This window comes from Manihot esculenta, chromosome 18 (assembly GCF_001659605.2).
Source record: "Manihot esculenta cultivar AM560-2 chromosome 18, M.esculenta_v8, whole genome shotgun sequence".
NCBI classification, from domain to species: Eukaryota; Viridiplantae; Streptophyta; class Magnoliopsida; order Malpighiales; family Euphorbiaceae; genus Manihot; species Manihot esculenta.
Window position 1 is genome coordinate 9767626 of NC_035178.2, and position 111792 is coordinate 9879417.

General features: G+C 33.4%; 7 protein-coding genes, 1 long non-coding RNA gene and 5 other non-coding genes across 15 annotated transcripts in view; 2 read left to right on the forward strand and 11 right to left on the reverse strand.

The window, feature by feature from the left end:
* The window catches only part of LOC110606750 (receptor homology region, transmembrane domain- and RING domain-containing protein 2), an 11594-nt gene extending 5708 nt beyond the window's left edge, over positions 1-5886 (forward strand). Inside the window, exon 4 of the mRNA XM_021745726.2 lies at positions 4828-5886. Within this exon, the coding sequence (XP_021601418.1) occupies positions 4828-5426 (599 nt within the window). The 3' untranslated portion in view covers positions 5427-5886. The remainder of the gene's footprint in view (positions 1-4827) is intronic.
* A 2256-nt stretch (positions 5887-8142) lies between these two features.
* LOC110606749 (tRNA nucleotidyltransferase cca2) lies at positions 8143-16394 on the reverse strand. Of its 2 annotated transcripts, XM_021745725.2 has the most exons (15): positions 16004-16390; positions 15515-15645; positions 14589-14706; positions 13849-13901; positions 13682-13731; positions 13463-13561; positions 12807-12916; positions 12537-12664; positions 12133-12199; positions 11849-11932; positions 10414-10476; positions 10140-10284; positions 9182-9349; positions 8728-8825; positions 8143-8657 (listed from the first exon to the last, which is right to left on the reverse strand). In XM_021745725.2, exons 1-15 carry the CDS (start codon positions 16340-16342, stop codon positions 8553-8555), a joined length of 1758 nt encoding a protein of 585 aa, XP_021601417.1. In that variant the 5' UTR covers positions 16343-16390; the 3' UTR covers positions 8143-8552. The 2 variants fall into 2 exon arrangements, with proteins under 2 accessions (XP_021601417.1, XP_043809354.1); XM_043953419.1 differs by lacking the exon at positions 8143-8657 and having other exon boundaries at positions 8728-8857; positions 9123-9349; positions 16004-16394.
* Positions 16395-18837: 2443 nt separating this feature from the next.
* Positions 18838-20513, reverse strand: LOC110606198. Its single transcript, XM_021744957.1, has 3 exons — positions 20281-20513; positions 19832-19939; positions 18838-18942 (listed from the first exon to the last, which is right to left on the reverse strand). The coding sequence occupies exons 1-3, from the start codon at positions 20419-20421 to the stop codon at positions 18838-18840; spliced, it is 354 nt and encodes a 117-aa protein (XP_021600649.1). The 5' UTR covers positions 20422-20513.
* A 3102-nt stretch (positions 20514-23615) lies between these two features.
* Positions 23616-24891, reverse strand: LOC122722529. The gene is made up of 2 exons (XR_006349475.1): positions 23981-24891; positions 23616-23900 (listed from the first exon to the last, which is right to left on the reverse strand). It is a non-coding gene; the product is annotated as an uncharacterized LOC122722529 (long non-coding RNA).
* A 3020-nt stretch (positions 24892-27911) lies between these two features.
* LOC110606199 (uncharacterized mitochondrial protein AtMg00810-like) lies at positions 27912-28340 on the reverse strand. Its single transcript, XM_021744958.1, has 2 exons — positions 28175-28340; positions 27912-28042 (listed from the first exon to the last, which is right to left on the reverse strand). The coding sequence occupies exons 1-2, from the start codon at positions 28338-28340 to the stop codon at positions 27912-27914; spliced, it is 297 nt and encodes a 98-aa protein (XP_021600650.1).
* A 7565-nt stretch (positions 28341-35905) lies between these two features.
* On the reverse strand, positions 35906-39670 carry LOC122722362 (disease resistance protein RPM1-like). Its single transcript, XM_043952929.1, has one exon. The coding sequence runs from the start codon at positions 39514-39516 to the stop codon at positions 36667-36669; it is 2850 nt and encodes a 949-aa protein (XP_043808864.1). The 5' UTR covers positions 39517-39670; the 3' UTR covers positions 35906-36666.
* Positions 39671-43456: 3786 nt separating this feature from the next.
* On the reverse strand, positions 43457-46690 carry LOC110606200 (disease resistance protein RPM1). Its single transcript, XM_021744959.2, has one exon. The coding sequence runs from the start codon at positions 46536-46538 to the stop codon at positions 43734-43736; it is 2805 nt and encodes a 934-aa protein (XP_021600651.2). The 5' UTR covers positions 46539-46690; the 3' UTR covers positions 43457-43733.
* Positions 46691-54931: 8241 nt separating this feature from the next.
* Positions 54932-55017, reverse strand: LOC122722569. Its single transcript, XR_006349508.1, has one exon. It is a non-coding gene; the product is annotated as a small nucleolar RNA snoR114 (small nucleolar RNA).
* An 8-nt stretch (positions 55018-55025) lies between these two features.
* Positions 55026-55096, reverse strand: TRNAG-GCC. The gene has a single exon. It is a non-coding gene; the product is annotated as a tRNA-Gly (tRNA).
* A 2178-nt stretch (positions 55097-57274) lies between these two features.
* Positions 57275-57360, reverse strand: LOC122722567. The gene has a single exon (XR_006349507.1). It is a non-coding gene; the product is annotated as a small nucleolar RNA snoR114 (small nucleolar RNA).
* Positions 57361-57370: 10 nt separating this feature from the next.
* TRNAG-GCC lies at positions 57371-57441 on the reverse strand. The gene has a single exon. It is a non-coding gene; the product is annotated as a tRNA-Gly (tRNA).
* A 22787-nt stretch (positions 57442-80228) lies between these two features.
* Positions 80229-85608, forward strand: LOC110606566 (probable alkaline/neutral invertase D). 2 transcript variants are annotated; one of them, XM_021745429.2, is made up of 5 exons: positions 80229-80385; positions 81175-81608; positions 81780-82211; positions 83489-84047; positions 85024-85608. In XM_021745429.2, the coding sequence occupies exons 2-5, from the start codon at positions 81222-81224 to the stop codon at positions 85317-85319; spliced, it is 1674 nt and encodes a 557-aa protein (XP_021601121.1). In that variant the 5' UTR covers positions 80229-80385; positions 81175-81221; the 3' UTR covers positions 85320-85608. The 2 variants fall into 2 exon arrangements, with proteins under 2 accessions (XP_021601121.1, XP_021601122.1); XM_021745430.2 differs by having other exon boundaries at positions 80254-80385; positions 81186-81608.
* An 803-nt stretch (positions 85609-86411) lies between these two features.
* Positions 86412-86483, reverse strand: TRNAE-UUC. Its single transcript has one exon. It is a non-coding gene; the product is annotated as a tRNA-Glu (tRNA).
* Between the last annotated feature and the right edge of the window lie 25309 nt (positions 86484-111792).

Here is a 111792-nt window from a genome sequence, read left to right on the forward strand (position 1 = left end):
CGATTCCCTAAATGCCTTTCTGGATATTCCTCAATGTCCCGGCTATTCACGGAAGGTGAGAAGGAGATGAATAATCATCTGCTTTCGGAAGAAATCGAAGAATTTCTTGGGAATCCTACAAGATCCATTCGTTCTTTTTTCTCTGACAGATCGTCAGAACTTCATCTGGGTTCGAATCCTACTGAGAGGTCCACTAGAAATCAGAAATTGTTGAAGAAAGAACAAGATGTTTCTTTTGTCCCTTCCAGGCGATCGGAAAATAAAGAAATAGTTAATATATTCAAGATAATCACGTATTTACAAAATACCGTCTCAATTCATCCTATTTCATCAGATCCGGGATGTGATATGGTTCTGAAGGATGAACTGGATATGGACAGTTCCAATAAGATTTCTTTCTTGAACAAAAATCCATTTTTTGATTTATTTCATCTATTCCATGATCGGAACGGGGGGATACACGTTACACCACGATTTTGAATCAGAAGAGAGATTTCAAGAAATGGCAGATCTATTCACTCTATCAATAACCGAGCCGGATCTGGTGTATCATAAGGGATTTACCTTTTTTATTGATTCCTACGGATTGGATCAAAAACAATTCTTGAATGAGGTATTCAACTCCAGGGATGAATCGAAAAAGAAATCCTATAGAGATAATCACCAACTCCCCCACCTTCTTTTTGAGCAAGGAGACATGAAAAATAGGGTGAATGGAAGATTTCGGGGGTAACTTCAGTTTGTAGGTCACCTTCCCCACTTTAGTTAGGATCTGATAGGACCCATAATATTTAGCACACAACTTAAGAGACTGTCTGAGTGCTAAGGAAGTCTGTCTTTAGGGCTGAAGCTTTAAATAAACCCAATCACCCACAGCAAATTTTCATTCAGTCCTCTAAAAGTCGGCCTGTTGCTTCATTCGGTGTTGAGCTAACTCTAAGTTTTCCTTTAATAACTACCCAAGCTTCTGCCTATCTTGAAGAAATTGATCCACATTGCCAACAACAATATTAATAGGGAAGTCCATAGGAAAACTGGGAGGAGGATAGCCATATAATGCTTGGAAAGGGGACAGTTTGAGAGCACTGTAAGGGTAGAGTTGTACCACCATTCAGCCATAGGAAGCCATTGATTCCAAGCCTACAGCTTCAAATGAACCATACATCGGAGATAAGTTTCAAGGCATTGATTTAACCTTTCAGTTTACCCATCGGATTGAGTATGATTGGCTGAATTAGAGGAGAGTTTAACACCTAAACTCTTGAACAATTCTTGCCAAAACAAATTGGTAAAGATTTTGTCTGGTTCAGAAATAATCAGAAACAATGACTTTGGGAAGACCAAGTAACTTGTAAATATGATCCATGAACAAGTGAGCTACTGTGGTGGTGGCTGAGAAAGGGTGAGTAAGAGACAAGAAATGTCCCAATTTTGTCAATCTGCAAACCACTACTAAGATGGTATCCTTCCCTTTTGACTTAGGAAGGCCCTCATTGAAATCCATGGATCCTTCCCTTTTGAATTAGGAAGGCCCTCAATGAAATTCATGGGTATTTCTTGCCAAACCCGAGTAGGAATTGGCAGAGGCTGCAGCAATCCTGGATAAGCATAGTGTTCATGTTTGCATCTTGCACAAGTATCACACGGGTTAATCCACTCCATAACATCCTTTAACATTCCAGGCCAGTAAAAGTACTGTTTCAGCTTTAAATAAGTGCCTTGCACTCCAGAATGCCCCCCCCCCCCCCCCCATTGCTGAATTGTGATAAGCATCCAGTAATTGCAGACTGAGATTTGTTGTTGTGCCCACATACATTCTGGTTTTATAAAATAGAACTCCATTTTTCACTTGGTAAGGAGTGGTGGTAGGAGAAGCAATTGAGAGTTGTTGAATTAATTCAGTAGCCTGAGAATCTGTTTCATAACTATTCTCCAAATGCTGCATCCAAGAGGGAATGACTATCGACTGCAAGTTGTGTAATTGATGGCTGTCTAAGGAAGAAGATCTCCTCGAAAGTGCATCAGCTACGGTATTTGCTACCCCTTTTTGATATAATATCTTATAATCAAGCCCCAGTAGTTTAGGAATGCCCCTCTGCTGCAGGTTAGTATGCAATCTTTGTTCAAGAAGGTAATTGATGCTTTCATGGTCTGTTTTAATGAAAAACTTTCCTTGCTCTAGATAGTGCCTCCATTTAGTCATTGCAAAAGTAATAGCCAACAACTCCCTTTCATAAACTGATAAGGCCTGATTCCGAGGACCAAAAGCCTTAGATATGTAGGCTATAGGGTGTCCCTGTTGTTGCAAAACAGCTCCCATTCCCCAATTGCTTGCTTCAGTTTCTACAATGAATGGAATAGAAAAATCTGGTAGGGATAATACAGGAGCCTCATTCATTTTCTGCTTGAGCTTCGTCACACCATTTAAAAGCATCTTTTTTCAAAAGGTTGGTTAAGGGTCTATAGATAATTCCATAATTTCTGATAAACACCCGGTAGTACCCTGTGAGTCCCAAGAAGTTTCTGAGGTCTTTAAGAGACTGTGGTGTTGGGCAACGGATCGTTGCTGCAATTTTCACCGGATCTGTACTCACCCCTTGTTCAGAAAAAATACCAACACAAATTTTCGGAGGAAAGGCTTGAATAGATGGTTTGTTAGGGTTTGAAATGTGGCAGGGGCATTAGCCAAAGGGCATAACTTTGAATTCAAAGTGACCATAGCGTGTTTTGAAGGCTGTTTTAGGAATATCTTACTGATTTGATGATATCCACCTTTCAAATTTATTTTAGAAAACACTTAGCTCCCTTTAGTTCATCTAAAAGGTCATCAATAATGAGTATAGGGAATTTACCTTTGATAGTTACCTCACTTAGCTTCCTGTAATCCACATAAAATCTCCAAGTCTCATCCTTTTTCTTTACTAAGAGTATTGGAGAAGCGTAGGGGCTAGTGCTAGGTTGAATTAGTTGGGATTGTAACATATCAGCAACCAGTCTCTCAATTTCATTCTTTTGGCATTGAGGGTATCTGTAGGGCCTCACATTGACTGGTTGAAAGTGGATGACATGATTATAGCTACTAGTTGGTGGTAACCCTTGAGGATCAGCAAATACTGATTGATATTGCTGCAGCAACCCTTTCAAGTCTGCATTGTTATGAGTAATAGCATGCAAGACAGCAATGGAAGGCCCTTGTTGCATCTGTTATTCCTGTGATTGCTCCTCGCATTGCCAAATACAAAAAATGGGGGTTTGTAGGTTCACTCCCTTTCACTGCAACATATCTACAGAATACCATAATCCAGATTGCAAGGCTCCTTCACCAACACCATGCAACAATACAGGTTTTTGTTGCCTAGTAACGGTGATTGCTGAGGCCTCAAAGTCAAACAACACAAGATTGTGACATTTTAACCAATCCATTTCTATTATCATGTCAAATCCCCCTAGTTCCAGTGTCCTCATATCAAACTAAAACTCATACTTTTCCATTTTCCACTTAAACCCAGGACATTTTTTATCACAACATAACTTTCTTCCATCTGCCACAGTAACAGCAGCAGAAGGGGGAAGTTTTACCATGTCCAATTTCAACTCTACTGCCACCCTTGTATTCAGGAAGCTCGTTGTGCTCCCACTGTCTATGAGGATTACTAACTGTCTATCCTTATGACACCTGCCTCTATCTTCAATAGCCTTCATAAAGTGGATCACTAACATTACACTACTCCATTTTTCATGAGTTAACTGTTAAGAGTTACCTCCGAGTCCTGACATGTCATATTGTGGTTAACATTTTCTTTACCAACTTGCTATTGCTGCTAACAACATTTTGATGGTTGGCCAACACTTAATTTCCATCACTCAACTGCTCCACTAAATGAAAGAAGCTTTTTGGAACGAATGGTAAAGCCCTGCTAGATAGACATGTGATGATGATATAAACCTGTGTCGTGTGAGAAACGTTGCATCTTTGAATGTATAACTAATGTTTATGGACTTCACAAAATTCAAGATGTTGACTTGTTCACAAAGCAAAAATTTATCTTCATTATTTCCTGCTTGTCATTGGACTAGATTGCTACTGGCATTTGAATGGAGTACTGGCAGTAATATTCTTGATTACACCCAATTGATGTTCAAATAGAAGTTCAAATATGAATAAAGGATCTTAACAGTTGTTTTAGCTCATGGAGAATAACATCTTTGCAGAAGGAACATGTTTCTAAGAAAATCGCATACTTGCCATTGTTTGTTGGCAGGGCTGAAAAGTGAAGGAAAATAGTTTCTACTGTTTAGATTCTAGTAAGAAGTGTTAATTTCTTTCCATTTATCGAACTATAAAATATGTATACTTTTCTCTTAAAATTATTATATTATTTAATATGAGAAATTTTTATGTAAAAATAGTAAATTTTGGTGGCCACTAACAATCATTGATGATCAGTGGCCAATAAATTAATGATTATATATTTTCATAGTGCATTTGCAAGTGTCTTTGCATTTTTAATAAATTTGCTGAAGTCAGGAAAGTGGCTTATTCCCAAAACGAAAAATTATATAAAAAGATGTTCTCCGAGAGAATTATCCTGATGTTTTGCTTCTGGAACAAGCTTAAAATTGTGATGTGTCATTATAAAATTTGTGCCTGTCTCCTAGCAATTAGCATAGGAAATACCCCATGTGTATTCTTGCTATGATTGTGAGCGAGTATATTGTCATTTATATATAAAATGCATGTAACTTGTTGCATTTGAAGAAAAATGTTTATCTCTTCATGTATATAATGCTTAGTAGCTGAATTATATCTTCTTGAAACCTGTACAGAATTCCATGCTTTTTGTGTCGACTCCTGGCTTACCACATGGAGAACTTTTTGCCCAGTGTGTAAGCGTGATGCAAGAACTAGCAATGGTGAGCTGCCAGCATCAGAATCCACACCATTACTTTCATCAAGCCCAGCATCTTTGGCGTCTTCTTCTGTGCTGTCATCCTTTAGATCTACATCATCATTGGCCATACAAATTGCCCCTACGTTATCACAGTCTCCATCAGTTTCTCATATTCCATCGTCGCGTTCACCTTCAGTTGCTCATGTTCCTCTTTCTGGCACTCCATATGTCCAGCAGTCTCTTAGGTCGTACCACCAATCACCTTCTCTAAGTGTAAGTCGCAGCTCAGCGGATCTAAGGCATGCATCATCACAAAGATCCATTGCTTCTCATTTAATTTCATCTCACTCCTTGGGCTACCCATCAATATCACCTCGTACCTCAAGATACATGTCTCCATATATTCCTAGCCCAAGCAATGCATCGCCTTGTTTTTTAAGTTCTTCAAGTCACCAACAGCGGCCACTGCATTGTAGTGAGTCTGCTGCGAGTTTCTCCCCATTTGCCTCTGCTCATTCACTTCCAGAATGTTAATTTGAGATGCATTTAATGATCGGGAGCTTTTAGTTATGTAACTACCAGCATTTGTTGCATACTTCAATCCTCGAGATGTATCAGGGCATTAGTTCGTGATGGGATTTGTCCAATATGATGGTTGCCTTGCCTCGCTCAATGCTTGGAGCATGTCATGCTGCTGCCTGATTTGTACATTGTATCATACCATTTCTGCCTGATGTATTAATTCCAAAGTGATAACTATAGTTTGAGGTTTCGAAAAATTTTACGCAGTTTTTATGTGTGATGTATCAAGCTGTGGTGAAAAATGTGATGTTTGAATAGTTTGGATTGAACGTGTATAGTTTAACTAACCCGAAAGGCACTAACCATTTAGCTGTGAAGAGTGTGCGGTAGGAGGTGCTGTATGCTTGTTTATGTTGATGAATTGGGTTTTGTTCTTTTGTATTGTTACGTTTGGATTCATTTATGTTTGTCATTCACTCGTCTTCTGCTGGAACTTTTTTCCATCATGTCTCCTTGTGCTACATTTCAAGTATGGACTTTTTTTAGTAACTAGTGAATAAAACGAAAATTATCAAGTGTTTTCATTCAGTTAAACTTGTATGATTTGACATCCACTCGTTATCCAATGGTGTAGCAGTCCATCAAACAGCTGCTCTCATACGGTGTACTCGGTCCTTTTCTTTCCCCACCTAATGTTCAATCTTGTATAAGAATGAATGATCTATTATTATCATAGAGATAGAGAGGTTGATAAATGATAATATTTAAATTTATATAGTCATAACAAATGATATTTTTAAATTTTTCTATTTATATTAAGTTACACATTTAATATTTTATTTTTATTTTTATATTTAATTATAATTTATATTTTAATTTTTTATTATTAATATAACTTTTTAATTTTTTAATTTTTAATATAATATATTAATCATAATAAAATAAAAATTTTAATATATATTTTATTTTTATTTTTAATAATAAATAAACTACTGAAAAATTATAAATCAATATTATTAATTAATTAATTAATACTATATTTTTTCATCTTTTATATGAATAATAATAAATATTTCATATAATAAATACATAAGAGATTACGTATAAATTTATAATTTTTTTATATATTTTTAATTTTATTTTTATATAAAATAATAATTACAATATATATTAAATACAATTTGTTCTTTTTAACATCACATTAATATAAGACTTTTTGATATAATAAATACAATTTATTATATTAATTGTTATTAGCCTTTTGATTTGTTACTCTTTTTTCATATAATATATTATTAATATTGTAATAACAATTGTATTTTATTATTAACAAATTTGTTATATTTTTATTTTAATAATAAATACAACGTTAAAAATATATTTATAAAGATTAATAAATATAAAAAATATTTAAATAATAAAATAAATTGCTGTGAAAAATATATATATATATAAATCCATAACAAAATATTATTAGTTTATTGATTTGATAATTTTTAAAATTATATTTAATATAATCTAATTTGATAATTTTTAAAATTATGTCTAATATAATCTAATTAACAAATGTTATATTTTTTTTCTCTAATTTAAATAATTATATAGAATAAATATATATGAATAATTAAAATTATTATAAAAATATTAATTGTGATAAAATATAAAATAATTAAAGAATTAATAGATTATTGTATAAAATATTATCAAATTAAAATTTTATTCAATTCAAATAATTTATAAAAAAATAAATATAAAAAATTAAAACATAATAAAAAAATAAACAGAAAAATAATATTTCTAATACTCTAAATTAAGTATTATAGATTTTAAATAATCAAGTTCAAACATGTAAACTTACATGTACATTCTATATAAAATTCAATTTTAAATAATTAAATTTAAATTATTATATTAATAATTATGATAATTTTAATCTAAATAATTTATTATATTAATAATTATAATAATTTTAATGCAATTTCTATATAATTTTTCACACAAACTTTATCTCCTTTATTTTTAAATATTTCTGAGTTTTAAAATTTGTATTATTATTTTATATTTTAATATCTCATATTTTAAAATTTTTTTTCTTATTGTTTTATTGTCTAATATGAAATGTATGATTGCACAACAATTGTGAGATATATGATTATACAACTATTGTCAAATAATTCAACCTTTTATTTAAAATTCTCCTTTTCCCTGCTACCACCATTATTCACTATTATTGAAACTTAATAAATTTTATTTTTTTTATACATAATATATAATTTTTTAAATAAAATATTTTATTAAATATTAATAATATATTATAATAAATATTAAAATTTTTAATTTTTTTATACAATTAAATTTATTAATGCATAACTTTATACTTTATTAATATTTAAAATTTTTAAATTTTTTACTCTCAAATTGAAAATTCTTTACCATTGCATCTTTATTTTATAGTAATAAATTATATATTTAATCAATAATTTTTTATATTATTTTGAATCCTAAAAAATTAAATAAAATATTATAATTTATTTTCATCACTTAATAATTTCAAAATTAAAATCTACATATGAAAGAAAAAATAGTAAACAAAATGAATTCAATAAAAATATACATTCTTTTATAAAATAAATTTATTAGAATAATAGTACTATAAACTATTTTAATACTTGAGTGATTAATTGAGAGCTGCTTAGCTCTTGGAAGTTGCTTGAATAAAAGAGTAGAGTAACAACATCAAGAGCTTTTCAAGTTTCGCCGATAAAACACCTTCTGCTACATCAAGTTTAAAATTCCAAACATAAAAACTGAAAAAATAAATATCAATAGAATTCAATTCCTATAAAATTATAGTTTATAAACAGGGCTACAACTGCTTCATAAGATTAGGATTAAAAATGCAACTACAAAGTAATCTCCAAAGATCTAAAACTGTTATTGGAAACGTTGGTCAAATCTCTTCACACTTGGATGAATGCTCCAGCTGCCTATATACGAAGCTCCCGTCGACTGCTACGGTCCAAAGCTACATGTATGTTCATGGGATCAGGCAAGTGCAAAATTCAAAGCAAAAGCAATTGCCAGACAGCCCAGGTGAGATCTTCTTTTTAGATAGTGAGATGTGTTTCAGTAGAATGATTACACCGTTCTCACACGCTTGGCATGTGTTTCCTTCATCCAATCAAGACATTCTTCTGCAGTTCCTGTGGGATGGGCAAGCTGCCATGCCAGCAATTTTTGTTGCTGCAATAAGGGAATAAATTAGAACCCAGAAATTATATCAGTTCCTCATGTACAGTGAAGAATGTCTTACCCACTCCCTAACAAGTGGTCCTCCGGATTTAAGCTGCAAAACACTCATAATCTCTTTCCCTCCAACCAATGGCTTTGCATCCCATATTTTTTCAAGACCTGTATTTTGACAAAAAAAATATATATATATATATTCACTATCAGAAAATGGACATGCAAGAAGAGAAGCTCCTGGCCAATCCTAAGGGTTCATACAAGACAGAACAACACCAATAAGAAGTGAACAAAATAGGAGGGCATGGGCGTTTATAAGCTTGTATTATACTTCATTTCAAATCCACATTCAAATAAGATGCTCTCTATGTTTATAAGCTTAATATATATCCATCGCTCTAATCAATTGAACACAACAATATTTTTATTAAATTCAAATCTCATAATTCAAATTCTCCTATCCAAACACAAGGATAGTTCATAGGAAATATGGAATTTTACAGACAGGAGTAGGTCCTTACCTAATTTAGTGATGGCATCCTCAACTGTCTTAAATAGTTCTATTCTCTTGTCAAGTTGATATTGCTTTTCTAAAAAATCTTTACTAGAGTCAACGTTGATAGGATATATCAATGTAGATATCAACAAAGCAACTCGCCAAAAATCTTTGATGTCTCGTAGTAGAAATCCTGAGAAGGTAAGGTTAGAATCAGCAGTTAGCCAAACCATAGATCATAAATTCATAATAAATAATAGGTTAAGTAAAAGAAGGTTTAAATAAAAAAACAGTATACAGTCTGTTCAGATCAATTCTGAAAATGATCGATTCAAACCATTTCAGTGCCTAAGAACAGCAACAATATTTAACTCCAGTTTCAAAATTTCACATCTAACAGATTTTTCTTTTAAATGTTGATGACTGGAAATTTTAGTGAAGTTATTAAATGGAGAAATAAGAAGCACTGAAATTTGTACTAGGAGAAAAACATAAGCTACTAAAATAACGAATACACATGCTTTGCAGGAAGACAGAATATAAGTAGGTGTGGCAGCTTTAGATGCATGCCCAACAGAGACCCAAAATAAGTCTTTTCTTATGGTATCCAAAGATTAGATTTGATCATCAACTAATAGTTTCTAGATCTACTTTGAGGATTTTGACAAAGCTCCTCTCATTTAATGGCTCTCAAATGACTATCTTCTCGGTGCAGGTTTTGTTTGCTGTCAACTTTACAGCTTCAAAAACACCTTCATCACTCAATTCAGGCAAAGACAACCATTCCAGCTCCTCAAAGTACCATAGTTTTTCTACACAGATTGAAATTACAACTTAACGATTGAGAAAACAGAATGGAGGTTGGCAATTTGTTATCGTTTTATGGTACTGAATTCATTGGGCCTTGCCTAGTGGTATTAGTTGTCAATATATGATAAAACTCAGAATCTAGATTTTCAATATATGCTATAAATAACTCATACCTGCCAATACTCGGAGTTTTGATGAGAAAGGTACATCAATAAGTTCTAGTCCCCAGTCAACTTCAGCTGGCCGGGTGTCCTCATTAGAGGAAAGCAAATCAACTAAGTTTAAGAATTTCTCTAATGACCTGTGTATCTTCATAACCTACACAAGAGAGAAGAAGAAAAAAGAGAGATTGAAGGTGTATTCAATAAGTCCTCGGAATGTTGAAATGATAACACATTATCTTAAAAAGACATGCAAGTTAGAAACTACAGAGACTGTAAAACTGACTGTTTCAGAATCGCTGGACTTTTGCTTGAGAGAATCTTTGAAGATAAAGTTAACAACAGGAATCTGCAATATGAGAACACTGATTTAGCAAAAAGCATAAGATAAACTAGAACTCTTCTAAAGAGACGCACACAAAACAAGTTAAAGGATAAATGCCAAGATCTCAATCAAGAAAATAACACAAGATAATGCCCAAAATAGAATTTAAGGCTCAAGTGAAATTCCTTGTGATCAAATAAATTAAATTGTTTGTCGATATCACCAACTTCAACTTTGTCATTACTATGCCTAGATATAATACAACTATGGAGTGCTTCCCAACCAATTCCATACAAGAGGAAGGAGAGAACCACATTGGGTGAACAACAAAGGCATTATTCGGTAACAACTTTTACAATAGTATTTAGTCAAACAATAGTATTTAGAGGTTCAGGGAGTGGATTGTGAAAAGTTACTTATTTTAACTTTTGGTTAACCACTGGCAGAAAAACTATAAACTACTAAAACAACTATTATTATCAAAACAAGGACCAAATAGTGTAAGAAGGCTAAATGTTTGTGTCACCCAAGATGAAACAAGTAAAAGAAGACAACTTTCTATCAAGCTGCAGTGAAAATTTAAAGTGCGTAGACATGTATGTGTGTTGACTTGATGTTGCTAAAAGAAGTTTTGATGGGTCAACTCTTTGCTCCTTTGGACCCTGGTACTAATGTACTATGATAGTATGAGGTTGGATTTTGTTGTTTGATAGCTTGCATGTGGGCTTGTATTAAGGCCTCAGGCTCTTCATTTCAATGGAATGAAATCCATGTTCAAAATAATTTTGCTAATAGGCTCTGATGGGTGCAGTCTATGATATATAGCAAGTCATCTAGGATAGTCTTATAATGGACTTCAAAATCCTGTAGATAGGTCGGTAAGGGGCATGTTCCAACCAATGTGGCACAATGACATAAATTGAATTGATAAATTTTATCTTTTTGAATGCCTAATGAGGCATAAATGAAAAAAACCACTGTGCATTTATCAACTTTGACCAAACCCTATTGCTTTTTGGCAGTGTCAACAAATTATGAAATAATAATTTTTTACCAAATAGAAAGGGGGAAAGCTAATAGGACATAAAGATTATAGTCCAAAAACACCAACTCTCTTTATAACATGCTAAAAGTATACCCTTCTATTTATTTATTTATTTTCCATCAATCCAAAATTCATCAAATAAATATACTTTGGCAGCACCATGAATTATTGCAATGGTCCACATACAATGAATAAACCATAAATGATATGTCCTGCACTAATAATCATGCGCCCAATTTTCAATGAATCAGGCACAATGCTTGTGTAAGACACAAGAGTCCAAAAGTAAAGAAACAAAAGAATGAAGCAAAGAACAAACACAGAAGATGCAGAAAAGAACAAGATACATACCTTTTTACCCTTCTCATCCTTGTATGTAGTATTTCTGAATGGAAGGAATAAAGCTGCATATAAAGAGAGTCTCCTTTGTTCAACCTAAAGGTCAAATACCAAAGGATCCATAACTCAGTATGTATCATATATGACATTACTAAAAACGAAAAAGAAGAAGAGAAAGAAGAAAAAGAAGAACATGTGTGAAAGAATGAAGTGGAAACTACTATCAGATAATGCCAACATGGGAAGGTAAGAGTTCAAAAAAAGGAAAAGAGAGAGAATTAGTGGCCTTCACTCACAGTGAAGAAAGAATGCCCAATTAATTGAATAAGATTCCATGCAGCATCCAAGTAAGCAATACAGAGCCTATAAAGGGCAAACAGATCCTATGAGTGTGAGAAACACAAACATTCCTATAATATAAGGTTGCTCTATATGCAAGGAAATTCTTCAAACCTAAAAATGCTAAAAAAAACCGCAGAAGTGTGTAAGTTTCATACTAATAAGATATCAAATGAAATTAAAAAATTATAAAAAAGAGGAAAATTATCATGATGATGAATGTACTCATCACAAACTCTAATTTGGATTTTGATACTGCTTTGATTCTCAAACTTCTCTTTTCCAAACTATGCAGCAAATGCATATTCCATAAAAACATAAATATGACTCAATGATCAATGATTTTAAGACTGCATCATACTTGTGGCATCCTTCTGACATTGCTGGCTCAACCTTTGGAGGAAGACCAAAGACAACCCAAAATAATGTCAAATCCGCAATGTATGTAACAGCTTTAACAGGATGTTTGCCAGAGATCATGAGATCAATCTGCACAGAGGAGACCAAGAAGGTAAATACTGAATAATAAACAACTATCCCATGGTGCACATGGACATGGGAAAATCCTTCACAAGCAAGTTAATTGTCTTGGCAGAAATAAAATAAAATTTGATGAACTTTCTTAACATACTTCAGTTCCAATGCGCTCTTTGCTAATTTTTGCTGCAAGGGCACTTTTCACATCATCACAAGCAGCAGCTGCTTTGAGTTCTTCGTCTAGTATGAATTCGAACCTTGCACCTAAATAACCAGAAGAAGAGACTCTTATATGTACAAAATACTGGATGTCAAAGAGAAGCAAAAGAGGAACTATAGCAAAGATGCATAAAATGTTACATTGGCAAAATCACGCCATGGAGCTGCCCATGTATTTCTAAGCCAATTCAGGTGATCAGCATAATATACATGCATTCAATGTTTTCAAGGATTAAGCTATTGCTCAAATGTGTATGGTAATTGCAGAGCAGTGACCAATAAATGTTCCCATGGTTGCTATAACAGAACATGGAATTCAAAAAATGGCACTGGTAATTCTATTCTTAAATCAAAACACTATTTCTTGGAAACCCCATCTCTTTATAAGATACAGAGCATGATATTAAGAATACAAAATAGAAATACATATATACAACGCAATGTGGATATTGTGCTATTTGAAATAATGCAGAGCTAGAAAATAACATGCATTTTCCAAAAGCATGGACATCCAACTTTCACCAAAAGGCAGAAGCAAACCAGTAAAAAAGGTGCTTGGCATAATAAACGAAAATGTAAATTCGTAAGTACCAAACCGAATAGCTCGAAGAACTCGAAGTGGATCATCCAAAAAAGTAGCCTTTGCAGGTAAAGGAGTTACTATTTTTCCAGTTTTCAGATCTTCAATACCTGCAAAAGATAGTAAATAAAAAGAAGGCAATAGAAGTCACAACTGACAATGCAAAGCAAATGACAAATTTTCATGTGTAGCAAAAAAGAAAAAGTACAGCAAATAAAAACAAAACCAACCTCTTCCAGTAAGGTCTTCTACCAAACAGGTGTTAATATTATAGAACAAGCTAACAAAAAAGAGGAAATCATGTTAATAACATAGATTAGTTCAATAAAAGAACATAGTTATCACGAAAAGTATGTGTATAGCTTGAATCAATTTAATTGTTTCCAGTCGAAGATACCTGTTAATAGTTAAATCCCTTCTCAAAGCATCCTCTTTTGCTGTGCCAAATTTCTGCAGTAGAAAAGGAGTTGATCTAGCTATTGATAAACTAAGTAGATTAAATATACATCCTATATAAAATAAACGTTCGATATGTATGCATATATAAACAACATTCCCAAATTTCTTTTGTTCTCTTTACTTTTTCTTTTCACACTAGAGGGACAGTTCAGAAACATTAAAGACCACCATCTGATTTTTAAAAATTGGGGTCAGCTACTTGAGATGTAAAATAAGCTCATAGATTACTCTCTCTGGTGTACACCATGCAGGTTGTTTCAAACGTTTGCCATTACTATTCGGTAGTCATCAGTAAATTTTGAACTAGAGAGGGCTCCACAGCTTCCCAATTGCAGAAGCTATTCTACATCTTACAACTGATGGGGTCTGAATAGGCACACTTTTATAGTTCCAATGTAGTCATTTTCCCAATTTTGTCAGGCATTTTGAAATCTACGTGATCATGCAACTAAAAAATGTTGTACGAGGAATAGATAATAATATAAGCAAAAATGATGAATGATGAAAACTTTCTTCATAATTGGGTCATTCTTATCAGATCCCTCAAACAACCCAAAAAAGAGAAAATGCAACCACTAAGGTATCTATGTTTTTAAGAACTTCATAACAAACATAAAATATTTCAAGGACACAGGATTAACTAACTAATAGACAAGTTCATGCTATTTGATCACATACCATTGTAGGAATGCGACTGCCCTCACTATAGTCTTCACTCCTTAAGTTCACAAAATCAATCCATAAATCAAAAAGGCGCATCCGTGCAGTTTCTAAGTGTTTGGACTGTTCAGGATTCCTGAAAAAATAGAACTATATAAGACAATGGCCATAACACAACACACCTTAAGACAGCTAAAGTTAGACTAAGCACTGATAGTCTCCAAAGAAGTCTAGACACAATCTAATAAAAAGGAAGAAATAGTATGATATACAATTGCTGCAATTAAGAGATCTTCAAAACTCAAGATGATTTATTGCTTTACTGTGAGAAAATGAAGTGCCATGCCATCCATGCTCAGCTGTCAACAAGTAGTATATTTGCCCAAAAGCCAGCACCACTATGCTAGCAAATCATTAACTACAAGTTTACCAGCTCAATAGCCACCATCTCCACTGTCCAGCATGTGCTTAACTAAATATAATTTACTTTAAGAAATTGCCCTACATATGTTGGAGGCAGCTGAGATCATCTCAGACGCCAACAATAGGCTGGTGTATCGACAGGCTTCTACAAATATTGATCAATGTGTGACCTCTTGCAATTTTTGTTTGATATGAATAGGGGTCTGTTAAGGAATTCATCTCATGCAATAAAGTATAACATTCATATCATTATAAATATCCAATTCAGTGTTTTATAATTTCATTGTTACTCATGCCACTCAGTACGCTTCCTACGTATTTCACTCCAAATATAAGCACAAAAACTATGAATATGCTTAGTATAGTTAACCTAATCAACTAATTAGAAAGTGAAAGGCACAAAGTAAGACAAAAAATATACAAATTTTCAGGTAAATAGACCATCAATATCTTCTCAAATTCCCAAATAGAATCGGCTGTCAAATAAAATTAACTCATTATGGAAGAAATGGATTCCATACCGTGGAATAATACCAAGCCCCTGTACCTCTTCCCCAGTAGATAACAAGTATTCCCTGACCTTATCAACAAACTCACTGCCCAACATATTATCAATAGCAATATCAATGTCATAACATTCCTTGCCTAGAAGCTGCAAATGAGAAAACGACAATATTAACAAAAAGAGTATACAGATAAATTATCATATACAACTCCTAGAGAGCTAAAAAAAGGTTTCCGGATTACAATAACAAAAAAATGTCCTTCCAGTATTTAACACCAGAAACTTTTCATCGATTGCCCCAACATGCTTAACTCACATGGCCAGAAGAGCCCAACAAGGCAACATCCTCTCATCCCTTAAATTCTCCCATGTCGTGAATACGGACTTTAATCAAACACATGATGGGGCTCTTCTGCCAAAATTCTAATAAGCAAAAACACCTACTTGAACAGTAGACGGAATTTAAAACCAAACGACGATATTTCTCATATAATTACTGACTGACCTTATCACGAACCCAACCACCTGCAACACGCAGCTCGGTTTGGAGATTGAATTGGCGGAGAGTGTTGAGAAGTCGATCGAATATCTTTTTCTCAATCTCCGTTAATTCAATCTTGTCCCTAACTTGAACACGAACAGCTGCTTCCGGTGACGATGTCCCCATCGCTCTGCAACAACAGCGACGAAGAATAACGTGGCGTGGGGCTCTGGTTTCGGTTGGGAACTGAAAGTTTCGTAACGGGAAGGTTGGACTGCCAGTGCTGCTGCTACTGAGAAAAATTGGAGAAAGAAGAAGACGAAAAGGTTCGAGCTTTATAGCCGCGTTCAAATATGGTCTCATGGTCTTCTAGTCCACATAGGAGAGTTAAGGAAGCTGAATCCTGAACTTATGTTTTAAGCCCGGTTCGGACCGGAGTGAACCGGCTTAACTATGGTCTTCTTTGTACTTGTGTTCCAAGTTAATTTTTGCCTAAGATTGGATTCTATCATAATCGGGATTCTTTAAGAAGCTTCGGTCACCATCAATTAAAATATATTAAAGTGGACCATGATAGAATTTATTTATTTATATTTTAAAAAAAAATTAAATATTATTTAATTTAAATATATTTTTATAAAAAGTTATTAAAAAATAATTTAATTAAATTAAATTAAATATTACTTATCTTTTTCTCTTTTATTATAAAAAAAAATCTTTAACATTTGAAAAATAAAAAATATCAATTAAATAAAAATAAATTTTATATTTTTTAAAATTTTAAAATTTTTATTTGAATTATCCCAACCAAACAATATCTAATACATTAAAATTCCAAATATTTTTCATTGGATGAGAAATTTGTTTAATACATTGAAGAGTTGAATACGTTTAAAGCCCAATTAAATTTGATATGAAATTGTTGGAATTCATTTAAATTTATTATTTTGGAATACATTTAATTTTATAAATTTTAATTAGTAATTTATATTCTAAAATTTTAATAATTCTATGAAATTTAAATTATTTTATATATATTTAGTTAATTATTTATATAAATAAATGTCAGTAACCGATATTCACATAGTGTAATAAAATGTATTTAAAGAGTTAAACCATATAGTTTAATAATTTTTTTTAAATACTTATTAATTTATAGTCTTAAATACCTATTTTGTGTCAATTTTTTAAACAATAAGTCATTTTCCATGTTTTGAAATTTTTATTACGATTTCTATATATAAATTTATTAATAAATTTTATTTTTTAAATTAAAATTAATTCTCGTTATAAAATATATTTTTATATGTATTCAATTTGAACATATCTTAATATAAGTGAATTTTTAGTAATAATATGCAATAAAGTTTTTCGATGAATTCAAATTTACGAAATAATATTTTTATTGAGTTTGAATTTTATATATTTAGAATATGTTTAATTTAGCTAGTAAATGGTTACTCCTAGAGTGGCCAAATAAAACTTAGCAAATCTTATTATTATAAAGTTTTATTAAAAAATATTATTTTATTAAAAAAAATATTGACACAAAATAGTTTTTCGGTAAATAATTTCTCTATAATAGTTTTTCGGTAAATATTTAATATAGTCATAAACACTATTATAGAATATATCATTTACTTGGCCAAATAATTTTCTGTAAATTATTTAAAAAAATAATTTCGGTAAATATTTAGAATATATTTTGATTTTTTTTAACTAAAAAAAGTTTTGTTTAATTTTTTTTTATAAAAAAATTAAGAAATGTGGATATGATAGATCGATTTTGATATTTTAACTTGCTATATCAAATTATACATTTGGTGTTTATAGAAGATGATAAAAAGGGTTAAATTTACTTTTGAATTATACAATATGATTAAAAATATTAAAATTAATTTTTTAATTTAAATTTACACCTAAATTAAATTTATGATAAATAATGGTTTTATTTAGTATTTTAATAATAATTTAAAAATAAATTTAGATTGAAAGATTAAATTTAATATTTTTAATTTTATAGTATAATTCAAAGTAAATTTAATCAATTTAAATCAAAAAATTAAATTTAATTTTTTTAACTCTGTTGTAAAATATCAAAATAAATTTGACTTTTTTTAGATGCTGATATAATGCTAATAGCAACATATTTTAAAATGATAAAAAAAAAATACAAAGGATGGAGAAAATAATAAATGAGTTATTAAATTTGAAATTAAAAAAATTATTATGTGAAAATTTATTAATTAGTATTTTAATTTTAAAAAATATATTAAAATATTTTTGACATTTTAAAAGGTTGATTACATAGTGTCTTTATTAATTTTGCTATTAAATATTTTACTATTTAATTTTTATAATTTAAAAAAATTATTAATTAATTCCTCAAATTTTTCAAAAACTTATTAATTAATTTTTTTATTTTATTATTTAATTTTTATAATTTTAAAAAATTATTAGTTGATTCCTTAATTTTTAAAAAAATTATTAATTAATTTAATATGGACATTTTTAATTTTTTTTAATATTTAATATAAATGATCTAATTAATACACTTTTTAAAATATCAAAAATATTTAATACATTTTTTAAAATTAAAAAACTAATTAATAAATTTTTCATATCATATAAATTAAATAGTAATTTTCTATTTTCATAAAACATAAAACTGAGAAACAACAATATTAACAAACGCAAACGCAACAAATTAATAGTTTCTGTCAACTTTTTCAATCACGCCATAATATTTTTAAATCCAGGACTCGACTAAATTAAATCGAAATACAATTAAAAATTAAAATGCATGAAAACGAACACAATACAGTTTACTTAATATTTTTCTTAATTAGAAACCCTAATTAATTTGGGGAGATCTCCTCATTTTCTTTGTGAAATTTCCATACAGAAGCCATTATTCCAGTGGAACTGGAACCAGAAGATTTACTCTTCCTTGGCTGCTGAACCTGTCATTAAAAAAGTAATAATTCTGTTATCTCCCATCATTATATAATTAACACATTATAAGATCTTAATTTTAATCTTCGATCAATAAAAAAATCTCTAAATATGATAAATTAGTGCGTAATCAAATTTATTAATATTAGAGGTGAGTATTCGGTCGGTTCAATTTAAAATTGAACGAACTGAATAAATTGAAAATTAAAATTTTAATATTTATGAAAATCGAACCGAACTAATTTTAGTTAGAAATCGAATCAAATTGAACCAGTTTGATTTGATTCGATTTAATTTAATTAGTTTCAATTTTTAATAATTTTTTTATTTTTTATACTTTATTTTTAGTATTTTAAAATTTAAGTAAAATATTTTAATTTTAATATAATTTAATTTATCTATATTATTGAAAATAACATATTATTATCACTAATCAGTTCGGTTCGGTTCAGTTTTCTTAATTTTTTCTAATCAACATTAAACTGAACTGAAATAACTGAAAATTTTAAAATTAAAAATTGAATCGAACTGAAATAAATAAAAAACCGAACCGAATTTTCAAATTAATTCGATTCGATTAATTTTTTTCAATTTGAACCGAATACTAGTTGCGTATAATTAATATCAAGTTAAATAATAATTACCCTCTTAAATATATTTTAATATTATTTATTTTTATGGTAAGAAAAATAGAGCTTTAAAATATTTAATTATTATTAAATTTTAAGTTGACCCCAGTCAAAATTTGAGTTGGTTAGACTAACTATATTTCTATTTTTTTCATTAATTTAATTTCAAAATTACCATTTTAAATAACACCAGTAACACTAGCTTTAGTGAATTTTATTTTTTAAAATAATCCCATTAATAGAAAAAAAAAATCCAAAGTTATCTTACCCTTTGCCTTGGCTTGCTCTTTTGCATCTTCACGGTCTTCAACTCCTCAGGTCTGTTTTTCAGGTAATCTCTTAATTGCTCATCATTCATTGCAGCTATCATATCAGTCTATTACAAAAAACAAAATTAAAAAGAAATCATGAAGTAAAAAAAAAAAAAGTAATAATTATCTAGGGATATCGTAAATTCATTTAAAAATAATTTTTCTAACGTAGCCAAGGGCGAGCAGCAAGTCTTGCTTTCTGTAGTATAGTACATGCTGCGTTTGGGAAGGAAGAAGCAATCCAATGAAGGTAATGCCATACCAGAAAAGCAGCTAAGAACGAAGCTCATAACGAAGCTAGCGCAGCTAAAGGTCTAACAATCAGCTAAGGAGGGTTATGTGCAACAAGCAAGCAAGGTGAGCTAATGAAAGCAATCTATCAAGTATTCTCAAAAATAGCTCATACCCATTGTCTGAGTTCTTCTATTTCTTTTTCTAAGACACCTTCTTCCTTATCAGCAAGATCCCTCTTCTCTTGCCAAGAGATAGGTGGTGGAGGCTCTATTATTATCTGCTTTTTCTTCTTTCCTTCTTTGAAACTAGACATATTTGTATACAATAATAACGGAGCAAAGTAGTGAAGTTGATGAAGAAAAATGGGTATGGATTTAAAAGAGAACCAAATGTAACGGTTGCCTAAATTATATCAGCAAACACAATAAACCAATTTTACGTTATGGAAGTAAAGTGGTAATAGAGCCATTTCATTTTGTTATGTATTGAAACTCAATCTATAACATGTGAAAAAAGCAACCATGAATATTTTTTTTCACTTATTTTCAAAGAGATGATCATGCAAACATTATATGGCAAGTTGAAATGAAATATTTTATTGATAAGACTGTGAACGTAGTGTAGAGTGAATAGAGAAGAATAAAAGTAATTAAGTTTATCTGAGTAAATCTGAGAGGTCTCATGTTCTAATCTCCCGATCCCACTAAAAAAAAAAATTTAAACTTGCCATTTTAAGAAATAATTTCTGTCATAAAAAGCTTTAAATCATCTAAACAGGAAATTAAATAAGGGATTTTATCATCTAATAATAATAAAACTCAATCGTTAGAGAAGACATTGTTGATGAGTTCAGTAAAAAATTTTCAATGAATAATTTTTTGTAAATTTTAAAATAAATATAGAGACATATATCCTGTTTAATAAAAAAAAGATTTTATATGAAAGTTAGCTCTGAATACCTTTAACGGTAATATTATATAGTAATATTATATTTGAAAAGAAATTTTGAGAGATAAATTATGATTTTTTTAATAGAAATACAAAGGAATATCTTACTAAAAAAACCTTATATTCGATCATTAGAGAAGATATTATTGAGGAGGGCAGTCAAGAATCCTCAATAGATAATCTTCTAGAAACTCTAAAATAGATAATCTTCTAAGTTCTAAAATAAATATAAGGAGATATCATGTTTAAATTAAAAAAGAAAAATTGAGTACTTTTAATCATAAAATTTTATTTTTAAAAAAAATTTAAAAGATAAAATATGAATTTTCAAAGACTTAAATAAAAAAAATTTAGGTTTAATTCTTAGAGAAGAAATTGTTGGGGAGGGAGTTAAGAATTCTCAAAGAATAATCTTCCGTAAATCTAAAATGAATATGGATAGATATCTTACTTAATAAAAAAAACATAAAGACTATCTCGATAATTTAAAGTTGGCTTACGATATCTTTAACCGTAAATAACGTATAAATTTTTTAAAAAATAAAAATTTTCTGCTGAATAAAAAAAAGCCGTCTTTCTTAACGAATGAAAATTGACTTTAGAATACCTTTAACCATTAACATTATATTTCTAAAGTGAAATGAATTTCAAATAAAACATGAACATTGTTTAGGGTAAGTTTTCTTTCTAAATTGTGGAAAGTAGGTTAGGCTTCAAAATCTATAAAACCTTCCTTTTTTTTTTATTTCATCAAATTAATAAGTTAGAGAAGAAATTTCTTTAACGGTTCAACATTCAATTTAGAAAGAAGGTAAAATATGAATTGCTATGAACTTTGTTTACGATAAATTTTCTTTCTAAATTATGAAAATTAGGTTTTTGGAGCTTTTAAAATCTAGGATAATTTATAATATGGTCCTTAAAATTTAATAAAACTCACAGTTTAGTCCTTACTATTTTAATGTAAAACAATTTAGTCCTTAAGATTTCACTTGATTAATAAAATAATCATTTTGTTAAGATTCATTAATAAACTATAATAATTTAGCCTTTAAATTTCACTTTTTATACCACTTTTATTTTTTAATCTTTTGTATCAATTTAAACCTAATAACTTAATTTCTTTAATTATCAATGGTTATATAGCTTTATTTATATTTAAAAATCTCTAATTTACTTTGTTAATTATATTAATATTCTATTTGAATTTAAATTAGCTAGAAAAATGATTTTAATATTGTATTTCTATATAATTAAATTTTATTACAACGTAAAACAAAACTTTACAAAAAATAATCAACTAAAATTTAAAAATTAATATCTAAAAAATCATAAAAAAATAAAATATTTAGTGACAAATTTAAATTCGTCAATAATAATAAAGTCTATTTATAGTTAAAACATATTAGATTCATTGCTACAACATCTAGCAACAAAAAATCAGTAAAAAAAAATCCCTTGTACGCTTCATCACTAGCTGTTTGTTTACATGCATTAAAGAGAAACTGAAATAACTGAATCTTCATGATTTTTTTATATAATTTATAATTTCATTAGTAAAAAATTGTTTATAATTGTTATTTTTATAATTTTATGAATATTATTAAATTTATAATCATGATTTTACTAAGTTATATTTATTATTTAAAAAAAAAACTGTTTATATATATATATATATATATATATATATATTTCATTTAATTAATACTATAAAAGATAATTTTATTTCATTTCGGTCCGCTATAATCGATAACTCATAACCAGTTGAATTTGGAATTTGGTTAAATTTGATATCCTTTTAATTTCAGTTTGAGCCTGCAACAATCGAATATTTTAAAAATATTTCACCCGCTTATAATTCACTGTCTTTTATATATATTTATTATTAACAGATATTTCAATTTTGTTTATTCTAGATCGAAAAATTATTCATAATAAAAGTTTAATTCATCCACGAGCACTACAAAAAAACAGTGATTTAGCGACCAAAATTTTGGTCGCTAAAAGGCAGAATTTGGTCGCTATTATGAAATAGCGACCATTTAGCGACCAAAATGAAATGGTCGGTGTTTGGCCAGTCGCTAAATTTTTGGCGACAATCTAGAAATTGGTCGCTAAAATAGCGACCAATCAGCGACCATTTTTTGGTCGCTAATATGGTGTCATGGCAAATTAAAAATTAAAAATATTAGTCGCTGGACGGAAGTAAATTGGTCGTTAAATTTTAGTCGCGAAATGGTCGCTAATTTGATTATAAAATCATTCTTATCCCTCTTGGAAATAAATCAATATGCCCCTTTCATATTCCATTTATATATGGTTAATTAACTCAATTCTTTTTTTCAATTATTAAATTAACAAAATTAATTTAAAAAATTTGGAAAGTGGATAAGTTTTAAATAACCCATCTCATCATTTTATTTATTTTTTGTAAAAAAGGGAGATGAGTTTCCCTGTCCATAAGAATTACTTGGATTATCATATTTCCATTAAATAAATAAAAATTCCACAAAGATGTTAGAAGTTCTGCATGAAATTAATATACATATGCATATCAAATGCTGCTGCAGAAAATGATGGATCTTAATCTTATTATATATACAATTTTTTTTTTCTGCAGAAAGCCATTTTCAATGTTCCATCAATAAATCCATGGATGGATGGAGAGACAGAGAAAGAAACAAAATCTAAAACTCAACCAAAATAATTCACAACCATAGACAAAGGAACTAAACAAAGACCCATTTTCTTCAGTTCTGTGATGTCACTTTCGCTCCCAATTAAACCCAAATCCTCTCTTCTCTCTTCTCTTTGCTCTGTGATCGGCTTTCTTCCTTCTTTCTCCTAATTCATAAGTCAATTAATCAACCTCAAAATATGGAAAAAAAAAATTCTTAATCAGTAATTAATTAATCCCTAATTACCTGCAGTGATGGTGATGATGAAATAACACCCATTTTTTCTCTCTGTTTTGTGTTCTTGTTTAACTGGTTCATCATAATCAGATCATAAATCTGTGCATAAACAAAAGGGGTTAACTAAAAAAGAATATATTTTTAACTAAAAGAAAAAACATATAAATAATTTCTAACCTTGGGACTATTGACAGGAGAACTAGCAGTATACTACCCAAACCTGATTAACTCATAAACACAACAGAAACAAAACAGAATTTCACACAAACCTCACATTAGCATTTCAATAAAATTCAGAAACCCATTTTAACTATCTCACAAAAACAACTCTTAAACCATTCACAATAGTCTTTATTTCAACATTTTGTCAATAAATCTCACAAATACAACCTCAGCACATTCAGATAAATCTTAGAATTTCCACAAATTTCAGAAATCTCCCATTAGCAATTCAAACCCATTTCAAAGATCTTACGTAAAACAACTCCCAATCCATTCACAGTAGGCTTCATTTCAAAAAGTTTATAATAAAAAATTAAAATTAATTTAAAGTTAAGTGTAATATATTTTATTTATATAAATTAAAACAATTAAACAACAATTGATTGCTAATTTTGAGAATAAAAATTTTTCAAATTTATATAAATTTATTATTCATCATAATTTCGATACCCATATCTAAATTTAGATCTATATTTCTGTATATCAGAATATGTACCTATTTCTCACACTCATATTCGAGTCCGAATAACCTAGGTTATAGCTGTAGCAAAATCAAGCCAATATGGAAAACTACCTCTGCATGTTCTCACAAATATTGTATAGGCACTAGGTAAATGTTCATTGTTCATAATTGAGATTTAGGAAGCATCTCCAAAAGTTACACAGAGGTGAACATTGACCAAAGTTAAAAGATAATTGCTTATCCATTTCCCGACCTCCCCTCTGTACAATTTGTACAATTTAAAATACAGATGTCAAGAAATAAAGTTCAGCAGAAGGTAAGTGAAAGATTGAAGAGCTCTATAAGTTTATTATCAAAGGAAGTTAATACCTTAACAAATTAAATATTGCAATAATATTAAACAGCATCGGATTACTTCTATTTTTTTTTCCCAAGTTTTACAAGCAGGAAACTCGCTGTGTAGTCAAACAATTTAACTTCAACAAGGAACCCAGCATAATAGAAGAACCCAATCAAATCTTATTTGAGAAATAAGCATCTTTATCAACGCCGTAGTCCTGCTTGAAAATGGGTTATCCATCCAGCAATCTGTCCATTAATGGGATTTCTAATAAATCTCACAAATACAACCCTCAGAACATTTACATAAATCTTCGCATTTCCACAAATTTCAGAAGCCCACATCAATAAATCTCACAAATTTTAGAAAGCACATATCTGAAACCACAATCTCAAAACCCATTCAAACCTGCAGTGACTGAGGACGTAGACGAAAGCGGCAAGGGGCAGCGGCAACGTGACTTAGGATGAGGAACGGCGGCGAGGAGCAGCACCGGACGGCGGAAGGACTAGACCAGCGGACGCAGAAACAAGGACCAGATGAAGCGACAGAGGAGAGCCACGACAGCAACAAGGACCAAGACGCCAGAGGAAGCGGCGGAGGAACGTCGACCGCCTGATAGAGAGAAGAAGGGGCGTAGGGGGGTGGCGGGCGGCTCTGTTGAGAGTTGAGAGAGGAATGTGACTTTAGGATGGGCAACTTAAGGGTTTAGTTTATGTAAGCTTTTTTTTTTTTTTTCTTATAGTTTATATTATTTAAAACATTTTATATTATACATGTATTAATTAATAATAATAAGTTTAAATTTTATCCTTTAAATTATGATTTTAAAAAAATAAATAATATGATTTACGGTATTAAAAATATTCAACACAACATAATTAATAAGAGTATTAATTTAATAGGGTTAGAGTGAAAGAATAATATAAGTAATCTATATATAAATAGTAATAAGGTAGAATTAATAATAATAACTTAATTAGATATACATATACACTGATAAAGATATATAATAATAAAAAAAATAATTTATAACTTAGCTAAAAAATATATTTAAAAAAATTATTAACTTTTTATTTTAGAAATGTATTAGTTTTCAATTAAAAATTAAATAATTTTTTAAGTTATTAATTTTTTAAGTTAATTTTTCAATTAAAAATTAATTACTTAATTTTTTAAGTTAAAATAAATTAATTATTTTTTAAGTTAAAATTAATTAATTAATTTTTTTAGTTAAAATAATTAAAAATTTAGTCGTGTTTTGTTCCTCTTTAATCATAATATTTAGATCTCACAAACCTCAGAAAGCATACATCTGAAATCATAATTTCAAAATATCCATTCAAACCTGCAGTAACATAGGATATACGTAAAATAAATTGTACTAAAAATAAAAATATACGTAAAATTATAAAAAAATATTTTAACAGTATATTTAATCTTAATTTAAAATTTTAAATAAAATAAAATTTAATTTAAAATTAAATTAAAATTTTAAAAATGAAATGGTTGCTGATTAGACGCCGATTGGTCGCTGTTTAGCGACTAAAAAAATTAGTCGCTAAATATGGTCGCAAATTACAACATTATATTCCCGCCTAAAAAGTTGTTGCAATTTCGTCGCAAATATGGTCGCTAATAATTCGCGCCATTAATTTCCGCTAGATTTAGCGACCATTTTATATTTGGTCGCTAAATAGCGACCAATTAACTACAAAAAATTGGTCGCTAAGCTTTTTATTAAATAAAAATATTATTTCATTCATTTAGTAGCAGAATGGTTGCTGATTGGTCGCTATATAGCGACCAAAAAATTTGGTCGCTAATTTTGGTCGCAATTTCACAGTTTTTTTGTAGTGGAGTATTTAACTCTCAATTTCGTTTGAAATAAAAAGACTCGAACTTAAAATAAAAAAGTGTCGAGCATATAACAATTGCGTATTAAAAATTAAGCCTATACTATATGTTAGACATATACTCCCCTATTTTTATTTTGTTGTATTGTTTAAAATCTTTTGCACATAAACGAAGGAGAACAATATATATTTTAAATTTTAATAAAGTTAGAGATAAAAAAAATATAAAGAATTGGTCCCATTTTATAACTGAAAAATGGCGATATTTATTTGTAAAATTTGCCGACCCTAAATTGGAGAAGTTACTACTCCATGAAGCAATTCTGCCTAATTTATCCACGTGTAGCATCTTGAAGAAATTCCACTATTTTTCCCTTGCCAACTCAATATCTTTATGGTTAAGTAATTTTTTTGTGCTAAGCAAATGTTATTTATTGGCTATTAATTTTCTTAGCGTTGAAGTAAAACTCAAAAGATTGTATTTTCAAGAAGTTTGAGGTGGCAAGTTAAAATGGTAACAAGTTTAATTTCTAACATCCTCCCTTAAACTTAGTTTGGCTATTTCCAGCATCTTCTTTAATTTTAGAGATGAATCGGCTTTGAGTGGCTTTGTGAAAATATTTGCAATTTGATCTTCATGTTGACAATACTCAACCATGATCTCTTTGTCTTTTACCAAGTCTCGAATATAATGGTGTTTAATATCTATATGCTTGCTACGACTATGAAAAACATGGTTCTTTGCTAAAGTAATAGTTGACTTGTTATTACAGTAAATAGTTGTTGGACTATCTTGCTTATTTTTCAATTTAGTGAGCATCATTCGCAACCAAACTGCTTGAGTTGCACAACTAGCTGTTGTAATATATTTTGCTTCTGCCATTGAAAGTGTCACCACTTGTTACTTCTTTGAGCACCAAGAAAATGCTCCAAAACCAAGATGAAATACGTAACCAGAAGTGCTTTTTCAGTTCTCAATATCTCCAGCCCAATCATGTATATACTGAGCATCCTTCGCAACCAAACTGCTTGAGTTGCACAACTAGTTGCTACAATATATTATGCTTTTGCCATTGAAAGTGCCACCACTTGTTGCTTGTTTGAGTACCAAGAAAATGCTTCAGAAACAAGATGAAATACGTAATTAGAAGTGCTTTTTTGATTCTTAGTATCTCCAGCCCAATCACTATCTGTATACCCCATAAGCTCTATTTTATCATTATCAGAATAAGATATACCACCATCCAGAGTACCTTTGATGTATCTTAAAATTCTTTTTGCTTCTTACCAATTAGATTGTCATGGTGAATCCATGAATCTACTTGTAATTCCAACTCCATAAACAATGTCAGGTCTAGTTGCTGTTAGGTACCTCAAGCTTCTAACAAGTCTTCTAAAATTTGTCGCATCAACAAAATCACCGCTACCATCTTTAATAAGCTTTAACCTTTCTTTAATTGGTGTCAGCATTGGCTTGCATATTTCCATCTTGAATTTCTTTAAAATATCTCCTACCTATTTCTTTTGTGAGATAAAAGTACCTTTATCGGTTTGCTTCATCTCTATGCCAAGAAAATAAGATATTGGCCCCAAATCTATCATCTCAAATTGAGCAATCATAGTCTCCCTAAATTCTGACAGAAGTTTTAGGTTATTGCCAGTGAAGATCAAATCATCCACGTATAAGCAGACAATGAATCACCATCCTTGTTAACTTTGATGTACAAAGTATGCTCGTATGGACACTTCTGTAATTTATTATTTAGAAAGTAAGAGTGAATACGAGTATACCATGTCCTTGGTGCTTGTTTCAGACCATATAAAGCCTTTTTCAGTCGATAGACTTTATCTTCAACTCCTTGCTTCACATAACTTGGTGGTTGTTCAACATATACCTCTTTTTCAAGTAAGCCATTCAAGAATGCTGACTTGACATCCATTTAATATATTTTTCAGTGACTTTGAGTAGCAATTGAAATAATCATACACACTATATTAAGTCTAGCAACCGGAGCAAATACTTCGAAGTAATCAATACCAGGCTTTTGTTTGTATCCTTTCACCACTAATCTTGCTTTAATGCATTTCACCTCTCCATTGGACTTATACTTCATTTTGCACATCCATTTGACTCTAATTGGTGTCTTTCCTTCTAGTAGAGTAGCTAACTCCATGTATTATTTTTCTCAATAGCATGAATTTCTTCATTCATTGCTTTAACCCAATGATCATCATTAGCTGCTTCTTCAAACATTACTAGATCACAGTCTGCAAAGAAAGCATAATGTGCAACTTCATCATCATCAGAATCTTTATCATCACTAACCTCATAGTCTTGTAAATAGGTATGTGGACGACGATCACGCTGTGAGTGCTTAAGTATTGGAGGAGATGACTCTTCAAGCTTAGGAGAAGGTAGTGCTTGTGAAGCTGAAGGAATTCACCATTCTGATTATTTGTTTCCACTTCATTATTGATAAATACAGGTGTTGGCAATGATCTCTTTTCTTCTTCTAACCAATCCCATATTCCATCTTCGTCAAAAGTAACATCTCGACTGATAATCGTTTTTTGAGTCTTTGGATTGTATAGCTTGTAACCCTTTATCTCTAGATTGTAACCAATGAAGATCACTTATATGTCGTATCATCAAGCTTCTTTCTCAACTCATCAGGTACATGTGAATAGGCAATGCAATTAAATACTCTCAGATGGCTCATATTTGGCTTTCGTCCACTCCATGCTTTTTGTGGTGTTTTATCACGAACACGCACCTATTCAGAATGTAGACAGCACAAGCCATAGCCTCTGCCAAAAAACTTTTAGGTAGTTTTTTGCAATGCAACATGCTTCTTACCATATCCATGATGGTTTTATTTTTCCTTTTTGCTACTCCATTTTATTGAGGAGTATATCTAGCTATCAACTGATGCTTGATTCCATGCTTTCTTAGATAATCATCACATACAATATATTCAGTGCCTCTATCAGTTCTTAAAGTTTTAACAAAATGACCACTTTATTTTTTGACATATGTCACAAAATTCTTTAGTACTTCACATGCTTCAAATATAGTGTAAAAATTCATTCTTGACTTTAATGGCAATCCTCCCTTTCCTTAGAACTATAATTTTGTAGTTATTACGAAGCTTCACTGAATAATGAAACGACTCATCGAGCTTAGAAAAGACTTTCTTATTTCCACTCAAATGATTACTGCAGCCTAAGTCTAGCAACTATTGATTGTCATTACTATTTGAGATTTCATGACTAGCCAATAGCAGAGTTTCTAAATTATCATTCTGAGTAACTCTGGTATGATTCTCTCGATTTTCAACTCTCCTGGCACTACATTCTTTGCTATAGTGCCATATTTTTTGCAGTTGTGACACTGAATATGTGACTTGCATTCACATTGATAGTGACCAGGCTTTTTGCATTTGTGACATTGAATATTATATTTATTTTGAGAAAAATTATTATCTCTTGCTCCTTGTCTGGCAATAGGTATGAAATCTCTGCCTCCCCTGCCTCTAAAATTTTGGCCTCTTTGATTCTACTTTGTTCTTCTTGTGATGGACTCCTCGTTTCTTAAATTTACTTGGACTTTAATGCTTGCTCCAATGTGCTTGGTGACCTTTCGTTCATCCACATTTCTTGGGACTCCAATGAGGCTTGTAAATCATTAAGAGTCAAAACTTCAAGATCTTTGGATTCTTTAATGACTGTAACCATATAATCAAACCAACTTAACAGCGTTCGCATAATTTTCTTCACATCTTTTTCTTCAATTTTGTCTCCATTATTTTTCATCTCATTGACTATTTTCTGCATGCGAGAAAAATAATCACGAATACTTTCATCTTTTTCCTGCTCCATCAGCTCATACTGTCTTTTTAATCCATGTAGCCTCGTTATTTTAACTAGATCTACACCTTCATACGTTTTGAGCAAAATATTCCAAGCCACTTTTGTTGTTTTGGCATGAAATATTTTTTCAAGAACTGGTAGCTCAATGAACTGACAAATTAAAAATAAAGCCTTCTCATTGAGTGAACAATCACGAACTAATTGTTGCATTTCTTTAGCTGTTAGCTTTTCTTTTTTCCTCGAACCCTTTCTCTAAAATTTCTCCAAAGCCATTGCTCTTCGTATATAGCTCCATTAAATGCTTTCACATTGCAAAATTATTTTTTCCATCGAACTTGAAAAATACTCTTTCTCTGAAATTTCTCCAAAGCCATTGCTCTTCATATAAAGCTCTATTAAATGCTTCCACATTGCAAAATTATTTTTTTTCATCGAACTTGAAAATTGTTGATGTACCTGTTGAGTTGGTTGGACTCTAGCGCTTGAATTAGAAGCCATCTTTTAGTAATCGACTCTAATATCAAATATTGGCAATTGAAATTAAAATTGCCAAAAAAATTAAGTAGAATTAATTATCCACATAAACACTCAAATAATTTTATTAAAACAAAAAAACTCTCATAAATATAAAGTATTTTTTTCACACACACTATAACTCATAGGAGCTATTTTTTAACTTTAGCTCGTTAGAACTAAACCTCTCTATTTCTCGCTCACTCTCTTAATATTTTCTCTCTAAAAATTCTGATTGCAAATGTAAAGAATTAGTCCCATTTTAGGGTTGAAAAATGGTGGTACCCATTTGCGAAATTTGCTGACTCCAAATTGGAGAAGTTGCTGCTCCATGAAGCAATTCCATCCTACTTATCCACATGCAGCATTTTGGAGAAACTCAACCATGTGTTGTCCATTTTCCCTTACCAACTCAATATTGTTATGGTTAAGCAATTTTTTTTATGCTAAGCAAATGTTATTTATTAGCTACTAATTTTCTTAGTGTTAAAATAAATCTCAAAAAATGAATGTATTTTCAAGAAGCTTGAGGTGGCAAGTTAAAATGACACCAAGTTTAATTCCTAACGGTCGGCCACAACATGCAGTGGAAAAAAGAAAACCTCAAATACAGTGAATAAAAGTCCTAAGATACCTATTGAAGGACACCATAGGAACCCTATGTAACTCTCAGAAACGAGACTCAAAGAAATGCTTGGAGATCTGGCCACTGGAGTAAGGAGATGTTGAAATCTTCAAGCCAAAATCGATGAAAACGTCCATGCATGCAAAGAAAAAAGACCAACCAGCAACCTAATAAAGCAGATCTACAAAAAAAAAAAAAAAAGCCCTCCAACAAACACATATCTACCACCGAAAACTAGATAACTAAATTCTTATTTATGTACAACCCACCCCGAAGTGGGAAGGATAAACCCATTCTTGGGACAGAAAAGGCAAACCCACTCCGAGTGGGGTAGAGAGAGCCAAGAAAACTGACATTAAAACGGAGAGGAAAGAAAAACGAAGAAAGAAGAGAGAGCTTTCTCTCACTAAAAGGAAGGAAGTTGATCTGTAGTTGAAGTACTGAAAGAGAGAGAGAGTATGAAGGATATGGAACTATTAATATATGTCCTTCCTCTAAATTAAATCTTGAAAGGAATAAATAAGCCATAATTTTGGTAATTGGATTATTGTGCGAAAATTTAAATAATTAATTAAATTGCTAAAACATTGATTTTTGGTTGGAGATATGAGAGTGATAGTAGATACGGCTGTACCGTTCCGGTTCCGATTTTGGACGGTTGCATGTAGAAATCGAAATTGGAACTGAAAATTAATTTTTAAAATTTTTTGAAACCAAAATCAAAATTAAATTTCGATATGGTTTTATATGTTTTAAATTCAGTATAATTTTTTTTATTTTTATAATAAAATTTAAATTTAAACGAAATAATTAAATACTTTTAATATAATATTAATATTATTTATATCAAACTAATAAATTTAATCATTAAATTTTAAAATAATATCAAATATTCACAATATTATATAATATTTACATCTAAAATATATAAAAACACTAAATAACTAAATATAATAAGTTTTTATATTACAATTTTTAAACTTAAAAAAAATAAAAAAAATTTCAGCAAAACTTTCAAAAACTTTGTTGCAATATTTTTACAGAAAATAAATTTTTATCATTCCCATAATATGTACAAATGTATTTAATTTTCTTTAATTTTTTATAATAAAATTACGTAATTTAAAATAAAATTGTAGTATTTAAAATTATATAATTTAACTTAATAGTATTTTTTTAAATAATCACAATTATTTTAATTTAATTTATTTTTAATTTTATTAAATTATATTTTATTATTATATTCTATTAATATAAATTTTATTAATTTGGAGATAATATATAATATATAATCTATTAAAATAGAACAAAATAATTAATAAATTAAATTAGTTGAATTATACTTTTATAAATTTTTAATATTTGATTAATAACTAAAATATATAATAATTATATATGTATTTTTAACCCTTGATTAGTGTCTAAAATATATAATAATTATATATATATACCTATAGTTATTGACAACAATTATAAATATATATACACATATATCAATTTATATATAATTATTTTAATAATTTATATTCTATTTTATAATTCTATTAGTATTGAAATAGTATATATATATAATTTATATAAATTTTAATTAACTCATTAAATTAGTTAAATTATACCACTATAAATATTTAATAATTAATTAATAACTAAAACGTATAATAATTTTATATTATTATTATTATAAATATATATATATATAATTATTTAAATAATTTATATTTTAATACTATAATTTTATTAATATATATTATATAAAAATTAATAACAAAAATAAATAAATACTTTTAATTTTATTACATGCTATATTTTTTTTAATTAAAATTTAATTTTTTAAAATTATTTCAATTCTACCTACATCATTTATATCGCTAAAAATTAATGTAATTACCGAATCATTCGTTATATTAATATGTCACCTCAATAAATTTTAAGGTAAAATTAATAATAATTTAAAATTTTAAGAAAGAATTATAATAAAACTAAAAGTATAGAATTTTTTGATAAATTATTTATTTTATTAATTTTTAAATTCACTTTAAATATTAATATAATTTTTAAAAATAATAAATTAATATTATATTTAAGAGTTAAAAGAATAATTAAATAAATATTTTTAAAAAATATTTTATTATTTTTAATATTTTCAAATTGAATCATTAAACATTATTTTAAATTATTTTTTAATATTTCACAAATAATATATTTAATAAGATTATTTTCTTAATATTTTAAAAATAATAGTAAATAGTAAATATATTAAATAAATTTAAAAAACATCAATTGATAATAATTTTAATTAAAATAAAATTATTATTATTATAAAATTATTGATAAAAATTAAAAAAATTGAATAATAATAACAACAACATTTTTTTTTTAAATAGAACAACAATATTTTTTAAATATATTTAATAATAAAAAAATAATTTTATAAGTCTGAATTTTAAAAATTTGAAGTTTAACTGAGGAAAAATAAAAATAGAAGATGAAATTATAATAAAAATAAAGTATATAATTTTTTTAATAATTAATTTTAAATTTTATTAATGCGGCATGATTATATAGCATTAACATAGCGGGGCGATATAATAATTTTATTAATTATATAATGTTGATATGATACGTAACATGATAATTTCGTTACTTTTTTTAATGATAAGCAACAATAAAATATAATAAAAAATTTTTAAAAGCTTGATAAAAAATAATTACAATAAAATTAACAGTAAAAATTCCATATATAATCTATTTAAATAGAATATATTATAATTAATTAACTAAATTGATTAAATAAAATAATAAAAAATATTTAATAATTAAATAGTATTATAATTATATATATCTAATTTTATTAAAATTATATTATTAAAACTATATATTAAAATTATAAAATCATTATAAATTATTTAAATATATATATAAATCAATTATTTAATACGATTTCAATTTGGTAAGGCCTCCTAAGTTTTGATAAAGTATCAAACTAAATAAATTCGATTAGTTACACTATCACTTCTTTTTCATTGTAATTCAATTGGATACTGTTCTTGGATTGGGTTGGCCACTTGCCATTTCCCAGAAGCAATGGTATGTTCAAGAATCTCAAGCTTTGCTCATCTCTTTCCATTTTAGATCTCACTCTCACCGATCTTCTTGACAGCAAACACAAGGTTAGATACTTCCTCTTTAGCTTGAGTTCTTTGAGATTCACGCAACATCTTCTTCTATCTTTAATCCTCTAACCCTTGCTCATATTCTTTCTCAAAGACTGAAATTGTTGATTTATGAATTTGATATGATCTCCAAGATTCTTGCGCCTTTCAATTTCAGCATTGATTCTTCATTCAACCTAGTTAGGTTTGATGGAGTTTAAAAACAGTATGTAGGATTAACTGTTAAAACAATCCTGTTTGGACCGGTATTATTAGGCTTGATTGCTATAGTGTGTGGGGAGAAAATACAGGAAGTCAGGAGGAAAGTGAGGGTAAGTAAAGGAATAGAAGAAAGGAGAGAAAATAAGGATTCATTAAAGTTTTTGACAATTACTTCTGCAAAGATATCAAATGCAGCTTCAGGAAATACCAAAGTGACTAGCTAAAAGTATAATTGATCAACTAACTAGTAACAGTGCCTAGCTCAGACACATTACTCGCCTGGAGACATGGGTTTGAGTAGCATACCCCAATCCCCTACTTAACAATAAAATAAAAGGAAATAAAAGCTAACTAGTAACAGTTACTTGATTACTGAGTAGTTAATGGGTCCTAGGACATCTATCTTTTAGCCACTTTATTGCTAATTTTGCTTTAACTGCCATTGAGGCTGAGAAAAGAGGAAGAGATAAAGGAACATAGGCATATCCTTTGGAGGATTATGCTGTTCATATGCTCTAAACCCTATAAATTTCTTCTGTCAGGTGGAGAAGACTTAAAAGGTCTAAAGGTTGCATCCTTGCTGGATATATACTGGTCCAACAGCACATGCTTACTAATTGAATATTGCTTATATCACATAAATCTTTTGGTGCCTTTATGTGACATATTTTGGTTTCATGTATCCGAGATCTCCCATATTATGTTATTTTATGAGTTATGCCCTGCCATATATCAAACCTCTCTATAAATATTTACGTTTCATCATTTTAAGAGAAATTTTTTACTGGACATCAACACAACTGTCAAATATTATAACCATTCTCAATAGAATTGACCACTGGTCACAACCTTGCTAACAATTATAATATATTCTTCTTGCCATATATTTATTTTGAAAATCTGCAATGCATTGACACTGAACTATACTTTTTTTTTTGTACATATTAAAAAACAAGACAAACATAGCATAAACTAAGTCTAATAACTTTTCTTTCGATAACTGATAAAATTCCTGATAACAAAATAAAGTAGGTGGAGACTGGAGAGTGTTGCTACTGGCTACAAGGCTATATGCAGACAATAAAGCCTCATTACAAGTACACAGCAGTGAGTCTTATCCTAAACTGCATAGCAAGATGGCGAAATATGAAGCATTGCAAACAATAGATTATAGACATATGTATTTACCTTTTAAGATTACATGAAACTGAAGCTAAGCAATCAAATTCTTTGCTGAAACTACCTTTGACTTTACGGCTGCAACTCTGTAGCTCAGTAGCTGAATTGAATATCCCACAAATTCATGTTTTTCTCGTTCCCTTAAAGTCTTTCCTGCCATATATCTGATACTGATCTGCAGCAATCAAGTTAGCTGTACTTTGAATGATTAGGCGCATTTTCCTTGATGCAATCTGCGATTCCCTTCTTTCCACTATTTCCAACAATTCAGAGGTTCATGGCTGTTTTTGGCGATTTCATGGCTAGAAGAGCTCTCTCCTTCAGAATACATTTGTAAAGGACGGATATCCCAGACCCCTCCACCTCTCCAGTAGGAAGAGTTAACTTGTGGGATGTGTGCAACTCTGCTAAAATCTTCACCTTGTTCATTTGGACTCAATGTCCTAATCAATTCATCAGGCATTTCAAAAAACTCTAGCACTTTTAATTTAGTCAGATGCTCAATTCCTGAGGGAACTTTTCTTAAGGAGTTGCAGCGCTGGATGATGAGTTTTTCAAGGCGAGGCATTGCCCCTTTCTCCACATGTATGCTTTTCAGATCATTGAATTTATCAAGACCTAATATTTTGAGCTTCTGAAACCCTCCAGTAGCAAATGACACAATCTCTCCATCAAAAGCCTGAAGTAATTCAAGATGAATTAGATTCGGCAAATGTTGAAGATCTGTAAATGGATCTTGTTTAAGTCGACTCCCTTTAAGAAACAATTTCACCAGTCTGTTGACCATGGTTATCCATTCTGGTAGCTTTTCTAGACGCCCTGTCAAGTACAATCTCTGAAGATGCTGAGGAGGTGAAAATTGGCATTGAAGGTCAATGATTTCCTCCTCTTTAACTGCAGTTATAGACAGTGCTCGAAGCTTACTTAGCTTTTGAATGGAAGAGCACAGAACCTTCCCATCTTCTCTTCTCAACTTAGTGATGCCTAACCTTCGTAGTTCCTTTAGCTTCCCCAACTCTGTCATTATAATATGGCTTTCTTTATTTGCCTCTATAAAGCAGAGCTTCTGCAGGTTTTTCAACTCTCCTATTTTTGCAGGTGCTTCAAAACCATATTTATAGTTGAAGTGAGCATAAGGTTCGAACTCATACCGATACACCAGGAGATGGTGGAGTTTTTTGAGCTTCAGGATTGTTATAGGCAATTTACTGACATAGGAATGTTTGAGATCCAAAGTTTGTAGGTTTCTAAGCTTTCCAATGGATGGTGGAATTATTCCCACCATGGTATTTTTCAAACTCAAGTACCTTAGGAGGGACAGCTTCACAATTTCAGCTGGAAATATCTCTAAAGGTGCACCTTGCAAATCCAGTACATTAAGCATACCAAAACTTTCAGGGAACGATGTGTGCATGGATGATAGGGAATCTGTCAATCCAAACATGAATAAGGAACGGAGTTGTGAAAATGTCTTGATCTGCTTTATATTCTGCATTGTATTATGTATGGATAGCCTTCGAACTGTTTCAGGCCATACTTCATCTTGTTGTTTCGCTACTGCAGAAAAATTTTGATCTTTTGACTTCAAAATGGAAATCTTATGCAGGATATCATGGACACGACATGTTTTGACCCTTCCATCACTTGTTCTCTTTGCCACCTGGATCAAGTTTCTGTCCAAAAGCATCTTGAGGTATCCCTGAGCAACTTCTTCTGCTGTTCTTTCTTCCATTACTTCTGCAAATCTTTCTGCTACCCACAAGCGAATCAGTCTCATGCACTCTATAGGATGGCCCTCTGGAAAGATGCTAAAGTACAAGAAGCAAGATTTTACAATGTAAGGCAATTTTTCATAACTGAGAAACAAAATTTCTTTCATGAACTCGATTTCATTATTATCTCTCAGTTCTGCACCAAGGCTCCTATCAACCATTTCCCACTCATCTGGTAGGCTTTTGTTCTTAGTAAACAAAAGACCGCTGATTGCAATGATTGCCAGTGGCAGCCCCTCACATTTTTCTAAAATACTTTGGGAAACTTTCTGCAAATAAGGAGGACAGATTTCCTTCTTAAACGTCCTCTTGTTGAACAGTTCTTCAGACTCTTTCGCAGATAGTGGTTTCAACTCAAAGTTGTGGCCATTGAATTCCTTAGAAGAGGTAGAAGATACAGCGGCATCGCGAGTTGTGAGCATCACTCGGCCACCATTTCCTCTAGGCAATACAGATTTGATAGAATTCCATGCTCCTAAACTCCACACATCATCTAGCACAAGTATGTAGGACCCTTGCCGGAGGAAATTTTTTACTACTTCTTTCAGCTTGGTTGACTTCATGGTTTCCACTTCCTGAGGGACTGGCTGCTTGAATTCGGCATAGAGCTGCTGCATCATGTCTTTTAGTAGGTCAGTGATCTTGAATGATTCTGAGACAGTGATCCAAACATGGAAGTGAAAATGTTTCTTCACTCTGGAGTCATCATAAACTTTCTTTGCTAGGGTGGTCTTTCCCAATCCTCCCATTCCACATATTGCAATAATTTTGAGTTTAGAATCACCATCTGCCAGCCAAGTAATCAGCTGCTCTCTGTGATTTTCAATGCCCACTAACTCTTGCTCCTCTAGTAGAAGGGCTTGTTCTCGTTGGTCAATCCATGTTTCAGCTGCAGAAGTAGAGCTTGAACCTTTGCCCTTCTTGCTAATATCATATTTTGGTAGTTGATCAAGAATTGTATCAATTTCCAATTTGATCCTATGTATATTAGCAGCATTTTGGTGGTAAACATTCTGTTTCTTGAAGGAAGTATAAATCTTGAGGAGAAAGCTGTGGAATCCACACCCATTGTTGTTGGCAGCATGAACTGGAAGCTGGTTGAGGACATCCTCAGTGCAGTGAAGAACATCTCTCAATTTCCCAACAAACTTTTGAAGTTCTGGATCCATCCTTTCCCCCGTAGCAGCTGCTCTATGGAATGCCCATATTTCATCTAATTTTCTTCTAATGAACTTAACATCTTCATGAACCCCACTGAAGTGATGCACGCCTACTTGGAATATGGAGTACAACTTGTCCAAAACGAAGGCAAGAGTCGCTCCCTCAGCCATCTTCTCTTTTCTTTTTCAATTGTAGTATTTGTGCTGCAATTTTGTTTGGAAATTTTGTGTTTCACAATTCTGTCTATGATATTATTCTCCTCAATAGTATTTCTGGAGCTCAAAGAATGTATACAAGCTTCAGTTTAGATATATAAATGTACTCTTCTTTTTTTTTTTTTTCACAAAAAGACTTTTGACCTTCATTCTTATGAGCTTTCAATTGAACTTATGGCCAAGTACTGTTTGACATGCTCATAGGGCTGACTTTTCAGTTCTTTGGAGTGCCAAAAAGCTTGTGTGAAGACATAGCTAACATCATCCAAACCAAGTAAACAGTTTGAAATAATTATTCGTCTGTAGTTATTACCTGAATTATAACTCTTCATTCCTGAGAAGGAATATTCCTCTTTATTCTGTCTCAATGTTGCTTCTGTAGCCAAAGGAAATTACTATTTTAGATATGTCTTGCAGGAAACAATGGCTATAGAAAACTAGGAAAATGTTCATCAAATGGCAGTGGATCTCAAGCTGATGTATGCTGGTGATCCATTTAATCTGCACAAGAAAGTCACAAAAACTTACTAACTTTTTTTATTGTTTATTCAAGTTGCTGGCAAAAATAGCTCCCCCAAACAACAGCTATAGAAAACATGGAAAATGCTCAGTCAAATATCAATGAATACTGAAAATGGTTGACTTTTTCAAGCAGAAGCAGGTGATCCATTGAATCTGCACAAGAAATTCAGAAAAACTTCTTAATTTTTTGTATTTTTTTGTTTCAAGTTGCTGCAAAAATGGCTTCCCTATTTCTCTATATAGGAAAAATATTTAAATTCATATTCAAACAAGTGCCTTGCATACATATGTAACAAGGCAGGTCTAGTAGCATTTTCTGTTTCTCTCCAACGATTTGGTCAAATCTTCAGATGCTTTCTTAAGGGAAATAGCCAGTAAATTAGAAACTTACTGGGAAAAATAGTGACAGATTCCGAGTACTGTTGTAGATTCCCTCAATTACTTTTATATTATTTTCTTCTAATTTATTCCAAATTGAGGTTCTATGCAGAGTCAAGGAACATGGTAGGTAAATTAGAACCAATGGTGCAGGCGTGCAGCATGATTTGCTCAATGTGGAGACTCACCAGGAAGGTAATGGTAAACCATCTTAAGTCTTTTTCTATTAACTTGTTTGCTTGCAAGTAAGAACTTGCTATTTTTTTTTTCTATGCAAGTGTTTCAAAAGCTTGAGTTTATAGCAAATGTTTTGATAAATTCTTCATTTGTTACTTTTTCCGGGCAGTGTATACTAATATGAAAAGTTGGTAACGCAGGTAACCAACTAGTATTTTTAACTCCAAAAATACTATTTGTCTGGTTTTCATTGACATGAATAACTATTTCGAGAAACTAAATCCTGCAAGTTTTTCCCCAGAAATTGTGAAACGAGTGCAATTTGTTTGATAGAAGTATTCAAGTGACCAACCTCTAAGATGCTTAAGCCATCTGAAAAGACAAAAGCACCAACCTAGAATATCTTACCAAAGTTGGACTGTTCTGCTTGGGAAAGAAAAGAGCAGTAAGGCCTTGTAACATGGTTTCAAATCGCGGTCGCGGCCACGTTCGCGGTCGTGGGTAATGGAAACAGACCTGTAACGGCCGTAACGTAACGGTAACGGCCTGACGTTACGCAAATTTTTTAAAAAAATTTGCAAAGTTCATAAATAAAATGATATTGATTAGATTTGATTCAGAACAATGTATACAAATGCATAATAAACATAAATATATAAAATATAGATTATTTAACTTATGTTAAACATCATATATAGTTTAAAAAAAGAAAAATCTAACATAATCTTTGTAGATTGAGTAAATTAATAGCTCAAAGTACAATTTTAACTCAAACTAACACTTTAATCCATAAAAACTTATAAAAAAAGGAAAAAAAACAACAATTAAAAACTAAAATAGATAAAATCTAACCAACTTTTTAAAAGAAATAAGCTTGGAAATAGAATAGTTTATAATGGATCTAATTTTATACGAGAAATATGCAGGGAAGATTGAAATTTGAAAGAGAAAGGGAAGAGAAAACTGAAAAAATATAGTCTTTAAAGCTGCTGAAAAGTGTAGAAGAATAGGGAGCAGAAGATAAAGAATATAAAAGAATTTTTAATTATTGGTAACTGCCGTTACCGTTAGTAATTGCCGTTACCATTACATAACGGCTGTTACGCTTGCAACATAATTATTTAAAACCATGCCTTGTAAGGCCTTTAGCAGGAAAATCATACATATACTACAATAGTTAAGTGCAGGTTTTCATTGAGCTTTTTTAGGTGCTTCTCAAACAGGTATTGGTCAGATTCATATGACGGATGCTTAAGACAAATGGAAAAGAAAAAGATTTATGCGACCCATAGCTGTTGCATGCCTTCATAAGAAAAGTTCTCTTACCAATTTGATGTAGCATGCACAAACTAAGATGCTATCTAGTTACCTGTATGACTTAGTAAGCAGAATTGGTCAATACTTGAAATTTCCCAAAAAAAAATTGATAGAAAACACTCAAAATGGCCTTACAATTCAATCTTTCTTATTTATTTCAGGATGATGTTCTAGTTAGCGACTCTATTGTTTGATAAATGGTACCTGTGAGTGAATGACTTGTCCAAATCTGAGAAATTTCAACTTTCTGTGTCATTACCCATTGTATGCCATATAAATTATTGGTTTAAACAACTTGGTGGTTTGTAAGACACGCAAATTCCCAACTTTAATTCTGTAAAATATGTTTTGAAAGCATGATCTACTTTCATTTGATTGGAAGTTGATCCAGTTTTCAGAAAATTTTACAGAATTAAATTTCAACTTGCTGTGTCATTACCCATTGTATACCATATAAATTCTTTGTTTAAACAACTTGTTGGTTTGAAAGACATGCAAATTCCCCTACTTTAATTCTGTAAAATATTTTCTGAAGGCTTGATCTACTTTCATTTGATTGGAAGTTGATCCAGTTTTCAGAAAATTTTACAGAATTAAATTTCAACTTGCTGTGTCATTACCCATTGTATACCATATAAATTCTTTGTTTAAACAACTTGTTGGTTTGAAAGACATGCAAATTCCCCTACTTTAATTCTGTAAAATATTTTCTGAAGGCTTGATCTACTTTCATTTGATTGGATTCCTTGTAGTCATTACTTTTTTTTATGAAATATCTCTACAATGACATAAATAGTTGCGTAATGCACGTTATTAATCAATGTAGATGTATACATACTAATTTATATATGATTTCGTTGACCATTGCATGTGTCTCTGTTCAAAGCATTACAATTTCAACTGCTGCTGCTATTTTTTTCCGATGCTTGAAGCCTTAAATTGTTAATTCCTTTAAGGTTACCTAGAAACTTCTCAAAACTATACTACTTATAAGTTGAACCATGAAACCTAATAATATCTTTAGGAATCTTCAAAAATACTGACATGAAGCTAGAAAATCTTCAGAGTTGGACTGTTATGCTCCAGGTAGTGTAGGTGTAATTGACAAATAGAAATTCTTTTAAAGTTGATCTAATTGTAGTTCATTTGGCTAATAAAATAAAAAATTTCAACAATCTTTTGTTAGTGGGCAAATGTCTGTTTGCACATGTACATGTAATGGAAGATTCTTCTGCACATGTTTCTGACTTCTTCGTTGATTCTCAATTTCAGATATTTGATATATATGAACACTGCTATAGAAAATGCTTAGTGCATTTCCTTCCATAAAAGTCTATTCTTTTATGATTAACAACATCCTATCAAGTTATATTTCAATGCGCCCTTGGTTAGTCCAGTTTGAAACTGCTGAACTGATTAGCTTAACTGCTAGTGTTAGAGCCTTGGAGGTAGCTTAATGGCAAATAAATCCAAGCAGAATTTTATGCAAATAGTTGCACACTTGAGTTGCAGAATTTTATGCGAGATCAGATCATGAAATGAGTTGCACACTCGATACATTAAATGACAAACAGAAAACCATGTAAACCGCAGAAAATGGCAACAAATCTGCCCAAAAAAAAAAAAAAGAAATGAAAGAAAGATCATTCTTCTACCTATAGACAGATCCATAACTTTGCATGTTCTGGTCATTGCTGTATCCTTATTTGTATGCCTTACATTATTTGTTGCTGATATGCACTAAATCTTGTAAAAGATCACAATGGAGAAACTTGGTTTCACTTGCTTGCCGTTTTCTTCGGTACTTTACCTACCGATAAGATACTTCTTTCCCAGTGAGTGTTCTTCCATCTAATAAAATAAACCTGTGGGAAATGAGAAAGATTTGTTCCCTGTTTCTCCAGCATGATCATCTTGTTTAATTCATCAGGCATGTCAAAAAATTTGATTGTTTTGAGGTTTTTGAGGTGTTCGATACAGGATGGTCCTTCCTCCAACAATTGGCAGCGACTAATGGTAAGTTCTCTGAGTAAGGGCATTGCCCCTTCCTCCACATGCAAACATCTAAGTTCTTCCAACTCCTCAAGAAATAATATGTTCAGCCTCTGAAAGCTTCCAGCCTTGAAACTCAATGCTTGTCCATCATATGCTTGACGAAGTTGAAGTTCTACCAGATTTGGCAAATCTCCAAGGGACTCGCACAGGTTGTCCTTCAAGTGGCTGCACCTCAAATACAGCTTGACAAGGCTGTGAAGTGAACTTATCCAATAAGGTAGCTCCTCCAGACGTCCATGCAAGTATAGCCGCTGAAGAAACTTTGGGGTTGAAGACAAATGCTGCATGTCAATGATCTCTTCCTCTTCCAGTGAATGAACATTCAGAGAACGAAGGTTTTTCAGGTTTTCTATGGAAGAACACAATGCTGGTCCATCTTCTTTTCTCAACTTTGTAATGCCTAATCTCTTCAGCTGCTGCAGCCTGGCTAACTCTACCAACATGCCATTGTTTTCATTTGACTCAACAAAACAGAGCTTTTGCAAGGATTGCAACCTTACAATTTCAAGTGGGGCCTTAAATCCATTTAGGTAGTGGTAAGGAATATAAGGCTCTGTTTCATAGCGATAGACGAGTATATGCCGTAGCTTTTGAAGTTTTGAAATCTCAGGAGGCAATTCATCAATACCTGTGCGTTTAAGGTCCAAGGTCTCTAGATTTCGAAGCTTCCCAATAGAGCTTGGAAGATTTTTCACTTTGGTATCTCTTAAGCTCAGATATTTCAGGTGAATCAGTTTGAAAATTCCATCTGGAATCATCTCCAGTGATGTACTCCTCATATCTAACACTGTGAGCAGCCTCATATCACCATCAAACAATAAAGGTATTGATGTTGTTGACAGTGAATCTTCCACTCCAAAAATTAACAAAGAACGAAGTTTTGTGATGTCCCTGCCTTCTTTTACATTTTCCAATGACTTATGGATTGAGAGGCATCGGACTTTTTCAGGCCATATTTCATTTTGTTCACTCGTTACTGTCATGAAGTTTTGATCTCTAGATTTTAAGAGAATAATCTCTCGCACAAGTCCATGGATGCAGCATGAGTAGACCCTTCCATCACTGGTTGTGCCTGCAACTTGGATCAAACTTCTGGTCAAAAGCTCATTCAGGTAGGCTTCTGCTACTTCTTCTTGTGTTTTTCCAGCAACTTCTTTTACATATCCTTCTGCAATCCATAGACGGATTAGTCTCATACACTCTATTGGATGATCCTCTGGAAATATGCTCAGGTACAAGAAACAAGATTTGAGATAGTATGGCAGATCATTGTAACCAAGTAAGAGTATTTTTTCCATGCTTTGCAGTATATCATTGCCTCTAATTTCAGCACCAAGGTTGCGAGCCAACTTCTCCCATTCATCTATTCTGCTCCAGTCCTTCATGGCCAATATTCCACTTATTGCCGAAATTGCAAGAGGCAGTCCTCCACACCTTTGGACAATATGACGAGAAACAGCTTCCAGATGAGGTGGGGAAGAATTCTGCTGGAATGTTTTCCTACAGAACAGGGTCCAAGACTCTTCTGGAGACAAAGGCTTCAGTGAATAGACCTCACCTTTGGCTTCTATGCCAGCTGCATAGGCCACATCACGACTACGTGTTGTGAGCAACACCCGACTGCCTTGATGGTTGTTAGGCAAGGCATGTTTGATAGCATCCCATGCATTTCTGCTCCATACATCATCAAGAACGAATAAATATCTACTTTGCTGGAGAAACTCCTTGATTGTTGTTTTTAGCCGATGGCTATTCATGGTTTCCATTCCTTGAGGAGCTTGTTTGTTAACTCCATCAAAGAGTTGGTAAATCATGTCTTTAAGGAGTTCCTCTATCTTGAATGATTGCGAAACATTGATCCAAGCATGGCTGTCAAAATGTTTCTTCACTTCAGCATCGTCATATACTTTTTTTACAAGGGTTGTTTTCCCCAACCCTCCCATTCCTAACACTGTAACCACTTTGAGCCATTGATCATCATCAACAAGCCAATTTATCAACTGGCTCTTGGGATTATCGATGCCGACAAGCTCATCTTCTTCTAGTAGAAGAGCATCACCTCGACGATCAAAACATGTGTTGTCTGCAGCCATGGAACTTAATCTGCTACCCAGGATATTGGATCTGTCACCATAACTCTGGTAACTCTTGAAAACAATGCTGATTCTGGATTTAATGGCCTTTACTTCCGATGCAAGTTGGTATCGAGCCTTCATGTGTTTAATATAGCAAGTGATCTTATGTAAGGTACTGTAGAATTTGTCCCCATGATCATGTCCTAACCGAAGCATAAACTCATCGAGCGTATCTTCAATTTCATAAACAACATCTCTCAATTGCTTGACCCATTTGTTAACTTCAGGATTGCTAGCTTCAATCGCATCAGCAGTCCTCAGGAAAGATTGCATTTGCTCCAATTCACTTCTGATGTGGTCTAGCTCTCCACGAACGCCTCTCAACACCTCAACCTCTTCATGGAGTAAAGATGCAAGCTTCTCGATCAGAAAAGTAACTGCACTCTCAGCCATTTTCCTTTACCTTACACTGATATCTTTCAGAAATTTTGAAAGAAAAAAGTTGAATTGCAAGTTTTGTGGTGGCTTGTGAAACTTCGAATCCAACTTATATGAGAATGCTTCAGTTGATGATAGATTTCAATTAAAGTCAATCATCTGTAGAGATGACATTAACCAATAAATTATTCTTAGTTGGAGCCTCTATATAATTAATTATTGTTTAACAGTTTGGTGAATTACTCTACCAATTGTAATTGACCAAATTGTTTGCTGACTTGGTCTGAGGTTTGGGAGTCTTTCCTTGTCTCATGTCAACTTTAAGCACATTGATTCACATTATATAATAATCAAAAGAAATCTCATTTTTTACCTCTGTAATTTTGCTTAAAATTAAGTTTTTTTTTTCTAAATTTTCTTTTTTAGCAAATTAGCCAATTTTTGGCTAAAAAAAATTAAAATAATAATTTTTCAGGTTTTTATATTTATAACTTTTGGTATTATAAAAATTATTTAATAATAAATAATAGTTATTTTTTATTGTAAATTTATGTTTACAATAATAAAATAAAAATTAATATTAAAATTTTGAAATTTTTTTATTATATTTATTTATTTACAAATTTACAAAAATGAGCTAATTTGATCCTTAAATCAAAATTTATCAATAGATTAGAATAAAAAAACTTGTGGGAAAAGTTGTACACAAAAAAATAATTTAATTCCTATAGTAATCAACTGCCTCTTATGAATGGCTGGAAATTTTATTTTACTATTTTTTTTTCTAGGCAGAACTGGTTTAAGCTATGATGCATATTTATACAAAGGGAAGAATCAGCGAAAGGACTTCATTCATACAACACATATATTAATTATGCAACTTGAACAGTGACAGCATCTGTTTCAAAGAAAATATGGCCCCACACTATAGTCTATATGCATATATGTACACACATTTAAAAATAGTTCTTGAAGATAATTTAGAGTAAAATTTTATTATGATGAATGAAAATTCTGTAATAATAAAATAAATTAATTATGATAAATTGCTTTTTAGTAGATGTCCCACTAACTTCAAAAATTTCACATGATACACTTGACTAGTTAAAAGTGGAATTAAGTTGATTTTGCAATCCGTATTTCAGTAAGTAGCATGAATATTTTAAAATATTTTTAAATCATTTTAAACTTAAAGAGAATATTCTTTTTTAATGTAAAAATTATAGAACGAGTTTCAATATAATTATTATTACAATTAGATTATTGATTGTTAGAGGTAAAATTACACAATAATTTGAGTGTCGTGTATATATGTTAATTATATTTTTGAATAGTTGAAATGCATTCTAGAATGTTTTCAAAGTTTAAGATGTTAAAATTTCTTTTTTTTAGTAAAATCTAGAGTGCAAATATGTATTTAGCTTATATATAACACATAGTCGATTCTTAAAGTTAGAATGATGGAAAGGAGAGAATAAAATCATATGAGGAGATCTATATGGTTCGGCTACGGGAGTCTATATCTGTACATATAAATATCATATTAAAATTAGACTAATAGAAAAAGAAGGAAAGATTTATGTAGTTTCACTATGAAAATATATCTGTTGATATAAAACCTCAAAGCGGTACATCTATAATAATAATAATAATATATTAAATTTTTATATTTTAAAAATATGAATTCTATAGAATCTCATCAATTCTAACAGACAGCATTCATTACTTATTAATAACTTTAGTTTCAAATGAACTTTCACACCCTCAAATGGAACGGTTTGTTGTTTAGGGTTCAGAAAATTTTGGTAAAATGTTTAATATAGCTAAAATATTTTACATTTAAACTCAATTTAGTTTAATAATCATATTTTTTTCAGACTAAATTTATTGATTTCTTAATTTAGCTTAAAAATTAACAAATTTGATTTCTTTATTTTGGAATGAATTCCTTAATTTCTTGATTTAGCCTAAAAAAGGCTTAATTGAAACGTTTGGATCAATTTACATAAAAAGTTGAAAAAAAATACTAAATTGAATTTCTCTAATAAATTAAAGGTAAATTTAAGTATTATGTTGATAAATTTCAATTAAAATTGAATTAGATTTAACAAAATTCAAGTGAAAATAAAGTTTTTTGGTCATTGGGTGATCACAATTAATGTGGTCAAACTGAATACTAAATTTGGTTTTGATTTGAGGATGTGAAAATTAAATAAAATTGAACTGAACGAAGATTCAATTACCTGTACACTTAAATAATTTAATATTTGCTCTCTTGATAATTTGATATATATTTATGATTTTATTAATTTTTACTTTTGAGATTTATGATTTATTTGAGTATGTTATTCAATTTTGTATTAAAGAAATATTTTGTAATATTATACTGGTAATAAATAATGATAATTTTAAAATTTTATATTAATATAAAATTTATATTATAAAATATTATTTTAACATAAAATTAAATTATATATATTAAAATAAATCTCGTATCACAAAATAAAAATTCGAAAATTCACGTAATACTTTTTTTATTCTTTTCCTAAGCATAAAGTTGTAGATTTATGTCTCCTTCTATGTGCACATGCTATTGCCATGCACGAGGGGTTTGAGCTTGAATCGTTTAAATTTTAATTATACAATTAATTTGTTCAAAAGTTTAAATTAAATTATTTTAGAGTATAAATTATTTAATGTTATTTCAATAATTTAATCCAATTAGTCCATATGTTAATTAGAAGTAATCTAATTGGTCCATTATATCTTTAAAGCACAGAAAGTAAATGAAATAATCTTTTCATTTTTTAGATTAAATTATCAGTTTAGTCCTTCTAATTTAATGAAATATCTATTTTAATTTTTATATGTTTCTAAAATTCTACAATTTAATTCTCAACTATAATTTAGTAATTTAGTCTTTACCGTTAGATTTTTAGTTAATTCAGTTAATTAGTTTATTATAAAGAAAATAACCAAATTACTCTTTAGTATATATTTTTAATCTAAAATAATATAATCTCTTAGATTTAATTAAATTTACACTATAATTTCCTATAATTTTTCAAATCGATACCTATATTTTATAATTATTTAAGGACAAAATATTAAAATTAATCCCTACATATTTAATTATTTATAAATAATCATTATATTTTACGATTGAATCCTATTTGTGAAATAAATTGCTTTAATTTTATAAATTAATCTCTAAACAATTATAATATTTAAAAATAAACTTCAATTGATCATTTAATATTATAGTTATTTATCAAAGGTCTTATATTTTTATATTATAAATATTTACAAATAAATCAAGAATATTGAAAATCAAAATAAATAAAAAAAAAAAAAGTTTAATTAGGAATTGACCGAACTTGGGACAAATCAACATATAAAAGAACTTCAAAATGATGTAGTATTAAATTTTGATTCGATATAATTTTTTTTCGATTTTAACATACACATCAATTATATTGATCGAACTGAATGATTTTTTAATATGATTTTTTTTTATTTTGAATTGAATTAGGAAAATCAAAAAATTGAAAAGAGAATTTTTGAACACCAAAATCAAATTGAAAATAGATGGAATTGAATTATACCGATTATCGGTTCGGTCCATAGGTTCTATCATGCTCTAAATTCCCAAAAACATAGAAACACTATTTCTCATTGTGGAACAAAATGTTCAATATTCCGCAATAGTTCAATTTCATTCATCGTCGAATCCTGTTAATAATCATCCACAACAACAATATTTTTTAAATGAAATTATCTAAATTTACGAAGAACAAAAAAATAAATTAATTCAATGTATAAGAAAATATAAAATTTTCAAGTTTTTCAAAATCAAAATCAAACCATGAAAATTTGCTTGCACATTGTGTCGGAAATCATCCATAACAATAATATTTCTTTAAATGAGATTATCTAAATTTATAAAGGACAGAGAAATAAAGTAAAATAAAATTCAGTGTAGAAGAAAATATAAAATTTTCAAGTCTTCCAAAATTACAATCAAACCACTAAAATTTGTTTGCAAATCTAGAAGCACGAAGAGAAAGAAAAAGAAGAAGCATGAGAGATGCAGATCTAGAAGCACAACAAAAGCGTGTTGTTCTCTTTATTTGCGGGGAGAAGAAGTAGCTTATGATGAGGTATGAGGATTTAGTTTCCTTTCATTTATCGTTCTCTTTGATTGGTTGACACTAGGATCACGTTTAGGGGAAGAAGAAACACGCATTCATCTGAGAGTCTCTTTGCGAGAAGACGCAGCGACGTCGTTCACTAGAGCGTCTATCTTTTAGGGAAAGAAGAAGAAAACATCTTCATCTTCATCTGATGGACGGTGAGAGTGAGCGTCTATCGTTCATAAGAGAGAGGGTAGGGGTGGGGTGAGGGTGAGCAGCTGCACAAAATATTGGAGAGTTAGGATTTTTAAGTTGCATATAATTATAAAATATTCTCTAAATAATTATATTTAGTTGGTCCGGACTGAAAAAAAATATTCTCTAAATAATTATAAAATATGGTTATTGATTTGAAAAAAAAAATATAGAAGACTTTATTGTATATTTAATTAAATTTTAGGAACGATATTGTTTTCAATTAAAAATATAATAAGAGGTAGTTTGGTTTTTTTAACTAAAATGAACGTAAATTAACTGAAAATTAATGGTAGGGACTAAATTATATTTTTTTTTAAATATTAAAAATTAAATTATAGAATTTTAAAAAATAAAGACTAAAGTAGATATTTTATTAAATTAAAGGGAGTAAATTGTAATTTACTCTATTTTTTATATATCTCACCACGAGAGAAAAAAAAAAGAAAAAAACTATAGTTATTATATAGCCTTGATCATTTTGTCTCCTTCGTATAAAAAAGTTAATTTATTATTTAAAAAATAATTTTATAAATTTAATTTTCAAACTAAAATTTAAATTAATGATATTAATCTGAATAACACATTTTTAAATTGAATTATACAAATAGTTAAAGTAACCTTTAATTTAATTGATTACTTGAATTAAACTCATTTAAATAGTTTATAAAATAAGATGAACTATAAATCACTTTGAATTTTAAATTAGAAAATGCATTAAAATTTATCACAGGTAAACTACTTGCCAATTATTATTTATTCTTTATGTCGATTACTCACTTGCACATTATCATTCACTTAAGTATGTAAATTATTCAAAATTAATTTGAACCCGACCACAAATTCATTAATTGAAATTAATTTAATCATATTTAATTATTTTTTCAATAAATACAAAATCTTTAAAAGGTACCCTATCAAAATTAAAATTGAAATTATCAATTTTTTAGAAATTTTTTAATCTTTTTTTATTACAGATAAATGATAAGAAAATTTAAAATTTTCTATATAAGAATAGCATTAAAATCAATTAAATAAATGGTCTTATTAGTTTGGGTAATCTTGAGCATTAACTGATTTAATTTATATATTAAAGCTAATTAAGATTAGCCCAGCTGCTTGATTTATCATACCCTATAAAAAAAATATTTTATACTAAAAATATTACGAAATTTTTATTTCTCAAAAAATATTAATCGTATTTATATTAAAAAATGGATTTCAAACCAAACTGTCTGAACAATGTCGCCTGAGGCAGACTCCCACGTGCAACCAAAGTTATGAGCGGTTTTGCCCCTTTTATTATCTTTAACTGCATTATTCATTACTCTCTCTCTCTGCAAATTTATCAGAAAGGTTTGAATTGAGGCAAGCAATTGAGAAATCACAAACCCACATGCTTAAATTTTTTTTTTTAAAAAAAAAAAATCAAAGATTTTAAAAAACCCACATCTCTCAACCTCTATATTAAGCCATCTCCCATATGAAATCTTGTTCTTGAACATTCTCTTGATGAAAGAAATGGCAAAGAAAGTGAAGGCTGAAGAAAGAAGAAGAAGAGCTCCAAAGGGTCATTTTGTGGTTTATGTGGGAAATGAAATGAAAAGATTTGTAATTCCCACATATTTTCTCAAAATTCCAATCTTCCAGCAATTGCTAGATGAAGCTGCAGAGGAATACGGATACAACTATCAACTTGGAATCCTTCTTCCTTGCAATGAGTCTTCTTTCATTAACCTCATTGCCTTCCTCAAAAAGCACTACTAGTTTTAGAGCTAACTCACACTCAACTCGCTTCATCACACTCAACTCGCTTCATCACATCACAGGTGTATACATGTATCTTTTAATTTAGAAAACAAAAATTTTGTAAATGTTCGAATCAAAATCATAGTAATTATCCAAAAAAAATATAATAGAAGTGGTAACTTGTTGAATCCTATGAGAATGTTTCCTACTGTATATGTTGAAGGGATTCTCTTTCAAGTGTAATGTGAATTTTTAAATTATTATCATTTTTAATATAAAGTTTGTTAACGTAACGATGGAGTAATTTTATCTGATGAAATGTATAACAAAAAATATATATTTAAAAAAATTATATAAAATTTAAAATTTAATTAGCAATAAATTTAGAGTATATCTGGAAACTCTTGAACACTAAGACAGTGAAGATTGGGATTGCATTCAGATGAGGGACGTGGATGATAATGTATTAATAATATTTGAATGAAATAGCAATTTGTATAGGTTTTTTTTTTTGAGGAAGTAGTGAATAAGATCTGACTCAACAACCTCCAAAACAACATCCCAATAGAGGATAAGTGCTTTCATCACCTTCATATGCCCACATTTAATGCCTATTTCAATCCTCTAATTTATTGTTGGTTATGTTTGTTGCAAAACTGGCTAACAATTTAAATTCAATTAAATATAGGCAAAGTCATCAAATATGCAATGCAATTCTCTGATTTAGGGGGCAATTCAACCGAATAATCGACTCGTATCATTTGATTCGATTATTCAGTTATGAGGTTGACGAGATTGATAAAGAATTTATTAGACTTCGTTAAGATTTTTAATCAATATCGTTTGACGAACGATAGACAAAAAATTAAAAAATTTTATTAAAATTTTTTAAAATAAAAAGGTGAGTTTTAAATAATTAAAAAAAGACTATTTATAATAAAAAAAATTAATATGTAAAATTATAAAAATATTTAAAATATAAAATTGACCTTATAATCGAACGCGGCCCTCATCATTTGAAAGTCATATGTCTCAAAAAAAATTTTCTAAAAACTTATTGTGAATCTCCATCGACCGTCGACAATAAAAATTAAATCGGTCCAAATCTACTATAAAATTCAAGATTAATTGTTTTGAAATTTTAACTTAATTTGTAATTTTTAAAAAAATTAAATATTTAGTTTGATTTGTTTTTTAGCGAAAGGTCTCGTTATAAGCTAAACTAAACTAAAATGTAGAATCTATCACAATTTATACCACCATACTAAGAAGGTTTAGTGAAATTTGAACCTAAAACTTTTAATATTGAATCATTCAATTAATTTTTTAAAATATTTCAAATTTTGAGATTGGGGAGATTCTTATAAGCATAGGCCCAATTTATAGTCCAGCTCTAATATTTTATCCACAAAGATAAGATCAAAGGGTTTGGGCCTTAGGGTTATGGTTTTCTTCTATTTAACTTCATCATTTTTCATTTTAATTTCTTCCCTTCACTTGCATGAATTATTAATAAATGCAGGATTTCATAGAAGGAAGGCAACCTTTGTAGTCCGTAGCTTATCTTCATAGTTATATTAGGCATTCAATATAGCTTATCTTCATACCAATTTTTTGTTTCCCTTACTTCCATGGCAAAATGACGTTTCCAACTTGGAAACATTATCACAAAACTCAGATTTTTATTACTTAAAAAGTAGATATTTAACTTATTCGACGAAATTATATTATATTTAATTAAATTATTTAAAGAAATATAAAAAAATTAATTAAATTATTCAAAAAAATAAAAATAAATCAATATGTACATATTGATAATTTGAAATGTTAGAGTTTTAGTATAAGCAAGTACATTTAATTTAAATAGTTCACATCTTTTTTTTATTCATTTTTTTTTATTTTTTAGTGACATATGACCGTCATTTTATTACGGTATCACTTGTTGCTATAAGATAAAGTCATATATACCTTTCTTTTCACCATCATCAGACGACTATTTAATTTCTTTCTGGCATAGAATTGTGGCGTAATCGATCTATTCTCCTACTTCTCTCATCACATCAGATAAGTTGTTCGATTGAGGGTTAGATTATATACTAATGGGTTAACTTATACAGTAGGTAGATTATGATAGTTTTGGACTTGATTCTTTTTTTTATTTAATATAGAATTTATTTAATACATATCATTATTATTATATGAAATAACTTTTCTTAATTATAAATAACATAATTAATTTTTAAAGAACAAGTGGGGAAAAAAAAATTGCACGAGCTCAGTTGCGCTTGATTTCATCTGAAATTCTGACGAACTTGATGGACCCCTTCCATCATCGAGCGCTGAAATCATCATAGCTCCAGAGAAATGCACCAGCCGGGAATCGAACCCGGGTCTGTACCGTGGCAGGGTACTATTCTACCACTAGACCACTGGTGCTCTGTTGTTCATCGTTTTGTATTTCTAATTAAGCGGAACTAAAAATTGCACAGTCCTTTTATAATTCTAGACAATTTTACTTTTTCACGCGCCATAAAAAATATATTTTTTATTAATTTTATAATTATATTCAAATTAAAAATATTAAACTTTATTAAATACTAAAATATATTTTGAATATTTATTTAAAAAATAATAATTAATTAGAATTTATTTTAAAAATAAAATAACATTAAATAGAATTATAATAGTCAATTATATATTAATTATAGTATAAAAAATAAATAATAATTTTAAGAAAAAAAATTATGAAATGGAGAGAGTAATTAATTTGTATAAAATTTTAAAATAAATTATTAAAACATTTTATATAAATATAGGGTGAAATTCACCATTAAATCATATAATTTCCAGCTTTTGATTTATCATATTATAAATTTATTAGTGTTTTTTTGTTCAAGAATTTATTAGTGTTGGCCTTCTGAACTTTGAACTAGTTTAGGAAAAGAAATATTTGCATTCCTCATTTCTTTTTTCTAAAACTATATTAATATTATGTGGTGTGTTTTGTAATATTGGATGCCGAAAATGCAATTCAGAAATTTTTATAGATTTTTATAAACATTTTAAAGGTTATTATTATTGTGTAAAATATAATAATTAATATTTATATTTATATTATGTTTTTTTTACTTGCTATATGCATTTATATATAATTTAATTTTTATATGTAATTTAGATAAATTATATTAGTAATAACTAAAATTACTGCTAAACAGATCACAATTTAATATGTTCTTTTTACACATGTTATCATTGAATTAATTGTCAACTTATTAGCAGTCAATATCTCATTATTATCGGATTATCGAGAAATGTTATATTTATTTTTATTTTTTTATAGCATAAAAAGGAGAATGATTACAGAGACAAATGTATACTATAAGTATTCTAAGTAATTTATTACATTAACTCTCTTCTCGACTTGAACGTTGTAGTGGGGTAGTGTGTTAGGGTCTTAGAATTTCAGAAATCAAAACTGTAATTTTTTAACAGTAAAGTTTTCGAGAAATAATATTGGGATAAATTAGTATAAGATAGAAGTAAGTTAAGGGTCGTGTTAGATATGTAATTCCCTTTAGATGATTTATTTAGAGGGTGTGTCATCTGAAATATATTGATGTCTCCTCCTACCATAAGCCAAGTTGTTCTTAAAATTCTTTAGGGGGAGTGACTAGTCAGCCATCAGCAGGAACTGGACCCAGTTGGCTACTGTAGGTTTACGGAGATCCTGAGTTGTACCTTCACTCTTTGTAGACATCCTGTCTACAAGGAATGTGAGAATTATTGTAACGATTGTGTCGATGATAATATATATTTACTATTTTGTCCTTAGAATAAAATAAATAGTCGTTCTTATCTCTTGTGCCTTATCTCTTGTGCCTACTGTGTAAGAGTCATATTTAGTTCTTATCTCTTGTGTCTTATCTCTTGTGCTTACTGTGAAGGAGTCCGATGAAATGCTATTTGTTGGTTTCGTTGTTCGCTTATATAATATTGACTAATTAGGGTATTCATGATTATAGAGTATCGAGTGATTCTTAAGACTGACTTAACTTGAAGGTGTTCAAGTCAAGTGTCGCACGATCCCAAATGAGTGTAAAAATGCGAGTCTGTGACAATTGGTATCAGAGTCTCGAACGATCTACGAGCAATGTGGAAGCATGATAAAACTGGTCGTACGCATTGATACCCTTAAAAGGAGGATGGATGATCTTAAATAGTTAAAAATGTGTAGTATATATATAATATAATTTGGATTAATAATTAATTTTAAGATGTAAATTATAATTTAAATATAATTTTTAATAAAAAATATAAACTTACTTTAAAAATAAATAAAATAAAATAAAATTGTATCAAATCAAAACCAAAATAGAAAAAATCAAAGCATCACCATGTAAAATTTCGAATTTTTGGTAAATCTTGATCCAAATCTGAAATAATACACCACTAATATTGAGTAATTATAAATTACTTTTAAGTCTTTTTTTTCTTTTATTTATTTAGTATAGAGTTTGCTTAAGACATATCATTATTATTATATGAAATAACTTTTCTTAATAATAAATAACATAATTAATTTTTAAAGAGCAAGGGGGAAAAAAATTTTTGGAAGAGCTCAGCTGCGCTTGATTTCATCTGAAATTCTGACGAACTTGATGGACCCCTTCCATCATTGAGCGCTGAAATCATCATAGCTCCATGGAGAAATGCACCAGCCGGGAATCGAACCCGGGTCTGTACCGTGGCAGGGTACTATTCTACCACTAGACCACTGGTGCTCTGTTGTTCATCGTTTTGTATTTCTAACTAAGCAGAAGTAGAAATTGCACAGTCCTCCCTTTTATAATTCTAGACAATTTTACTTTTTCACACGTCATAAAAAATATATTTTTATTAATTTTTTAATTATATTTATTTTAAAAATATTTTATCTTTTTACACATATTAAAAATATATTTTTAATTATATTCAAAATTAAAGATATTAAATATTAAAAGATATTTTAAATATTTATTTAAAAAAATAATTGATTAGAGTTTATTTTGAAAATAAAATAGCGTTAAATATGATTGTAATAGTCAATTATATATTAATTATACTAAAATATATTTTTAATATTAAATAATAATATTTTATATTATTATGTTTTTTTACGTGCTGCATTATATATAATTTAATTTTTATATGTAACTTTAGAAAAATTATATTATAATAATTCACTACTGCATAACAATCATCTAAAATAAGTTATCGGTTATCACCATAAAATAGAAATCACATAATAACAATCTAATAAGTAAGTAACGTGGTTCTGTTTAAAAAAAAATCTGAACATTTCAAACGTTAGGTTCGTCATCGAATCTCGCTCTTTTCTTCATATGGCGAGTCTCAATATAAAGTTATCATTAAATAGAATAGTTCAACATATTTTGGTTATGCATGTAATCGTCAGATTAATTGTCAATCTATTAACATGTCATATTCCTTATTAAATATATAATCACATTATCGTCGGATTATAAAAAAAATGTTATATTTATTTTTATTTTTTTACAGTAGAAAAAGGAAAATGATCACATGATTAAATGTACGCTATAAAAACTCTAAATAATTTATTATATTAACTCTCTTCTCGACTTGAGCGTTAAAATAACTGCCGTAAACACTCACTATCATCTCACATTCTATTTTTTACAGATTCATAACTCTGATCCAATCATGTCATCTCTGCAATATTAATAATTATAAAAAAAATAATAAAAACTTTAAATCATATCAAGTATAATAATATAATAAGACTAACAAAACTAAAGATGGATTTTTAAATCAAAATTATGAAAACACATGAAAAACACTTTCACTCCATTATAGTTGTTTATGTGCAAGTATGTAATTACTTTAAAAAGTTTTTTTAAGAAAAAAGAAAAGATGTTAACCCACACAAAAGTGAAATTAACAGTATGGTTGAAATTAATAATTTTATTAGAATTTAATTAAATTGATATTTTTAATTAATTTTTTATTTAAAATGAAATTTTAATTATTTTTAATTTAAAAAAATTTATTGCAAAGAGGTTTAAATGTTAAATTATTTTACAAAATTCATTTGTCAACAAAGAGTAAAAAATTGTTTGTCATTGAATTTGGAAGCAAAAAGGATTCTAACAAAAGCATAAATTTAGATGTTATTAAAAAAAAGTTTGGAAAAAAAATATTTTGATATTTTGGTGTTCCTACAAATAATTAAATTATGTTAATATTATTTTAAATTAATTCTTTTAATATTTTTATCAATAAATTCAAGAAATTGTTTTTTTAATTAACATTTCTAATAATAATACCAAACAAATTCTAAATACTTTTCTCGACGTAAACATTCCCATCCAAATAAAAATGGCAATAAAGTTATACAATTTCGCAATTTTATTAATAAAAATAAATCAAAGGTAGCATAAGTGAATAACATTTCTCTCACATTTTTATAAAATTCTATCCATATAAAAATGATTAACTTGATTTTGTATATATATATATTTCATGATATCAATTATTGATTGAATAATATTTGATAAATCTGATTTTTCTCTTATTCCATCATAAATTTGGTTTTATTTTTGCTCCATCATATGGACTCTCAATGTTCGATTTGATAAAAGGAATTGCAAAATAAATAAAAATGGTTATGGGTCTACTCTTGTAACGACCCGAAAATCAGACCGCTACCGGCGCTATGATCCAGATCGGCTTAAGGCCGCCGGGACCCGTAGCAAGCCAAACATTCATCCTGTGAACCTGTTTAATCCCATACATGATCAACAATATACATAAAAATTTTGAACTTTTCTTTCCATTCAATCACCAAACTCAACCTGTGCATGCACTATTCATAAACATAAACATTAACCTCACCTTGGAGTCCTCATCAATGCTCTAATGGGGTAACATAACATAAATTAAGTTTGGTTTACAATAATCATCATTAAACATTAAGATCATGTACTAGAAAGGGATTAACATAATACTATGGTCAAGCACAACTCTAAACTTCCATAAGCATCAATACATAACATTTCAATACTTTACTTTTACATTACAACATATTCATGTCCACATCTAGCTATTACATAAAACAAGACTCTACTCCTGCTGATCTCCTGGTCTACCCTGTACCTGCAAACCTAGGGGTTAAGGGAGAGGGGTGAGCTATAAAGCCCAGTGAGCAGAATAATTAAACATTCAATTTAAATTTCATGCTTTCATGAAATGCAACATATCACAAACAATTCACATCAAGGATGAACTTGTCACCAATAGCCCACTACTCATTCCAATAGTGCCAGGGGCGTAGACTGGGCCTCACTGGTCTTTCTCTTACATTACATTCATAACATAACATTCCAATATGTCAGGGGCGTAGAATGGGCCTCACTAGTCTTTCTCTTACATAGTGCCAGAGGCGTAGAATGGGCCTCACTGGTCTTCCGTACCGTATCACATCATATCATAACGTAGTGCGGCTAAAGGATCATTCAACATTCATCCACATCAACAACATATTATGCAATGCAACATATTCGTGAATTCTAATGCAAGCACCCTAGTATATCTCATGGCATTCATGATGTGTGTATCATGCTCAGAATTTATTTATTTACTTTGAAACAAAATAAGGTATTCCACTCACCTCTGGCTGAAGCTCTAACAGACTCAGAAGCAGCTGAACTCACTGCTGGGGTCCTCGGTTCCTCGGGTCCGAACCTACACAGGTGAACTTAAATGAGGGACCTAACATACATAAACATGACTCTAGAATACTCCCCAAAACCCCTTAAAACACCTTAAAACAATCACATAAATCATGCAAATGAGGGCTGAACATGGCACTTTCGGCGGCAGGTTCGGCGGCCGAAAGGCCCTCCATAGCCGAAAGTCATGCACCTTCGGCGGCACTTTCGGCGGCACCTTCGGCGACCGAAACTCCCTTCCAAAGTCGAAAGTCCACTTTCGGGGGGCAGGGTTCGGCAGCCTATACATGCTACCAAAGGCAGGTTCGGCGGCCGAAAGAGCCTTCGGCTGCCGAACCTGAGTTCTTCCCAAAAGGGCAGAAACTCAGCTCAACATGCATAAACGCCTCCCAACTCATTCAATCATGCATTTTTCTATTCTACAACATGCATACTCAAGCATACAAGCTCCTAGAGGCTTCAAACTATCCTAAACCCCATCTACAACACATCAAACATGCATAACCAACATACATTGTTCATAAACGCACAGTAAACCCATAAACTTCACATAAACCTACACATGCATTTCTATCCCAAGAAACTTCATAAAACTTACTTAAAACATTAAAGGAACTATGGATCTACTCTTACCTCTTGAAGAAAAAGAGGAGAGACGATCCAACTTGGAGATGGGAGAGATCTCAACTCTTTGGTCTCCAAGCTTCCAAAACTCGCTCTTTTGTTTAAATATCTTCAAATCAACGTAAAGATTGTTAAAACATGAAAGATCGAAGGAAAAACATCTAAAATGAACCATGGGAGAGCAAGAACTCACCGTGACCGAAAATGGGGAGAAAACTTGCCCGTTTCGGCCATGGAGCTCTTATATAGGGGCTGGCAGACCACCTTTCGGCAGCCTAAAGTGCCTCCAAAACTCATGCAAGTTCGGCGGCCGAACCTTTGAAACTTTCGGAAGCCTAACTTGCCCCCCTAAACCATCCCACGTTCGGCGGCCGAACCTGGAAATGTCTCATTGGTCTTTTTCTTTTAAAACTCAATTTCCTATTTGCTTAAAACCATAAGATACATTAAAACATTTTATAAAAACATGATTTTACCCTTCTAGAGGTTTCCGACATCCAAGATTCCACCGGACGGTAGAAATTCCGATACCGAAATCTAGCCGAGTATTACAACTCTCGATGGAGACCTTTCGACGTTCAAGTCATATTCATGAACTAGTGTAGTATAGATAGGGCAGAGTTGCGGAGAAAAATAAGGTAAAAAATATGGAGTCCAGCCGGAAGCCGGAAGAAGAAGTCCTCCTAAAGAAGATCCTCTCTCCTTTTTTTACCTGCTCCTAACGTCTCCCGCCTCCCTGCTATTGTGCTACCTGTCTATGTCACTCAGGTTCGTACGTATGGATGTGTCAGACCCCTCTCCATGCCAGACAGCCATTTAATTCCTCCGGCACGCGTGCGGGTAAGGCTGTGAAGTGACTGAACCAGCTCCTCTCCCTCACATCACATCACCAGACTGAACTTCTTTCTGTTGGGTCTGGCCTCGCGGGTAATCCATCCGGCCCAGCGTGTCTGGATCGAGACCTGAGATGCTAAGTTTGTCAGCTTAAGGAGGGCTTGATGGATTTTGAGCTATTGTTCTCCTCTTGCACCCGGTCTCGCCCAGGATAGAAGAAGCCCGGGGTCATTAATATTTAACATGACAGAAAAATTTTAATATATGAAAATTATAAATTAATAGATTATAAATAAATCTAATAATACATTTTTATAATTCACAATCTTATTCCTTCCATGTTAAGAAAAGAAAAGAAAAGTAATTACAAAACTTCATGATTTTCTGTCATTGGGAGTTTTCAAGAGTATTGATTGATTTGAATTAAATTTGAATTCAAATCATTTTCTTCTATCATAACATATAATTAATTAATTTTATAATAAATTTAATTTAAATCATATATTTTTTCATTGGTTAATAATGATTCACCATTTAAATTATCTATTAATTTTATATCTCATCAATTGTTAAAATTAATTTATACTAATTATGAAATATAAGAAAAAATCATCCAGATCTCAACTATAAATTATTAATATAGTAAAAATATAATTAAAAAATATTATAAAAAAATTAAATAAAAATAAAATAACTAAATTTAAATATTAAATTTCAAATAATAACGAAGCAAAAAATATCTATTTTAGTTTATAAATTATACACTTTTAAATATCTATTTAGTATTTATTTAATATCTAAATTTACTAATATAGTAAAAATATAATTAAAAAATATTATAAAAAATTAAGTAAAAATAAAATAATTAAATTTAGATATTATCTTTCAAATAATAACGAAGCAAAAAATATCTATTTTAGTTTATAAATTATACACTTTTAAATATTGTAAGTTAAAAAGAATTAATTTTAAAATAAAAAATATAACTTTAATTTTAATTTTTCAGAAATTAAAAAATTAAAACAATTTCTACATATCATTTTAATTATTTTCATAAATATGTGACTAAATTAATTTTATAGAAATTAAAAAATAAAATATATATTTTTTAAAATGTGATTACTTTTAAATTGTACATAAATTAAAAATTAAAATAATTTATATATATTAATTTAACTTTTTTTGTAAATATAACTAATTTTAATTTTATATAAATTAAAAAATTATTCCATCTGAAATAATTATAGAAACATATGACTAATTTTTAAAAAATAAAAATAAAATAATTAAATTGAGATATTACATTAATAATAAAATATAAAAAAATCTAATTAGTATTTATTCAAACTAAACACAAAAACTAAAGAAGATAATATAAAATTAAAATTTAGGATGTAATTAAATATAAAATAATTATTTATTAGTTAATCCAAAAAAAATTATATAAATTGAATAAAATATCCAAATTAATTAAACATAACCATTTAACTAAATTTATTGGTTTGGATTGGTTCAATTTCATGATTCTAACACCATATTTTATGGAATTCTACTACCTCTTTTCAATCCTTATAAAAGAAAATTTTTAAAATTATAAAAATATTTACATTCTATAAATTAAAATACAAATAATATATAATAAAAAAAAATTAAGATAGCAAACCAACCAATATAATTTAAAAATTAGTCATGATTTTAATGGAAAAGTTTGTAATTGGTCTTCCATTAGCCAATATTTTACTGTTTGAGTTATAAACTAAAACTATATTGCAAGAAAAGTAAAAGATAGTAAAAATTAGAGTAAAAAATAAAATAATTGTTGAGCGTTAAGAAAATTTCAGATTTTATGTATTCTTTTTTGTTAGTGATTTTACTTCTACTTTAAGAAAGAATTTTGCATGTTGACAATGATATTTTGAATTATATTGGTATATTTAACGATCACCGATTTTGAATTATATTGGTATAAATAGATAGTCTAATTATAAAAATATTATTAATATGGAGTATTTTTATTTAAAAAAATTTTAAAACTATAATTGTAAAAAAGTAAATAATTTAAAATTTTTATAAATATTAATAATAATAATAATGATAATCAAATTAGACAAGATTAAAAGTGGATTAATCACGTGAAAAATGAAAATGATTGGGTTCCAACTCCTTCCACGTTTAGAGGAAAGCCATCGTTTTAATGTTTTTTAATCGGATTGCTCGTTGGATCCATCTGCTACTCGCTTCCACCGGTTGAATAGTTTGATTTTAATTTTTTTTTTATCAATAACTTATTATCAAAAATAATTTAAAAATGAAATTTAATTGCATTAAATTATCATTATTTTGATATTTATCCAACCCTAATCATATTTCAAAATAAAATTTGAAATATTTTATTTTAATGTTCTTCATCTATTTTCATTTTCAAGGAATTTTGGTGTTGATTATGTTCAGATAGTATGAAAACTTTGTATTAAAATTTCTCATTAATGATATTTTTTTTTAGATAATATATTTTTTAATTATACACTATTTTTCATAATTAACTAATTAATAACAACAATAATAATTGCCAAAAGGGATTTCTACGTGGAGCGCTCAAATCCAACGTTGAAGATTATAAGCCTCCTTCATCTTACATGGAAAATGGCTTTTCTTCCGGCAGCTGCCACCAAAGCAACGTTTTTCTCTTCTTTTTATTTATTTATTATTATTTTAATTGGTCACTGGTCAACAGTGGTTTGCCTTCTTGGATCTGAGTTGGATTGCGTTGTACATGGTTGACTTGACCCTTACATCTCCCGCCCCCCTATTTAAAAAAAATGTTATTATTATTATTATTATTATTATTATATTTATCTGTCTTACAATTGGCTTAAAATTTTAGGGTAAATATTATTTTTAATTATTAAATTATATCAAAATTAATATTTATTATCCAATTTCTTTAAAAAATAGATTTGCGCTTGTTTTGTTTGTATCAAACTGAAAAAACTGTTATTTTCAACGGAGGGATATTTAGTTTAATCGAAATTTAAATATAAAAATTAAAATATTAAATTTTAAAAATAAAGAGACATATATATTAATTAAATAATAAAATATATAAAAAATTTACTCTCAAAATTAATTAAATCTATTCAATTCAATTGAAGTTTTTTTAAATTATAGTACTTTTACTGCTATTATTGCTAAAAAATTGTCACAAATGAAATTAAATAATTTTGAATGAAAAAACCCCTTTCTCAACAATAACAAAAGATTATAAAATATTACCTAATAAAAATTTTAAATTAAATAATAGAAAAGAAAGCTTATGTTTTGAGAAATCTGAATCCATATTTAACACCTCTCCCTCATTGTAAGCGAACGTGAGTTACGTGAAACACTCCTCCTTTTTCAACGTACGCGTTTATTTATTTATTTATGAGAAATTGAAAACTCAAAACCTGATTTTATAAGTGAATTATATATTTTTTTAATCGTTATATTAAATAATATATATTTTTTAATCGTTAAATTAAATCAGACTAAGCAATACACATATTTATTTTCACAGTTGAAAATAATTTTGAGATAAAAGCATGATTGTTAAAATCAGAGCGGTTCAATAAAAAAATTGGACTATAGTTTAATTCAATTTAATATATTAGTCCTCTACATACCATATACCATATCAGATCATTTTGATGTGAATCGATTGAATTTTTATCAAATTAATAAATTGAATAATTTAAATTTAATTTTATAAATTAAACCATTATAATATTTTTCCACTTAAAATATATATGAGACGATGTATTTTATTAATTTACATTAATGTAGAAATCGTTACCAACTAACTAATCGGTAAATAGAAAAAAAACAGTAAGAAATTATAATTTAAATAATTAATATTATTAATAATTTAGTTTATTAGTTAAGTTTAATAGTTACTTTATTTAAATTTTTTATTAAAAATTAAATAAAAATTTATTATTTCATATAAAAGTAATAATATTTATTTCACATTTGTTATTATAAAATTTAATTTAAAGCAAATATTTTATTTAAAGTTTAAAATTTTAAGTATATTGTTTACTAATCATATATAGTGATATATAAAAATATTAATTATGATAAAATATTATTTTTGATGTATCTCAAATGAAATTATATTACGATTGGTTAATATGTAAAAAAAAAAAAATAAAAAAGGAAAAATGAGGTGGTTGGTGAGTATGCCAACAACTCCGATACTAAAATCAGTAAACTGTAGTTGTGTAAAAATGCATATCTTGATTTCTGTTTTCATCAGTTTTTATATTATAAAAAGATAGAGTTGGTTATCAGACTCCTGAAAATTCAACTAATGATCCCTTGATTATAAGTATAATGGAGATCAGTTAGATTATATTTTCTAACGGTAATTTTTCGTGAAATCTCGTTTTGCTGAAAAGAGAGCGAGCGAGTCTTTGTGAAAAACTGAGAACTACGGTGTCTGGATTTTCCTTACTACGGTATCCGGATCTTCATTTTCACGGATGAGACGTATATTAGCTAATCAGACTTTTGCCACGTGACCCTATTGTAATACCCGGCTAGACTCTGGTATCAGAATTTCTACCGTTCGGTGGAATCTCGGGTGTCGGAGACCTCTAAAAGGGTAAAATCATGTTTTTATAAAATGTTTTAATGCATTTTATGTTTTTAAGCTAGAAGGAAAATGAGTTTTTGCATGAAAATAGCTTTGGAGGAAAACTCAGGTTCGGCCGCCGAACCTCAAGTTCGGCCGCCGAACCTCAAGTTCGGCCGCCGAACCTCCATGCGCTTCGGGAGTGCTTTAGGCCCCCGAAGGCATAAGTGAGGGAAGTCCAGGTTCGGCCGCCGAACCTCAGGTTAGGCCGCCGAACCTTATGTTCGGCCGCCGAACATGGCATGCATGCGGAGGCACGTTCGGCTCCCGAATGTGGCCTGGCCAGCCACCTATAAAAGGGTCCCTTAACCGAAAACGGGCGAGCTTTTCTCTCCATTTTCGGCCAAGGTGAGCCCTCTGCCGTCCCTCACCGATCTTGAGTTTCTTCCTTCCATTCTTCATGATTTTTATGAGTTTGCAACTTTGTTTTGAAGATTTTTTAGCATAAAGCAAGTTTTGGAGCTTTGAGGTTCAAGAAAACTCAATCTCTCCCATCTCCGAGCTAGGGTCGTTTTCCTCTCGATCTTCAAGAGGTAAGGGCCGATCTTGAGCTCATTATATATTTTAAACAAGTTTTAAGTTGATCTATGGGATAGAAATGCATGTTTAGGTTTTGGTTGAGTTATATGCATGATTGAAGATTTTGGGAGGCAAATGTGCATGAGGAACCGAGTTTCTGCCCTTTTGGCAGAAACCAGGTTCGACAGCCGAAGGACTTTCGGCCGCCGAACCTGCCTGGGAGGCAAGCCTTTCGGCTGCCGAAGCATGCCCCCGAAGGAGGACTTTCGTCTCTGGAGGGCAGTTTCGGCCGCCGAAAGTGCCGCTGAACATGCATGAGTTTCGTCTCTGTCTGGGAGTTTCGGCCGCCGAAGGTGCCGCCGAACCTGCCTGACTTTCGGCTCTGGAGGGACTTTCGACCGCCGAACCTGCCGCCGAAAGTGCCCTGTTCAGCCTTCCTTTGCATGTTTTGCATGATTGTTTTGAGGTGTTTTAGGGGGGTTTTTGGGGGATGTTTTTAGAGTTATGTTCTAGTTGTTTGGTTCCTCATTTGAGTCCACCTGTGTAGGTTCGGACTCGAGGAACCAATGACCCCAGCAATGAGTCAGTTGCTTCAGTCATTGTCAGAGCTAGTTGAGGTGAGTAGAATAAACACTTATGTTTTAAAGCAAATCAATATAGATTTGAGCATGTTCATGCATCACGAATGCTATGTGATATTCTAGGTTGTTTGCATTAGAATTCACGAATATGTTGCATTGCATAATTTGATGATGATGTGGATGGTTATTGGATGATCCTTAGTCCTCGATATGATGCGATGTGATATGATACGGTATGGTACGGAAGTCCAGGTGTACCCATTCTACATCCCTGGAACTATGTAAGAGAAAGTCCAGGTTGTACCCATTCTACGTCCCTGGCACTTTGGAATGTTATGTTAAGAGAAAGACCGGTTGACCCATTCTACGTCCCGGCACTTTGGAATGTAGAGGACTCTTGGTGACAATACCATCCATGATGTGATTTGTCTGTGATGTGTTGCATTCCATTATAGCATATGATTTAAATGTTTTATTATTCTGCTCACTGGGCTCTAGTAGCTCACCCCTTTTCCCTAATCCCCCAGGGTTGCAGGTACAGGCTAGACAGAGAAGTCAAGGTGAATGAAGTCTTGAGTTGTAATAGTTAGAATGTGGACATGACGAATTGTATAATGATGTAAAGTTATGAATAGTTATCTCATGTAAATATTGATTATGAGATTGAGATTTAGAAGTTGTGCTTGACCGAGTTTGCATGATAATCCCTCTTGTAGGCATGATCTATGTTTAAAATGTTCATGTTCCACCAAGCTTGTGTATGATGAGATGCCCCATTGGAGCGTTCGTTGAGAACTCCAGTGTGGGGTTTATGTTTATGTTTATGTTTATGTATATGTTTATGTGCATGCACAGGTTGAGCTTGGTAAAAGAAAAGAAAAGTTCAAATTTTTAAGTATGTTGTTGATCATGTATGGGATTAATCAGGTTTACAGGATGCATGTCAGGCTTGCTACGGGTCCCGGCGGCCTTATGCCGATCTGGATCCTAGCGCCGGTAGCGGTCCAGTTTTCGGGTCGTTACAGAATGGTATCAGAGACCTAGGTTCATATGGTCGGACCTAGAGTGTCGGGCTCATAGATGTTATAGAAGGTCAAGCACAATAGGAAAAATCATGTCCACTAGGATAGGATATAGAGTCCTGTCTTGAATGATGATGTGAAATGCCATGATTATATGCATGTGCATTAATGCTATGATATGTTTGTGATGCGGGTTCATGTGTTTCCACATGAACCGTTTGATGCTAATGTTTTTGTGATGTGTACTGTTTTTCAGAAAACAGGATGAGAGGAACTCATCGATCTGCACGATTGACTGGAGTCCCACCTCAGGACGAGGGCACTGATGCCCGTCCTCCTGCATTGCCTAGGGCAATGTCAAGCAGGTCCAGCAGAGAAAGAGCAGTAAGAGACCCTAGAAGGTCTTTGGATCTGAGAAGGAGCAGATCTGTGAGGGGAACAGTTCAGGGAGGAATGTCAGAGGATACGAGCGATGAGATGGATGTGGACCAGAGGAGGGATGACAGTTTAGGAGTGAGCATGTCAGAAGAAGGTATGGGAGAGTCCCAAGGAGGCACCCAGGCCTCGGGATTTGTTCAGCCACCTCACTACCCACCCTTCTCACAAAACCCCGGGTATTCGATGGGAGGCACATCGGATTACCATAGCTTTAACCCTTATCCCACACAGATGCCATACCCACCTTACTATCCACCATACCCACAGTACCCCATGTACCCACCTCCACCTTACTATCCAAATCCAGCAAACCCTATCCTAGGGGATGCTGCTCCTCCTCCTCCACCAGCAGAACCCACAGTTCCAGAAATCCCAGTACCTAAGCCTAGCTCATCTGGTGGGAGCAAGGTCAAGATGACCGACCACATGAAGCTGGGTGCTCCTCAGTATGAAAAAGGGGATGACCCGTTTGTGTATCTTGAGAGGGTCAAGGTGATCACAGACGAGATTGGGGCTGATGATAGTAGAGCCATTCAGATGGCTGGGTTCACGCTTAAGTGCAAGAAGGCATGGGAGTGGTTCAAGAATTATGTGAACCCGAGGGTGGACAACATGTCTTGGGAGGAGTTTGCAAACGAGTTTGCAGGATGGGCTTTTCCCGATAGTTCCAGGGAGCTGAAGATGATAGAGTTTGAACAGTTGAGGCAGACTGATGATATGAGTGTAGATGAATTCACAGACAGATTCTTGGAGTTGTTGCCATTTGCAGGGCAAAATCTTGACTCAGACCAGAAAAAGTCAAGGAGGTATATCATGAAACTCCACTCCAGATATTCCTCATTGATCCAGTCAGCAGATAGGGAGAGCTTCCATACCATAGTGGATATGGCCCGGAAAATGGAGGCCAGTGCCATCATTCAGGGAACAGTTAAACAGTAAGTGGCACAACCCTCTGGTTCTAAGACCCCAGGCTCTTCTTCTTCTCTGAGTGCAGCAGCTTCAGGTAGCAAAAGGTGGAGTAACACCACTAGGAAGCCCAAGAAGAACAAGTTCTGGAACAAGATCAAGTCCAGTCTGGGACTAGGGAGTGGCTCAAGCTCTGGTGCGGATAATACAGTTTGTGCAAAGTGTGGTAAGCCATACAAGGGAGTTTGCCGGGCTGGGACAACAGCCTGCTTCAGATGCGGACAAGAGGGACACATGGCTCGGGAGTGTCCTAGGACGGTACCTATGGCTCAGTCCCAGCAGACAGCTTCAGGTAGTGTAGCGCAGCCAGCAGCTCCAGCCACGACTCAGGCCAGTGGCAGAGGCAGAGGGAGAGGGGCAGCCTCTTCTTCAGCGGGTTACAGAGGTGAAGGTCCATCAGCTCCAGCACGGATCTTCATGATGACTCAGCAGGAGGCAGATGCATCTAACACCGTGGTGGCAGGTAACTTAGTCATTGGTTGTTCAGATGTGTATGCCTTGATGGACCCTGGTGCATCTCATTCATTTATTGCTCCGAGAGCCGTAGAGAGGTTGGGTTTGATGATCTCTGGGTTAGAGTGTCCTCTCTGGGTCAGTGGACCCAAATGTGATCCATCAGTGGCAGAGTCAGTCTGCCAGTGCAGTCCAGTATTTGTTGAGGGAAGATGCTTGTCCGCCGACCTGGTGGTTCTAGATTTGACTGATTTTGACGTCATTCTAAGGATGGACTGGTTATCTACCCATGGTGCTACCTTGGACTGTAGGGACAAGGTAGTCAGGTTCAAAGATCAGGATGGGTCCGAGGTTGTCTTCAGGGGAGACATGAGGGGTTCACCTAGAGGTCTGATATCAGCTCTTCAGGCTCGTAGGTTGCTTGGGAAGGGATGTCAGGGGTATTTGGCTCATGTGAGAGAGCTTAGCAGTCAGGTTAGAGAGCCCGCCTCGGTGCTAGTGGTCAGAGAGTTCTTAGATGTCTTCCCAGACGAACTGCCAGGTTTACCACCGGCTAGGGAGATAGAGTTTGAGATAGAATTGATGCCTGGAACCCGACCGATCTCTATCCCTCCCTACAGGATGGCTCCAGCCGAATTGAAGGAGTTGAAAGAATAATTGCAAGAGCTGGTAGAAAAGGGCTTCATTTGACCGAGTACCTCACCTTGGGGTGCTCCAGTCTTGTTTGTGAGAAAGAAGGATGGATCCCTTAGACTTTGTATCGACTACAGGCAATTGAACAAAGTCACTACCAAGAATAAGTACCCATTGCCAAGGATCGACGATCTATTCGACCAGCTAGCAGGAGCGGGTTGTTTTTCCAAAATAGATCTGAGATCTGGGTACCATCAGCTGAGGATCAGAGAAGAAGATGTGCCAAAGACGGCTTTCAAGACCAGATATGGGCATTTTGAGTTCCTTGTAATGCCGTTCGGGTTAACCAACGCCCCTGCAGCATTCATGGATCTCATGAACAGAGTGTTTAGCCAATACCTGGATCACTTTGTTATTGTTTTTATAGATGATATCTTAATGTATTCCAGGAATGCAGAGGAGCATGCCCATCATCTGAGGTTGGTTCTGTAGACCTTGAGGGAACATGGCTTGTATGCCAAGTTCTCCAAGTGTGAGTTCTGGCTGAGGAGCATCTCATTCTTGGGGCATGTTGTATCGGAAAATGGAATAGAGGTGGACCCCAAGAAGGTAAAAGCTGTGGCTAACTGGCCTAGACCCACTTCAGTGTCAGAGATTAGAAGTTTCTTGGGTTTGGCAGGTTACTACAGGAGGTTCGTTCAGGACTTCTCAAAGATTGCAACTCCTCTGACCAGACTAACCAGGAAGAATCAAAAGTTTGTGTGGACTGACCAGTGCGAAGAGAGTTTTGAAGAGCTTAAAAAGAGGTTAACGTCAGCGCTAGTGTTAGCTTTGCCAGCTAACAATGAGGATTTCACAGTTTTCTGTGATGCATCCTGAGTGGGATTGGGTTGTGTGTTAATGTAGAATGAAAGGGTGATTGCTTATGCTTCTAGGCAGCTGAAGAAGCATGAGTTGAATTACCCCACACATGACCTGGAGATGGCAGCATTAATCTTTGCACTCAAGATGTGGAGGCATTACCTCTATGGGGTTAAATGTGAGATCTTCACAGATCATAAGAGCCTGCAGTACACCCTGAGTCAAAGAGATTTGAACTTGAGACAGAGAAGATGGGCAGAGCTGCTGAGTGACTATGATTGCAAGATTCAGTACCATCCGGGTAAGGCGAATGTTGTGGCTGACGCCTTAATCCGGAAATCACTTGGCAGTTTGTCCCATATATCAGCAGAGAGGAGACCAGTGGTGAAGGAGTTTTACAAGCTCGTTGATGAAGGTCTACAGTTGGAGTTGTCTGGTACAGGTGCATTGATTGCTCAGATGAGAGTGGCACCCGTGTTTCTGAAGCAGGTGGCTCAGAAACAGCATGAGGTCCCAGAGTTAGTGAAGATTGCCAGGACTGTTCAGTCAGGCAAGGATAGTGAGTTCAGATTCGACAACAAGGGGATCCTCCGCTATGGGAGCCGATTGTGTGTACCAGACGACATAGGAATAAAAGGAGACATTATGAGAGAGGCTCATAATGCAAGATACAGCGTTCACCCTGGAGCCACTAAGATGTATCAAGATCTGAAGAAGGTTTATTGGTGGCCGGCTATGAAGAGAGAAGTGGCACAGTTTGTGTCAGCCTGCGAAGTGTGTCAGAGGGTGAAGCTGGAACATCAGAAGCCGGCTGGAATGCTTAACCCGCTACCTATTCCAGAGTGGAAATGGGAGAATATAGCTATGGACTTCGTAGTGGGGTTACCGGCGACGTCCAACAGATTGGACTCCATATGGGTGATTGTGGACAGACTCACCAAATCTGCTCACTTCATCCCTGTCAGGAGTGGCTATTCTGTGGACAAGTTGGCGCAGGTGTATGTTGATGAGATCGTCAGACTGCATGGGGTTCCTATTTCAATAGTGTCCGATAGAGGACCCCAGTTCACCTCCAGATTTTGGCGGAGTCTGCAGAATGCCATGGGTACCAGGTTAGATTTCAGTACTGCCTTCCATCCACAGACAGACGGACAATCAGAGAGGACCATCCAGACGATAGAGGATATGCTTAGAATGTGTGTGCTGGATTTTGGCGGTTCTTGGAGGCAGCATCTACCCTTGGTGGAGTTTGCCTACAATAACAGCCATCATGCTAGCATCGGGATGGCTCCATATGAAGCTTTATATGGAAGGAAGTGCAGGTCACCTGTTTGCTGGGAGGAAGTTGGAGAGAAGGCCTTGGCAGGGCCTGAGCTAGTAGAGATCACCAGCAGGGTGGTACCCATAATCAGAGAAAGGATCAAGACTGCTGCAAGCAGACAGAAGAGTTATGCAGACATCCGTAGAAGGCAGGTGGAATTTCAGGAGGGAGATCTGGTATTGCTCAAGGTGTCTCCTATGAAAGGAGTGGTTCATTTCGGGAAGAAAGGTAAACTAGCCCCACGATACATCGGACCCTATGAAGTCTTGCAAAAGATTGGGAATGTATCGTACAAGCTGGATTTACCTGCCTCAATGGAGAGAATCCATCCGGTTTTCCATGTTTCTATGTTGAGGAAATTCGTGTCAGATCCGGGCAAGATTCTTAGTGAGCATGATGTGGAGATCCAAGAAGATCTCACCTATGTTGAACAGCCAGTACGGATCATAGACACCCAGATCAGAAAGTTGAGGAACAAGGAAATCCCGATGGTGAAAGTCCTTTGGAACCACCACAATTTGGAAGAATGCACTTGGGAGACACGGAAGTCCATGCTCTAGCAATACCCCTATCTTTTCTAAGGTTAGTTCCTTGTGAGTTCATTCGTTTTATATGTATGTTATGTTGTATGCTTTGCATGTGCTAGTTGAGGAACATTCGGGGACGAATGTTCTTAAAGGGAGAGAATGTAATACCCGGCTAGACTTCGGTATCGGAATTTCTACCGTCCGGTGGAATCTCGGGTGTCGGAGACCTCTAGAAGGGTAAAATCATATTTTTATAAAATGTTTTAATGCATTTTATGTTTTTAAGCTAGAAGGAAAATGAGTTTTTGCATGAAAATAGCTTTGGAGGAAAACCCAGGTTCGGCTGCCGAACCTCAAGTTCGGCCGCCGAACATGCATGCGCTTCGGGAGTGCTTTAGGCCCCCGAAGGCATAAGTGAGGGAAGTCCAGGTTCGGCCACCGAACCTTATGTTCGGCCGCCGAACATGGCATGCATGCGGAGGCACGTTCGGCTCCCGAATGTGGCCTGGCCAGCAACCTATAAAAGGGTCCCTTAGCCGAAAACGGGCGAGCTTTTCTCTCCATTTTCGGCCAAGGTGAGCCCTCCGCCGTCCCTCACCGATCTTGAGTTTCTTCCTTCCATTCTTTATGATTTTTATGAGTTTGCAACTTTGTTTTGAAGATTTTTGAGCATAAAGCAAGTTTTGGAGCTTTGAGGTTCAAGAAAACTCAATCTCTCCCATCTCCGAGCTAGGGTCGTTTTCCTCTCGATCTTCAAGAGGTAAGGGCCGATCTTGAGCTCACTATATGTTTTAAACAAGTTTTAAGTTGATCTATGGGATAGAAATGCATGTTTAGGTTTTGGTTGAGTTATATGCATGATTGAAGGTTTTGGGAGGCAAATGTGCATGAGGAACCGAGTTTCTGCCCTTTTGGCAGAAACCAGGTTCGGCAGCCGAAGGACTTTCGGCCGCCGAACCTGCCTGGGAGGCAAGCCTTTCGGCTGCCGAAGCCTGCCCCCGAAGGAGGACTTTCGTCTCTGGAGGGCAGTTTCGGCCGTCGAAAGTGCCGCCGAACATGCATGAGTTTCGTCTCTGTCTAGGAGTTTCGGCCGCCGAAGGTGCCGCCGAACCTGCCTGACTTTCGGCTCTGGAGGGACTTTCGGCCGCCTAACCTGCCGCCGAAAGTGCCATGTTTAGCCTTCCTTTGCATGTTTTGCATGATTGTTTTGAGGTGTTTTAGGGGGTTTTTGGGGGATGTTTTTAGAGTTATGTTCTAGTTGTTTGGTCCCTCATTTGAGTCCACCTGTGTAGGTTCGGACCCGAGGAACCAAGGACCCCAGCAGTGAGTCAGCTGCTTCAGTCATTGTCAGAGCTAGTTGAGGTGAGTAGAATAAACACTTATGTTTTAAAGCAAATCAATATAGATTTGAGCATGTTCATGCATCACGAATGCTATGTGATATTCTAGGTTGTTTGCATTAGAATTCACAAATATGTTGCATTGCATAATTTGATGATGATGTGGATGGTTATTGGATGATCCTTAGTCCTCGATATGATGCGATATGATATGATACGGTATGGTACGGAAGTCCAGGTGTACCCATTCTACATCCCTAGCACTATGTAAGAGAAAGTCCAGGTTGTACCCATTCTACGTCCCTGGCACTTTGGAATGTTATGTTATGTTAAGAGAAAGACCGGTTGACCCATTCTACGTCCCGGCACTTTGGAATGTAGAGGACTCTTGGTGACAATACCATCCATGATGTGATTTGTCTGTGATGTGTTGCATTCCATTATAGCATATTATTTAAATGTTTTATTACTCTGCTCACTGGGCTCTAGTAGCTCACCCCTTTTCCCTAATCCCCCAGGGTTGCAGGTACAGGCTAGACAGAGAAGTCAAGGTGAATGAAGTCTTGAGTTGTAATAGTTAGAATGTGGACATGACGAATTGTATAATGATGTAAAGTTATGAATAGTTATGTCATGTAAATATTGATTATGAGATTGAGATTTAGAAGTTGTGCTTGACCGAGTTTGCATGATAATCCCTCTTGTAGGCATGATCTATGTTTAAAATGTTCATGTTCCACCAAGCTTGTGTATGATGAGATGCCCCATTGGAGCGTTCGTTGAGAACTCCAGTGTGGGGTTTATGTTTATGTTTATGTTTATGTATATGTTTATGTGCATGCACAGGTTGAGCTTGGTAAAAGAAAAGAAAAGTTCAAATTTTTAAGTATGTTGTTGATCATGTATGGGATTAATCAGGTTTACAGGATGCATGTCAGGCTTGCTACGGGTCCCGGCGGCCTTATGCCGATCTGGATCCTAGCGCCTGTAGCGGTCCGGTTTTCGGGTCGTTACACCTATTTTATAGTGGCAGCTCATGATTTATTTTAAGTGATTGTTATGTTGTATCAGAGGTCTCTCCACTGGTTTTCAATTCGAAGATTACAGTTGTTTTCACGATTTTGGGTACGTGGCATATATAAATCGACTTTCCATGTTCGCGTCGCTTTACGATGATTGCCGTATTCTTTGAGCCACATTCAAAATTTACCATCACAACCGTTATATAAAAATCTTTATTCTCCTCCAAATACCACTTTTATCTTCACATAAATTCTATAGTTTTAAAAAGACTCGACCACTCAGTCTTATATTCTAATATTCTCCTAAGATAAAAATATTTGTGCTTTCTTTCACAAAAAAAATGAATAGGAACTCTTCCTCCTCCTTTTCTTCTTTTAGTGGAAGTTCAACTTCAACTTCCTCCTCCGACGGCCCTATTTGTGCTCCTGCGTACCAATGAGGGCGATTCATGACAACGAAAGCGTCCTAGCACCTATGACAGTTACTTCGATACTCAAATCAATAAACTGAAAAATGGTGAACCGCTTAAAACTCAAGAGTAATTGTGTAAAAATACGTATATTGATCTCTGTGTTTATCAGTTTTTATATTGTATAAAAAGTGATGGAAATCCAACTAGTACCGGCTAGTAAATAAGAGATTCCGCGATTATAGTTGTATTGAAATCTAAGAATTACTCGTTTAAAATAGAAAAATGTGAAGTTTTTTTTAAAAATGATTTTTTTTTTCATATTTTTTAACATTTAAAGTATTAAAAAATAAAGTAAATAAAAAAAGGAAAGTTAAGTATTTATTAAATTGTGAAAATTTTATTAAAAATTTTGAATTTTATATAGATAAAATAACGCCATATGGTTTTTAATATTGCAACAAATAAAGGGAAAAATGAGTTATTTTCTTGGAGGAGAGTAATTTTTCTAGAAAATATTTTTTATATAAACATTGTTTTTCATGTTTAACATATATAAATAATTTGCAGAATATGTAAAATATTTATTTAATATTATATTTATTCAATCTATAATTAATAAGAATAATATCTAAATCTTATATCAAAACTAATTAGATAAAATGATAAATTATTTATTATGTCAATTCTATTAAACATTAAATATGTAATATCAAAAAATATTATATTATCTTTAATTAATTAATTAATTATAAACTTTGGATTTGTTCATGTGAATCCCATTTCTACTATTTAATATCTGTTGTAGTTTGAAAATTTAATTATTATTTTTTATTTATATAATATAGACATCAGTAATTTTTATTTATTTATTTATTACCTTTTTACTTGGACGTGATCTTCACTTGCAAGCAAATGCAAAAACACTTTATTATAATAACAACTGTTAATATTATTTATTTTTGGCGGTGACCATTCGGTCGGTACGGTTCAAAATCGAACCGAACTGAATAAATCAAAAATTAAAATTTTAGTATTTATAAAAATTGAATCGAATCGATTTTAGTCAGAAATCGAATCGAACCGAATCGATCTGAATTGATTCGATTTGGTTCGGTTTGATTGGTTTCGATTTTTAATAATTTTTTAATTTTTTACACTTTATTTTTAATATTTTAAAATTTAATTAAAATATTTTAATTTTAATATGATTTAATTTCTCTATATTATTAAAAAAACATATTATTATTACTAATTGGTTCGATTCGGTTTTTTCGGTTTTTTCTGATTAAAATCGAACCGAATCGAAATAATTGAAATTTCTGAAATTAAAAATCGAATCGAATAGAAATGTATAAACAACCAAATCAAATTTTTAAATCGATTCGATTCTTTCAATTTTTTCAGTTTGAACTGAATACGGCTCGACCCTAGTTGAGACGCATTCCTTGTGTAGGTAATCCATAGACATATGCAATTAGGGTAGTTGGCCATATTCAATCTGAAAGAAATGTGAAACTCACCTAACCATAGGGCACAGATGCTGCCCTTATCAAGCAATGGTCCTATCTTTCTCCACATTTTTTTAATGTTATAATTACTGGGAATCATAACGGAAAAGTAATTATGAACGTCACCCACCAAGTTTTTTTTTACGCGGTACAAAAATCGAAAATAATTAATAATTTTTTTAAAATAAAATTTAAAAATTAAAAAATAAAAAATAAAATTTATTTAAATATATTTATTATCAAAATACAATAATTGATAAAATTAAATAACGAAAGTTAATTTTTATTAAATTGAAAATCGCGAATCACTTAAATCCAATATAGAAATATATTAGATTCTTTTATAATCTTTTTATCTTAGATTCTTGCCGCAATTTTGGACTTGCTGGTCAAATTGAGTTGTTTTAATGAGCAACACAAAGAAATATTCCCTTTTGCCGTGCTGATATTAATAAAATTATTCATTCAAGCGTTCAAAATAGCAGCAGAACTTAAGGTAATCCTAAAGCTTCAGGCTCTTGGAGGCTGATAGGTGTCGCACTCACCCGTTCCTCATCTCATATAATCTTAGAGAAGCCAAACTCCGACGGGAATGGCTGTTAAATTCCCGGAGGTGCTGCCGTCGATACATGTAAGAAATCTCCTTTCAAGTAGAGGCCTAGGAAAGATTTCCTGCTATATCAATTAAAGAAACCTTTTGATCCGTAGAAAAAATCACTATTAAAATTTTATTATAGACAATAATATTTTATTATTAAAAATAATATTATATTATATCCTTTAAAAAAAAATAAAATTTAATTGGTCAAAAATTTAAATTAAATTTATTTGATACTTAAGAAAAAAATAAGAAATTAATTAAATTTATTTCTATTTAATAATTATTATTTTTTAAAAAATAATTAATTTTTTTAATTAATTACTATTTATTAGACTTTTGAAAAAATGATTTTCGGTGGAAGACTCTCGTATTATATTAGATTTAGATCAGATTTAATATACTTTAAAAATTAGACTTATGAATTTTGTACATTATATATTTAATATATTTTATTATAAGTATAATTTAAAATCCTCATGATATTAAAAATAAATAATTAAATTGTGATGAATAATTTTTTTAAGATTAATACTTTTTAACATATTTTATTAGAAACCATTACATACCATTTTTTTAACATAAATGTGTTCATGATGGTTCGTTGAAAAAGCAAAATTATTATTTAATTTATATATTATAAAAAAATTATTTAGTTAGTTTTTAATTTTTTAAAAAAAATATATTAAAACGCATGTGATTTAAAAAAAATTATTAAAAAGTTAGTATTGTTAGATTAAAATAATATTATTTTATTTTTAGCACTAAAAAGAAATAAAATTGTTTTTTTAAAAATTATCTCTCTATATAAATACATTAAAAGGAAAAAAGGTGAGCGCATTTTTGGATTTTTTTAGTTTTTTAACGACTCAAAATAAATTAATTAGAAATCTTTTAATAAATTTTTTAAAATTTTAACCAAATTTTCAAATAGGTAAATTATTTTTATTTTAAAAGATTAAATTTTAATCTTAAATTTTGAAGTAATCTTAAAAGATTAAATTTTAATTAATAAAAAATATTATATAATTATAATAAAATTAAAATTACTGTCTTTTTTTTTTACCATTAACACTATTTTTTAATATCCCACTTTGAGAATTGGTACGGAGGAGGACAGGTTATCTTAAGCTGTCTAAACTGAATTTAATATTTTCTTAATTACCAAAATAACCCCAAAGCCACCTAACACAAAACTGTATTTTATTTCCAATAAAAAAAAACAAAAATCTCACTGGACGACCTCTCGGTAAAGGGAAACCAAACCAGAAACCGATAAAACAAGTTGTCACTGCAAAATCCAATCTGCCATCAAAACTCCACTGAGAGAGATAAACTGCGTGTCGTTTTCCTTCCACGTAGGACCGTCGAAATCAGACTTTATTTTCATCTCGTGCCCTTTCACCGGCTATCGCCGGTCACCCCCCTCTCCTCTCTTTCTTACACAGACATCAGTGATTAGACCAAGACTCCCTCTTTTTATCTCCTTCTTTCTATAAATATCAGCGCTTTAAGACATGCTCTTTTTTTCTCCTCTCTCTCTCATTTTTTCTTCCTTGTCTCTTCGCCGACCGTTTACCGGCGACACCGCTTTTTGGTTCCCGCCGGGGAGTCTCTCTCCTCGCCATTTTTATGCTTTGCAAAGGTTTGCTCTCTCTGCCTCTCTCTCTCTCTCGCTATGTGTGGAGATGTTATGGAAAACATTTCCTGTAAGGCTTTAGATCTGGCATTTTTGCGTTTTTGAGGCTCAATTTGATTCAATTTTTCTTTGTTGAAACCTCCAATTTTGGTATTTTCTCGTGTCAGTTTCTCTTCAAAGTGGTGTTCGTATTGTTAGGTAATGAGTTGATGATACGTTCACATTCTTTTTTCTGTGGTGGATCTTGATCTATTGTTCTTGATTTCATTTTTTTTTTTCAAAAAATTAATGCTTAAATAACTGAATTCAAGTGTAATGAATGCATTGAGAACCAAATAAATGTCTTTCTTAAATTTTAAGCTGTTAAACTTTCTTGATTTGTCTCCAAACTTTGTATAATTGTATTTCTATCTCAATCTTTTCTTTTCATTATCTGCAAATTGAACTTCGTCTTTTTCTATTGATGTTTTTTTATCCTATATCTGATTGAAAAATGTTGCCCCTCTCCCTCCGTCTCCCTCTCTTTCTCTCTCCCCTCTGAAGCTTTAAAATGCAGTTTAAGGAGAAGGGTATTTTTTTAAAAAAATTTATTCTTTCAAATCATATGCTCAATTAATGGAGACTTACCTAGTTGAATGGATAAGAAATACTAAATTTTCGTTATAGATAGCGTTTTTGGTACGTTACAGTTTCCATTTTGAGCTTCCAATTTTTTCGAACTTGTCATTTTCTGTATCTTGTTTTTGTTTTGAACATTACCATCCTAAAAGCTTGACATCTTTTCATTGGTGATAGAACAAAAATAGTCAGTGCATTTTTCAAGATTAGAAAAAGATAAACAAATGGATGGGACTAAAGAGATAGGACTTAGGAATGTGAGCTCAACATGTTCAATATCTGAAATGGACGATTTTGATCTCTCTCGCCTTCTGGACAAGCCAAGGCTCAACATTGAGAGGCAGAGATCATTTGATGAAAGGTCACTCAGCGAGCTCTCAATTGGGCTCACCAGAGGAGGTCTTGATATCTATGAGAGCACATATTCACCTGGGGGAAGGTCAGGATTCGACACACCAGCGTCATCGACTCGCAACTCATTTGAACCACATCCAATGGTGGCTGATGCCTGGGAAGCACTTAGGCGGTCTATAGTGTACTTCAGGGGCCAACCAGTTGGCACAATTGCTGCAATTGACCATGCCTCGGAGGAGGTTTTGAATTATGATCAGGTAATCTTTAACCAAATTCTTATATAATAAAGGCTGTGCGATGGATGGATATGAGGCTTCAGATGTTTGTTAGTTTATTTTTTATGTAATCTGCCTCCGTCATGAAAAATCCATTATTATAAAATTCATTTGAATCCTTTTCCCTCTTGTTCTTATTCTTCTATTGAATAGGTTTTTGTACGAGATTTTGTACCTAGTGCCCTGGCTTTTCTGATGAATGGTGAGCCTGAGATAGTTAAGAACTTCCTCTTGAAGACACTTCATCTTCAAGGGTGGGAAAAGAGAATAGATCGATTCAAGCTTGGTGAAGGGGCAATGCCAGCTAGCTTTAAAGTTCTTCATGATCCTGTTCGGAAAACAGATACTCTTATTGCAGATTTTGGTGAGAGTGCAATTGGAAGAGTAGCTCCTGTTGACTCTGGTTTCTGGTGGATCATTCTGTTGCGTGCATATACCAAGTCTACTGGGGATTTGTCTCTTGCAGAGACTCCAGAGTGTCAAAAAGGGATGAGACTTATATTGACTCTGTGCTTGTCAGAGGGGTTTGATACATTTCCAACCCTTCTCTGTGCGGATGGATGCTCTATGATTGATCGCAGAATGGTAAGTTCTTCACATGGTCTAATTACTATGATCAACACAATGATCAAATTGGTTATCTGGTGGATTATATCCTATTTAGGAATTTAGTTGTGGTATAAGATTGTGAGTGATTTGTTTCTGCCCAACACTAGGTGAATTTTGATGGAGAAAAGCAATCTATTTATTTATAAGCAATTTGAAATTAATATAATATCATAACATGTGTAGTTTGCAACAATTTACTTTCTAGATGAAAAAAACAAAACAAAACAATGTGTTTTATATGTTAACGCTCATGAAGATAAATCCACTGGGTTCTGTTTTGGAGGATTTAGAGGGCAACTACTTTGGCTCTTGAAAACTCTCTTGGGACTGCATCTTTGATATTTTAGATATATATTAGTGTAGAACATGGTTTCATGGGTATAAATATCAATTTTATGAATTGCCTTCCCCGTATTCTCCTCTTCAGGGACTTCTTCACTTGTCATCTTGCTAGCACAGAAGAGAGTGCCTCTATTAGCTGTAAATTGAGCTATTAAAAAAAATCAATCTGGATTTAAATATACCCCATCTATATTGTTGCTTCCTAGCAATATTACAAGTTGCATGTGGTTCAGTGCATAAAACACTTTAGCTATATAGTGTTCCTTCTGTTCAGGTTTATCTGAAATTCAGAATTGCATCTTAAAGTAATTGGCTTGGATTTTCAGATTAATGTCATTTTGTTTCTGCTTTAACTGATGCCATCTCTCTATTGCTTCTATTTGAATATAAGCCCAGGCAAAGTAAAGTTAATAGACTTGAATTTTGGTTTTCTTTGTTGCACATGGATCAAAAAATTATTTATGGAAAAAACTGAAGCTTGATTTTGCATATTGTCCATTAATTCTTTTCTTTTCCTCTTCGAATAGATTAATTAATGCTGCATAAACCATTTTATTATCTGGTATTTGGAAGAGTAATATAAATTATATTACTTGCATGTTACTGCATTTGGTTGTCTGAAGAGCAAGTTAAATGCTAATATTGCATGTTATTATGTTTGATTCATTGTTCTATTGCATGTAATAATTTAAATATTCCTGTATTGTCTATTGCGATCACTTACTCCATGTTTTATTGCATGTTATTCTGTTTGATTTTTGGAAGAGCAATTTAAATGTTGTTGATTGTTTGTTATTCCTTCTGATTCCATGCTATAATTTAAATGCCTTTGCATTGTTTGTTGCAGTCACTTTATTTGTCCTTTTGAATTTTTTGAGATGTTCGTAGATGACTGGTAATTTATGTTGCAGGGAATTTACGGTTATCCTATTGAAATTCAAGCACTTTTTTTCATGGCGTTGAGGTGTGCTTTGTCAATGTTGAAACATGATACAGAAGGAAAAGAATGTATTGAGAGAATTGTGAAACGATTGCATGCCTTGAGTTATCACATGCGCGGTTACTTCTGGTTAGATTTTCAACAATTAAATGATATATACAGATATAAAACTGAGGAGTACTCGCATACTGCAGTAAATAAGTTCAATGTAATTCCTGATTCAATCCCAGATTGGGTATTTGATTTTATGCCTACACGAGGTGGCTATTTTATTGGTAATGTTAGTCCTGCAAGGATGGACTTTCGGTGGTTTGCTTTAGGTAATTGTGTTGCCATTCTCTCATCTCTTGCCACTCCCGAGCAGTCAATGGCTATCATGGATCTTATAGAATCTCGCTGGGAGGAGCTGGTTGGAGAAATGCCTATGAAAATAGCTTATCCAGCAATAGAAAGCCATGAATGGCGAATTGTAACTGGTTGTGACCCCAAGAACACCAGATGGAGTTACCATAATGGAGGATCTTGGCCAGGTTTCTCCATTTTTCTTTCTGTTTAAATTAAATGTCTTTCTTTTTCCTGTTAATAGAATTTAATATGTTATTGATACCATGAGGATCGCGTCAATGTCCTGTTTTTCTCACTCTCATAGAAACTATTGATGACTTGCATATATGATTGTGAAGTCTGTTGGCCATGAATGCTGAGTGCTATGGATAACTGGACTGGTTCTACATTTTACTTTTTTTCTGCCTTAGTGATACCCTAATCATTTTGGGTAAAAAATGTAGGTCCCTATTTTTTTAAAAAAATTAACTACTTAGTCCCTATACATCCTTGTAAAGTAGAACTCTCTAGTATTTTTGTTAGACTTGACGGTGATTTGATAATAATAATTTACCCTTTTGCAAATGAATCATTTTAATGCAGTGCAAAATAAAATCCTGAAACCTTGAAGTGCCATGTATTACTTCTCCTGAAACCTAGCTACTTAGCAAATGAATCATGGGCTATTGAAAATCCTTTTACCTCAAGTTTGTTCCTTTATGGGCTGATAAAATTAATTTGGTTAATTTGTAATGGATTTAAATAAATCATTACCTGATTGGAGGATGAGAATGAGAGAGTATTCAGTTAAAAAATAGAACCATTTAGTTGTTAATGTGATTCAAGCTAAATAAATATGTTTGATCTCATGCACCAAAATTGGCATTGGGCATTCTCATTTATCGTCTAATGAAGCTAAATATTTCTGCTTCTTTATCTTCTCCTTGTGGGAAAACTGTTTACATTGAAGAAAAATCAGGTTGTACTACGTTCTAGTTCTTGTTTCATTGAGCTAGACTATGGTTGGAATATTTTGATGATCACAATATATCTTTTTCTTTGTTTCTTTTCTTTTTTTTTTTTTGTTTGAAGTCATTCTTGTAAAATTTGCTGAGTTAATATCTTTGATAATTGTTCTTTGTACTTTGGAAATTTATATTTTCCTTTGTGGTGTAAATGCAGTGCTTTTATGGATGCTAACTGCCGCATGCATCAAAACGGGCCGACCACAAATTGCAAGACGCGCGATTGATCTTGCTGAGACCCGTCTGCTGAAAGATGGCTGGCCAGAATATTATGACGGGAAAGTTGGGAGATTTATCGGTAAACAGGCAAGGAAGTACCAGACATGGTCAATTGCTGGGTACTTGGTGGCAAAGATGATGCTAGAGGATCCTTCACATTTGGGGATGATTTCTCTAGAAGAGGACAAACAAATGAAACCAGTGATTAAGAGATCAACTTCATGGACTTGCTGATGAAGAGACAAACAAGCAAGCAAGCAAGAAAAGAAAACAGAAGGTGAGAAACGTTGGATTTCTTTGAAGCACAATTCTTTTTTGCTGGTTTGTGGTTGCAGGTCCGATTGAGAGTTTGGTTGTGTACGATAGTTTTTCTGCTAAGGCTAATGTCTTTGCTTTTAAAATAAGAGAAACATGTTGCTGTTGTATTAAAAAAAAAAAAAGAAATTTTGAATGGCATTTTGGAAATGCTATCGTCAATTTATATTAGCATTTGACAGCAGAAATGGAACAACATTTATCTTCATTGCCTATTACTTCACTTTTTGTTTGTTTCTTTATTTGGCCATAGTGGATTTTTGCCTACCCTAAATGGCCAAGTTGGAGTTACTGGTGGTGAGATGATGTTTTGATGAGATGCAGTGTAGGACATTGCCTCCCCTAAATGTCATGAAATGAGACAGTTTTGTATGTTCCATTACAGTCTATTTCTCTGATGAAATGGTAAAAATAACAAAAAATAACAAAGTAGAAAAAAGATATACCCTAAAAAGAAAAAAAAGGTGAATACCAAAATAAAATATATTATAGACTTAACATTTGGCGATATGAATGACCGTTTTATAACATGAATTTTAAGTAATAATAATAATAAAAAATCAACTGAACAATACCAATTCAGCTTTTTACAATTTGCCTATTCAGCTTGAATTAGACAAATTACAATGTGCCTTTCTTCTGTTGCAGCTATTCTATTTTTCCGATCCAGTTTTTGGAATATCACATATTCTCGTATTCGATGCACGGCTAATTGTTTGGCTGTTCTTACTGCTAAGTCTTTCCTCTTTATTAGTTGAATGGTTTACTTATAATTTTATGAAATCTCATTTTTTGTAATTGTTTTACTGCAAAAGCAGACTTGTAGTACAATAGAAAAAAAAGACAAATCACTTTTAATTAAAAAATATTTTGCATTATCCTTTAGGGAGGCCTAGCAAGATGTTTGGGCCCGGTCCACCCATTTAACACTACTTCCAAGTAAGAAAATTCCTAACCCGGAAATCACATAGTCTATAGTGAGAAAATAAAAATACTATAAAATTTAATATTTTCCGTTGCCGGGAATCGAACCCGGGTCTCCTGGGTGAAAGCCAGATATCCTAACCGCTGGACGACAACGGACTGATTTATTCCGTGAGTTTAATAAAATTATATTAAAATAAATTTACTTTTATAATTCAATAGCATTTACATGATAAGAAAAGAAACATAATAATAAAATCAGTCTTTTAACCTATGATTTATTTTAAAAACTTAATTCTACTAATTAATAAGTGTTTTATTTAATTTGATTTGATATACGGTTTTTGTTCTTCTTATAAAAATTTAAAATTAATTAGAACCAAAATTTGGTATTTGGATTAACATTTTTTATTCAACTTTGATAATTTTTTAATTTTATTTGCTCATATATATAATATTAAATTCCATTTAAATGCACTCATCAGCTTAATTTGACCGTAAATGTGTTCTTTGGAGACAAGGCTCTCGGCGCCAGAAGGAAGATGTGCTTGTACCAGGAAGATGTCTCCGGCAATGGCGATGTGAATAGGACAGGGATAGTGATGGAGGAACTAGAAAAATAGGAGCAATTTGGAGAGTGGATGCAGGTTACAAGGCACAGTAAGCGTTCTCAAAATAAGAACATGGAGAATTTTCCTAAAACAAATCACCCTGAATCTAGATTTGGAGTGCTTGGTAAAGAAAGCATATCCATCACCGAAAAGAAAAATAATGGATCTAATCTTCCTGATTCTGCTCTTAGTGGTGTAAAAAATAAAGGTGATCTCGAAAAGCAACAAAGTAATGAAACAAGTGAATGGGCAAAAGGAGATAAATGGTTCTAGATGGATTGCATGGATGGAATCGAAGGAAAATTTGCTGAATGTCAATGTCGACAGAGCATGGTATGCGATACTAGCATGGGATATGGAGGAGGTTTGATCTGAGACTGCAATGGCACTTAGATTCAAGGTGTCATGCCCACTTTTGGAACGACTAGCTTTCTAAGAGCTCAACTAAAGCCAATATATGAAGGCATTCATCTAGCAAGAAAACTACAAGTTTAGAATCTTATTCTACAAAGTGATAGCAAGATCGCAATCGACATGCTTAATGGTAAGAATCCGATCCTCAACAAGGTGGAGTAAATGGAGAGGAAGGAGGATGCTGTCAATAAAGAATTCATCGGCATATAGTAAATCGGGTTTCGAGAAGGATGGATTACGGACCATCCAAAACTCAAATTTAGGGGAGGTGAAAGCGGTGCTCTTCTTCCGCTGCTGCATGGGGAGGGTGGTGCTTGGCTGGTTATACTTGTGGGGCTGTCCATGGTTGGTGTAGAAAGAAAGAGGAGGTAAGCTGGGAAATTTCATAGTATGCTTAAGGAGATGTGAGAGTTTTAGTGCAAGTGACCCTATAGCTATAAACAGTAAAGGAATTTTATTATCTGACTTTTTTTTCAAAATTATTTGAGCCACTTAGGAAATGCCACTCTATTTCATTTAAAAATCTACCTAGCGACTATTTACGTAAATATTTAAATATTGATGATTTTTTTAAAATGAATTAAAATTCAGTAACTCAACAAATAATAATAATAATAATAATTCTTTTTTTTTTTTCTTTTTAGCTACTACAATCTTTCTAAATTTTTAAACTTTGTTAATTGGGATGTGACCTAAAATCTAAATATATTTTTATTTTGTAATTTATATATTATAATATAAATCATTGATAATATATAGTTATTATTATATAAATGATTAATTATTAAATTATATTTTTTATAACTTTATTTATATATTTTTAATTAGAAAAATATTTAATTAATTTTGTAAAAAAGATACATGCAGCCTACCCATTTAAATATGCAAAATAAATATAAAAAAATATATAAATATCATAAAATTAAGAGCTGGTAGCAAATATCATATAAAGATAATTTGTATTAGTGTTTTTTTTTTTTTAAATTTGATGCCTATAAATTTTTAGGAAGAAAAAATTAAAAAGAAAAAATTGTATTAATGAAATTAAGGAGACTCCAATGGCAATAGTTTTACAATTTCTTTTACTATAAATAATTTTTATAACTGAAGATAATATTAAAATATTTTTTAAAATAAGTAATTCTGTAGTATTTTTAATAAATTAAATTTTAATTAATAAAAAATAAATATTTTTTTTTAGTTTTTACATTAAAAACAAATAAAATGATTTAGATTGAATAGTTAAACTCATTCTTTTATGCTTCATCATCTAAACTTTTTTGGGATACTTTTTATTTTAGTGAGGAAGTATAAAATTGTGAGGTTATTTATAAATTTGTCTAAATGCCAAAGACTATATCATATGGTAAATAATTTTAAGTCACGTAATATAAATTATATATGCATTTCACCGCAAAATCTATTAAAATTTCATTTAAATAATTATTTCATATAACTATTTAAATATTTATGACTTTTTTTAAATATATTGAAATTTAATAATTATAATGAATTAGTGTCTAAAATTTAATAACTATGGATGAAAATTACCTCTAAAACAGCCGGATCCGAACTGGTCCAAATAAATTTTGAATCCATTTTTACTTGGTCCAAAATTCAATTTCTTTCGACTCTTTGAATCTGGGACGGATTTGGACCGCAAATCGGCAAGCAAGCAGCTGAAGCTGACTATCACAACGGCAGTGATAAAATCAATCAAAATGAGGATGGCAACGATGAGAGTGATTTTGTTTTTCTTAATAAAATAATCATTTCCTTAAATTTTATCAATTCACTATAATAATTTAATATTTCAGATTTCACTTTATATAATAATTTAATTATTTTATTTTTAATAATTCATAATAATTTAATTCTTTTAATTTGAGTTAGACTTTTTAAATTAGTAATTAATTAACAGTAAAATTAGCAAAAAAAATATTTTATTAATAAAATTAAAACTTAATGATTAAACTGTAAATTTTCCTAAATTTCAAAGACTATAATGTAATTCATCATTTTTTTTCAAATATATAATTTAGCATTTAACTTTTACATAAAAAGTGTGTAAAGATTAGTTGGTACCTTAATTTTTTCGTTATTAATTTTTGACCCCTGAACTTTATAAAAATATAATTATTTGAGTCTTAAATTTTATAAAATATAACAGTTAAACCCTTAAATTTATGAATTATAATTATGTAATTCTTGTAATTTTTAAATATATGTAATTCAAATTCACACGTAAGACATTAAATAGTTATATTTTTTATAAAAATTAATAATAAAAAGATCAGGTGCCAACTGAACTTTTTTATAAAGGTTAAGGGCCAACTTATACATTCAACCTTCTTTTTAAAGATAAAAGTACATACACACGTAGACTCAACCACAGGATTAAACTATTGTAAGAGCTATTGCTCTCTTTCTTCTCTCTCCTTGTGGAAAAATGGTTGATTAATTTAAAACTTCCTTTATTTAGGAAAAGTATTTTATACATTTTGTAATGTTGAATATATTGGTTACTGAGATGTTCAGTTTGCCGGGTTTTCTTTTTGCTGTCCATGGATTCAGCAGTTTGAAAGGTTGACCTATTCAGGTATCTTTAGATCTACGCTTATTTTCAACTCCTCAAAACATTTCTTCGTTTACTACACTCCGAAATGACCTAACCCAATAGAGAAATCCTAATTTATTGGGCCTTAAAAAGCAATTTGTATGAAACTTGTGACGCATCCATTTGTATAAGGATTCCCAATCATGGTCTTTACGGATCGGATCATCCATATAATATCTTTGAACGAGATCTCAATTCCCGACGATTTCATTAGATATCTTATCCTACTTAGGGAGATTTGATTCCTTCCGAATTTTTTTAATAATATTTTTATATATAAATTTATTAATATTTTTTTAAAAAAATATTTTTTATTATTTTTTAAATATAAATTATTTTTTGTAAAGAGTCTGAATTAGCATATAATCTTTTTGTTTCTTTTTAGATCCTTAAAGTTATGGGTCTTTCTTCTTAACTGCAAACTTAGATAATTAATACAAGGTTTTAAAATATAGATAATAAAAATTTATGGAATTCACCTACAATGAATGTAAATAAGAATTTCTTTTTTGTAATTAAATTTGGTGAGTGCAAACTAAGTAAAAGAATTAATTAATCCATTTTTTATTAGAACTAACTGTTCAGATTTAAATTTTTTTATTAAACTGCACCATATAATCTCTTAATTTTGATTCAATTATGATAATACATACTGATTAGAACTAACTGTTCACAAAAAAATTATTTAAATTACAATCGAGCAAATTTAAATTTAAAGGTATCGAAATAAATCGCGATTTCTCTTAAAAATTTACTTTTTAAAAGGATTAAAAGTAATAAAATTGAAAAAAATGAGTTAAGTGATATATTTTTAATTAGTTTACTTGGAAATATATTAAATAGGTATTCCATATATTCTAAAAATTTTATATGTTGTTTTGTTCGCTCAATTAAAATTCATATTTTAAAGAGATACAAAAGTTGAATACAATTAACAACTACACAACGGATAACAGTATTTTTTTTCTTTTCAAAATAAATATTTCGTTAATAAAAAATTTCGATTTCAAAATATCACTTGAGAAAGAAAGATAAACTAAGACATCTCTAATTAGCATTTTATTAATTATTTGAAGTCATATTATTTTAAATTTTATATAAGTAAAAATAATTATGATATTTTATGATTTGAATAAATTAATTTAAATAGAATTAATATATGAATATGAAATAGTACTGTTTAGACTCCGTCAAGAATTTTAATAAATAACGTTTAATTAAGACAATTCATAAAATGAAATATTAGAAACCAAAATTTCTTACTAAATTTTAAAAATTTAAAAGTCTCTTGAGCAGCCAAAAAAATAGTTAATTATAATAAAAAAAATTTTAATATAAAAAATTAATAAAATTAATAAAATTATAAAATTTACTCTTAAATAATAAATTTTTTGTCTCGAAATTTATAAATGGCCTGCAGCTCTTATCACACTTTTGAAAGTCATGCATTTCAAAATTTCATCTTCAAAAAGCTATTGTGGACCTCCAACAGACGTTGGCAGCAAAAATTAAGTCTAGTTAAAGTCTGCCATAAAATTAAAGACTAATTGCTCTGCATCATTTCCTTCTACTTGTAATGAACTCGACCTCGAGTTGTCATTAACAGTGTAGTACTGAAATAGATCCACAATGTTAAATGTCTTAGAAATTTTTATATAACCTAAGAGGTCAAAAACGTAGATATTATTATTAATCTTCTGACTAATCTGAAATTGACTAATTTTTTTTGGGGTCAAGTTTTTTTATCCTTCACCTCGTTCCTTGCGCAGATACACCATAACTTGATCACCGACATTGAAGGATTTGAAACATCCATGTTTATCAGTTGCAGCTTTATACTTATAATTGGCTTCCGCAAGACATTATTGTACCTGTTTAAAAACGTACACATGCTAATTTTCCAAGTTGTTTACTGTAATACTATTATAAAAACTTGTAGGAAGGGCAATAAAATCAACTTTATGCGTTGGCATTCTCCTATACACAACTGAAACGACACATACCTTAGTAAAAAAAAAACTTCATGAATCCTTGAAGTACTTCCTTCAACCTCTTGGATCTCAACCTTGTAATTGGTCCTTGAGGCAATGCTAGCTCATCATTTTTTGTGTTGCTGGTTGTGCTTACATCAGAGTTGTAGACAGAACTGTTGTAAGCAAATTCTGCTTGGGCAAGAGTAAGATCCCAAGCAATTTTTTTTATTACTGCAGATGCAATACAAAAGATTGCCAAGAGTGCGGTTCACCACTTCAGTTTGGCCAACAGTTTGAGGATGAGCAGCACTGCTATATCAAAGTTCAGTCCCAAAATGTTTCTATAAGTCACTCAAAAGTGGGCTAGAAACTTTACATCTCTGTCACAAGTAATAGTCTTAGGAATACCATGTAAACAAACAACCTCCTGGAAAAACAGATTTTGCAATATAAGAAGTATCATTAGTTTTCTTGTAAGGAATAAAATGCGCCATTTTGGAGAACCTGTCAACGACAATAAAAATGGAATCAGATCCACATTGAGTACGTGGAAGACAAAAACAAAATCTATAGTCAAGTCCTCCCAAAGGTATTCTGGAATAGGTAATGGAGTATATAAGCCCGTGATCTGGGCATGACCCTTCTGAGTTTGATAAACTGGGCGCTTCTGTACTATCCGTCCTGTATCCTTTTTTAATTGTAGCCAATAAAAATGCTCCTCTAAGCTAATAATAGTCTTGTTACGTCCCAAATGACCACTCAAACCTCTACCATGGACCTCTCGAATCAATTTTTCCCACAGAGAAGAACAAGAAATGCATAATATGTTCTCCTTATAAAGAAATCTATCATGTATCAAGAATCCATCAGCAGGTTGACAAGTGTAATGCCCGGCTAGACTCCGGTGTCGGAATTCCAACTTTTCGACGGAATCCTGTTGGAATCCGGGAATCTCGGATACCGGAACCTCTTAGAAGGGTAAAATATACTTTTACAAAATGTTTTTCATGATTTTATTGATTGGTTTTGAGTTAAAGTTTTAAAATGAAAGAAAAATATTTTTGAGGGATAAGCCCAGGTTCGGCCGCCGAACATGGCGCTGCCGCGGGAGCTCTTTCGGCCCCCGAAGGTGGTCTGGTCAGCCACCTATAAGAGGCCTCCAGTCCGAAAATGGGGGAGTTTCTCTCTCCATTTTCGAGCAAAGGTGAGTTCTTGCCCTTCCTTTGATGATTTTATGTTTTTCCTTCAAATTTTCATGAGTTTTCTTCTGGTTTTTGAAGTTTAAGCTTGAATCCAAAGTTTTAAAGCTTGGAGACCTCCGGAGACCGTTTTCCTCCTCATCTCCAAGTTTGGGTCACATCTACCTTCGATCTTCAAGAGGTAAGTGTAGATCCTTGTCTTTTCCTATGTTTTAAGTAAGTTTTAAAAAGGGTTAAGGGTTAAAGATGCATGTTATGGTTAGACCTAATGTTATAGGTTTTGAGTTGAATTTTTTATGAGAATATATGTTCATGTTTGGGATTTTATCAGGTATACAGGATGCATAGTAGGCTTGCTACGGGTTCCGGCGACCTTAAGTCGATCTGAATCCTAGCGTCGGTAGCGGTCCGATTTTCGGGTCGTTACAATAAGTCTAGACCTTTACCCATATATCAACAAAATAATCATCTGCAGCATGAAAATCCTTCAAAAGGCATGACCTCCTGACTAATTGTAATCAATAAAGCAGACCTCTTACTCAAAGCATCTGCTACCTTATTACTATGTCCAACCTTATGTTTTATGACATAATGAAAAACTCTAAAATATGACTAATTGTAATCAATAAAGCAGACCTCTTACTCAAAGCATCTGCTACCTTATTACTATGTCCAACCTTATGTTTTATGACATAATGAAAAACTCTAAAATAAGATGTCTATCGAGCATGCATCTTATTCACATGTTTTTAAGTCTTAAAGTAAATCAAAGATTGATGATCTGTGTGAATAATAAACTCTCGCCCCATCAGATACTGTTTTCAAGTTTTAAAGGCCCGAAACACTGCATATAATTTATGCTCATAAGTAGACCACTTCTTCCTAGCATCATTCAATTTCTCACTAAAGAAGGCAATAGGCCTATTAGACTGCGATAACACACCACCAATCCCAACTCCACAAGCATCACATTCAATCTTAAACAGGTTATCAAGATTAGGTAGAACAAGAATAGGGGCAGAAGTAAATTTATCTTTAGTCTTCTTAAAGCTTTTGTTGGCAGAGTCAGTCCGAATAAATTTTTACACTTTCTCTTTCTTCAATTGATCTGTGATAGGGGTAACAATGCTGTTGAAATTTCTGATAAACTGCCGATACAAAGTAGCAAGTCCATGAAAGCTGTGAACTTCTGAAATATTTTTGGGAAACACTGCATATAATTCATGCTCATAAGTAAACCACTTCTTCCTAGCATCATTCAATTTCTCACTAAAGAAGGCAATAGACCTATTAGACTGCGATAACACACCACCAATCCCAACTTCACAAGTATCACATTCAACCTCAAACAGGTTATCAAGATTAGATAGAGCAAGAATAGGGGCAGAAGTAAACTTATCTTTAGTCTCCTTAAAACTTTTGGGCAGAGTCAGTCCAAATAAAATTTTGCACTTTTTCTTTCTTCAGTTGATCTGTGATAGGGGCAACAATGCTATTAAAATTTCTGATAAACTGCAGATAGAAAGTAGCAAGTCTATGAAAGCTGTGAACTTCTAAAATATTTTTGGGAATGGGCCAGTTCCGTATTTCTTCTACCTTCTTCTCATCAACATGTATCTCTTCTGCACTAACAGCAAACCTAAGAAAAAGAACACGCTCCATCATATAGATGTATTTTTTTAAAATTAATAACCAGCTCATTTTCTTGCAAGGCTGTCATGACTTGACGGAGGTATTATAAATATTCTTCTTCGCTGTGACTAAAAATCAATATGTCATCAAAATAAACAACCACAAATTTGTATAAAAAAGGATGCAGAACTTGGTTCATAAGTCACATAAACGTGCTAGGTGCATTCGTCAAACCAAACGGCATAACCAACCACTCGTATAAGCTTTAGTTTTAAAGGATGTCTTCCATTCATCTCCCTCCTTAATTCAAACTTGGTGATAGCCACTTTTAAGGTCGATCTTAGAGAAGACTTTAGACCCTAATAACTGATCCAACATGTCATCTAGGTGAGGAATAGAAAATCGATACTGAACAATAATCCTATTGATGGCTCTGCTATCCACACACATTCTCCAAGTTTCATCTTTCTTTGGAACCAATAAGGCAGGAACTCCACAAGGGCTAATGCTCTCCTGAATGTGCCCCTTCTTCAATAACTCTTCAACCTGGTCTTAAAGGATTTCGCTCTCTTTTGGGCTCATCTTGTAATAAGGCAGATTTGGTAATTTGGATCCATGAATGAGATTAATCTGATGTTGAATATCCTGTAAAGGTGAAAGCTTTGAAGGCTCCTCCACTACCTTAGGAAACTCCTCCAATAGTTTTTTGTCGGTGGTGGTAAAGATGGTGCATCCTCCACTTCTCCTTTTGTTCTCACCAATAAAGCCAGTGTGCCTCTAGACTTCTCAATTGCGCTTGATAGCCTTTGCACTCTCGTAGAAACATCAATAGTAGTTTTCCCTTCCACTTTATAATGTTTCGCAGAACTAGAAGATAAATAGTAATCTTCTTCCAATTCCATGTACACATGTATGAATTCTCCTTCCCCTTATGCAATGCATCAATATCAAATTGCCAAGGACGACCTAACAAAATTCCATAGCAATCCATATCTATAACATCATAATTAACAGATTCAGTGTAAGATTTACCGATTAGCTGGCGATATCCCTTATCAAATAGCCGGCGACATCATCGTCGGATTATCGAAAAATGCTATATTTATCTCCACCTTCTTACAGTATAAAAGGAAATAGATCACAAAGGTAAAGGTACTCTGTTCTCTCATACAAAAACTCTAAGCAATTCATTGCATTCACTCTCTTCTTCAATACTGACTTGAGCGTCGGAGTGGTTGCTATAGGCACTCACCACCACCTCACAATCTCTTTTTCGCAGGTCTAGCTAGTCACAGTACAGCTTCCTTTCGGCCACATCATTAGTCTAATCTCTGCAACATCATGTGGTTCCGTTGCTAGGAACTCCATTGAATTCTCTCTGTTCACTTAGATTAAAACTGGTCCCTTGTTCCTTTTCTCTCTCAAAAAAGGATTCTCTCTTCTCTATCCCTTAAAATGGATAGAATCTTATATGTCATTACGGGAGGACCTGATAAGGGCAAAGGAAAAAAGCAAGCATGTAGCAGAAGATGTCCTGTCAGTTGATCAAGAAGCATGGGCCAAGCAAGAGGTATGGTTCGATCCTACCGACAAAACAATCAGATTCTTTCAAAACAACCCGCTGGTCGTTAAGATCCTTCTGAATCGATACGAGGTAAGGTGAGTATTAGTAAATACAGGTAGTTCTGTTAACATTCTCATCCTAAATGTTTTTAATAAGTTAGGCTTGGACAAAAGTAGTCTGGCCAGAGTCGCCTATCCGTTAGTAGGATTAGGAGATAAGACCATAGTAGTACTGGGCACTATCAACCTCTCCTTAGTCCTGGGCAATGAAAAGTAGAAGCAAGTGTTGTATATAGAGTTCGCGGTGGTAGACATTTCATTTCCATACAATGTGATACTCAACTGCCCAGTCTTAAACTGTCATGGTATTGTTATTAACATGAGTGATATGTGTCTTAAGCTACTAGCTCCAAGAGAAATAGCCATAGTCCGAGACAATTCGAGGTTGGGCAAAGAAGGTTACGGACACCCAATAAAAAGTCTCAGAAAAGCAACAATGCCCATCGACTTGTTGGAGAAACTGAAATCTCATGTAAAGCCAGAACCAGCACACTCGGTAGAAGAGGTCCAGCAAGTTAAGCATCAAAAGGTACAGTTTGGTACTGCATTAATCAAGAAACAAAGACCCGTCTAATAGAGTTGCTAAAAAGCTGAGTAACCATTTTTGCTTAGTCTCCAAAAGATGTAATAGGTGTGGACCCAGCTCTCATCACCCATAAGCTATCTATTGACAAGATAGCCAAATCAGTCCAATAAAAGAAAAGAAAATTTGCACCAGAGAGGCAACAGGTGATGAGAGAAGAGGTTAATAAATTTTTGAGTGCAGGATTGATAAAGGAAGTCCAGTATCCCACGTGGCTGGCCAACTGATCCTGCTAAAGAAAGCTAACGGGAAATGGAGGATGTGCATGAATTTCACGGACTTGAATAAAACATGTTCGAAAGATCATTACCCGTTGTTGTCCATCGACAGATTAGTAGACTCGACCTCGGGTCATGCAGTGGTTTCCTTCCTTGATGCTATTTCAGGATATCATAAAATCATGATGGACATCGAAGACACGGAGAAAACTGCATTTATTATAGACGAAGGAGTTTACTGCTATAAAGTAATGCTTTTGGACTGAAAAACGTGGGAGCAACATACCCAAGGCTGGTGTCAGGAATCTTCAAAGGCATGGTGGGATCAACAGTCAAAGTGTACGTGGACAACATGGTAGTAAAGAGCCGATCCTTGGAAGATCATCCAAAATATATCTACAAAGTTTTTGATGTCCTGGATAAGGCGAGTATGAAGCTGAACCCTAAAAAGTGTACCTTTAGGGTAAAGGCTAGAAAGTTTCTGAGGTATATCATCTCAGAAAGAGGTATAAAAGCAAACCCTGAGAAGATCAACGACATCCAAAACATAAAAGCACTCAAAACCATTGATGAAGTACAAAAGTTAAATGGATGAGTTACTACCCTGGGTTAATTCATATTATGCTCAGTCAGAATGTATCTCCATTCTTCAAGGCCTTAAAAGGTAAAATAAGTTTAAATGGGGGAAAGAATGTGCAGAGGCTTTTGAAAGTCTGAAAACCTTTTTATCATCTCCTCCATTGTTAAGCCCGCCTTTCGAAGGCAAAGTTTTATTTTTATACTTTTTTGTGACACAGGAAACAGTTTTCTCGGTGCTCATTCGTAAAAACAATAGAGAACAAAGCCCTATATTATACCAGCCAAGTTTTAAAGGAGGCAGAGCTGAATTATCCTCCTCTAAAAAAGTTGGAGTTTGCAGTCCTAATATCAGCCACAAAGCTATGACTATACTTGGAGTCACACACCATAGAAATCAGAATTGATTATCCTTTGCGAAAGGTTCTATATAGACCGGAGTTTTCTGGGTGATTGTCCACCTGGGCGGTAATAGTTTTAGCCTATAATATCAGGTATGTTCCAAAAAAGGCCATGAAAGCCTAGGTGCTAGTCGATTTTGTCGCGAAAATTACTTCGCCTTTAGAACCTTCGGAGTCCCCTTAATCAAGCATAAAGGAGTGGAAGGCTTGAGTAGACGGAGCTTGTAGGGACTGGGTTCCGGAGTCGAAATCTTGTTATAGTCTCAAACCGGTATAAAGTTTCGGTATAAGGCAAAATTCGCTTTCAGTGCCACTAATAATGTAGCCGAGTATGAGGCTATAATAATGGCCTTAAGAATTATCAAGGAATTAGGTATACAAAAATCTATTATTTTTAGTGACTCATAATTGGCTGTTACTCACTGCTAAGGATAATTCAAAGTCCGAGAATCGAATCTTATCAAATACGACGAAAGGTTCAGTCCCTAATGGAGAGAATCAAAGTCGGACAAGGCAGCTGCGAACTTTGCCAGGTGGCCAGAGGCAACAATGAAGAGGTCAATCTTCTAGCCAAGATGGCAGTGGCGGGTGAACAACACTTGACCCAATCATTTCATTTTGAGGAATTGCACACTCCAGCAACGGAAGTGGAAGAGTCTTTCCCCATAGAGGAGGGGGAGTCATGGATGACACTCATCTATAAATTTTTGATACAAGATGATTTTCCAATCAATAAGTTATCAGCTAAACAGGTATAAGGAAGTCTTCTAAATACACACTAACTTATGATTTATTGTATAGGAGGTCCTTCGCGCAGTCATGACTGTAATGTATTACAAAAAAGGAGGGCTAGAAAATCCTAAAGGATATCCATGAAGGTGATAGCGGGAGCTATGAGGGAGCTTGGACAATTGCCTAGAAAGCATTCAGACAAGAGTTCTACTGGCCGATAATAATGCAAGATGCGAAGCAACTTGTCTAGAAGTGTCGAAGATGCCAAGTACATACAAACATCCCAAGGATAGCGGGAGAAATGCAAGTAGTCATTGGAAGCCCTTGGCCTTTCTTTCAATAGGGTATAGACATCCTTGGCCCATTCCCTAAGACATCCTTGGCTCGTTCCCCAAGGCATCTGAGTTAAAAAAGTTTGTAATTATGGCAGTTGATCATTTCAGCAAATGGGCAGAAGGCGAGGCAGTATAGTCCATCACCACCCAACAAGTGATTTCCTTCGTCAGCAAAAACTTGTTCACTCGATTCGGATACCAAAGATAGTGATCACAGATAATGGGACTCAGTTTGCAAGCTCCAGGTTTAAAGACTTCTGCAAGAAATGAAAAATTGACTCAAGATTCAGCTTAGCCTATCACCCCAGACTAATGGAATGACCGAGATAACAAACAAGACCATCTTACAGGGACTCAAGAAAAGGCTCGACCAAGTCAAGGGCAACTGGCTTGAGGAGTTACCTCACATACTGTAGGCATACAGGACCATTCGCAGAACAGCTACAGGAGAAACGCCCTTTTCTCTTGTATATGGGGCCGAGGCAGTCATTTCCATGGAAATCCAAGTAAGCAGCTTTAGGACACAACACACTGAGATTTCATAAAATCCCGAAGAGATTCAATTCAATTTGCACTAAACCGAATTTCTAGGAGAAAAGGCCGCAATAAGATGGCGATTTACAGAAACAAAATATCCAGAATGTTCAATAGTAAGGTTAGGCCACGAGCTTTTAATGTGGGGGACCTAGTCCTCAAAAGAACAGATGTAACAAGTGGCAATGTCGGATCTGGTAAGTTAGGTGAGGACTGGAAAGAACCATTTAGGGTCTCGAAGGTTAATCGTCCAAGGTCATATAAGCTGGCTAAGTCATTTCCTATGTCTGGAATATCTTTAATCTGAGAAAGTTTTATCAATAATAAAGTTAACGAAGTATTTATTTTCACATGTTGTATTCTTCAGTGATAAGAAACGATGGGATTGTTGTAATACCCGGCTAGACTCCGGTATCGGAATTCCTACTGTCCGGTGGAATTTCGGATGTCGGGAACTTCTAGAAGGGTAAAGACATGTTTTATGAAATGTTTTTATGTTTTAATGGTTTTAAAGTATGAAACTAAATGAGTTTTTGCATGAAAATAGCATTGGAGGAAAACTCAGGTTCGGCCGCCGAAAGTCAAGTTCGGCCGCCGAACATGCATGCGTTTTGGAGGCACGTTAGGCCCCCGAAAGCATGAGTTAGGGAAGTTCAGGTTCGGCCGCCGAAAGTCAAGTTCGGCCGCCGAACATTTGCATGGATGCGGAGGCACATTCGGCCCCCGAACGTGGCCTGGCCAGCCACCTATAAAAGGGTCCCTTAGCCGAAAATGGGCGAGCTTTTTCTCCCCATTTCGGCCAAGGTGAGCATTCCGCCATCCTTCCCCAATCTTGAGTTTTTCCTTCCTTTTTCCATGATCTTTACAAGTTTATAACTTTGGTTTTGAAGATCTTTGAGCTTAGAACGAGTTTTGGAGCTTGGAGACCAAAAGTTGGAACTTCTCCCATCTCCAAGTTTAGATCTCCTCAACCCTCGATCTTCAAGAGGTAAGAGCCGATCTTAAACTCTTCATGTGTTTTAAGTAAGTTTTAAGTGATTTTATGGGGTAGAATGACATGTATAGGGTTGTATGAGTTTTTAAGCAAATGTTAAGTTTTAAGTGATTTATGAACAATGTATGATGTTTGAGTATGCTTGAAGTGTTGTAGTTGGGGTATTTGATGTTTTGAGGCCCCTAGGAACTTGTATGCATGATTTGGGTGAAGTATATGCATGATGTGAGAGTTGGGAGGCATTTGTGCATAGAGGAGCCAAAGTTTCTGCCCTTTGGCAGAAACCAGGTTCGGCAGCCGAAGGCACTTTCGGCCGCCGAACATGGCTTGAGAGGCAGCTTTAGGCTGCCGAAGCTTGCCCCCGAAAGTTGGAGTTTCGGCTCTGTCCGAGACTTTCGGCCGCCGAAGGTGCCGCCGAACATGCATGAGTTTCGTCTCTGTCTGGGAGTTTCGGCCGCCGAAGGTGCCGCCGAACCTGCCTGACTTTCGTCTCTGGAGGGACTTCCGGCCGCCGAAGGTGCCGCCGAAAGTGCCCTGTCCAGCCTTTTCTTGCATGTTTCCTAGGAGTGTTTTGAGGTGTTTTTAGGAGGTTTTTGGGGGTATGTTTAGATTATGTTCTTGTTGTTTGGTGCCTCATTTGAGTCCACCTGTGTAGGTTCGGACCCGAGGAACCGAGACCCCCGGTTGTGAGATAGTCGTTCCGAGTTCGTTGTTACAGCTTCAGTCACCAGGTGAGTGGAACATCCCCTTAAGTTTTAAAGTAAATGAGTAAATGAATAAATGAATGAATCATAAAGCATTGCCCATGCATCATTATGCCATGCAATATTTCAGGATGTTTGCATTAGAATTCACGAATATGCTGCATTGCATAAATTGATGTTGATGTGGATGGTTGTTGGGTGATCCATAGTCCTCTGATGATATGTTATGATGATATGTATGGAAGACCAGCGAGGCCCATTCTACGCCCCTGGCACTATGAAAGAGAAAGACCAGCGAGGCCCATTCTACGCCCCTGGCATTTGGAATGTTATGATATGTAAGAGAAAGACCAGTGAGGCCCATTCTACGCCCCTGGCATTTGGAGATGTTGAGGACTAATGGTGACAATACCATCCTTTATGTGATTAGCTGTGATGTGTTGCATTTCATGAAAGCATGAATAAGAAAAAGTTATATAATTAATATACCTAAAAATGGAGGAATCATAATAATAATAAAATGAATAATTAATATACCTAAAAATGGAGGAATCATAATAATAATAAAATGAATAATAATATACCTAAAAAGGGTGGAATTAAAGCAAATATTTTTAGTTTCCGCTCATTGGGCTTTATAGCTCACCCCCTCTCCCCTAACCCCAGTCTTGCAGGTGCAGAGTAGATAGAGAAGTCAGCAGAGTAAGAGAAGTTTATGTAATAGTTTAGCTGTGGACATGGTTTGTTGGTAATGTATAAGTATGAGATGTAATGTAATGTAAGTTTGATAATGTGCTTGACTAGAGTCTGTTGTATTCCCAGTACACATGGTCTTGTATGAGTTATAATGTTTTTATGATGATTATATAATCCAAGCCTATGTTATGTTATGTGACCCCATTGGAATATTTGATGAGGATTCCAATGAGAGGTTTATGTTATGTTGTGCATGCACAGGCTAGGCTTGGCAAAGGAATGTTTGAATGAATGAAAAGAAAAGTTTTTAATTTTTATGTATGTTGTTGACCATGTATGGGATTAAACAGGTTCACAGGATGTATGTTTGGCTTGCTACGGGTCCCGGCGGCCTTAAGCCGATCTGGATCCTAGCGCCGGTGGCGGCCTGATTTTCGGGTCGTTACAGAGTGGTATCAGAGCCCTAGGTTCATATGGTCGGACCTAGAGTGTCGGGCTCATAGATGTGATAGAAATTCAAGCACAATAGGAAATCATGTCCACTAGGATAGGATGTAGAGTCCTGTCTAGAATGAAAGTATGATATGCCATGGGATATGCTATGTATATGATGTGGGTTCATGTGTTTCCACATGAACCATTGGATGCTAATGTTTTGATTTCTGTGCTGTTTTTCAGTAATCAGAATGCGAGGAACTCGTCGATCAGCTAGATTGGCTAGAGTACCACCGGAGGATGAGGGCACGAGCGCCCGTCCTCCAGCATTGCCAAGGGCAATGTCGAGTAGGTCCCACAGGGACAGAGCAGTGGGAGATCCTAGAAGATCTCTGGATCTGGGTAGAAACAGATCAGTAAGAGGAACGGTTCAAGGAGACAGGTCAGTGGATGTGGGAGAAGAGATGGATGTGGACCAGAGGAGGGATGGTAGTCTTGGTGTGAGCATGCCAGAAGAGGGCATGGGTGAGTCTCAGGGAGGCACTCAGGCCTCGGGGTTTATTCCACCACCCCAGTACCCACCTTTTTCACCATACCCCGGGTATTCGATGGGAGGTACATCGGATTACCCCAGTGTTAATCCTTACCCTTCTCACATGCCATACCCACCTTTTTACCCACAGTATCCACAGTACCCTATGTACCCACCTCCATCCTTCCATCCAGGCACAGCAAACCCTATCCCAGGGGATGCCGCACCTCCACCACCAGCAGAAACCACAGTTACAGAAAACCAAAGACCTCAACCTACCTCATCTGGAGGGAGCAAGGCTAAGATGACCGACTATATGAAGTTGGGTGCTCCTCAGTTTGATACCGGTGATGATCCGTTTGTGTACCTGGAGAAGGTCAAAACAATTACAGATGAGATAGGGGCTGATGACAGTAGAGCCATTCAGATGGCTGGTTTCACTCTGAAATGCAAGAAGGCACGAGAATGGTTCAAGAACTATGTGAAACCAAAGGTGGACAGTTTGTCATGGGAGGAGTTTGCGAATGAGTTCGCAGGATGGGCTTTCCCTGACAGTTCCAGAGAGCTGAAGGTGATTGAGTTCGAACAGCTGAAGCAGACAGATGAGATGGGTGTCGATGAGTACACCGATAGATTCTTAGAGTTGTTGCCATTTGCTGGGCAGCATCTGGATACAGATCCGAAGAAATCAAGGAGGTATGTCATGAGGCTCAATTCCAGGTATTCCTCTTTGATTCAGTCAGCTGATAGAGAAAGTTTCCATGCCATTATAGACATGGCCAGGAGAATGGAGGCTAGTGCCGTAATAGAGGGAAAAGTCAAGCAGTCTGTGGCACAACCTTCTGGTTCTAAGACCCCAGGTGGGGGAAGGATAGACCCTTCATCCTTGAGTTCAGCTAGTAAGAAGTGGGGCAATACCACTAAGAAACCAAAGAAAAATAAGTTCTGGAGCAAGATTAAATCAGGTCTGGGATTAGGAAGTGGCTCAAGCTCTGGTGCTGATAATGCAGTGTGTGCAAGGTGTGGTAAGCTACACAGGGGGGTATGCCGGTTTGGGACGACAGCCTGCTACAGGTGTGGGCAAGAGGGACACATGTCTTGGGAGTGTCCGAGGGCAGTTCCTACGGCACAACCCCAGCAGACAACTTCGGGTAGCGTAGCACAGCCAGCAGCTTCAGCCGCAACACAGGCTAGTGGCAGAGGCCGAGGGAGAGGGTCAGCCTCTTCTTCATCAGTTTACAGAGGGGAAGGTCCGTCAGCTCCAGCACGGATCTTCACAATGACGCAGCAGGAGGCAAACGCATCCAACACCGTGGTGTCAGGTAATATCATCATTGGTTGTTCAGATGTTTATGCCTTAATGGACCCGGGTGCATCCCATTCTTTTGTTTCTCCGAGAGCGGTCGAGAGGTTGGGTTTGATGGTCTCTGGGTTAGAGTGTCCCCTATGGGTCAGCGGACCCAAATGTGACCCGTCGGTGGCAGAGTCAGTCTGCCAGTACAGTCCAGTTTTCATAGAGGGAAGATGTCTATCCGCCGACCTAGTGGTTCTAGACTTGACAGATTTTGACGTCATTCTAGGGATGGATTGGCTATCTACCCATGGTGCTACCTTGGATTGCAGAGACAAGGTGGTTAAGTTCAGATGTCAGGATGGGTCAGAGGTCGTCTTTAGAGGAGACAGGGGGAGTACACCTAGAGGTTTGATATCAGCCCTACAGGCTCGTAGGCTGCTCAGGAGGGGTTGTCAGGGTTATCTAGCTCATGTGAGAGAGCTAGACAGAGATGTCAGAGAGCCCGCCTCGGTGCCTGTGGTTAGAGAGTTCTTAGATGTTTTCCCAGACGAGCTGCCAGGTTTACCGCCTCCTAGGGAGATAGAGTTCGAAATAGAATTGATGCCAGGAACCAGACCGATCTCTATCCCTCCCTACAGGATGGCGCCAGCAGAGCTGAAAGAGCTTAAAGAACAGTTGCAAGAGCTGGTAGACAAGGGTTTCATCCGACCGAGTGCCTCACCTTGGGGTGCTCCAGTGTTGTTCGTGAAGAAGAAGGATGGATCCCTTAGACTTTGTATCGACTATAGACAGTTGAACAAGGTTACTACCAAGAACAAGTACCCGTTGCCTAGGATCGATGATCTATTCGACCAGCTAGCAGGAGCAGGTTGTTTCTCCAAAATAGATCTGAGATCTGGGTATCATCAGCTGAGGATCAGAGATGAAGATGTGCCAAAGACGGCATTCAGGACCAGATATGGGCATTTTGAGTTCCTTGTGATGCCGTTCGGGTTAACTAACGCCCCTGCAGCATTCATGGATCTCATGAACAGAGTATTTAGCCAATACCTGGATCACTTCGTTATTGTCTTCATAGATGATATCTTAGTGTATTCCAGGAATGCAGAAGAACATGCCCATCATCTGCGGTTGGTCTTGCAGACTTTGAGGGAACACGGCTTGTATGCCAAGTTCTCTAAATGTGAGTTCTGGCTAAGGAGCATTTCGTTCTTGGGGCATGTGGTGTCAGAGAATGGGATAGAGGTAGACCCCAAGAAGACAGAGACTGTGGTTAACTGGCCTAGACCCACTTCAGTGACGGAGATCAGAAGTTTCTTGGGTTTGGCAGGTTACTACAGGAGGTTCGTTCAGGACTTCTCAAAGATAGCAGCTCCTCTGACCAGACTAACCAGGAAAAATCAGAAATTTCTGTGGACCGACCAGTGCGAAGAGAGTTTTGAAGAGCTTAAGAGGAGGTTGACTTCAGCACCAGTGTTAGCACTGCCATCTAGTGGAGAGGACTTTACAGTCTTTTGTGATGCGTCCCGTGTGGGACTGGGATGTGTGCTTATGCAGAATGAGAGGGTGATTGCTTATGCTTCTAGACAGCTAAAGAAGCATGAGATGAATTACCCCACGCATGACCTTGAGATGGCAGCAGTAATCTTTGCACTCAAGATGTGGAGGCACTACCTCTATGGGGTAAAATGTGAGATCTTTACAGATCATAAGAGCCTGCAGTACATCCTGAGTCAAAGAGATTTGAATTTGAGACAGAGAAGATGGGTAGAACTGCTCAGTGACTATGATTGCAAAATCCAGTATCATCCGGGTAAGGCTAATGTTGTAGCTGATGCCTTAAGCCGGAAATCACTCGGCAGTCTATCCCACATCACAGCAGAACGAAGACCAGTAGTAAAGGAGTTCTACAAGCTCATCGAAGAAGGGCTACAGTTAGAGTTGTCGGGTACAGGTGCCTTAGTGGCTCAGATGAAAGTGACACCTGTGTTCCTTGAGCAAGTCGCTCAGAAACAGCATGAGGACCCCGAGTTAGTGAAGATTGCCAGGACTGTTCAGTCAGGCAAGAATGATGAGTTCAGATTTGACAACAAGGGGATCCTCCGCTATGGGAGTCGATTATGTGTACCAGATGACATAGGGCTAAAAGGAGACATTATGAGAGAGGCTCATAATGCAAGATACAGCATTCACCCCGGAGCCACCAAGATGTATCAAGATCTAAAGAAGGTTTATTGGTGGCCAGCTATGAAGAAAGAAGTGGCGCAGTTCGTGTCAGCCTGCGAAGTGTGTCAGAAGGTGAAGCTGGAACATCAGAAGCCAGCTGGAATGCTTAACCCGCTACCGATTCCAGAATGGAAATGGGAAAACATAGCTATGGACTTCGTAGTAGGGTTACCGGCGACGTCCAACAGATTGGACTCCATATGGGTGATTATGGACAGACTCACCAAATCTGCTCACTTCCTCCCTGTCAGGAGTGGCTACTCTGTGGACAAGTTGGCGCAAGTGTATGTAGATGAGATTGTCAGGCTGCATGGGGTTCCAGTGTCTATAGTGTCAGATAGAGGGCCCCAGTTCACTTCCAGATTTTGGCGGAGTCTGCAAAATGCCATGGGTACTAGGTTAGACTTCAGTACTGCCTTCCATCCCCAGACTGATGGGCAGTCAGAGAGGACCATCCAGACAATAGAAGATATGCTCAGAATGTGTGTGCTAGATTTTGGCGGTTCTTGGAGGCAACATCTACCCTTAGTAGAGTTCGCCTACAATAACAGCTATCATGCTAGCATCGGGATGGCTCCATATGAAGCTTTGTACGGAAGGAAGTGCAGGTCACCTGTTTGCTGGGAAGAAGTTGGAGAGAAGGCCTTGGCAGGGCCTGAGCTAGTAGAGATCACCAGCAGAGTGGTACCCATAATCAGAGAAAGAATCAAGACTGCTGCAAGCAGACAGAAGAGTTATGCAGACATCCGCAGAAGACTAGTAGAGTTTCAGGAGGGGGATCTGGTATTGCTTAAGGTGTCTCCAATGAAAGGAGTGGTTAGGTTCGGGAAGAAAGGTAAGCTAGCCCCACGATACATCGGACCCTTTGAAATCTTGCAAAAGATTGGGAATGTGTCGTACAAGCTGGACTTACCTGCTTCAATGGCAAGAATCCATCCGGTTTTCCATGTTTCCATGTTGAGGAAGTTTGTGTCAGATCCGAGTAAGGTTCTTAGTGAGCCTGATGTGGAGATCCAAGAGGATCTCACCTATGTGGAGCAGCCAGTGCGGATCATAGACACCCAGATCAGAAAGCTAAGAAACAAGGAAATCCCGATGGTGAAAGTCCTTTGGAACCACCACAATATAGAAGAATGTACCTGGGAGACACGGGAGTCCATGCTCCAACAGTATCCCCACCTCTTTTAGAGGTTAGTATCTATGTGTTCTATGTGTTTAGTATGTATGTTATGTTCTATGTTATGCATGTATTAGTTGAGGAACATTCGGGGACGAATGTTCTTAAGGGGGGGAGAATGTAATACCCGGCTAGACTCCGGTATCGGAATTCCTACCGTCCGGTGGAATTTCGGATGTCGGGAACTTCTAGAAGGGTAAAGACATGTTTTATGAAATGTTTTTATGTTTTAATGGTTTTAAAGTATGAAACTAAATGAGTTTTTGCATGAAAATAGCATTGGAGGAAAACTCAGGTTCGGCCGCCGAAAGTCAAGTTCGGCCGCCGAACATGCATGCATTTTGGAGGCACGTTAGGCCCCCGAAAGCATGAGTTAGGGAAGTTCAGGTTCGGCCGCCGAAAGTCAAGTTCGGCCGCCGAACATTTGCATGGATGCGGAGGCACATTCGGCCCCCGAACGTGGCCTGGCCAGCCACCTATAAAAGGGTCCCTTAGCCGAAAATGGGCGAGCTTTTTCTCCCCATTTCGGCCAAGGTGAGCATTCCGCCATCCTTCCCCAATCTTGAGTTTTTCCTTCCTTTTTCCATGATCTTTACAAGTTTATAACTTTGGTTTTGAAGATCTTTGAGCTTAGAACAAGTTTTGGAGCTTGGAGACCAAAAGTTGGAACTTCTCCCATCTCCAAGTTTAGATCTCCTCAACCCTCGATCTTCAAGAGGTAAGAGCCGATCTTAAACTCTTCATGTGTTTTAAGTAAGTTTTAAGTGATTTTATGGGGTAGAATGACATGTATAGGGTTGTATGAGTTTTTAAGCAAATGTTAAGTTTTAAGTGATTTATGAACAATGTATGATGTTTGAGTATGCTTGAAGTGTTGTAGTTGGGGTATTTGATGTTTTGAGGCCCCTAGGAACTTGTATGCATGATTTGGGTGAAGTATATGCATGATGTGAGAGTTGGGAGGCATTTGTGCATAGAGGAGCCAAAGTTTCTGCCCTTTGGCAGAAACCAGGTTCGGCAGCCGAAGGCACTTTCGGCCGCCGAACATGGCTTGAGAGGCAGCTTTAGGCTGCCGAAGCTTGCCCCCGAAAGTTGGAGTTTCGGCTCTGTCCGAGACTTTCGGCCGCCGAAGGTGCCGCCGAACATGCATGAGTTTCGTCTCTGTCTGGGAGTTTCGGCCGCCGAAGGTGCCGCCGAACCTGCCTGACTTTCGTCTCTGGAGGGACTTCCGGCCGCCGAAGGTGCCGCCGAAAGTGCCCTGTCCAGCCTTTTCTTGCATGTTTCCTAGGAGTGTTTTGAGGTGTTTTTAGGAGGTTTTTGGGGGTATGTTTAGATTATGTTCTTGTTGTTTGGTGCCTCATTTGAGTCCACCTGTGTAGGTTCGGACCCGAGGAACCGAGACCCCCGGTTGTGAGATAGTCGTTCCGAGTTCGTTGTTACAGCTTCAGTCACCAGGTGAGTGGAACATCCCCTTAAGTTTTAAAGTAAATGAGTAAATGAATAAATGAATGAATCATAAAGCATTGCCCATGCATCATTATGCCATACAATATTTCAGGATGTTTGCATTAGAATTCACGAATATGCTGCATTGCATAAATTGATGTTGATGTGGATGGTTGTTGGGTGATCCATAGTCCTCTGATGATATGTTATGATGATATGTATGGAAGACCAGCGAGGCCCATTCTACGCCCCTGGCACTATGAAAGAGAAAGACCAGCGAGACCCATTCTACGCCCCTGGCATTTGGAATGTTATGATATGTAAGAGAAAGACCAGTGAGGCCCATTCTACGCCCCTGGCATTTGGAGATGTTGAGGACTAATGGTGACAATACCATCCTTTATGTGATTAGCTGTGATGTGTTGCATTTCATGAAAGCATGAATAAGAAAAAGTTATATAATTAATATACCTAAAAATGGAGGAATCATAATAATAATAAAATGAATAATTAATATACCTAAAAATGGAGGAATCATAATAATAATAAAATGAATAATAATATACCTAAAAAGGGTGGAATTAAAGCAAATATTTTTAGTTTCCGCTCATTGGGCTTTATAGCTCACCCCCTCTCCCCTAACCCCAGTCTTGCAGGTGCAGAGTAGATAGAGAAGTCAGCAGAGTAAGAGAAGTTTATGTAATAGTTTAGCTGTGGACATGGTTTGTTGGTAATGTATAAGTATGAGATGTAATGTAATGTAAGTTTGATAATGTGCTTGACTAGAGTCTGTTGTATTCCCAGTACACATGGTCTTGTATGAGTTATAATGTTTTTATGATGATTATGTAATCCAAGCCTATGTTATGTTATGTGACCCCATTGGAATATTTGATGAGGATTCCAATGAGAGGTTTATGTTATGTTGTGCATGCACAGGCTAGGCTTGGCAAAGGAATGTTTGAATGAATGAAAAGAAAAGTTTTTAATTTTTATGTATGTTGTTGACCATGTATGGGATTAAACAGGTTCACAGGATGTATGTTTGGCTTGCTACGGGTCCCGGCGGCCTTAAGCCGATCTGGATCCTAGCGCCGGTGGCGGCCTGATTTTCGGGTCGTTACAATTGTCTTCCCTAAAAAATTTAAGAAGACGAGAAAAGGCAACAAGGCGGGTTCCGCCAGACCATTCAGGTATTAGTCCCACTAAACAAGGCCACAAGGCGGGTTTTGCCAGGCCAGATCACAAGGCGGGTTTCATTAGACCAATTGGGTATTGGTCCCACTAAACAAGGCCACAAGGGGGGTTTCACCAAGCCACAATTGGTCCCTATAAAAAGGTCATTTATGCTAGACAGCCATAAGGCGAGTATACCAATCCCCAAAAGATGAAGGTGTCAATCAAAAACTAATGTCGATGAGACGAGTTTTATGACCAAGTATCAAGACGAGTAACCGGGTGAAATCGCCTTATTGCAAAATTTCCTTAATGCATTAGAAAGGCGAAAGTCCGCCAAGCCACAGGCCCAGGTATTAATTCTATTTTGTAGAAATTCTCTAAATTATTTTATATGTGTTAAGCTCTGCAAAATAAATGTGCTTTAACCTCCTTCTTTGGGCAAAAAATGATGGCCGTCAGATTCTATAGTTTGGATGAAAGATAGCCCCTTGGCCAAATATTCAAATCATTGATAGGCGACAAAGGGAATGAACAAATGCCTATGAGTAGATATACAAAATATGTACTACAAAAGTTCACAAGAGGATAAGGTGGACTTCAGTAAGTCTCTATTACATCAGAATATTCTAAAAATCTATTAACAGAGACCCGGTTGGTAGGGTTGTCTTCAGCCTCTTGACCTCATCCCCTAGGAAGATGTCGTCTGTCTAGGAAAAGCCGCATAAAAGACTACTTCTCCAACTGCTTTGCTGGCCTGGCCCTTGAAATCAATCTTGCACAATCCAACCCCCCTCCCTAGGATCATGACGTTGAAAAGCTGTTATAGTCGGATTTGTTGCAGTCCTCAGGGTTAAGCATTATGCTTGCACCTTGATGAAGATCCGCTTTCAGCTGCTCTTCGAAAACCATGATAATATCCTCCTCACAGATTTGGTTACTATCAGAAAAAAAAGAAGAAAATACCCCTATTTATATCTCTCACAAATGACAATCATAAATAAAAAGAAGAGAAAGGAGGGTTTTTATACAATGGCATAGCCGGCAAAGCTTTAAATATGACTCGAAAATAAGGCAACCATCGTGACCAAGGGGAGACAGAATGATGCAAGTAATAAAGGCCAATCAAATCATCGAAAATACAAACCGTCACTTTCAAATATAAAGAATCGAAAATCAGCAGGGAACCTTTGATGCTGCATAACAATCAGCCAAAATAAGTAATGAGCTGTCACCACAAAACAAGGCTACATGGCAAGAATTTGATAAGTAAGTAATGCGGTCTCACCCAAGAAAAGGAATACCTGGACATCTCAAAACACTCGGTTCATCATCAAGAC

Excerpts from the sequence above, each read along its gene's own strand:
- LOC110606199 (XM_021744958.1), bottom strand. The coding sequence starts at position 28,340 with ATGGAAATATGCAAGCCAATGCTGACACCAATTAAAGAAAGGTTAAAG. Across the intron at positions 28,043-28,174 it reads TTATGGAGTTGGAATTACAA|ATAGTGATTGGGCTGGAGAT; the intron begins GTAGATTCATGG and ends TGGGGTATACAG.
- LOC110606198 (XM_021744957.1), bottom strand. The coding sequence starts at position 20,421 with ATGTCTAGTTTCAAAGAAGGAAAGAAGAAAAAGCAGATAATAATAGAG. Across the intron at positions 19,940-20,280 it reads TAGAAGAACTCAGACAATGG|ACTGATATGATAGCTGCAAT; the intron begins GTATGAGCTATT and ends TTTTTGTAATAG. Across the intron at positions 18,943-19,831 it reads AGAGCAAGCCAAGGCAAAGG|GTTCAGCAGCCAAGGAAGAG; the intron begins GTAAGATAACTT and ends TTTTAATGACAG.
- LOC122722362 (XM_043952929.1), bottom strand. The coding sequence starts at position 39,516 with ATGGCTGAGGGAGCGACTCTTGCCTTCGTTTTGGACAAGTTGTACTCC.
- LOC110606200 (XM_021744959.2), bottom strand. The coding sequence starts at position 46,538 with ATGGCTGAGAGTGCAGTTACTTTTCTGATCGAGAAGCTTGCATCTTTA.
- LOC110606566 (XM_021745429.2), top strand. The coding sequence starts at position 81,222 with ATGGATGGGACTAAAGAGATAGGACTTAGGAATGTGAGCTCAACATGT. Across the intron at positions 82,212-83,488 it reads CTATGATTGATCGCAGAATG|GGAATTTACGGTTATCCTAT; the intron begins GTAAGTTCTTCA and ends TTTATGTTGCAG. Across the intron at positions 84,048-85,023 it reads TAATGGAGGATCTTGGCCAG|TGCTTTTATGGATGCTAACT; the intron begins GTTTCTCCATTT and ends GTGTAAATGCAG.
- LOC110606749 (XM_021745725.2), bottom strand. The coding sequence starts at position 16,342 with ATGAGACCATATTTGAACGCGGCTATAAAGCTCGAACCTTTTCGTCTT. Across the intron at positions 12,200-12,536 it reads ATGTCAGAAGGATGCCACAA|GCTCTGTATTGCTTACTTGG; the intron begins GTATGATGCAGT and ends TGCCCTTTATAG. Across the intron at positions 9,350-10,139 it reads AAAACTCCGAGTATTGGCAG|GATTTCTACTACGAGACATC; the intron begins GTATGAGTTATT and ends TTACCTTCTCAG.